Source organism: Podarcis raffonei, chromosome 15, assembly GCF_027172205.1.
Source record: "Podarcis raffonei isolate rPodRaf1 chromosome 15, rPodRaf1.pri, whole genome shotgun sequence".
Classification (NCBI taxonomy): Eukaryota; Metazoa; Chordata; class Lepidosauria; order Squamata; family Lacertidae; genus Podarcis; species Podarcis raffonei.
The window spans coordinates 21799766-21912885 of NC_070616.1; the positions used below are offsets into that span (position 1 = coordinate 21799766).

At 44.8% G+C, this 113120-nt stretch overlaps 3 protein-coding genes across 5 annotated transcripts; 1 reads left to right on the forward strand and 2 right to left on the reverse strand.

The window, feature by feature from the left end:
• The first annotated feature begins 39038 nt into the window (after positions 1-39038).
• BSX (brain specific homeobox) lies at positions 39039-47992 on the forward strand. The gene is made up of 3 exons (XM_053366726.1): positions 39039-39453; positions 43045-43241; positions 44960-47992. The coding sequence occupies exons 1-3, from the start codon at positions 39186-39188 to the stop codon at positions 45242-45244; spliced, it is 750 nt and encodes a 249-aa protein (XP_053222701.1). The 5' UTR covers positions 39039-39185; the 3' UTR covers positions 45245-47992.
• Positions 47993-58376: 10384 nt separating this feature from the next.
• On the reverse strand, positions 58377-94055 carry JHY (junctional cadherin complex regulator). Of its 2 annotated transcripts, none has more exons than XM_053367177.1 (8): positions 93974-94055; positions 91213-91624; positions 84823-85327; positions 67982-68655; positions 65497-65785; positions 62924-63004; positions 59720-59845; positions 58377-58832 (listed from the first exon to the last, which is right to left on the reverse strand). In XM_053367177.1, the coding sequence occupies exons 2-8, from the start codon at positions 91560-91562 to the stop codon at positions 58629-58631; spliced, it is 2229 nt and encodes a 742-aa protein (XP_053223152.1). In that variant the 5' UTR covers positions 91563-91624; positions 93974-94055; the 3' UTR covers positions 58377-58628. The 2 variants fall into 2 exon arrangements, with proteins under 2 accessions (XP_053223152.1, XP_053223153.1); XM_053367178.1 differs by lacking the exon at positions 93974-94055 and adding an exon at positions 93783-93935.
• Positions 94056-94958: 903 nt separating this feature from the next.
• CRTAM (cytotoxic and regulatory T cell molecule) lies at positions 94959-112750 on the reverse strand. 2 transcript variants are annotated; one of them, XM_053367306.1, is made up of 12 exons: positions 112021-112750; positions 108409-108558; positions 107485-107637; positions 106421-106564; positions 102015-102170; positions 100921-100995; positions 98743-98841; positions 98015-98113; positions 97741-97839; positions 97175-97318; positions 96478-96561; positions 94959-95426 (listed from the first exon to the last, which is right to left on the reverse strand). In XM_053367306.1, the coding sequence occupies exons 1-12, from the start codon at positions 112073-112075 to the stop codon at positions 95293-95295; spliced, it is 1392 nt and encodes a 463-aa protein (XP_053223281.1). In that variant the 5' UTR covers positions 112076-112750; the 3' UTR covers positions 94959-95292. The 2 variants fall into 2 exon arrangements, with proteins under 2 accessions (XP_053223281.1, XP_053223280.1); XM_053367305.1 differs by having other exon boundaries at positions 94960-95426; positions 97741-97842; positions 112021-112749.
• Between the last annotated feature and the right edge of the window lie 370 nt (positions 112751-113120).

Consider the following 113120-nt stretch of genomic DNA (forward strand, 5'->3'; position numbering starts at 1 on the left):
CCAGATTGGCGGGGCCAGATGGATGGGGTATAATTATTATTATTATTATTATTATTATTATTATTATTATTATTATTAGCCTGCAGAAAACTTGTCTATAATGGTTAATTGATGCCTGTTCTTAATTTTTAAATGGTTTATATTGTATGCTTTTATTGCTGAAAACCACCTTGAGATATATATATTAGGACACAGCAGTATACAAATATTTTTATAAATAAAATATTCATTTAGGACTCAGTTGAGCCAAGGGATTTTTCTCCCACTATCAGGTGTTAAAATTGCAGCTACAATGCCAGAAAGAGATCTGTTTATTACCATTTTTGAGAATAGTCACAGTGCTTCTCTCGTTTATGTTCTGAGTTTCCTGCTGAAGTGCTACATAGCACTGCACACATTCGATGAAATGGGTCTAGTCCAGTGGTTCCCAAACCTTTTCTCCCACAGACCCCTCAAAAACTACTGACGGTATTGGCGGTCCACCTAACAATTTCTCTGCCCGTTGTGCTGATTGCAATGCACTGTGCTAGATTTTGTGTAATTTTTAATTGTATTTATGCAAGCACACCGTGAACCACCACCTGAACGAAGCTCATGGACCACAGTTTGGGAATCCTTTGTTATTTAGTTGTTTAGTTGTGTCCGACTCTTTGTGACCCCATGGACCAGAGCACACCAGGCACTTCTGTCTTCCACTGCCTCCCACAGTTTCGTCAACTCATGCTGGTAGCTTCGAGAACACTGTCCAACCATCTCGTCCTCCGTTGTCCCCTTCTCCTTGTGCCCTCAATCTTTCCCAGCATCAGGGTCTTTTCCAGGGAATCTTGTCTTCTCATGGGCATCCTTACTTTACTCCAATTATCTTTGACCTTTTCACACCTAGGACCTACTTTTAACCCAAACATGCATTGGGGTGACCCAAGATCTCTTAATCCTTTACCATACATCTGCATGGCAGTAGTGCTCCTATTGCAACCCACTTTGGATCAGGCCATGACATTATCATCATCATCAGCCTTCCTCCCATCTGACTGCGTGCCCCACTCATTCTTGGCGGCTCCCAACAAAATATTAAAAGCACAGTAAGGCATCAAACATCAAAAACTTCCCTGAACAGGGCTGCCTTCAGATATCTTCTAAAAGTCAAGGAGTTGCTTATCTGTTTGACATCTGATAGGAGGGTGTTCCAAAGGGCGGGTGCCACTACCAAGAAGGCCCTCTGCCTGGTTCCCTGTAGCTTCACATCTCGCAGTGAGGGAACCGCCAGAAGACCCTCGGCGCTGGACCTCAGTGCCCAGGCTGAACGATGGGGGTGGTGATGCTCCTTCAGGTCCTGACCCACCAGCTGAAGACCAGCACATCTACTCCATGGAAACTTATGAACAGAAATGTTGTTGCACCAGCCCAACACAGTTGTCTCTCTGGAAGGTCTGGCTTCCAAAGCTCTCCTGCCTGACCATTCACTTTTTGCCACAACACACAGGCCTCCTTGCCCTTTGGACCTACTTCCAAACACAGCCTCATCCCTTTCCTGTCTCACGTTAGCTCCCATGTCACCTCCCTTATCCTCACATCCCTGCGTCTCTCAGCTCTCCGCCTGCTTTGTCCCCTCTCTTTCTCCTCAGGTTCTCTGCCTGCAATCTGAGAGCCCCTTAAGATGTACAACAGGGAAATCAACTCCCTTTCAAAACAAACAAGCAAACACACACCTGCCAGGACTTTAGTACAAGCTACCTGCCGAGTCCTAGAAGCTGTTTGTCATGAAACCACTCAGGGCCAGTCCAAGACATTATTCCGCCTAAGGCAAAGGACAAAATGGTGTCTTTTCATTCCATACACTGAAGCAGACTAGGTCTTCCTTTAGGGCTGAAGATGGTATTGCATCTTCCACCACTCCTAAGGGCAGCAAGCTGGGTTAGGAGGATATAGGGCAGGCCATGGGGGCACACCCAGTGTTGCCCTTCAACGCTTCACTGCCATTCCCCACTTCCTGCATATACTGCCTCATTCTGTCTAATAGCAGGGCCAGCCCTGCAGCCTGTAAATGTAGTCAGCCTTATTTATAATAATTTCCCAATCAAAACAGAGCTTCATGGCTTCCTTATCACAAACAGCAGATGAGGGGACAAACATGTGCCTGGGCTGTATGCAGTGAAGGCTGTTCTCATTGGGGCAAGGGGGGCACTGCCCTGCTTACCTCTCTCTGCCTTCAGTCAGCCCCCACCTACATGCCTGTCTTCTTACAACCAGGGGGATAATCCTGTCGGGATTCAAGCCAAAAGTCAGAGCCTCCAGCTTAGCTCTTAGTCCAGAGGAATTTGGCCACCCTCCAGGTGCCCGGCTTGAATCCTTATGACCTCCTGTCTGCGTCTCCCGGCAAGATCAAAGGAGGTCTCCAATCGGCGATTCTCCTCAACGTGAAGGAGAACACACCACTCCTCCCCCTCCCATCTCCAGGGGGGGGGAAAGAGACAGACAGAAATATATCTACATGTCTTTATTTCTGTCTTTCAGCAGTACAGAGAAACATGTCTGTACACTTTGCTTCCCAACGCAGAGAGAGAAAAAACTCCACCCATGTACTTCCAGTACAGGGTCATGTGCTGCTCTGAGGTAACATCCGGCTCTCAGAGCACTTTACAGACTGTGCCTGGTTCCCACGGTACAATCCAATATCACCCACATCCTGTTTACCATTCCAGCCACCTGGTGCTTGCTTCTGCATTGCTCCTTTTTCGTAACATCCTCCCCCAAAAGAATCAATGCGTGTTGCAGCAAGCAAAGCATGATCCAGAGAAGAAAACAAACAGTTGTTATACACATAACACTCCCCTGTTGTTTCAGTTCCACCCTTGGAACTCCCCGCCACTGGTTTCCCCAGTGTACCTCTCTGGTTGTCTGGTTTCCAAGGAATGAATGCATCTGCATTACCTTGGCTAGCAACTCTCTGTTGTGTCTTTGTCTCTGACTTAGACACAGCTCCAACCTGTCCTCGGTTGTTTACAACAGCAACACATGCAACAGCTAAGTTAGCAAACTCTTTTGAGTACCTCTTGGGTGGTTGACCCTTTGTAACTCTCTCAGACCTACGTATGAGGTGCTGATCCTCTCTGCTCACTGGTCCAGTCTCAGGACTCTTTGGAGAACTAGTTCCAATGGTAAACAGTGGTTCATCCTTCAGTTGTGAAGGCCTATCCATTGTGTGAGACTTCCTCTCAATGACTGTGACAACTGAGCTCTCCGAGCTATCAGTGTCATCACTTTCAGTACAGCTGTAATCAGTGAAATCATCATCATCTGAATCGTCCTCAGTGGGAAATGTGTGTACTATCACTCTCTCCTGTTCAGGAACACTCTCTAGAAATTTTGTGAGAATCACCTGACCAGATTCAGACAAAATTACTCTGTAGAGACCCTTTTCATACCCCACAAAAATGCCTCTGGCATTCTTTACTCCACCTGGAGCTTCTGTTCTCACATGAGACCCAAAAACCTTGAAATGGGCAACAGAAGGTTTTCTGTGGAACAGTTTCTCAAAAGGAGAACTTCCCAACTCTTTTGAAACCTTTCTCATTTTCGTATAACAGTACGACATCAGAGACTCGGCCCAGAACTCATGTGGCAGATGTGAACTTAGCAATTGCGCTTGCATCCCCTTTTGCAATTCTCTGTTCACCCGTACACAGACACCCCTGTTCCACGCTTCCGCTGAAACAGAAACCTTGTGTCTTATTCCCTTCTTCTGCAGGAACCTTTGGAAATCCTGTAAAAGAAAAATCTGCTTCTCATCTGTGAATAGACAATCAATGTTAGCATCATGCATACTCTTAACTTTGTCACAAAACTCCTGAAACCTCTCCAAGGCTTCCTTTGGCTTTCTCAACACATAAACCCAGACATAGTTAGAGAAATGATCCACACACACAAGATAATATCTTGCATTGCCTCTAGATGGTTCTAGAGGACCAATCACATCAGCATACACCCGCTGAAATGCTCTGTTGACTCCGGTCTTCTTCTTGCTCACACCTGCAAGAGAAACTAGGTTAGACACAGATGAATTACATTCCATGTAATCACTTTGTGCAAAAGTCAACAAATAAAGTCCATCCTTCTGTTTGGCAGAAAGATATAACTCTCCATCTTTGTAGATCTCGCAGCTCTCAGCATCGTAGCACAGTTTCAGTCCTCTCTTTGCAATCTGCGAAACACTCAGCAGATTGAACTTCAATTCAGGAACCAAGTAAACATTGTTTATTGTCAAGTCCAGACTCTTAAGATAGACAGTCCCCACGCCGGCCGCTTCCAGCTCCTGACAATTGGCCTGTGTCACAGTGAAGCTTTGCTTCTTAAACGTTGAAAAGAGTCCTCTGTGTGGGGACATATGAACCGTCGCTGCAGTGTCGATAATAAACGCGTTCCCAACATCTGGCGTGGTTCCTTTCGCCATCAAAGCCTTTGCAGGTTCCACCATAGGCTTGGTATGACCTTTGCCTGATGCCTCAGGCTTTGCTGAGCGGCCCTTCGCTCCTTTTGGCTGACGTGGCTTCTTACAGTTCCGCTGAAGATGCCCAGCCTGTCCACAAGTGTAACACTGGACAACATTCAAAGCTACAGCATCCTTTCCAGTAGCCTCATCGGTGGGGGAATTAGAACTCCGTTCCTCCCTCCCCCGGTCCTTTACTTCCAGTGCAGCATGCCGGCTGTGTTCATCTAGAACCACGGCATTCAGGGGCACTCCCCCCTTCTTGGCATCCATGCTGAATCCAAGGGTCAGCTTTACACTCAATCTCAAGCCAGCTTTCACTTTTCAAGCCAGTAAAACTCCAAAAGTTTTTGTTTACTGCTTCACTGGCAGGCAAACCTTCGGGCTGTTTTTTTTCAAAACCCTTGCACAGCTGCGCAGATACACTTTCGATTTCCCAGGCTCTTTCCCAGCCATTCAGTAACTTAAACAAGTGCTGGCAGACGTTGCCTAGCAACCTGCTCAGGACGGGATTCCTTATCTCACCACAGGAATTCCTGGTATGCAAGCTTGCCCTCAGAGCTTGTTTTTTTTCAAACGCAGCTCTTCCTTGTGAACCAGAAAATAAGCCTTTCTGCGTTCATTTTTTCTAGCCCGAAATGCAGCATACCTTTTGAGCATACACTCCTCTCGGTGTCCAGCTGTCTGTTTCAGCTTCTGGCTGCAGGCAGATGCTTTTCTTTATCTCCTTAGGTGCAGAGGATGGCAACGATTCATCGACCTCTCACCTCTCATGCAGATTCCCATAGATCAGATAACCATCGGTCTGCTACCAGTTGTCGGGATTCAAGCCAAAAGTCAGAGCCTCCAGCTTAGCTCTTAGTCCAGAGGAATTTGGCCACCCTCCAGGTGCCCGGCTTGAATCCTTATGACCTCCTGTCTGCGTCTCCCGGCAAGATCAAAGGAGGTCTCCAATCGGCGATTCTCCTCAACGTGAAGGAGAACACACCACTCCTCCCCCTCCCATCTCCAGGGGGGGGAAAGAGACAGACAGAAATATATCTACATGTCTTTATTTCTGTCTTTCAGCAGTACAGAGAAACATGTCTGTACACTTTGCTTCCCAACGCAGAGAGAGAAAAAACTCCACCCATGTACTTCCAGTACAGGGTCATGTGCTGCTCTGAGGTAACATCCGGCTCTCAGAGCACTTTACAGACTGTGCCTGGTTCCCACGGTACAATCCAATATCACCCACATCCTGTTTACCATTCCAGCCACCTGGTGCTTGCTTCTGCATTGCTCCTTTTTCGTAACAAATCCTGCCTCTCAGCTTCTTCCTCCTCAGTCTCAGATTTGCCCTTGCAGAACTCTGCAGGGAGGTAGGTATTTATTTATTTATTGCATCACTTACAGTTGGCCTCCCTGCCTTCCACCCTACCTATTCTTTATTATTATTATTATTATTATTAATAATAATAATAATAATAATAATAATAATAATAATTTACCTGTCCTTTACCTTTATGTCCCAGGGCGGGTTACAAGAACCTCCATTGACTGTACCACTTTTGATTACAGGGTGGCTCTCAAATTTATTTTTATTTATTTGCATATAGGTTCTGGAGAGCTACTAGGCCTTAGGAGATAGCTGGGTTTGTTTCCAAGGCAGTCCTTGGATGGAGCCAAAGAAGCAATCCGTATACACAATAATGATGTATGACGAACACGTTTACATCCCGGACTAAGTCTTCATTCCCCCTCCCCCAAGTGAATCCAGAAAACTTTCCATGTCCACAAACACCCAGGTTATATCACATCAACACTGCACAGCATCCCATGTTCAGATGGCGAGGGCGGCATTTGTATTCAAGCTTTGCTTGGAAGCCAATGTATTCATTTTCACCTTTATGTTTTTAAAACCCCGGACACTTCAGGAAGGCTCAGCCCCTAATTTTAACAATCTGATTCCTAGTTTTTTCCTCTGGCTAGGTAATGCAGCTCAGTAGACTCCTTTATCAGTATTCTCAACTGCCTTCCAACAGATGCTCATTTTCTGTTGCCTCAACCCACGCTGACCTCATTTTCTGTCGCAGAGCAGCCAAGGAGATGGTCAAAATTAGTTATATTAGTGGCTCCTGATACACTCCGTTTATTTGTGAGGCGACAAATATTTCAGCCATTAGGATCTTTCCGTCTCTTATCAGCTTAAATGCACTCACTTATATTCCAAATCACTTCCTAATTTAAAAGCCTATTTGTCTAGATTGTCAAAGGCGTAGGAAAAGGAGGGGGGAGGGGGGAAAGGAATAAATAAATAAATAAATAAAACCCCGCAGAAACCCGCCAAGCACTTACACTCTGATAGGGCTGTACTCTTACGCGCAAAGTCCTAATCACTTAGTGTGCAGCAGAAGCATGTCACAATCCCAGAGATGGAAATGCGATCCCCTTGCTGAATATGCAGCCTCAGAGGTCCTGGTTTTGGGAAGGGAGGGGGGAGGCGGCTTGCTGTGCCTCCCATCTGAGCAACGAGGGTAAAGGCCAAAGTCTGCACATGCTCCTGTTTTGATGCTTTAGCATTAATCCCAAAGTGTGGAAAGTCTACCTTTCTGAAGGGGGGGGGGACTGTGGCTCAGTGGGAAAGCACATACACAATGCAGTTGTTACAGAGTCTTCTCGGGTTTTCTCAGTTTCCTCTCGAATCCCCTCACCTCATCAAACCCCCCTCCCCTTTTCCAGATGGTTGCCGCTAAGGTCACATTCACAACATACATTTAAAGCACTGTGGTGCCACTTTAAACAGTCATAGATTCCCCCAAAGAATGCGGGGAGCTGGAGTTTATTAAGGGTCCTTAGAGTTGTGAGGAGGCTCCCATTCCCTTCAATGTGCTACAAGAAGAAGAAGAAGAAGAGGAGGAGACAATGACAATAATCCACCAACAGCATACAAATCAATATGGCTAACCTGATCCAAAACACCCACCCACCTCACTCACACACGAAAACAAAGATCACCACAGCCAATCACAAGCAAACAATCACACCCTAGGCCAACCCCAACCTCTCTCACCACCAAAGGAACACAAGTGAACAACACAAGCAACGCTGACACCAAACTCTACATACATTAAACATAATAGAAACACCGCCACCCGACCCCACCCCCATCCATCTTCCCTCTCTCCACCCCCCTTTCTTTTTTCTTTCTTTTTTCTTCTCCCCCTAATGCCTCAACAAATGAAACGGATTTGTAAAAATGTTACATGGAAGAAGAAAAAATACGAGGCACTACACTTCTGTAAAACAAGAAAATCCTTAATAAAAAATATTTAAAAAAAAGAAGAGGAGGAGGAGTTTGGATTTGATATCCCACTTTATCACTACTCTAAGGAGAATCAAAGCAGCTAACAATCGCCTTTCCCTTCCACCCCCACAACAAACACTCTGTGAAGTGTGACTAGCCCAAGGTCACCCAGCAGTTGCATGTGGAGGAGCGGAGACGCGAACCCGGTTCACCAGATTACGAGTCTACCGCTCTTAACCACTACACCACACTGGCTCTCCCAGAGTTCCCTGGGAAGAGGGATTGATTATTAAACCACTTTGAGAATTGTAGCTCCGGGGGATGAGGGACGGGGGTTTCCTCAGAACTCTCATCACCTTTCACAAACTACCCTCCCAGGCAGTGGCGGATGAAGCTGCTCAGGTGCCTGGGGTGGGGCAAGCTGCCCATGGGGCAGGGCGCACCACAGGGCCTCCGGAGTCTGCTTGCCTCCTCCCACTCAGCTGGTGGGGAGCAGCAGGCGGACTGTTTGGCAGCATGGACCCTGCATGCACCCAAGCCACTGTGTCTCTCCCAGGAGAGACGTGTGGCTCGGGCGCACTGCAGGCCCCGTGGTGGGTGCCGCCTGGCATTTTGTCACCCCCTCAGTGGTGATACCCGGGGTGGCCCGCACCCACTGAACCCCCTTCCTCCGCCCCTGCTCCCAGGATTATTTGGGTGAAGCCATGAGTGTCTAATGTGGCATCATAGTGCTTTAAATGCATGTTGTGAATGTGCACTGCGTCGGTTTACACACACACACACACACACACACACACACACACACACTTAGTGTATATGAATGTGCATGCATCTTATAGAGTCATAGAATAGTAGAGTTGGAAGGGACCCTGAGGATGATTTAGTCCAACCCTCTGCAATGGGGATCGAACCTGCAACCTTGGCATTATCAGCACCATGCTCTAACCAACTGAGCTGCAAGCTTTAACCCAGCAGGAGCCAGATGCAAACCATAGCTTAGACACTGTGGGGGGTGCTCTGTCCTCCTCCACTCCCTTCTCCCAGTTAACTTCTGTCTCCATGCCCACTTCCCTGTGATACCACCAGGGCTTGCACCCTGAAATATCAGAGTCCGGGATGCTCTTGACCTGGCAACCTTGGTTTCGCAACCTGTTTTTAAAGACTGTGTCAGACTAAAATGTGACACAGGCTCTTAACTTAGCCCTGCAGTTTTAAGCAAATAAGAGATGTGATTTGTAAGAGACAAAAGGCAAGAGAAGCATTTGTTTAAACAAAAATCAATTTCTGTCTCCTTCTGTGTGTGTGTGTGTGTGTGTGTGTGTGTGTGTGCGTGCGCTGTATTTTGTTTTCTTGTGTCACCATTTTTTAAAATTTTGGCTAGGGACCTCTAAAGTTGGAACTAGCCCGGGCCTGTCTTGACCTCTGAGAGGGCCTGTGGGAACTCAAGAAAATGTTCATATTTGATGGGACATAAGGACAGATGACCAGAGATCTAATTTACAGGGGATTTATTGAGAGGGAGCTGTGCTGAACAAACCAGATGACTGCTACAATCCTCATCTCAAGGTACATGTCATTTAAAAGCCCTCAGCAGAGCCTAACAGGGTTCTCCCTACCTGAGCAGTCTTGAGGCCTGGGAACATGCTCTTAAAAAGAAACAGATTAGGATCTCAAGATTCTGCAGAAGTCATGGGATTCAGTGATGATACCAGCATAGGTTCCCAGACCCTTTGTTCATGTTGCTTAAATGAAGTGATAACGAATAAATGCTCGAGGCTGATCAATCCTGTTAAACAACTGGGCAAGTGGCTCTATGCATAAAATCAATAAGAGGGCAGTTCCCCTCCAGTGTTATCACTATCGACCAAAGGCAAGGCCCACCTGGACATTTAGCCAGTTACTGGAGACCAGCACAGAGGTCAAGATCATAATTTGGCAGCTATGGAATTACTGAAGGCTTATTTTTATGACTGATTTTTATAAGAAGTGCACTGAAGGCTCCCATGATGTGGCAAAATGACTCACTCTCGAGGCTCTCATATAACTTCCAAATAAAAAGGGTTGATGCTGCTGAAGAGGTCAGAGGCCATCCTGGTTGTGAGTCCTAGAAGACCTGCTTCCTGCCTTGCTGGCCATTTCCCACTTGGCCTGACTGACTTCAGCTACAAAAGTTGAGGCAGCTGAACCTACTTTTGGTATGGGATGTAAGATATGCCAGGGAAGAGAGGAGATGGGTTGAGCAGGGAGGACCCCGATCACAGTGGTACTGGGCAAGGAGGGATTTGCTGTGGGGGTGGGATGCGTCTGAGGAGATGGGGGCATTTGGCAGCTCCCAGCTGGCTCCAGCCACCAGCCGGCAGCCGGGCAAACTTCGGTTCCCGGAACAGCATCAACACGAACCTCCGAAACGTTCAGAAGCTGTGCACGCTCTTATCAGCAGAGTGAATAAATCCTCACAACAGAAGTGGCGAACAGAATCATGTGTAAGCATTATTTACAGGCGTTTATTCAGCATAGTTCAGGAACAAAGGAAAAACATGTCTGCTTCCCTTCGTGTCCAGCAAAACAGCAATATTTCAAAAGCAGTATACAAACGGAAGTTCCCAGCAAGCCTGTGCTGGAAGTAAACAGGCATGTGACATACAACAGTCATGCCTGTTCCTTTTAAGGTGGAACTGAGCTATATCCTAAGAGCAGGCAGGGAAAGGGGCACATGGCACAGGCCATTAGTGACTGTGTCATGTGCCAGGCCCTCCTCCAACTGGGGGGATTGCAGCTGTCCTATCAGCCAGCCCCCAGGTCTGTGGCTGCTGTTGCTAAATGCCAGGTTGGCTCTGAGTAACACCTCCCTCATCCATGATCTGTTTATGGATGAGGAGGCTGATTGGGTTTGTATTACTGAGTCTTGGGTGGGGAAGCACGACAGAGTTGGTCTCTAGCTGTGCCTACCTGGGTACTCAGTAAAGCATCAGGACAGACGAGGGTCCAGGTGTCAGGCAGCAGAGGATCCAACCCCCACAGCAGGGCACCAGGAATGGATATGACAAGGAAAAGTTCTTACCAACTGTTCTTTATTCAATATTCATAGAGAGAGGCTTGGAAATGCTGCCTTTGGAATTAGGGCGAGTGAGTCTCATGTATAACAGCTACAGGCGCTGAAAAGTGCCTTTGAGCGCTTTGCTCTCCTACTTTCAATGCTTGCCGGGTTCTGGGAGAGGGGGTCTGGAATGCTTTCTAAAGACACTGTGTCTGTCAACTGTTTTCCCCCTGGTGCTTCTTCTTCTTCTTTCTCCTCCTCCTCCTCTCCTATTATTTCCCATTATTTCCCCCTCATCTGCCTCTGAGCTGTGATCTCCCTCAAACCCCTGTTGTAATTCTGAACTGTCTCTTTCTTCTCTGGAAGGGTCAGGCTGGGAAGGCATTTTCCACCATTCCTCCTCTGCCCCAGTCCCTGACACTGGGAGAAGAAGTTGCTATGGTCTATAGAAGAAAAAAAAATTCCCTCCCTTCCTTCCCTCTCTATCCCAGGCCAGTTGAGTGAGGGTCCTGAGTGTGTATTCCTGGCATTGGGCAATCGGGACAAATCAGGGATTCTGCTGGTTTACTGCCTACCTCACTGCCCAGCCGTTTCATTGCCTGAGCTGACAGAGCTGGTCTTGGAGGCTGTGTTGAGGACTCCCAGACTGCAAGCTTTGGGAGACTTCAACATCCATACCCTCCCACATTTCTCCGATGAAAATAGGGACGTCCCATTCTATAATGCTAATTTTACTATTTATACCCCACACATCTTACTGGGTTGCCCAGCCACTCTGGGCGGCTACCAATATTTATAAAAAACACAATAAAACCTTAAGCATGAAAAAAACCTTCCCTATACAGGATTGCCTTCAAATGGCCCGGGGGTCAGATAACTCCATACCCTCCAACATTTCTCCAATGAAAAAAGGGACGTCCTAAGGAAAAGTGGGCCATTCTGGGATCAAATCAGAAACTGGGATGGCTTCCCTAAATCAGGGACATCTCTGGAAAATAGGGGCACTTGGAGGGTCTGCAACATCCATGCCAAGGCTGTGGTGTGGTTCAGGACTTCATGGCTGCCATGATGACTATAGGGCTGCCCAGTATGTCATCCACCCAATGCACGTTGCGCACTAGCTGCCAGTTAGTTTCTGGGCCCAATTCAAAGTGCTGGTTTTGACCTATAAAGCCTTAAGAAACTCGGGGCCGCAGTACTTCAAGGCCCACCTCTCCACATATGAACCAATGCAGACCCTGCAATCATCACCTGAAGCCCTTATTTGTGTGCCACCTCCATGAGAGTTTCAGTGGGAGGCAACACAAGAATGGCTCCCCATTTGTGGCATGGCTGTCCCTAGAGAAGCTTGCCTAGTGCCTGCATTGCATTGCCTGCATTCAGGGCCATTTTATCCATAGGCACTAGGGGTGCAGGGAACCTGGGTGCTGGACTCTCAGGGGTGCCAGGCCAAGAGTCTGGGGCCCAAGAGTTGAGTCTGGGGAAGAGCCCGACTATCGGTTGGAGTGCTGCGGCAGGCTCTTCTGCTGAGGGTGGCTCTGTGCCATGAGTTCAGGGGCGACCGAGCCAGCGAGACGCTGAGGCTGCCGGCCGGCTCCGCCCTCCTACGTGCCTGGGACTGGGCAACCTGGGGGGGTGCGCCAGGTGGAACTTTGCACCCCAGCACCACATATGCTTAAGACAGCCCTGCCTCATTGCATATCTTTAGGTGCCAGGTGAAAACATTTCTCTATAACCAGGCCTTTTAAATGTGCTTGTGGGAGAGGAAGTTATTGGTTTGTTTTTGTTTCATATGTATTTTTTGTTCTCATTTTGTGTTTTTATGTTGTGAACTGCCCTGTCATCTTCAGATGAAGGGCGGCATGCAAGTTTACCTTAATAATAATAATAATAATAATAATAATAATAATAATAATAATTTGCTAGCTGAAGGTGATTGCTTAATGACATCCAGTGGCTAGTGGCTACTAGCCATCTAATTAGTTTGGCGATTTGACTGTAGGCAGTGAAGCAGGTAGAAGCCTCAGTTTTGCAGCTGCCTTGGGAAAAGGAACTTTGGGCTTTTTGGAGCCACCGATGACTAACAAAGACCCCAGTCAAAAGTACACTAGCCTTCAAAGTCAGTCTATCTCTCTTTCTCTCTGTCTCTGTCTCTGAAACTTGCTCAGTATTCAAACTGCTTAAGGGACCTTTCTGGGATCTACCATTCTCGCATCAATTATATTTAATGACTTACCATGTCACCCAAAAAATTAAAAATAAAATGGAGCACGCTTCATAGTATTTGTCAAGTTTCAGCATTTGGCTCGTGAAAACGCTGGGAGTTCAGCTGCTGATGGAAATGTATTGATTTTTGTCCCCATATTGAATGTTTCAGAAAGAAAGGAAGACGAGGGGGGAAAATGCAACTCCCCTGGTTCCAATTAAAATCACCTGTTAACTTTAAAAAGTCCCTTTTAAAAAGGGTTTAAAAGATTTTCATTTAATTGATTCCCATGTAAAATGCCCTTTACAATTACCACCACAAACTAGTCGGTACCTGCTGGGTAAAATCCTATTTGAGATGTTGATCAAGACTTCCACACTTACCACTTTTCATACTGAGTTTTAAATTCCTTATTGATAGCTTGCATCTGTCAGCAACAGATATTTTTAGTGAGTTGCAAAGAAAAAAGAAAAGAGAAAGGAGAAAGAAAAGCTTTTAAAAGATTGGAATGGCTTTATTTTGATTGTGGTTGCAAGTGTTAGCTAAGCTGTGAAAGGCCTGAGACATACAGACCGCTGGGCACACACCTTAAACTACAGGGGTGAAATGGTTTGATTCTTTTGCACCCTCATCCAGCCCCCCAAGTTCTCCTCGGATGACGTTTCCATCTCAGTGAATGCTACAGTACAATTGTGCACGATGGAGCCAAACACGTACCACATCCATGATTTCAAAGCATTTCTGCTATTTTGAGCTGTGTGCACATAACTCCCATGTTGGCTAAAGAAAACTTGAATCTGTGGCTGAAAGTCAAGGGTCCTGCATCCTTTTCCAGGACACTCCATTTACCCCTCCCAACTGGTTTCCTATCCATCTCCCAACAGACACTCAGCTTTTTCCAGCATCCTTAGGAAAAACACTGGGCTGTTGGGAGGGAAGAGTTTACCCCTTCATTTCCCCTGTTTTCTGCTCTCTCTCTCTCTGCTTCTGGAAACCTGAGATTGCTGAGATCTGCCTCTTCTTTCTAAATAGCCCCATTTTGACTATGCAAACATCATCACCCAGTACCAGAGTTCTCTATTTGTATGTTGAATGTGCTTGCAATCAGGTAACCTTTGAGAGTCTGCTTCAGACCCTGGTCACTTCCAGCCACCTATCGCTATCCTAAATTGTGGAAACTTAGGCTAGGGACCCTTTCAGTGTAGGATCTTTCCACACCCAACCCAAGAATCGAAGGTGGTGATACAGTTATTTTTGCCTGTAGTGTAATGTATATACAGTGGTACCTCGGGTTACATACACTTCGGGTTACATACGCTTCAGGTTACAGACTCTGCTAACCCAGAAATATTACCTCGGGTTAAGAACTTTGCTTCAGGATGAGAACAGAAATCTTGCTCTGGTGGTGCGACAGCAGCAGGAGGCCCCATTAGCTAAAGTGGTGCTTCAGGTTAAGAACACTTTCAGGTTAAGAACGGACCTCTGGAACAAATTAAGTTCTTAAGCCGAGGTACCACTGTAGTCAGAATTTTGGGTTGTTTTATTTTTAATCCTTATGCTTCCTATCTGTAGTTAAACAGTTTTCATAGCCCATCATAAACCTGCAAGAGCTGTTTGAACAGAGACAGTAAGTGGAAGGAAATTTCCTGCCCTTTTGATCTCCTTCAAATAAACCTTAAAAAAACCCTTATGTATGCATGCATGTATGTATGTTTGCATGTTTGTATGCCTTTTTTTGCCCACAAGGCACACTGCTGAGCACCATGGCTATGAGATCCCAGTCTCCCTCCAGCTGAATTTGTCCAGAGGCATCAATACATATAAATTAGCATATGCAAATGTCATGCTGATTTTCTTCACAGGCCTATGTCCCTGAGTCCTTGAAGTGCCTAGCAACCTCCTGGCTGTGATAAACCCCTCCACATCAGCATTTGTTCCCAGTATTTGCAAAAGAAACGAGAAAAGTTGCTTAATTTGAGTTTAGTGGCAACCAACTGCTGCTGACGTGAAGCAGTCACGTTTCTGGACAATGACATTTTTGAGCTTTCTTTCTTTCTTTCTTTCTTTCTTTCTTTCTTTCTTTCTTTCTTTCTTAAAATCCTCACGGATTAGACTGCTCATTTGCTAAGGTTGAAAACATTTGGCCTGCATGGAAACGGCAACATACAAGACCCTCTGATCCTCTTCTTTCTTGTTCATTTAGGGGTGAAAAATTACCAGCAAGAACTCAATTAACCTCATATTCTGCTTAGCCTGGTTTGAACCACGAGCCACCTAAGCCAATACTTTTGCTCCATTGTTCTGACAATAGTGGCATCTGTTTTATTATGAGTGCCTAATTAATTCAAACATTGGCACTTTTAATAGGTTAACATTGTCTTTTGGGGTGAATTCCACCAAAAAGGGGAAAAGAGGGTATCTCTCAATTCTTTATTTGGGGCATATTCCCACAGTTTGTCCTCACTCCAATGAGATTCCGTATTAAGCAGACTGCAAATGTGGGGTTTTTTAATAATAAAAAAAGACTTTCCTCCAGAAATACAAGTAATATTCCACACACAAAATTACCATGTGCATATCCAATGTCTGTCCTACTCAGAACAAATTTATTGAAATTGATTGGCTTGATTAATTTGGGATATATTATTTTCAGTGGTTCTACTCTAAATAGAACTCAGTTGGATGCAACCTAAATTATACAAAATACATATTTCAGAGGTTAATAAATAGATTCCTACCATAGGGTTGCCATATTTCAAAAGGTAAAAACCAGGACACCCCAAAATTGTTGAGTTTTTTTTTAGGAAACCACCGAAGGTTGTTGAGCTTTTTTAAGACAAACTCTAAAGTTGCTAAACTTCTTTTTACAAGAAAGATCCAGGACAAAGCTCTGCCTTTTGGAAATTCCCCCCTGCAATACATAAAGCTTCTATTCTATTCTCCTTTTCTTCTCATATTGATTCACCAGTCACATATTGACCATTTCTTTTCCTTTATAATGTTTCCATGATCTGTCTGTTTCAGTAAGACACCCGTATAATTTGGCTCTGTATTTGTTATATAGGAAGATAACACTAGCTAGCTCTGTTCCTCCACATGCAAAAATGGGTAGAAATCACCCCAGATGACAATTTAATAGGCATTGGTTTTAGAAATCTATTATCATCATCATCATCATCATCATCATCATCATCATTATCAATATTAAAAAATAATCCAGTCTTTCCGACTCCAAATACAAATATATTCTGCTATCCAATAAGGAAGAAATAAACTTTATTTATTTTTTAAAATATATTTTTATTAAGCAATTTCAACATTACAAATTATCAAATCATATAATCACATACATTATTTATCCCCCTTTTCCCCCGTCCCCTCTTCCATCCATTCTCCCCCCCCCCTCAAACCAGGGACTTCCCTCAGCTCCTCTCTCTGATTTCTCTGCACATATTATTCTTTGCATGTTATAAAATTATACATATCCTTGCATTGCCTATCTATCATGTTATCAACCAATAAATTTGTGTATGTTTATTCAAACCCTGCCAAGGAGTCCAGTTCATTTTGTTGTCATTTTGGATAATTTGTAAAAAGTTCCCTTTCTTCCTTAAAGTCACAGTTGTCCTTGTCCCGCAGTTTGTATGTCAATTTAGCCAGTTCTGCATAACTCATCAGTCTTTCTTGCCACTGTTCTTTCATTGGGGTTTCCTCACTCTTTTATCCTTGTGCTATCAAGACTCTTGCAGCTGTTGCAGCATACATAAATAAATTATTTGTTTTTCTTTAAAATTATTTGTTTTTCTTGGTAGGTCTTGTCCTACAACCCCTAACAAAAATGCTTCTGTATTTTTTACAAATGTCATTTTAAACTTTTTTTCCAATGCATTATATATCGTTTCCCAGAATTTTTTAACTTCTCTACATTCAGGAAGAAATAAACTTTAAAAATGCAAGAAAGTCCTGAGCCCTGAGTTAGAAACTCTCTTCAGAATGAGTTTCAGAATGAGGGCTGCATTCCCTTCTAGGTAACCTTCTGAGGACCACATGCCAGTGGTGGCAGGGGTCAGAGACAAAAATAGGTGGAACAGCAAACGTGAAATGTATCTTAGTACAGTAGGCTGCCTTCTATGCACACTAGCACACTCCTCTGTATCACCCTCCTAGGCAAGCAGGAGGCATCTTGAGAGTTCAGGGGCACATTCCAAAAACATTTGTGGGATGTATTCCACTGGGAGCAGTCAAGTACAACATTCCTTGTAATGCTAGAGAAGACATGTGAGGGAATGTTTGGTCCAGCCAGTTGAAAGCTCCTGTTCCTCCTGACTGGAGCATCTTTCCTTTTGCATGTGATAGAAAGTGGTGTTACTTAACCTGTCCAGGTAACAAAAGGACGAGTCCCGCAGCACACCTCTCTCTTTTTCACTTCCCTCTTCGTTTGACTAGCTGCTAGCTAGGACTGCTCTGCTAGCTCTCAGCTAGCAGATGCACTGGGATTATTCCCCCATATGGGGTAGATCCACATGTACATATTTGTACTGTCTGCCTTCAGGGGTCCAACTGTGAAATGATGTAAGTAAACTTCTTTTATTGACTTTGATTAAGATTGTGGCATCTTTATTCTTTTAGGAGGGATTCAAGGGAACTTACCAGGAATGTACAATTCAATCTGAGACAGATTGAATTGTATAATAGTCAGAGGCTCACACGAGCCTGCAACCAGCTATCTGCTGTGCATGTAAAAAGGGGAATGTAAACTCTGCTAAGTAAAGAAACTTGCTAGCGCAAGTTAGGAAGGATATTAATAAACAATATATCATCTCCTCCCACCCTGAACATTCCCACATTTTTGAAGCAGAGCCAGTGAGGGGGGTGACCTGGGGAGACAGGCTTAGACAGCTGCATTTGGTCCCCAGTCCTAAGGTTCTCCATTCCTAACTTAGAGGCATCCTGTCTCTGCAGAGATATCTATTATCACTAATAGATGTTAATATCCTCCATTGACTGTACTTCATACTGTTCAGAAAGCCTTATTAATTGTTGCTGGGTCTTGTGAAAGTGAGTTCCGTGAGTCAATTGTGCAAGTTCAGATAGCTCTTGGATGCACTGAACAGACTGCAGTATTTACATTTCAGCTAAACATATCTCAGGGATTTGAAAAATATTGTTTAATTTGTATGAAGAAGCTGGTCATCATGTTTTGTAAAAAAAAGGTTGTATAAACTTAGCAAAATATTTGCTTCTAGTTTGAAAAATCATATGTTTTCTTTTTAAAAGAGTGAAAGTGTGACTCAGCATTTCAATTTTCTAGACTGGATGCAGGAATGTTAATAGGGCAATTAAGGAGATGATTTTCTGTATCGCTTAGTTGCCAAATATTTGCATGCCTGGAATATGGATCGATCAATCACCTTGCTTAGTTATTAAGCCATTTTATAATATTGCATTATTTAGAGCTGTATTCTGCATTTCTGACTGGAATTCATTCATTGCAGTGATATATTTTCATTTAGCATTATTTGTGACTCAGAAATAGTGCACTTGATTTTTGTTTTTATGTTTTTAATCAAATCCAAGATAGAGGAGAAAGAAAATAATTCATATTACCCTGACTTTGCTGATTACTAATAGAAAGTGAAGCAGTACAATCACCCCTTACTGTGCTTCCATATCTTCACACACACACACACACACACACACACACACACACACACTTATCACTGCACAGCCCCCATTGGTGGATCTTCAGTGCCTCCTCACAATCTTGGATTTGCATGAAGTCAGGGTGGGGAAAGGGCACAAAAGAGAAGACAGGTTTTAAAATGGCAGGCACAAACAACGGAAGACGTTTGAATAAAAGAAACTAAGAGGGGGAAAGTAGTCAGGGGCGGGCTTTGGTCTTTCAAAATTCAGCAGTGCCCTGTGCGAGGCCAAAATTTGGCACCCGTCCCATCTCTTGTCTTCTGTTCTGCTCAAGTCTCTATGCCATAGTTGCAATAGTAATAATAATAATAATATTTATACCCCGCCCATCTGGCTGGGCTTCCCCAGCCACTCTGGGTGGCTTCCAACAAAATACTACAGTAATCCATGAAACATTAAAAGCTTCCCTAAACAGGGCTGCCTTCAGATGTCTTCTAAAGGTCTGGTAGTTGTTGTTCTCTTTGACATCTGGTGGGAGGGCATTCCACAGGGAGGGCACCGCTACCGAGAAGGCCCTCTGTCTGTCTCCCTGTAACCTCACTTCTTGCAGTGAGGGAACCACCAGAAGGCTGAATGGTGGGGGTGGAGACGCTCCTTCAGGTATACTGGGAAGATGAAACAAGATAAGACTTGGAAGGACAATATGGTTAAAAGTGCTGTAGAAATGGTGAATAATAATAATAGACTTCAGTGAGACCATAAATATCAACACAATTGATTTGTGGGTTTGGGTTTAAACAGAAAAATGAACTGCCCACCAGGGTGAGGACTACTGGGGAGGGAACAAGGTCCTCTCAGAAGAGCTTAAGTCTGATATGTGTGTTGTGGGCGAAGCAGAGTAGATTGAAAAGCATCATAAGAAAGTGCCACATGCAACTCTTAACGCTAGAAGGAAACATTTGTGTTCCACAGTCCATTACTGGAAATGCATATTGACGTTTTGTTTTGATGCACTCAAAAGGGTCTTTGCATTCTGCCAGAGGTCAGTTATTTGGAGGTGTTATTAAAAAGTTGTTACCCTGATTGGAATAAATACTTAAATATAAAATAAATAAAAACAGAACGAAGGCTGTGGGCCTTAATGGACAGATGCAAGGAAGGGCTGAACAGCGCGTAAGTAAACTCAGGCGTCCTCTCTTGTCTACTGCATTAGATAGTCACAGCGATCGCCCCCCCCCGCACTTTCCAATCACAACAGCTAAATTAGAAAAGATGGTCGCCCTTAATTCCCCCAAACAATCACTTAATGGGAGCCGCATTATTCCATGAAATAGGCGAATGGTGTACTGATCCATTTTATGGGCCATCAATAAGCGAAACCTTGCCTGCTTTTAAGATTAAGCCAAAAAGAGACATGGATAAAGTGTGTGTGAAAGTGGGGGCGGGGGGAGGAGATGGAAGGAAAGTGGAAAGCAGGGAGGGGGAAGGGAAGGAGTATTTATCTTTACACAAAATTTGTGCGCCAGCAAAGTGCAGGCAGTGAGAGGAATTTCAATTATTTAATCAGAAGGAAAATGGAAGCGCCTTTAAGTGTTGTGATTGGAGCCAGAGAAATCTAATGTGGGCTGACACCGAATATGAGGGAAATGGAAAAGAAATTAAAGCTGCTCCTACTTAAATCATGGGGCTACAAATGATAAATTAGTTTCTCGATGCTTTCATTTAAGTGTTTAAGTGGAAGGTTTTATTCTTAATGTAGTGTTGTCACACGAAATAAAGCCCTTATCCGCCTCTGGGGCTGGCTGCTTTTCTCGCTCCCTCCTTCTCTCTCTCTCTCTCTCTCTCTCTCTCTCTTTCTCTCTCTCTCTCTCCACACACACACACTTTCCCCTCTGTGTTTGCTTGATTTGGAAGCCCAGGGAGCTGGGGTGGGGGGCGCAATTGAAGAGCCACAGTAACATTTAGTATTCTTTTGTCGAAGCAACCCCTGCAATATGCTTTCACCGCACGCTCATTAAGGTAATAGATGAATAATGACTATTAAAATGCACTAGGCTAAATGAATTTAATGTGCGGGTTGGGAAGGAGGGGGGGAGTTATTGAGGAGCACATGGGCAAAGCTCATTTGGAGACGATACGATATGCATTTTTAAATCAAAGCTGTGTTTTTGGGAGGTGCGTGTGCAGAAAAATAAAATCCAGGCAAGGTGGGCCTGTATGTTCAACCTGGTAGGGGAAACGCGCTGCAGTGTGCGAATTAAATCCAAGATCAGTTTTGTGTGAAAAATCCTTTGGTACACATGTTTCAGAGGTTCTACTTTTTACACTCGCTGAGCCAATCGATTGATCAATCACCCATCTTTGTTTAGTTACAGAGCTGAACCGACTTTAACAAGTGGCACACCTCTAGCGAAACAGCCTGTGCATTTGACATACAAGCAGTAAAAGGGCTTTTAATTTAGTATTCCAATAGAGTTTTTAGGCTACCCTTCAGAGGGGGGAAAAACCACATTGAGTTAAATGATCTGACTGATGATATGGCAACTTCCAATGTCGTGTGAATAACTATGGAAGGACCATAGTTCAGTGGTAGAGCATGTTCCTTGCTTTCAGAAGGCTCGTGATTCAACCCCTGGCATCTTCCGTTAGGACTGGATGAGACCCCAGCCTGATTCCTTAGAGACCCACTGCCAGTCAGTGTAGACAACACTGAACTAAGACCAATGACCTGACCAATAAGGCAGCTTTCCACTGGGGGTTGATCTGCTGGTGTCAGATGAGAACCATTAGAGGAAAATTTTGGAGGGGAAAGTGTTAACTCAAAGACACTTCCCTATTCAAGGTGTGAATTCCCACCTGTGGCTGCTTTAGTGATGCATCTCCTGGGTCAAACATGGGTCACTGCCCCAAATCAAGAAAAGCAACAGTTCCCTTCCCCTTTTCTTTTACAACTCTCTTAAAAAACGCTGCAATCTCATTGTTTGCTGAGACCTGGGCAGAGAGAGTCTCTCAGTTTAACATATGGAGTATGTTGAAGTGATATTGGCTTAGATCAGAGGCCGTTTTTTTAAATGTCATGCAAGGTAATATTCCCGCCTTCCTCCCCATCTGGAGTACCTCCTCTTTGGAAATGTACAAAATGGCATTTGCCAAATGTAATCTCCAGTTTAAAAGCAGCATTTGAAGATCCATTTACCTGATGCAGAGGAGAAACCTGCCTTTCCACCCCGAAGACCTGTCATCCACTTCTGGAGTGCTTAAAACTGAGTGCCTGGATATGGAGCAAGTTGAAACAGTCAAGAAGCAATCTAAAACAAAAACAAAAACAAAAAGCCATGTGGGTAATGCAGGTTACTTAGATCTTTCTAAAATACATGCCTCCTGTAGCCTGCCCCCCCCCATTTCATTCTGAAGGTCATGGTACAGAAAAGTCCAGCTAATGGAACCTATATTTTGCTTTGATCCTCAAAATAAAGCTCACTCTTTTTCTTTTTTAAAGTAGCCTTGGTGCAAGCCTAGATGGAGAAAACCAGATACCAAAGAGAGCTTTAATTGTTTGTTTGCTGATAAAAGAGCATCCCTTTCCCATTTTGGTGGGGAATAAATTGGTTAAAATTGCATAAAGCCTTGACCAGTTCTTTGTGACTGTGCATTATGATGGTTAGATTGCAAAACAGTTTAATGCCCTTGAAAAACCACATAAAGGAGAGGAGAGCCATGATCCAAAGGGTCTGGGCATGCCCAGTAGGAGTTCTGCCTCCTCTGTCTTGAACAGCCAGCCATCATGCCATAGAATAAACTGTTTTTGAAAGTCTCCTATGTGGGAAAAGATGCTAATGGCACAGTCTTAGTCCAAGTTGAGTCCATGCCAGTTGAGTAGGCAGGATGAAGCAGTTGTTTATGGGCTTTTATTTATGCATTTTCACAGACTTAATATATACACCTTACAGTTTCTTTTGCTAATCTCATGTCAAAAGACTTCCACATTCACCCCATCATGGTTCCTTATTTATTCAGGTTTGTTTGCTGCATAGCCTTTTAGTTCCATTTAGATAAATAGGTACCGCTCCGGAGGGAAGGTAAATAGCATTTCCATGCGCTGCTCTGGTTCGCCAGAAGCAGCTTAGTCATGCTGGCCACATGACCTGGAAGCTGTCTGCGGACAAACGCCAGCTCCCTCGGCCAGTAAAGCAAGATGAGCGCCACAACCCCACAGTCGTCCGCGACTGGACTTAATGGTCAGGGGTCCCTTTACCTTTTTGTGGGTTTTTAAAACTGCATTTCCTCCAAGGAGCTCAACATGGCTTATGTGCTTCTCTTCCTCCCCATTTTATCCTCACAACAACCCTGTGAGGTAGGTTGGACTGAGAGACTGTGGCTGGCCCAGAGTCACCCAGGGAGATTCATGGCTGTGTGGGGATCTGAACCCTGGTCTCCCAGGTCTTAGTCCAAAACGCTAACCATTACACCACCCTGGCTTTCAGATGTTCCATTGGCTTATCTGTTGCATATCTGCAACCCAGGGTAAATGTGACAAAAGGGCTAGTCTGTCCCAACTTTGATATAACTGTGCACGGATATCTAATGTGTGCATAGAATTACAGTGGTACCTCGGGTTAAGTACTTAATTCATTCCGGAGGTCCATTCTTAACCTGAAACTGTTCTTAATCTGAAGCACCACTTTAGCTAATGTGGCCTCCTGCTGCTGCCACGCCGCTGGAGCACAATTTCTGTTCTCATCCTGAAGCAAAGTTCTTAACCCAAGGTACTATTTCTGGGTTAGCAGAGTCTGTAACCTGAAGCGTATGTAACCCGAGGTACCACTGTATGGGTAACTGTTTTGTTGTTCCACTCATCAAAATACTTGGAATTTAAGTCATTGAGAGATAACATTCTGAATCCTATTTTTTAGCAGGAGATGGGATGGTGGATTTTTTCTTATATTTTAAAAGAAACTGGACCTTTTTGGTGGTGTTGTTTGGGCAGTGGATGGAGAAGAGAGAGCATGTCCTCTCTGGTTCTAACATCACACCCAGAAACTTCGGTAATAGAGCAAATACTTGGCTGTTGGTGAACTTGGTCAAACCACTTGAACTCTCTGTGTGCTTTCATTTCTTCCATTATATGAGGGAGGAGGATAATTCAATTTCTTCCTCTCATTTGAAAAGCATTTTGAGATCTTGAGTGCATTGATTTATTACATCACCCTGTTTGTGGACAACGTCTAATGTTTCTTTTACTCAGAGTACAAATTGAGAAGCAGTGACGGGGGGAGAAATGCGGAAATGTAAGAAGACCTGAATTATTGTGTTGACACGAAGGTTGAAAGCGATCGCTCTTTCACACATTGCATATTACTAAGGCTGAGTTTGCTTCTGCACACAAACTAGAACCTCATGAGTGCCCTGAGTGCTCATGCGATGCTCATAATGAGTGCCTGAAGAAGTGAATTGGAATGATTAGGAAATGTGTTTTATGTGAGTTACATTCGCACATTACATGTTGTGGATATGCCTGAAATGCCGTAGGAATGCTCCCCCGACCTGCAACATGTGAATGTAAAATGTCTGCAAGATTCACAGAGGCTTATTAATTACTTACTGGGTTCCTGAGCCTGAAAAGCATTGCAGTCCCCAACAGCAACCTATGAAGATAGCCAGGACCAATATGGCAAATCACTTGAGGTAAGTGCAGAGGAACTTGTTGTGCAAAGTAGATTAAAGATTTGACAGTGCTCTGATACAGAAAAATGTCAGAAAGAAAAGAAAGTATTTTTGTCCCCCACTCTTTGCATTGAGGATTAGAAAGGAATCAATTGGCTTATAATGCACTTCTAGAGCTTCTGATGTCATGTCCTGACCACAAGTGGAACTGGTAAGGGAAGATTTTTAAAGTTTTGTTTTGTTTATTATTACACTTCCTGTTGTCTTTGTCCATGAAGTGAGAGCTGGACCATAAAGAAGGCTGATCGCTGAAGAATGGATGCTTTTGAATTATGGTGCTGGAGGAGACTCTTGAGAGTCCCATGGACTGCAAGAAGATCAAACCTATCCATTCTTAAGGAAATCAGCCCTGAGTGCTCACTGGAAGGAAGCTGAGACTCCAATACTTTGGCCATCTCATGATAAGAGAAGACTCCCTGGAAAACACCCTGATGTTGGGAAAGATGGAGGGCACAAGGAGAAGGGGACGACAGAGGACGAGATGGTTGGATAGTGTTCTCGAAGCTACCAGCATGAGTTTGACCAAACTGCGGGAGGCAGTGGAAGACAGAAGTGCCTGGCGTGCTCTGGTCCATGGGGTCACGAAGAGTCGGACATGACTAAACGACTAAACAACAACAACATTATTACATTTCAACCACACCTTTCTCCAAGGACCTCAGGGTGGTGTGCATGGTTCTCCCCCTCCCTTTCAACCTCACAACAACCCTGTGAGGTAGGCCAGGCTGCAAGACTGTGACTGGCCCAAGCATCGCCCAGTAAACTTCCAGGCAAGTGGAAATTTGGACCCTAGTCTCCCAGGTCCTAGTCCAACTCCCACAGCAGTACTACTTAAACTATCTGATGTGGTGAATTGGCAAGTCTCTCCCCCCCCCCAGTGTGCCATTGTCCAGTACCATATTTGGTCTCTGAAGTGTGGGAATGTTGAGGATAGTAGGAGAGAATATATTGATTAAATATTATCCTTCCTCACTCACGCTAGTGAGCTAGTAGCAGAGCACATTCCCTTGTACATTGCAGGAAGTTAGTTGATGAATTCGTGAGAATCATTTCAATTAAGCGATCCAGTCTGGCTGGTCCAGATTGGATTGTTCCTGGTAAATCCCCTTTATTTCCCTCTTGAAAACAATAATGACACAACAGTCTTCTTTTAAAAGGAATGATAAGGCTTACTTACATTCAGTTCACAGTATGGTCCTGAAGGCAGGCTTTAGCTTGTAGTTACAGTTACAGAGAAAAGCGTGGGTTCATCCTCTGTGAGGGATGAGCCCATGTGCTGCTAGCTGAGAGCCAACAGACAGCAAAAGAGCAGTAGCAAAAGAGAGAAAGATGGCTGCCTGACTAGCCCCTTTATAGGGTCTGCTAGGGTCACGCCCATCTACCTGGTCACACAAAGTGGGAGGATTCTCCAGACCAGGTGTGACAGGAAGTCCTCCTGGCTTGAGAAACATTCCCCTGTGTGTCCACTCTGGGCAAACAGGAAATGTTGTATTTGACTGTTTCAGTGATGTTACATCCCACATGAAGCATCCCACCCAATCTGGGCTGTGGTGGAGTTGCTGTGGACCAGTCATATAGGACCAAGCAGAGACCCAAAGGCTAACATCTTGCTCCAGCAAGTTCCAGAATCCAGCTGAGCCTATCAGATTCTCCTTCCAACTATCCACCTTTGAGGTGCAGAGAACTTAAAAAAAAAAGGGGGAGCAATCTCTCCTGGTCGCTTGCACGTTATCACCCTCCTGGTGTTTCCAGATGGGTTCATTGGCATCTTTGATGAGCACTGTAAGGAGATCGCAAGACTCTCTGTGGAAGCTGCAGTACTGTAGATCCTCAAGGGATTCAGATGTTTGGATTCTAGTTGTTGGATTGGGGGGAGTCTGTCTACTATACCCTGGGTCAGTACCATGGCCAGCTCCACTGCAGTCTGAGGTGTTCAACCACAGAGGACCGCTAGGTAATGCTGGCTAGGTAATACTTTATAATGCTGGTATATAAAGTATCTTGTGGTTGCATTATTTGACCTTTTGCTCTTTTTTTCTGCTCCTGGTATCTTACTGTGAGATTTCTTTATGATGAACTGTTGAATGAATCACTAAATTTAGTCTCCATTTTATATTGACAACAATCCTGTAAGGTAGGCTAAGCTGAGGGATAGTTACTGACTTAGGGTCACCCAGTCAGAGATTAGAAAATGGAGGGTCAATGACTCTGGCACAGACAAAACTCCAGACACTCCTTCCCAAGAAGCAGACATCTTATCAAAACCTGGGCTACTGTTCAGTTCCTTAAGGACTTGAGGCTCAGGACCACAGCACAAATTTGCATAGCATTTGCATATGCTAATAAATGCATAGTTGGGTCTCTGAGCAAATTAAGACAGTGGGTGTTTAGTGCCTCACAGGTCCTGTGCTTTGCAGCTCTGTAGGATAAATAAAACTTTGTTTTAATAATGGGTGAGGAGATCTGCAGCCAGTGCAAAAGACTTCAGGTTCAAACTTCCAATGTCACCCTCTAATATAGCCCCTGTACCCCAATTCCTCATTCTGGCTCATTTAAAGCACCGTGCTATTACTTTAAATAGTCATGGCTTCCCCCAAAGAATTCTGGGAGCTGTAGTTTGTTCAGGGTGCTGAAAGTTGCTAGGAGACCCCAATTCCCCTGCCAGAACTCCCATTTTCAGAGTTCCTCGTGATGAAGGATTGATTGTTAAACCTCTTTTGGAGGGGAGAAAACAGGGTCTCCTAACAACTCTCTTTGAAGCGGTGTCATTGTGCTTTAAACGTATGGTGTGCATGAGGCCTGGAAGAGCGACATGGGACACTAGGGGGCTATCGAGTGCTGTCAGAGTGTGCAGCTGGAAGGCAGAGAGAAGATCCCTGCAGCTAGCAGCTGTGAATGAGGTTAGAGGTGTTGTTAGTGACCACAGCAGTCTTTAAGGCAGAGGTCAGCAACAGAGCACCCACAGGTGCCAATGTGCCCATCCGGTACTTCTCATGGCACCCACAAAAGGTCTCAGAAAACATTCCTTCCAAAGTAGAAACCAAAGAGTCAAAAGAAAAGACACCTGTCTAAGATGTAATGGGCGGGAGCCTTCCAAAGGGCAGGTGCCACAACACTAAAGACCCAAATCCTATATTGTGCGTAACTGACCTCCTGATAAGGCAGTATCTCCATCTGGTACGCAGGCTGAGACCCTATCTGCCTGCAGACTGTATCACCAGCATGGTGCACGCTCTAGTTATCTCCCACTTGGATTACTGCAATACACTCTACGTGGGGCTACCTTTGAAGATGACCCGGAAACTACAACTAATCCAGAATGCGGCATCCAGACTGGTGACTGGGAGTGGCTGCTGACACCATATTACACTGGTCCTTAAAGACCCACATTGGCTCCCAGTACGTTTCCGAGCACAATTCAAAGTGTTGGTGATGACCTTTAAAGTCCTAAACGGCCTCGGTCCTGTATACCTGAAGGAGAGTCTCCACTCCCATCGTTCAGCCCGGACACTGAGGCCCAGTGCCAAGGGCCTTCTGGCGGTTCCCTCACTGCGAGAAGCAAAGTTACAGGGAACTAGGCAGAGGGCCTTCTTGGTAGTGGCACCCGCCCTGTGGAACACTCTCCCATCAGATGTCAAGGAAATAAACAACTATCTGACTTTTAGAAGACTTCTGAAGGCAGCCTTGTTTAGAGAAGTTTTTTAATGCTTGAAGTTTCATTCTGTTTTTAGTTTTCTGTTGGGAGCTGCCCAGAGTGGCTGGGTATAAATAAAATGAGGATGATGATGATAAATCATCAACATCATCTGCAAGGGGAACTCACCTGCAGATCTCAGGGATCAACTGGGTATATTTTGGGTATATTTGGGCTGGAAAAAACTTTCAGACATTCTGGTCCCAGATCATATATTCTAAAGCAGGGGTGTCCAGCTTCCAAAAGACTGTAATCTACTCCCACTATAATTAAACTGGCAGTGATCTACCCATTGGATTGACCAGAATTGTTGAGCTTTTTTTTAGGAGACGATCAGCCAAAGTGGGGGGCGGGGATCAGGGTCCCACAATTGATGAGGATCGACCAGGAACATCCAGCGATTGACAGGTAGATTGCAATTGACCTGTTGGACACCCCTGTTCTAAAGTATGAATGAGGATCCTGTGGTCCCATCAGCCCCAGACATCGTGTTCAATTGTTAGAGACTGTACTCCAAAACCTTTTGGAGGACCGCATGTTCCCCATCCCTATTCTAAAGAAAGTGCAGATAGATATCCACTGGCATAGACCTTTGGAGTTGCAATGAATGACTTTAAAAAATATGTATATCTTTCATTGCACCAGCATGTAGCCCATCTCAGCACAGATGCAGGGCACAATGCCTAACAAAGGCAGAGAACAAAACCTGGAGAAAACCTGGAGAAGAGTTGCAATCAGCTACTGAAGTTGCAAACAATGACATGATTCTGTACGTCATTGAATGGAAGCTGGGAGGGTGCAAACAAAAAGCCCCGAGATGTGAATGAAGATGCGGGATGATGGCAAGATGACCTGAATGAAGGAAAATTAACCAAGTTAATGGGCTATGGCAACAATAGAATGGATCTATAAGAGAAGGGGGGGGGGATTAACCAGGATCTCAGCGCACACAGATGGGGTTTGGTTTAATAATTACATTGGTCTCCAGGGTACAACTGAGACCCACATGCATACCATGGTTGCTCCCGGATAATTAGTATGTGACCAAGTGAAGAAGAAACTTAATTGAAAAACAGGATTCCAGTGAAACATCTGAGCTTCCCAATTCTGCCTCGACCAGCATCCTGTCTGGGGTGAACAATGGGGCACGTGTGACACAGTGAGTGTGACCAGGTGATCTTGCCGCAACAGCAAGCATTTGGTATGGACAGTTTCCTTTCTTAGAAAGCCTTGAAAGAGCTTTGCCTTCCTCGCCATCTGATTTTCCATGAAGCACCACCAGACAATATTCCTGATAATGTGGACGTTAGCCCCCCTCCAAGGAAAGGAAAAGTATAATTAAGGATTGGCCAAGTGGCATCAATGGCAAAGGACAATTAGTGTAGTTGAGCAGGAAAGGCAAGTGCCACCACTTATTTTGTTGATCCTGACACACTTTTAGTTATTTATTGACTTACTGATTCCACTTATATACCATTTTTATTCCCAGAAGCTCAAGGTGGTGTCAGTGGTTCTCCACCTCCTCAATATATCTCCACAACAACCCTGTGAGATAAGTTAGGTTGAGAGTGAGAGGCCAGCTCAAAATGAGCTTCATGAGCCAGTGGGGATTTGAACCCTGATCTCCCAGGTCCTAGTCCAGGCATAGGCAAACCCTCCAGATGTTTTGAGACTACAATTCCCATCATCCCTGACCACTGGTCCTGTTAGCTAGGGATTATTGGAGTTGTAGTCCCAAAACATCTGGAGGGGCAAGTTTGCCTACGCCTGTCCTAGCTGAATGCTCTAGCCACTACAGCAAACTGGCTCTATTTGCCAACCCTCTGCATGTGAAACGAAAAAGCTTCTCCACCATCACCACCAAATAAGCTAAGCACAGGAAGAGATTGGTTCCATTATTTATCACTTATTTAATTTAGAGCAGGCTTCCTCAAACTCGGCCCTCCAGATGTTTTGAGACTACAGTTCCCATCATCCCTGACCACTGGTCCTGCTAGCTAGGGATGGTGGGAGTTGTAGGCCAAAAACATCTGGAGGGCCGAGTTTGAGGAAGCCTGATTTAGAGCATTTGTACTCCACTTTTCTGCTAAAAAATCTCCCATGGCATGCAATCAAGTAAAACAAGGCAGTTCATTCCCAAAGGCTAACAAACTTAAAAAGAAAAAAGGCCATGACATGCAAGGGGAAAGAGACAGGGAGGGAAGAGGGGGAAAACAAACTCAGGCACTGGTTCTTGAACAGCTGTTCTTATAATAACCAGCTGGTGCAGTTCAAAAGCAGAAGGTGGCTGGTGGAGCTGATATTCTGGCCAAGTTGGTAGAATGAGTTCTGCATGAGCGTGAGTGGCAAAAGGTTAAGGAACAACTTCAATTTGAAAAATCCCAGTTTCTTTATTACAGGACTGGGGATCCTCGGGTTGAAGGCTGGTATGGAGAACCTCAGGTCTGGGTGCCCTTATTTGGCCCTTAGGATTCTCCCCTGGCCACACCCCACACTAGCCACACCCCCTTGGCCTAGGACATGCCCCTTCCCACCCCTGCTTTGCTGAGTGCTTTTGCCTGGGAGAAATGTGTCCTTGAAGTCTCTGATACTTCTTGCCTGGATGGAGGATCTACAGAGCAGTGTGCGAGTGCTTTATAATCTGAAAAAAGAAGTTCTGAGCATCTCCCCATATATTATTATTGTCTTCTTGAACTAATCTTCACAAGGAGGACCAGAAACATGATTCTTATTTAAAGGGAAAGTGTGATTCTCGGGGGGGGGGGGGGATATTGACACAACAGTGCTACAAAGGCTAACTTTAAAAAAATCAACAGGCCTGTGATACAAGCTCTTTCCCGTTCTCCCAACGCCTCCACTTTTCTGCTTCCCAGGCTACAAAAAAGGAAGTTCTCCCTTTCCCCCCTTTTCTGGACAGGGGATTGATCTTTGAGCACTCTGCCTTGTTCCTTTTAACCTTAGTCCTTCTGCTGTACATGCTTTCTCCTGCCCCACCCCCCTCCCCTCCCCTCCCCTCCAGCTTCTCTCCCACAACCCTCTAGGATTTGCTGAAGTCCCATTTCTTTAATCTTCGAATCTTCTTTGAAAAAGAAATATCGCTGATAGCTAAAAGAGGAGCTCCCTCCCTCCCTGAGAAGTAATTGCATTAGATGAAATGGGGAGGCAAGCCGCTTAGCTCTCTCTCCCTACCATGGCTGGCTCCATTAATAAGTTGGGTTTGTAAGCCTGTTCCATCACTATTAATTCATTTGCCTCCCCCGTTTGCTCCTAAGAGAACACTTGTTAGCCTGTTGGCTTTCTAACACATTGAGCCCAAATCCTAAAGTGATGGAGGAGCTAGTTTTTCAGGGAAGGGGCAAAGCATGGAAGAACTCTTCTCCTATTTGTTCTGTGGGCACAGGTGCCTATACAATTCCACCCCAAATGAGACCAACTCTCTGTGCATAGCTGGGTGGATAAAATACTTAACCATTTGTAATATTCAAAATATTGGTGCCTTCATCCTATTGTACTGCAATGTATTTGCTTTTGAATTTTATGGGTTTAGATACTGTGATGATAGCCAAGTTGTTTGCTGGTGTTTGTTGTTTTCTGAAAAATAAGGGGGGAGACTTATACAGGGTCTTTTTTTATAACCATTATCCATTATAATTTGTGTGTCTGGTTTATCGGTGGCACTTTCCATGGCAGAATTTGCTCAGAAGTAGACCTATAATGTATGACTGTATCTAACACTCTCTGCCCACTAGTGCAGCGACTCTTTCATTAGCAGGTGAGTGGGTTTTAATGTGCAGTTTGTGGAATCCAGTGCAACAGCATCTCCACTCCCATTGTTCAGCCAGACGCTGAGGTCCAGCTCCAAGGGCCTTCTGGCGGTTCCCTCATTGTGAGAAGTGAGGTTACAGGGAACCAGGCATAGGGCCTTCTCAGTAGTGGCACCCGCCCTGTGGAATGCCCTCTCATCAGATGTCAAGGAAATAAACAACTATCTGATGTTTAGAAGACATCTGAAGGCAAGCCTGTTTAGGGAAGTTTTAATGTTTGGTGTTTTATAGTGTTTTTAATATTCTGTTGGGAGCCACCCAGAGTGGCTGGGGAAACCCAGCCAGATGGGCAGGGTATAAATAATAAATTGTTGTTGTTGTTGTTGTTGTTGTTGTTGTTGTTGTTCCAGTATGCAGAATCTATTGCACAACAAGTTACCAGTAACCTGCTTATTCATTGCCTTGCATAATAATATTTGACTGGCACAAAACATTTCACCAGTGGAGAAAGTATGCTGCTAAGCGATGTTAGCTTAGCTCTATACTTGATACAACCCATAATCTGTCTAGGACACTGTCACCTGCACACTACTAAACCATGTCCCCAGATTTCAGCTACTTACCATTTATAATTTCCTTTCAGTACAATTAAAGCAACTGTGACCAAAAATCCCTAAGAAATCTATCGATTTTTGCCCCAATCAATGTTAATATATTGGGGTGGGGAGAAAATCCCATGTGGTTTGTCAAAAAAAAAAAATCAGAGAAGCAGACATATGTGGCCTTATTTGGACACAACACACATGTCATTTGGGACATTTTACTACTCCAAGATGCATTGGATTTGCCTTAGGACAGTAAAATGTACCCCCCCAAAAAGAGATCTATGTCAGTTTCTTTGTTCCCAAGAAGGGTTAACTAAATGTAATTATATCCAATTGCAATGTGTTGTGCCTCATTAAATAATATTAAGTCAAAGTGAGTTCTTATATCTCAGGAGGAGATATCAGCCATAGTCATAAAACTCACTGATACATGGAGTCATATAATACCAGAGCAGGAAGGGAACCTGCAACCTCTGATAAGTACAACAACCACACCTGTCAAAGATGGCTGTCCACTGTCTCCTGAAATGCCTCCATTGGAGGTCCTTCATCTCCTGAGGTAGTCTGCTCCACTGACAAAAAGTGAGGGTGGATTGGAGCTTCCCCATTGGGTGGAAGAGCATCTGCTTTGCATGCAGAAGGTCCCAGGTAAGGTCCAATCCCCTCATCTCCAAGTAGGGCTGGAAGAAAACCATGTCTGAAATCCTGGACAGCTCCTACCAGTCTGTGCAGAGGACAGTGGACCAATGGTCTGGCTCAGTTTAAGGCAGCTTTCTATGTACGTAAACAGCTCTAACCATTAGGAGGGTCTTCTTATCATTTAGCCAACATTTGCTTCCTCACAATATCTGCTCATTAGTTCTAGAGAAGCAGAGAACAAGTCTGCTCACTTTTCTGTGAGTCAGCCCTTCAGATACTTGAAGGCTGTCATCATGTCTCCCCTTAAACTTCTCTTTGCCCGGTGAAACATGCACAGTCCCCCCCCCACCTTTTTCATGGGACTTGGTTTTCTGACCCCTCACCAGCCTGGCTGTTCTCTGTACATGCTCCAGTTTGTAAATACCCTTCTCTAAAGGGGGTGCTGAGTCCTAATGTCTCAACAAATGAAACTGATTTGTAAAAATGTTACATGGGGAAAAAATACAAGGGAGAGACATTGCACACTTTGGAAATCAACAAAATCTTTAATAAAAAAAAAGGTGGTGCTGAGAACTGGACAGATCATTCCAGGTCTGTATATGTGTATAGAGGAAGGCATTGCCCCAATGATAAACATGGAAGAGGCAACTACTATTAAAACCAAGGGGAGTATTACAACTAGGTCTGACGAGGGCAGGTATCCCCAAACTCAGCCCTCCAGATATTTTGGGACTACAATTCCCATCATCCCTGACCACTGGTCCTGTTAGCTAGGGATGATGGGAGTTGCAGTCCCAAAACATCTGGAGGGCCCAGTTTGGGGATGCCTCGACTAGGGGAAATGTTCACCCTCCAGATGTTGCTGAACCAGAAATCTCATCAACCCCAGCAAGCATGGCCAATGGCTGGGGATGATGGGAGTTGTAGTTCAGCAGCATCTGGTGTACCAAAGTTCCCCCACACTTGGCCTGGGGACTAGGACCAATATATATTCTGGAGCTGAAATCCAAAAAGAGCTGCTTTAGGTGTCCCCAAAGGGTGTTTTGTTGTATTTATTTTACAGATAGATATCAAGTCCTTCCTCCAAAATGACTTGAGCATGCCCAGTGGGGTTTTCTTCACTTGCTGAGCAGCAGACAAACCTATATGCAAGCCCTTTCAGTGGAGGGTAGTCCATTAAGGCAAATGGGGCACCGCCCCACCAACCTCAGCCTGCCCTCAGCCACCCCCACCCCCATCTGAAACCACAGAGCCTAGGACTTGCCGATCAGAAGGTCGGCAGTTCAAATCCCCGCGATGGGGTGAGCTCCTGTTGCTTGGTCCCTGCTCCTGACAACTTAGCAGTTCAAAAGCACGTCAAAGTGCAAGTAGATAAATAGGTACCGCTCTGGCGGGAAGGTAAACAGGGTTTCCGTGCGCTGCTTTGGTTTGCCAGAAGCAGCTTAGTCATGCTGGCCACATGACCCGGAAGCTGTACGCCGGCTCCCTCGGCCAATAAAGCGAGATGAGCGCCGCAACCCCAGAGTCGACCACGACTGAACCTAATGGTTTACTTTTACTTTTACCTTTACCAATAGGCCAAAGGGACACTGCCCCACCAACCTCAGCCTGCCTTCAGCCACCACTCCCACCTGCCTGTCTTCTGACTTACAACCAGTCCAAGGAGTAGCCAAGCCTAGCAGGTTCCTCCTCTTTGGCGTCAAGTGTTTCCTCTTGTGGAACTCAGCAGGGAGTGTCTGTGTGTGTGTGTGTGTGAAACAGGAATTTGTCAGTTGCGCTCTCTCTCTCCCTCCTGTTGGGCTCCCTGCCTTGTGTTCTACCTGTTCTAATGGGCACCAACCACCAGTGACCCCATCTAAAATGAAAAGATGCACCTAGCCAGTTCAGTGGAGCTGTGATGAGCATCCCAGGAAGGATGCACACCCAGATGATTCTACTGCATCATCTTCCACAAACAGCAGCTCTCACTTGTCGGACCAGGGGAGACTGACTTTTGCATGAGCTTCTGGGCCCTCTTGTTTTTCTTTAGTTTTCGTTGCAGCAAAAGGAACATTAACAATCCAATAAAGCAGAGTGATGAAGTGATCTCTGGAACACCGAGACATGCTGTGGCCGTTATCTTCCTGAGGCCATTTTCATTATCCAGCAGACAAACATGTGGGAGTTAGGGTAACATTAACTCATGTTCTCTGAGTTGCAGGTTCATTAAACTATCATGATTGCCGTTTCTATTATTTTCGGGGTTTTGCCATTTATTTACCATTTACAAGCTCATCCTTATGTATGGCATGGTTTACACTTCCTGGAGAACTGTACTTTTCAGCCTAATTGATTCTGGTAATTAATTTGTTCTACCTGCTAGATCAGATGGAGCTGCTGTCTGTGCGCCCAAGGATTACCACTTGTCTTTCTAACATCCCTCCTAATTATCTAATAGCATGGGTTGCGAGAATTCTGGCTCTATTAAAACATTTTGACTATTAACAGCCCCTGACTGGAATTGTGATGACAACTCGATTTTGACAAATTAGAGCTTAAAATCAGGAGATGAAGGAGGAGTGCCTTCTTTTAATTTCCCCGAATTTAACATCAATAATTAGAGCAATTTTCTGAGATGCGAGCCGAAATTATCTCGGCTATGATGTGGTGTATCACCCTAATTTTAGCAAATTGACTCTGGGGAAATGAATGTTACGGATAAGGAGGGGGTAAAAAAACAACATAACAAGCAGAGGGAGAAGCGAGGAAAAGCAGGGGAAGGTAATAAGGGGTGAGACATAAGATTAGAAGGCAAATGAGCTGGAGGAAAATCCCAACAGGATAATGTCTGGGAGGGGCAGAAGGAAGAAGTCAGAAAGAAAGATGTGATGGGGGGAAAATTGGTGGCCCTGCAATAATTCAACTTCGCGGGGAAGGAGAAGAGGGGAGGGAAGCTTCAGCTACAAGTTCCTTGTTTTGCTCTGAACATTTTTGGCTTAAAAAACACCTATTGCTCACAACCACTGTTGGAACACATCAGGGCAGTAGAACTAATGGAGCACAGCAGAGTAGACATCAAAGTTTACCTCCCTGCTCAGTTATGCTGCCCCCAAGCAAATTATATTGGTCTTGCCTACCTCACAGAGCTGCTGTGCAAAGAGATTTAAATTATGGTGGTTATCAGAATCACCACTGATTGGTTGGTTGGTTGGTTGGTTGGTTGGTTGGTTGGTTGGTTGGCTGGCTGGCTGACTGACTGACTGACTTCTAAACCACAATCTCAGGGTGATTTATACACAAAAGAATTAAAAACAGTTAAAAAGAGCAAATACCATACTTTTCCATGTATAAGACTAGGTTTTTTTACTAAAAAATAATGTTTAAAAACGTGGCTCGTCTTATACACAGAGAGTGAATGAAGGGGGGGAATTTGGGAATTTGAGCCCCCCAAAATACACGGGGGCGTCTTATACATGGAAAATTATGGTACATTTAAAACAAGACTAAAATGTGAACTTGGGGGTACTCATGGTAAAGACCCATTTATCCAGCTGGGAAATCCTGTCAGAACAAAAAAAACCCAACTTCAATTGTTTCTAGAAAATGTAGGTAGCTTGTCGGATCTTGACAGGAATGGTTTCCCACAGAACAGGGGCAGCCGTCCTTAAAGACCTGCTCTAAGTGATTGTGGAGCAGACTTCTTAGATCTTTGGAACTCATAGGAGAAACTCTCCCACAGACCACAGCAATCTATTGGGTTTATAAGGGGCAAGGCAGTCTCTCAAGTAAAGGTAAAGGTAAAGGGACCCCTGACCATTAGGCCCAGTCGTGATCGACTCTGGGGTTAGTCCTAGGCTCTGTGGTTTAACCCACAGCTCCACCGTGTCTCTCAAGTAAGCATCTCCAAAATATGACTGTCTGGCCTCTGCTTGAAAACCTTCAGCATGGGCATAGCCACAGGGGACAAGGGGGTCAGCTGACCCTCCCCACAATCAAGCAAATAAATAAATATAAAATACTTAACTAAAAGTAGAAATAATCAGAATATTTGAAACTGAAATGTTCAATGAGTTATCAATGAACTATGCTTACTGAGTATGCACAAAAAAACTGCATCGGGGAAAAAGGAGGAAATTGAGAAGGAAATGCTGATTCCCCCCCCCCCAAGCAAATCCAGGAAAACTTGTTTTAGTTTAGATTTTTTTAAAAAATAAGATGAAAAAAGGCTTGTTCTTTATAATTTTGCAACACAGTGCTGTCATGTCCCCACATGATATCATCTTCTGTTTGCTAAACATACCCAGTTCCTTCAACCTTTCCTTCTAGGTTCCCTCCCCACTCACTACCCCCAATATCCCTGAGCATTTTTGATGCTTTCCTTTGACCCATTCTCAGTTTCTCTACATTTTGGAACCTGGAACTGGATACAGTGTTCCGGATAAGCCCTGACTAGTGCAGAATAAAGTGGAGAAACAAAGTTAAGACTGAAAGACCTCCTAAATGTACACGCAGTCAGAGGCTGTTTGAACATCATTAGCTGAAAGCCACTCCTTTAAACTCATTTGCAGTTTCCATCAGATGCCATTTGGACATTTCTGTTGTTGTTAGATACATCACCACTTATATGACTTGTTGTTTTTGCTGGGAGATTAAGTTGCGGTTAAGTTACTCCTGTTGAAACCAATAGAACATAGAACCTGATTCTGGGTAAGTGAAGTCAGAAGTGATCCCCACTGGATTTAGCAAGGTTTGCTCCCAAGGAAATATGCATGGGATCACAGTTTTAGGCCTTAGGAATATTTGACTTTGGCTGACCAGGTCTCTTCTGCTGCTACCAACACTGTTAATGATGCATTCTTAAGCACCCTTAGTAGGAAGCAAGTCCTATTGCGTTCATGGGCAAATGTGCATAGGATTGGGCTGTTAGTGGCTTGGGACATTGTCCTAACCTAAACCATCATATAATCCCTCTCTGTGCCAATGCAAACATGCAACTGTATCTCAGACAACCTGCATTTGTTTTTCACACAGAGGGATTCTCTCAGTTGTGATTTCTGTTCATTTCTACCACACTTTATCGGTTTCAAGCATCTATATACTGCTTCGTGCCATACTTTCCAAGGCTCACTTTTAAAATGTACAAAGCATATTGTGGTCCTCAACTTGTTGGTTCTGGCTCTCACAGATGGAGAACTGAGACTGGGAGATTGTAGCCCCCCCCCCGGCTCTGCAGCTGAGCTATCATTCCACCTTCTATTTTTCGAATAGAATAGAAATAGAATAGAATAGAAATATCTTTATTGTCATTGCCCCCTCTCAGGGACAACGAAATTACTTGACTGCTCCATAAAAACACCATCCGTCTAAACCACAGATAACCACCTTGAATTTGACACTGAAAGTACTTCTGTGTCCGAGAAAAAGAGTATGTGTTGTCCTGCATGATGATCACACATGCCTCGATTGCAGTGCATGTGCTCATGATGTGGCCACAGCAGGAGGCAGCTATGGCCAATTGTGGCTTCTTGCTGCACCCAGGAAGAAAACATTCCTGGCAGTCTAGAAAGTACACCGTGCCTGCATTTTCCATGGGAAGGTGTGGTGGCGCAGGTGGTAGGAGGGGCCTATCCCTTTGTATCCCCTGTCCCAAACTGGACACCAATCCATTCCCACGCCATCCCTTGGCGCTCCTGCTCACTGTCCCGCAAGCAGCGTCCCCTGCGCTCTTTTCAGCACCACGGACAGCGTCTCCCTCCGTCGCCAACATTCGCCACTCCTGTGGGTGACATCGGGCAAAGCCGGTTTTTCCCTCCGCCCTGCTAACCCGCGATTGGCTCGCTGGAGATCCCCCTTCGGAGCGGCCCTCAAAGGCGCAAATCCTCTCCCTCCCCCCCCACCCCCAGCTTCCGAAAGCCCTTGAAGGATCCACCTTGCTCTTCTCTCTTGGCTCCCTCCAAACCGTGAAGGGAGGAGGAGGAGGAAGAAGAAGAAGGCGACTGAGAGAGAACCCTACTCCTGGTTGGCTTCAAAAGCAACAAAAAGACCCGGAGAGACAGAGGACAAGAGCCAGGGAGTTCCTTCGGCGCCTCCCAGCCCGGATCCGCGTCTCCAGAAGCGGGGAGATGAACCTCAACTTCACCTCGCACGCGGTGGCCCACTCGGTGTCTTCCCACAGGCCAACTTCCTTCTTCATCGAGGACATCCTGCTCCACAAGCCCAAGCCCCTTCGGGAAGTGGCCCCCGAGCACTTCCACAGCCCCCTGGCCTCTCGGGTCCCTCTGCTGGACTATGGGTACCCCCTGATGCCCCCGCCGACCATCCTGGCGCCTCACCCGCACCACCCGCTCCATAAGCCGGATCACCACCACCCTTATTTCTTGACCACTTCGGGTAAGCGCTCCTTCGCCGTCGCCTCTCTGCCTTTGGCTTGAGGAACCGCGCGAGTCTCTGTCGTGTGCGTTGCCTGGTACCCAAACTCGTGCCCGTGTGTGTCCGGTGCCACAGGTTGGCTATTGTTGGTGGGTGGGCTTTTTTCGGGGAGGGGAGGCTTTAAAAAGGAGAGGAAGCTGCCCGCTTTGCTGTCCAAGAAAAGGCAAAGCAAAAGTCCAATCAAGTCTAGCCGCGCTGCTGATGCGAACGGTTTAGTCGAGAACTCACCAAATCCGATTTCATCCAGGTGGTTGCCAAACTTTCTTCTTTACGCACAAAATGACAAGGCGCGGGTTGAGGCTTTTAAAAAATTCAGAGCAGCAAGGGCATCGTCCGTCCCTGTTCTCTTTGATGAATCATAGAAGCGGGGAAAGGGCGCTGGAAGTTTGGGAATCAGCCCCTAGACGCAGAGATCCTCCGCTTGCGTCGCGGGCAAGAAAATCCCTCAGTCTATATGAGTTTCAGTCCGTCCTTAAAAGAATCGGAAGCCCTTGGAAGTAAAGTCATCTTGGTCTCTAACTTCCAAGGTTTCTGACTTCCGATGCTCAAAAATAAATCAAGCCAAACCTTAATAACTTTTCAGCAATGTCACGATTGAATCTGAAATTATAAAATAAAACGCGGTAGGGAACTTCTTTCCCACTGAATACAAATAAATAAATGAACTCACGCGGTTGCTGTTTTCCTTCAGACTTTTAAAGGGGGTTCTCTTGAAGAGGAAGAGAAGACAGATTAATATTTTGTAGAGCGACCAGTGGTTGAAACTATAATTTAATCATGAATCATTCTCAGTTTATAAACGAAAACGATTATTGGATTTATCTTCGAACCGAATTCATCCCACGATTTAGACTCCAGTATTTAGAATCCGTTAAAAACAAGACTCTAATTAATTTAGAATAAGACGGAACCAACTGTCCTTTTGACACAAAAAAGGAGCATCAACCCATTACCTTTTGGTATGTATAAGACTTATATGTTTACAAAGGGATAGAAAAGGAAAGGGAAGAAAAGGCAAAATGTCAGACGAAAACTTAAAATTTATTTCCTTCAAATTTATTTAATTAGAAATTATAAGTAATATAAGGGAACGTTGCTTGAAATTGCACAGGATTGCAACCCAAAAGACTGGGAAGCTTTTCAAGAGTTGCCAACCGCACAAGAATGTTTCCTTGATACGGTTTTATTCAACCCCGTTTTTCCAGTCATGAAAATGCAAAATCAAACAAAAATAAAATATTTTCTTTTTTAAAAAGTCGATAAAGGAAAACATCTTAGAAATACGAAATTAGTAGTCGTGAAAAGACACACACGAACATTGCATCTTGCCTATGAGAATTGTAAACGACACTTAACGGTTATACGATTTAAAGGGGGGAGGTAACCCATATAGAGTATCGCATATAGAAATAAGGAGCCGCAGTGAGCGCGTGTTTTTAAAGGCTTCAACGTAATCAGATGCATAGGTGTCGACTCCCTGCGGTCCTGGGTGCCCGAGCACCCACAAAATTCCCCATGAAGGGGCCGCGCACCAACAAATTTTGGCGCCAGGGCCATGCACGCTGCAGGGCACCCACGACCCCGGGCACCCACGGTCGCGGCCAAGCTGGCATTCCTGATCAGATGTGAAGTCAGGCTGGCGGGTGCAGACGGTCGCTCTTCCACATTCTGCTCCCACCCGCAGATCCACCTGAGAGGTGATCAAATAAAATCCTCCTTAGGACTCAGCAGGATGATAGGGAAATAACTCTGTTTTGCCGTCCACCAGGGTGAACTGACACCCGGTAAAAAGAGTCGTCTGCAATGCATCCACTCCGGGACGTGGAATTACAGTCGCACGCCCAGAGGGTTTCTTTTTAAATGACGAACTTTTGCAGAGTCTCAAAAGCCAGAAAACAAAGGAGAAAAACGAGGATAGAAGCGGAAAGAGGCAATAGCTGCGGAGTTGGTCACAAATACTTAATGACCCATTTGGACTCACATTTGCATTTGGGAGATTAGGTGAAGGCTAGATCAACTCTAGGAAACCTTAGCAATGAAAGATGTCAGAGGAAGCGGCTGATGCTTAATGGCCTCCGGACTTGCAGGCTCCCTTTATTTTTCCAGGAAGGCAGAAATTCAGCAGGAAAAGCTCTCCCCGCCGCTGTGTTAGGGGTGGGGAAAGCTTCACCGACAGATTTTCTGCCTGTTACGCAGCAAAGTCACAGGAGCTCTGCCATGGCTAAAGAAAAGTCCTCCTGAAATCCTCTCTCCCCCCCCCCAGCCCAACTGATGTAGTAGCTGACAGCGAAGAAGTCCTGAGTTCAAATTCTAGCTTGCGGGGTGAGGGTTAGGACTGCTGGCAGGATCCTCGCAGGGACACGCACGCGATTTGCTTCTAACGCAACCTTCTGCTTGTCCACTCAGAAGTCGGTCCTATTGACTTCAATCTACGTAAGCGTGTAAATGTGTGAGATTGTAGTCTTTTAGCTCTGCCTCTGAAGCCACCGTTACACTGAGCTGTTTTGTCGGTAGACTTTTAGCAGAGACTGTTCGTTCCTTTACCCTGGAAGAAAGGGGAGGGGAGCTTTGTGTCTTCCAGGGAACTGGGGGAAGGGGGGGGCTGGAAGAAGAACGTCCCACTTCTGTCATGATCGACGGGGGAGATTTTGGACCGGGACGCAGGAACTGGCTCAGGTGCTGAGCTAAAAAGACTCGACCTCCCAGTTCCTTGAAAAGGCGCCCCGCAGCGTCGAGACTCCAAGCACTCCAGACCACGGAATGATGTGCTCCGGGGCTCTTGAACCACCGTTTGTTTCTCTTGGAAACCCGCCCCAATTTTGAACTGTGCTCACTCACGTGCGTAAAAGAGGGGTTTGGGAACAGAAAAGCAGACCTCGCGTTTAATCCGTTTTAATTAACCCGGGCCAAACGGCAGAGGATTTTCTACCCTTTCGGGTGGCTGCCTCATGATCTGAATTCAAAGAAAGTGGAGCGCGGGGGTGGGAGGGAGATGAGGCCCAGGACTGGGTGGGAAATGACACGTATTAAAACGAAGTTTAGCGAATAGGGGAAATAATAGGTAAATAGCCCCTGTCCAAAGATTAAGCGGGGAATATAGAATTCGTGAGCTCAGTGCTACTCCTAAGAGGCAGTGTGGTGGTGCTAGGTGTTGGAAATGGCAAAACAACCACAACAACCCTACTCTGGCGGTTGCAATGCTACCTTTGTGACCGCGGCTTCCCCATCCCCGGCTGCGTTCACATAAAGGAGGCCGCACGGTGGTTTGCAGTCGATTTACTGTTGAGGCCTCTCGGCGAATAGGCGCTGCGATGGCTACATGGAGCTTCCGCGGGCAGGGGCAGTCTACCTCTGTTTGGCGGAGACCATGGCGCCTCCACTCCCAGTGCCTGGACTTCTTAGAGGGCATTAGCCTGGGACTCCACAGACCTTTATCTCCCCCCCTCCCACCAAGAATCCATATGTATATCGATCTCTCCTAAAGGTGGGCTGTGGGTTGTCGGTGGGGCGCCTGGCAGGCCCGCCACGGATCCGCTCGTGTCTTCCTTGCAGGGGTGCCGGTGCCCGCTCTCTTCCAGCCTCACCCGCACGCCGAGCTGCCGGGCAAGCACTGCCGCCGTCGGAAGGCCCGCACCGTCTTCTCGGACTCGCAGCTCTCCGGCCTGGAGAAGCGCTTCGAGATCCAGCGCTACCTTTCCACTCCTGAGCGCGTCGAACTGGCCACAGCGCTCAGCCTCTCGGAGACCCAGGTAGGGCCGGGCTGGAAGGATGCGGAGGAACGAAGCGCGGTGGGTGGGTGGGTGATTGGGTGCAGTCAGGCACCCCACAAAAGACCCCGGCCCCCAATGGGGGGGGAGGAGAAAGCAGCTGTCTTAAAGGGGAGTGAGCCCCGGAACGTTTTCCTCCCTCCCTCGAGAGCCTTGGGATGCCGGGTGACCGAGGCTGCGGTCCCCCTGCCTACGGCCTTACTCGAGAGTCGGTCCCATGGAGGACACGGGGGGGGGCTTACTTCTCAGGAAACATGCGCAGGATGTTCCTTGCAGCTGTCATAAGTCCTGGCTCAGTGTGTTGAAAGCCTTTCTGTGTGGTGGAGGCGAAAGGGGGAATTCAGGCGGCACAGAACGAATTTAAACAGTAACAGTAAAGCAAAATGGTCGTGTCGAATTACTTTTAATTGATTTGAGTTCTCGTCCTTTGAGTAACAGCCCCGGCCCACGGGGCAGTTTATGATATTTCAGTAAAACCAGAACAGTAAAATAGTAGTAGTGGTAGTAGTAGAAGAATTAATATTATTATTATTATTATTAATAATAATAATTAATATATTGTGGAGTTGGAAGGGATCCCGAGGGTCATCTAGTCCAACCCCCTACAATGCAGGAATAATAATAATAATAATAATAATAATAATAATATGATGATGATGCAATTGGGACAGAATTTAAAATCATAAATCAGCCCTCCCATAAGTTCACCAGAGAGATGTCGCAAGTGAAGTGACCCAGAATTAACACAGAAGCTCAAAAGACCTGCCCCGAGGACCCTACAGTTTGCATGCCAATAATGGGAGGGCAACGGTGAAGCCAGTGGGGCATGGAGATGAGCCGATGAAGCTTTGCTACAAAGTCGTGCAATGAAGCTAGCTTGTGCATGTTTACTCGGAAGTAAGCCTTAAGAATCCCAGTAGGGTTTACTAGCAAATTAAGCCTACGTAGGATTGCAGCCTTAGGTTTCCTTTCCCTTGCGCAACTCCACGCACGCTTTACCTGGGAGTAAAACCCCGCTGAATTTATTTGCGAATAAAGAATGAGGCATCTGGCTTGAACCCAATCTGAAACCTGCGGTGAATGGGGAGGGCAGTTTTTCTCTCCCCATTGCGAAATCGCGCGCCCGCCAGCCCGCCCGCCCGTGTGTGTGTGTGTGTAAGAGAAGGATTGGTGGACACTGCGGGGTGTTGAACAAGCCCCCCTTACACAACCTCAGTTTCCCACCTGTCTAAGGCGCCCGCTTCTTCTCGGGAGTTATGGGCAGAACACTTTGCAAGCTTCCGTGAACCTTGGAGCGGCCACATGCTGTGTTTAATGGCAGGTGTGCGCTAGGATCCCCGTGAAACAGTCTAAGAAACCCAAAGAAAACTGGGCTCCTAAATAGTTGTCCAACGTGTTCACAATGCAGATGTGGACACACGGAGGCATTTCAAGTCCTCCCCGGACTTTCCACTTGCCCTAGAAAATGTAAACCGGTTCCGAATCCGGATCATCATTTCCCCGCTTTCCTTTTCTTTCAAACAAGGGAACTTTTGTTTGTCCACTTGGCAAATGTGCCTTTCCCATTCGGTCCCCTCCCTTCCACCCTTTTCCAGTGCCATCCCACCCACTCCGCAGGGATGGCGTTGGGGAGGAAGGAGTTCCGAATATCTCTCCCTTCTGACTTGCGCCCGAGCCAACCTCGCCGCTTCTCCTTGCAGGTGAAAACGTGGTTCCAGAACCGTCGGATGAAGCACAAAAAGCAGCTGAGGAAGAGCCAGGACGACCCCAAGGCCCCCGGCGCGGAGGACAGCGCGGAGCAGGGGGCCAGCAGCGAGCCGGAGCTGGCGCCGCCAGACAAAACGGCCCCGGGCGCTTCTTCGGCCTCCTCCTCGGCCGAGCCCCGCAAGGGCGGCCACCCGCCGCCCTTCCTGCTAGAGGAGACCGAGGACGAGGTGGACATAATCGAAGGGGCGGAGCTTTGTGGCCCTCAGCACCTCATCTAGGGCGAGCTCGGACTCCGGGACTCAGCCAAGATGGGCTGGGGTGGGACTGGCCTGACGCGGGGAGGAGTGGGGTGGGCGGTCCGCTGCTAAAAGACTCCTGGGTCCACTTGAAGACAGGTGGCCGATGGATCTGACCCCAGACTCTGATCCGAGAAGACCAAACCCCGGACAGATGTGAGAGAACCCCACTGACCCATTCATCCATCTTCCTCCTCCTCCCTTCCTTTTTAGGACTGGGAATCTCCACCAACATTTCCCCGCCCCGTCGAGTTAGGCAAAGGTTGTGGGAACGGGGCGGAGGAAACTGAGCGAGGCTCAGAATCCGGATCAGATCCATCCAGGTGATCTTCTCAGCTGGAGGAGGGATTTGGACCATGGCATTTTTAAACAGCTGTATTTTTGCGCGCGGGGCTGAGTGGATTCCATCCCCCGCCCCCGCCCCCAATTCCTACGGTAAATGCAGAAATTAAATTGAAGCCGGGGGAATGAATGGCAGTTTCTCTGAATGCAAATATAAACCATGAACTCTTCGATCGATGTTACGTGGAAGATGCAAAGAAGGTAACGTCAGTAAGGCCATTTAATAATACGCCTGAAAAACATATCATTTCTACGAAATTTAATTCTCAGAATGCTTGAGATTCCATCCCCAAGCAGCCCGATCCTATGGCGCGTGTTTGCTCAGAAGTAAATCTCTCCGCCTCCACTAAGACTTGCTCCCGAGTGAGCGTGCACAGCGTTGCTAACTTAGTAAGACCGTTGCAAGTAAAGGCCACGATCCAAGCAAAGTTAGAAGCACTTTGCAGTCCCATTAGTTTCAAAATGGGAGTTAAAACGCGCGCTTAGATCTTTCTCCTTGGGATAAATGGACTCTTAGGGTGCTTAATTATAAAGGGATTGTGTCTGAAATTTATTCCACGCTGTACATAAGATTTTTTTAAAAAGTCATTTTCTCTAGAAAGTTGGGCGTCTGCTCTCAGAAAGATTGCTATAATACAAATATAGCTATGGAGTTTTTAAAATGTGGACAAATTTAGCACTGGAAATTTTAAGAGACAAAAGTCAGAATTAAGCAGTTGCCTTCAAACGCTGTACTGAAAGGCGTGGAGCGGGGGAAAGTTACCTCTACAGAAAGGTAAGGAGTTTTCTTACCTGAAAAAAGGTAAGATTTGTACTTTGCTAGGCTGGATGACCTCTGGAATGTTGTTGTCGCTGTGGACATTCTGCAAGGGCAAGGAGGCTGGACTAAATGACCTCTGAGATCCTAAATCCAGCTCTGAGATCCTAATGAAAAATAATACCCTCCCAAAGTATCCAGGAGGATTGATGGCTTGAAGAAGCCAATAAATAAAATCCGTTCCAAAGAGAGGGAAGACAGATGAACCTGCAAAGATTCCCAAGCTATTTAAGCGTCTGGCTGCGTGGAAATTCTACCCTCTCGCCTTCTGCTGCTGCAGAACAACAGTCTGACGGGTCTTTAAAGACTGCAGTGCTATGCCCACTTCCTTGGGACACTGTTACTTGGGAGGAAGCGCCGTTGAGTTCAACGGGAGGGACTTCTGAGCAAACAGGGACAGGACGGCCGGGGGATGCGTGTCCTTAAAAGAGCAGACAGTCGTGGGTATGTCAACTCAGAAGTAAGTCCTCCTGATTTCAGGCCAGTCTGCACAGGATCGCGCAATTCGGTGCGTGCTCATCCTCCAGAAGTCAGGCCTGTGGCATCCCATGTTACCCACCCAATAAGTGCGCGCAGGACTGAAGCCACAAACCCTGTTGTTCTTTTGTAAAGTGCCTGAGCGCCCTCTCAGAAGAATCTCACCTCTTGAAGAAGAAAAAACTCACCCTGTGTAACGCAAAAGCTCTCAAGCGCATGACATTGTTGTTTTTCTGTCCTTATTAAACGCGCGCCCCTCCAATAAACAGCTTTTAGGGTGGTTAGAAAAAAAGTCTGGTTGCAAGGACAGAGCAGAGCGCAGCGCCTCGCAAGAAAACTTTTTCTTGAGGGGGGGGTCGTAATTGACCAATTGGCAATTGGCAAGAGTAAATAAGTATGTGTGAGAAAGACAGAGAGACACTCCTTCTCTTAATTTCATCCTGCTATCCCCTATAGCCGTGTCCAAATTCCAGTTAATTTCCTGCTTACTCTCTTCCACTAAGCTTTCTCCCACCGCCATTTGAGCAAGCCACACATTCCTCATACCATGTTAGAAAAGAAAACCTCCCTAGAATTGAGCCCTTAAAAAAGACCCTGGTGATGGATGTCTGCTGCCTGTAAGGAAAGGATTTTCACGTTCAATTACATCGTAGGACTAAAATTCCCTTCGGGTCTAGTTTACTTAGATCTTGCCTAAGCCTTCTGCAGAACGGGAGCATTTCGGGGTGGGTTTAGAAGACAGACACTTATACTTTGCTGTGTGGAGGGACCCCTAAAGTCAAACTTCCCGCCCCTTGGAGCCTGTGGCCAGATTACAGTTTTGCTCCTGTGTTTCGCTCGCCACTATTTCCTTGTCCCTTTGGCCTTTTGAGGTCCCGATTTTTCATCCCCACGGTCTGATCCTTTCTCGAGTTTTCCCCAGCCAACATCGGACTTGTTCACTCATGTATACAAAAGTTAAATGCTTGAAATAATGTATGTTTCCCCCGTTTTCGTGGGTTTGGAGAATATTAGCGAAAATATACTACCACTACTAAAAATATAATTTTTACAAATCGCACGTAGGGAAACAAAATAAACATTCGAAGAATGGGTGATTGTCATCTTGCGACTCTCTTGCGGTAACTAAACCAACCCAAATAAAAGATTCATCCATGCATATTTACTCCGAAGTAAGACCCTCGTGCTACGTTCGAGGAGACAGTCTTACTCCCAAGTAAGTGGTTGCAATAGCCTTAATGGGTTTATGTGTAAGGAAGGATGGGTTTTATTTTCCCTATCCCCCCATCCTCTCCAAAGTTAGCTCCCCGCCAGGATCTTGCAGAACTGTTCCTGCCACAGCAAAACGGGCCATTTCCTCTTACTTTACCCCATAGAGTGAAATGGGAGCAAATGCACAGGGTCCTTCTGCTCTGAGGCTGCCGTCGAATCATGCAAGACTTGATTGAATGCCCCACTGAAATCACTGGGTGTTGCTTCGGGGCATAGGATCAGTTTGCAGATGTTGCATTCAGAAAAGAAAGGGTTTTTAAAAAAAAATTAAAAGAAAAGTGGGGTAGTGTTTCTCAAATTATAAAATATTTGTATCACGTCAAAAGGAGTAGTGTAGCCATTTGCAAGACCTAATAGGCAGCCTGCCCTTGCTGATTCGTGCTGCTGATTTAAATCAGCCTTTTAAAAAAACCTATGGTTAGATAGTTCCAGAGAAATAATCCTGCTCTTTTGGAAGGAAGGACAAGAGAAAAGTTGAAAGAAAGGAAGAAAGGAAGGAAGGAAGGAAGGAAACATCTCAGTCATTTTAACAGCTATGCTAATCTTATGAGAAAGTCAGTAATTCAAACGGGCATTCCCCTTTCCCCAGTTAAGGACTGCAACCCAATCAATTGATTACAAATATTCACCTTGTAATCCTATATATGTCTATTCAGAACTAAATCTCGCAGAGTTCAAAGGGACCCCTCTCAGGTAAAGGGGCACAGGAATACAACCTTACTTGACTAAAATGGGGCCCTGATATATTGGCCAGATTTATTTATTTTTTAAATGAATTTTAATACCAATACATGGGGAAAGAGAGGATAGCCAGCACCGTCTTGGCAGAGGCACCACCCACTTCTCACACCCAGGATGGGAATATTTTCTTCATGGGGGACCTGTGGCTTGCTGTATCTTCTTAGACTAAACCACCAGCAGCTCTGCCCATTGGCCATGCTGGCTGAGGCTGATAGGAGCTAGAGTCCCATGTGCCTGCAGCAAGACAGATGTGTACCATCTGAAAACGAGCAAAGTATGTTTCTTGATTCAGAACTACTGTGTTTACTCATATGAAAGTGTAAGCAAATGTAATCAGCAGCTTGATCAACTAATCAAATTAAACCCATATGATTACTGATAATCGACGGACATAACTTGAAGTGGAGGCAAGGGGGGCTGCCCTACTTCAGTCAAAAGAACATAGGGATGCATGGATAGATGGATGTTTGTGGGGATAGAGGGATTAAAATTACACACTCTAAATGAATCAGAGTGGAATGTCCCCAAAGCACTATGTATTTATTTATTTTACAAAATTTATATGCCACTGACTCTAGAACAACAGTCTAAAATAGTCATTAAAACTCCAATAAAAAGGCAAAACATTAGAAACAAGTTACATAAACATTTGAAAACATGAAATGAATCAGTACAGCAATTTTAAAACACTTACACTTCCTAAAACAATGTTGACAAAATTATGTGCCAAAATTCTATGGCTTGAACAAAGTGTTTTGCAGAGACCAAAACCAATACACTGAAGGCACCTGCATAAGGCAAATCTTTAAAAATGTAGTATAAACACCAGCAATTGAGAAACACTGGCCTGCAAGTGCTCCAAGTGGAGAACAGCCTTTATCAAAGGTGTCATGGGCTTTGAAGACACTCAAACTCAGGACGCTAGGGAGAAACGTGCTAAGAGGAAGGCACACTTGGCAAACCCTCACCATGATCAGCTCCTGCCCAGAAACCTATGTCCCCACTGTGGAAGGATGTGTGGATCCAGAACTGGCCTCCACAGTCACTTACGGACTCACTGTTAAGACCGTGGTTATGGAAGACAATCTTACTCAGCTATGAGTGATTGCCCAAGAAGATGTTAAACATACAACATCTTAGTAATTTCTAAAATGACCCTGTAAGGTAGGCCAGTACGTTTGTCCCCATATTACAGGTGGTGTATGTTTGTGTGCACTTATTTTGCAAGTATTGCGTAAACAGCAGGGCTGAGCTTTGCGTCAGAGACTTCTGCTTAATAGTGCTGTGCCACTGACAGGTCCTTTTAGTGGGTCCACTTGTGGGAATGTTCAGTGTCGCAGGAGAGGATATAGTGTTTATTAATATCCTTCCTAACTTGTGCTAGCAAGTTTCTTTACTTAGCAGAGTTTACATTCTCCTTTTACATGCACAGCAGATAGCTGGTTGCAGGCTTGTGTGAGCCTCTGTCTATTGTACAATTCAATCTGTCTCAGATTGAATTGTACATTCCTGGTAAGTTCCCTTGAATCCCTCCTAAAAGAATAAAGACGCCACAATTTTAATCAAAGTTAATAAAATAAGTTTACTTACATCAGTTCACAGTTGGATTCCTGAAGGCAGACTTAGTTTCAAATATGTACATGTGGATTTCCCTTATTTCCCTTATGGGGAAATAATCCCAGTGTTTCTGCTAGCTGAGAGCTAGCAGAGCAGTCCTAGCTAGAAGCTGGTCAGATGAAGGAGGAGGTCAAAAAAGGAGGTGTGCTGCATGACTCATCCATTTGTTACCTGGACAGGTTTTGTCACACCCACCTTCTATCACACGCAAAAGGAAGGATGCTCCAGCTAAGAGGAACAGCCAGGAGGAACAGGCTGGACCAAACATTCCCTTGCATGCCTTCTCTAGCATTACAAAGATTGTTGTACTTGACTACCTCTCATGGATCACATCCCACACCACTAAGATGGGTTGAGGGTAGGCCCCACTTCTCCAAATCACTTTACTCCTGAGCACAGTTCTTGATTTGTACCTATTGAAATGGGCTCAAGGCTGACACTGTTAGATGCAACCAAATGCTGAAAGACCGGGGGCTCCGGGTGTGTGGTGAAGTGATCACACATTGGCTACCCCATTCTCTCTGAGGAGAAACAACCCACCCCCTTGACAGAAATCCAGTTTTCATTTGAGCCTCATCTCAACCCCCTTGTAAATGGGCTGGTGAACTTGCTATAAAGATAAATGATGGTGGATTTCAGGCTTTCTGTCGTCATGGAACACACTCAGTTTGCACAGGGACACCCACCCACCCACCCCGGTCACATGCTGCAGGAACACTGCTGATAGCCTAGTGCACACACTGAGTTCATAAACAGTTCTGGCCAAAACTCTGTTTGAACTGAGGCTACACACAAACGACCCCCACAAATTAGAATCGTGGGTTCATTACAGTCTTAGTCATCCTTTGCCTCATTGAGATCAATGGAACCCTAACAAGTACAGTATGACTAGGGCTGTACCCATAACCATGTCTGCTCAGTAAACAAGCCCTATCTAATTCAATGAGGCTTACTCCCAGGTAAGCAGAGTTAGGATTGCAGCCTAAAGCTTCATATATATAATGCATTTAGGGCACTTGGGTTTGCCTAAAGAATCCTGGGAACTCTAGTTTGCGCCTCACAGGGGTACAATTCCCTGCACCCTTAAACTACAACTCCCAGGATTCTTTGGGGGAAGTCAGGTACTTTGAATATACGATGTGCATACAACCAGTGTCTTGATTCTATGGTTTCCCCCACTTCTGATTCTGGATCTCCCCCCCGCCCCCACTTCACATCTTTGCCCTATATCTGACAGACGCACTGGCCAGCCATTTGAATGTAGATCTTGGTCATCTGATCTGCACTTGTCCCTGTGCTTCAGACAAACTGCCTGCCTTTAAAGAAATATTTCCAAGGACTGAATGCATCTGTATCCAATCAAACATGCACGGGTTTCTTAATTCTTAATAAGAGTGCAACAATGTTGTCTAAATACTGAAAAACTGCTTGTTGATACAAAAAAAAGTCACACTGATATGAACGTTCAAAAAGGGCTTGTGGTGAGTTCATTGCATCACTGGTTCTAGCCAACTGATGCTGTGTACAGACAGGTTCTGCTGAAAACATGCATAACTGTCTCTCCTTGAGCTTGATCCACAAGAGGACTGGTGATTGTACATTTGAACATACAGCAGTGGGTGCATTTCCACATTGACTCCATCCGTCAAGTGCTGTACATAATGTAGAACATGATGTGCATTTCTCTGCAGCTATTCCATTGGTCTGACATGGTCGCTTGTGTGCTGTGATGGATAATTTCACTGAGTTACTCAAGATCTGTTTCTGAAGAACCCCTCAAGGTTCTCTGGAGCACAGTTTGAAAAACAACCTCTGCTGATTAATGCAAGCTTGAAGGTTAAACCATAAAGACTGTGCCTTTTAACGAAGGGAAACTCCTTTTCCTGACTGCACAGAAAGAAAATATTGTTGATCTGGAAGTTTAAAAGGGCAGTCTGACCTGTTCTTTTGGATAACAAGATAAAATTGAGCGCCCTCCACATTTCATTCTAATGATAGGATAGCAAAAAGCTATCATTCCGAAACGGGGGATCATGTTGTCTAGGATATAATATAAACACAGTCATTAAACATGGTTAGGAAGGTAAAATATTTGTATTCCAGAGTAGTCTACCTCTTGACACAAAGACAACACTTTATTTCTAATTTTCCAACCCTCTTTTAAAAATCAAAATCCTCAAAGTGGTAGACAACCTAAGTAAAAACAAACATTTCCCATTACTTGCTAGCATTTGCATTAAATCATTTCTGCTTGTCCTCTTCTTGCGACCATCTACTTATTAATTTTATTTTTCTCATACCAGCCTGGCTAATATTCCTGTAAGACAGGGATTAGTGTTGCGACCTTTTACTTATTAATTTTGTTTTTATCATGCCAGCCTGACTAATATTCCTGTAAAACAGGGATCAGTGGGGAACCTTTGGCCCTCCAGATGTTGCCATACTCCAACTCCCATCAACCTCAGACAGCACAGCCAATGGTCAGTGATGATGTGAGCTGGCATCCAGAAACATCTGGAAGACCACAGACTCCCTACCCTTGCTCTAATGCACTGCTTCCCAAACTTGGGTCTCCAGCTGTTGTTGGAACACAACTCCTATCATCCCTAGCTTAGCAGGACCAGTGGTCCGGGATGCTGGGAACTGTAGTCCAAAAACAGCTGGAGACCCAAGTTTGAGAAACCCTGGAGGCTTAGAGCCCAAGCATGCTTACTAGAGAGTAAGCCCCATTGATCACCATGGGACTTACATGCACTGTGCATCTTTCTCAAGCTGGGGACATGGTTACTTCCCAAGAACTCCTGGAATTTCAAAGCAACCCCATATAAGGAAGACATTACAGACATTCATTGACTGACAAAGGTATTGCAAGGCCTCCCTGTCTTTTAATCACTGCTGTAAATAAAAAAAAGCAACAGCCTCTAAATGTCTGGCCTCAAAGGATTCAAAAAGGAGAAGTCAGCACTTTTCAATGACCCTTTGGTAAGTTTTAGCCACTCAACCTTTAGAGGACATTCACAACATAGGAAACTACCACCAAGTCAGACCACCTGGGTCCATACAGCTCAGTAGGTCAACACTGACTGGCAGCAGCTCTCCAGGGTTTCAGGCAGCTCTACCTAGAGACACCATTTGCACAGACTGCTCTATGCTCCACCACCCAGCAATGGCTCTCTCCCCTTTTCCAACCATCTCGGCCAACAACAATTGAAATACCACTCTGCAAAGAGAATAAGCTAAATGTCCTAAGACTGAGATGGAGTTCTTCAAGGGAATTGAAAATGAAAGTATAAATATCTTCATTGATTGCCCACGTTCACTGTTAAAAGAAGCGACAGAGCATTGTTAAAAGTTAAAGTGCTGTGCGTGTGTTTAGGGGATTAATGGGTACAATTTAGGGGTTTAATGGGTACAATTTGTATGTCCCTAAAAGCTGAGGTTGTACCTGCCTTTTTCAATGGCGTCCTCATTTCCAGGTGATGTGGAAGATGTAAGGAAGGCACAGACAGTACAGAAGGTGATCAATTAAGACATTAAGCATTTCCTAACACATGGCCTCATTTGCATTTTATCCTAATAACAAGGCCATCAGCTCATTTTCAAGGGAGCATGGGCTACTTCAGCTAAATCCTTGGATCAAAGCAAAAATGCCCGCTTGCATTTTCTAATCGGAAAAGGGAATGCTAATTTAGAGCCCTTAATGTGTGGTGGTAAGAGACTCCTTCAATTAACCAAATTCTATGGGCTCAGGAAAAAAATAATAATACTAATAAAAAATAGATACAAAGAGAGTCAGACTGGAAAGGCAGAAATGCTTATTAAATCAAAGAGGTCCAGCATTCATTACCTCCAGCATCTGGGGCCAAACACTAGGCGTGCAGCTCATCAAAGCAGTGTGTGTGTGTAATGGGTTAAATTGAGAATATAATCTAATTAAAATATTAGATGCGAGTAAATAGTTCTTTGATATCCCTCTGAAGCTTTCATTAAAAAATAGGTGCTCAAGCTTTGTATTTAGGGGGATTATCACATCTAATCAGAGAAACAAGTTTTGGGCCCTACCAAGAGATGCTTCAAAGTGTTACCATTTTGGGGTGGGATGATTATTATCTGTAGATAAGCAGTTCTTATGCAGTATGGAAATGTTACTCTGTCGCAGCATTGCAGGCAATATCTGGGAGACCTAAGTCAGGGCCAGTGCTATAATGAGGCTTGCTGAGGCAGCTGCCTCAGTGGCACTCTGGGGGAGAGCTGAACCAGGCAGAGGGCCTTCTCTGTAATGGCGCCTACCCTGTGGAACGCCCTACCATCAGATGTCAAGGAAATAAAGAACTATCTGACTTTAGAAGACATCTGAAAGCAGCCCTGTTCAGGGAAGTTTTTAACGCCTGAGCTTTTATCGTGCTTTTAATGTTCTGTTGGAGTGGCTGGGGAAACCCAGCCTGATGGGCGAGGTATAAATAATAAATTATTATTATAGCAAATTTGGACATGGGTGCTTATGCACCTCCCTGTCACCTAAGTGAATATAAAGGAGGGGAGCTGGGAGACAGGGCCTAAACTGGAGTAGACCCAGAAAGAGAGAGAACTTCACCACTGAGTGTGGGCCATTTCAGCATGGTGCAATGCCACATTGACACAGCAAGTGTGTGACTGCACATGTGGGCAGGGCTGATCACGTGGTTTGGTGTGTGTTTTTCTGGTGAAGGCAATTCTTTGAGAAAGGCCCACCTCACACCATTGCAATGTGGCTTTGTGCCCTGCAGAAGCAGCCCTTGCTCTGCAGGGAATATAGGGGAAGAAGATGTACCGTATTTTTTGCTCCATAAGATGCACTTTTTTCCTCCTAAAAAGTAAGGGGAAATGTCTGTGCGTCTTACGGAGTGAATGTGTGGTGAATTGCTGGCTCCCTTTCTGGCCCTACCTCCTTGCCCAGGCCTCCATTGTTGAATGTTCTCCAGACAGAGGCTGTTTCCCCAGCGACACGTGACTGGCTGATTAGATTATCTGTTTGGAAACTGTAGAAATGGCTCCCTTTCCTTTCCTAAAGAAGCTGCAGAACTGTGAGGTGATCCCCTCCCAAAAACGGGACTTTCCTCCTTTCCTCCTCTAAAAACTAGGTGCATCTTATGGTCAGGTGCGTCTTATGGAGCGAAAAATACGGTAGCTCAGGAGCAGAGCATTTATTCTGCATGAAGAAGGTCCCATTTTTAATCCTTGATGGAAACTCCAAGGTGGGACTGGGAGAGAACCGTCCCTGAAATCCTGGAGAGCTTCTGCTAGTCAGTGTATACTGAGCTAGATCGACCAATGATCTAACTCTGTACAGTGGTACCTCAGGTTACAGATGCTTCAGGTTACAGACGCTTCAGGTTACAGACTCCGCTAACCCAGAAATAGTACCTCAGGTTAAGAACTTTGCTTCAGGATGAGAACAGAAATTGTGCAGCGGCAGCGGGAGGCCCCATTAGCTAAAGTGGTACCTCAGGTTAAGAACAGATTCAGGTTAAGAACGGACCTCCAGAACGAATTAAGTTCTTAACCAGAGGTACCACTGTATAAGGCAGCTTCCTAGGTGTGAAGGGGTCCAGAAACGGAGCCACTTTCAAAAAATGGGCCTGATAAATGCTTTCTAGTTTGGCTTTCCAAAGGAGCAGTGGAGCCACATTCTTGGGTCGTGCAAGGTTCCACACTTTGCACAAGGTATGTAAGATTATTTATTATCTTATTTGTTAAAAAAGGCCACTTCTGCATCTCAGCTTTGCAAAAAGAAAATCAAAGCTGTTTACAACAATTGTGCAATGAAGACCACATGCAAATTTACAGATCACCCACTGACTGTTACAGGAAATATGTGGTCTGGGTAAGTCTGGCAGCACAGAAAGGTTTTCAGCAAACATTTAAAGGTTAATGTAGAAGATGCCTGCTGGATCTCCTTAGGAAGAGCATTCCACAAGGCTGGTCCAACGACACTGTTCACTATGCACCAGACCCCTGGAATTTGCCATGGCTTCTGAGTATTCCCTTGAGGTTCTGTCAGACAGCCTTTGCATTGTGCATTCATGATGATTTGTGCTCAGGATGGTATCGGGGTGGTTATATTCATTTCCACTTTCAATACTATTTGTGCCTGCAAGCATTTTGGGGTGGATATGCTGCTTCATTTCCAAACAGTGCATGTCCTGTAGCTTCCCACTGAAATCCTGTAAATCTTCACACTGGGATCCCCCCCCCCGATTTTTCTTTTGTTGTGCTATCATGAAAGAGTTGCCCCTCCAGACAGCAATATTGTGGATAAGCTTGGGGAAGCATTACAGAACCCCTACTAAAGTGGAAGGATGTGTGGACTAGATACAGTATGAATCCACCACTGGTGTGCTATTTTTGTGTCAGGATATGCTGCAGAGTATTTCTTCCTTCCTTCCATATGATGGTATATTAACTGGAAAAATGTTGATTTGGGAATCATTTCACACTGTGTAGAGTAAGGGCTAAAGAAGCCATATTGCTCACTTTGATTCCTGAATATAATTTGTGGAGTCCTAGAAGGCACAGAAGGGTGACTTTTCCATGCCACTGTTTCTGCAAAATGAACGCCCAAGTAACTGAAACCATGATTTAGTTCAGTACAGGCAGCCCCCCCCCCCATTTACGTGCATTCAATATGTGCATGACTGTGTATACATGTGTCATGCTGAACCCAGAAGTGACCTGGAAATGTCATAAAGATGTCACTGAAACGTCACTAAAAGGGTGCAATGGGGTGGCTTTTTCATGGGTTTTACTTATACGTGATTTCACCAACATGTGAGCAGGGCTGGATTTAGGTTTGATGAGGCCCTAAGCTACTGAAGGTAATGGGGCCCTTTATATGCCCAGCTGTCCTTTGTCAACAACAAATTGTCACTGTTTTTTGTGTTGAATATGTGCTATATGGTAATTCATGGACCTCATAGGTATCTAAAGCCACTTGCACATAATAAATAGGAGCCTACACAACATAAAACACTGTTGCTGTATGTAGGTTTTATTTGGTTTTTATCTTATATTTTGGAAATGTACATCCATTTTTTTCCCTTTAGATTTTTTTGGGGGCCCCCAAGAGAGTGGGGCCCTAAGCTATAGCTTGTTTAGCTTACATGTAAATCCAGCACTGCACGCGAGGTGCCTTGGGATGTAACCCCCACATAACAGGGCTGGGCTGGGTGGGCTGCCAGTAGTTCACTAAGCTTTTAGTAGTTCAAGTTCCCAATCAAGTGTCATCTGCGAGCCTTGGGGAAGGCACCAAAATCACACCTTGGCATAACTGTTGCTTTGCAGTTTTTCTTCAAAACAAGCCACCCCAGAGCATTTCCAAAGGTACTTCAAGTCAGCTTGAGCATTTGACAGCATTCAACACACATCATTAGCATAAAATCATATACCTCGGGTTACATACGCTTCAGGTTACATACGCTTCAGGTTACAGACTCTGCTAACCCAGAAATAGTGCTTCAGGTTAAGAACTTAGCTTCAGGATAAGAACAGAAATCGTGCTCTGGCGGCATGGTGGCAGCAGGAGGCCCCATTAGCTAAAGTGGTGCTTCAGGTTAAGAACAGTTTCAGGTTAAGAACGGACCTCTGGAACGAATTAAGTACTTAACCTGAGGTACCACTGTATTTACTTTAGCTGACTTCTGCCTGACTGGAAAATAACAGTGTTCATACCACCCACCCCCCAAAAACACAACCCCTCACCAACCTGGAGTGGCGCTAGGTGTAATATGACATTGGCCAAGCGAAGGATTTGGCAAGGAAATCATAAAAGGGGGAAAGGTGGTGTAAATAAATTAAGACCGTTCTAGAACATTACCTATCCAACTCTTTAATTAGCAACAATAAAATCTGACATAAAAAAAAATAAAAACAAGGGAGGGAGGGTGAAAAAGGAGAGAAAAATACTTCACATCTTCAAAGTTCATTTTGTGATAGCAGAAACTCATAATTCAATGCCAGTCCTTGGGCATTCGGGGCGACCATCAAAAGACAAGAGCAGAGCAAAACGGCCCAGTTCTCTGCTGCCTCGGAAGGCCTGCAGTCCCTGTGACTTTGGGCTCAGTCTCATACAATATGAAGGGTTTTGAAAGCTGCAACGACTTGCTTCTCCTTTTCGTGCCTGTTCTGCAGGGATTCGAGAGATGAAATGGGAGGAAGATTCTCTCCGTTTAAGGTGCGCGCCAGGTTCTTTTCGTCCTTGGGCTCTTGTTCCGACGGCCTCGACACATATAGCTTGGGCTTGGGGATGGTCTTGGCGTACTCTAGGGCCTGAAGGAAGCAAATGAAAAAAATCAATGAACACAGCAGGGGGAACACTGCGCTTCCCAGGAAAGGGCACAGTTACACATCCAGCATCTACTTCACATCTGGAAGTGCCGGTGGCTGGGTTCAGTTTTCAAGTGGGAAGCCATAAGCTGGAGGAGGGGTGCTTAACCTTCTCCCTGGCTTATGTTTCCACATAATGACCCCCCCCCAGTCACACACTGCCCAACCTCCCCAGCTGGGATTCCACATGCAAGTTTGGAATATGGGAGAAAAGTAACTAGGGTTGGGGAAATCTAAAAAATTGAGAAGTGGGTGGTGGACAGGTTAAGGATGCTTTACCATGCCTGCCATCTTCCCAGCCACTGGTCTGCTGAAATCACCTTCATGCTGCTTTAAGGGAGAAGCAGCAGGTGAACAGAGATAACCATTCATTAAGTGGTAATTTACCGCGTGAACTGCATGTTTTACAGCACAGAGAGCCTCTGTGGGCACGTCCAAGTGGCAGTTTATCGACTTGGCATTCCTCATGCATAAAAGCTTTGCTTAGTGCCTGCACCACACCATCTTTTCATCAAAAGGCCACCTCAAACCATCTCCCCGCTTAATCTGGATTCAAAGTTTCCAGTGGAAAATCCATTATGTAAATAAAATCCTAGAGAAATGGCAAAAGTGGATTGAGTTGAGGTGTGAGGAAGTGGGATGGGCTTTTAATGAGAATGGTGTTGCATGGATGATGCAAAAAACACACAAACCACTTGCATGTGATGCATGAGCAATAAACTGCCACATGGAAGCATCCTATGTGCTGTGGACTCAAGGAAAAGGGCTGAACCATCCAGTGCCTCTTATCCCTCTGCTTGCTGAGTTTCTCTTTCTGGGAGCTGACTCACCTTCTGCCTGGACAGGGCTGATTTGTTGTCGTGCCTCAGCTGCGGTTTCCGAGCGCTCGAGATGTTCTTCATGTTGTGTTCCTTAACCTGCTTGGCATATTCCTTCTGTTGCTTCATCTTTTCGGACTGTTGGGAGACAAATGGCAGTAGTCGAAGGACTGTTTAACAAGTCTGGGATGGATACTGTAAGGATGCGGTGTGATGGTTGGTGATAAATTTAGGGACAAGAGCAGGGACTGTTATTGGACTCTCAATTCTCCCTATCAGCTCTGCCAAGCATGGCCAATGGTCCGGGATGATGGGAGCTGTGGTTCAGAAATATCTGGAGGACACTGTCATAATAATAATAATAATAATAATAATAATATCTTTATTGTCATTGCCCCCTCTCAGGGACAACGAAATTACTGCTTCTGGAAGAGGATAGAGTGCTGGACTTCTTAAACCCAGGAGACCTGGGTTTAGAAATCCCTGCTCGGGAGTACAAAGATCAGTGGGTGGTATTTGTCAAAGCATGGGCTCTCGCCCTAGCCTACATCACAGGAATGTTGTGAAGATGAAATGGGGTTTATGCCACCATAAACATCTTGAGGAACACACAGGATACAAACATGACTGACTTAAATTATCTTCTGTTCTCTTTTGTGTTTCTGATTGTGTGGACAGATCACCCAGCTTACTTTGAGGGTGTGGATAGGACACTTAAAGAGAAGTCACTGAGAGTTTAGCTCACTTTTGGCTTCATAAATGACATGACAGATGGATATTCTATCAAGCTGAACAGGACTATCAGCGACCATTCTTGCCCCTCCTCTCATGTTCCAGGCAGGTTGTTCATCTTTTATGTTTTTAAAACAACAGAAACAGTTATACAGTGGTACCTCCGGTTACAAACTTAATACATTCTGGAGATCCATTTGTAACCCAAAACTGCTCGTAACATGAGGCGCGCTTTCGCTAATGGCACCTCCCACTGCTGCCATGCTGCTGGCACGCGACTTCCGCTCGCATCCCGGGGAAAAGGTCGCAACTGGGAGCATCTACTTCCAGGTTAGCGGAGCTTATAACCCGCAGCGTTCACAAGGGGGATGGTACATAACACAAGGTTCCACTGTATATCCATCTGCCTTATTTCAACAATGGAGACATGTTCAAACTCAAGCTTATTTATGCATTAAATTTATATAGCTACCCATCAATAAATAGCCCCTGGGTGGCTTACAAGCAATACAATATTAAAAATTTCAATATTTAACTACTGAAATTTATAGTAGGTGGGTGGGACTTTCCTTAGAAATGATTTTACATCTTAGACGCCACTTGTGCCATTCCAGTCATACCCAGTGATGGATTAACCACTGGTCTGAAGAAGCACGTGCTTAAATCTTTAAATCTTTATTTTATGGTTTAATATTTTTTTTATTTAAAAAATCATATTGAGGAGGGCGTATAACCTTTTCAGTGCTCATGGCTAATAATAATAACAACAACAACTATAACAACAACCACCACCACAACAAAAAATATTAAAAACACGATAAAACATCATTGTGGCCCTAGTCATACCAGAATGGCATTTTATGCTTGACACGTAATTTTATGGAGAGACAAAACCTCATGGTTTCACGAAGGCTGTATGTGTAGCTATGGATTTCTGCATTTATTCCCATTTCAGCTGTCCAATCTGCTTCATTTCACACACAAGGCCAAAGGAATCAAAGCAGCTTTTAAAGTACTCTGGACCGGTGCTGTCTGCTGAATTATTTCCCCCACTGCTACACCCCGCGGTGCTCTCCTAGACTGCAAATGCTATATCACTGTTGTCTTATCAGTAGGGTGGAAGGGCAGCCAGGATTATGTTCTCCCATCTATCTGCTCAGAGCATCTTACAAAATCATCTCCGGTAAAGGGGGAGAAAAGAGGCTTCTTTCAGGCCCTTTCTTGGATGATTGGCTCCATCTTCTTCTTTGGTCCAGCAGCACCTGATGTTTCTTAACAGGGCCTAATGTGCATTCAGCTACTCTACGGCTACATTTGCTCTGCTGTGTTTACTTTCATTTTCCTCCCTTCTGCAATAAAGCCAGGCCATCTGAATTCGCAAGGGCAGCTCAATTGCATTAAAGTAATGCACACTTGAACCAGCCGGAAGAGAATAAACTTGGGTGTACTTATCTGCAATTGGAATTCTCCACAGGTGAGTATCGACTAATGGATACCTTTGCCAAAGGGCAAAGAAAACGGCAGATTGAAAATATGATCTATTTTGAATGCGCCTGAGTTCGGAGCACACAGTGTCTGCCCCTGCCCCCACCTCTGTTTCTTTGGGTCAGGAAGAACAAAGAGAACCACAGGGATGGATGGGAGCAGATCATCTAGTCTAGATTCCCTCAGGCTGCCCCCACCAAGATGTTTTGGGGACTCCAGTCCGCATCAGCCCCAGACATAATTGCCATTGATGAGGGATGATGGGAGTCCAAGTCTCCACACCATTCCCGACTTTAAAAACCTCCACTGCCCCCAATTTCAAATTCATTGTCCCTCAGGGATGCTGCTACATAACACAAAGGATTCATTCGGGAACAGCCCCAGAGTACAAATTTGTGTACCATTTGCAGGTGCTAATTTAAAGGTATAGATGCCTCCAGGAAAATGAAGACAGTGGGGGTGGCTGGGGTCTCACCAGGACTGTGCTTCCTTGGGGGAAGGGGGAGGGAAAGGGACAGGCACCTTAGGCTACCCCCATCCCAATTTTTCTGATTGTAAGTTGATTTAACTGATTTTAATACTGCGTTTTTACATTGTTGTGACTTGCCCTAGGAGCTAGTGGTGAAGGGCGGGTAACAAATCTAATAAATTAACAAATCAATTAAAAATATAGTAGTAGCAGTATCAGTAACAACAACAACAGCCTGTATCCAAAGTAGCACTGGTGGAGTTCTGCTGGCCTAGTAGCATTTGTGTTTCCTTTCGTCCCTCCAGAGCCGATTTTGGAAGCACACCAGAGGCTTCAGGGGAGAGGAGAGGTCCATTCTGATAGTGTACATCACTTGTTCTAGTGGAAGGGGAGCATTGGATACCGCCCAATATTAAATATATTAATATTAACAACAATAATATTGCACCTGTTGTTGTGCCCACTGCAGGGCAGTTGCAAGATGTGCAAAAATTTTTTTTATTTTTTTTATTGCCATGCATGCTGCTTACTTTCTCTTTGATGGTTTCATAGTCAGGTCCAAGGCCTCCAAGCTTGAGGTCCATCTTCATGTAGCCTTTTGTCCTGGAACTCTAAGCAGAGAGTTGGGATGTTGGGATGAAGTTTTGCTTTCTGAGCAAAAGGCAAAGACCTCCACCATTCATTGTTAGAAGACTTATTTAACCAGGACTGCAAGGATCAATAATGACCACAGGAAGAGCAGGAAAAACAACAACAACTGGAGAGGGGCCTTGAAGATATTCCCCATGACATTCAAACTCGTGAAACTGTGGTTGGTTGAAACTCGAGTTAGTGAACAAGTGAGCACCTGAAACTTTGCTTTGATCCTGGTTTGCTTTCACTAACTAGAGCATAAACAAGCCACAGTTCCTTGAGTTTGGGAACATTAAGAGAAACTGTGGTTTGTTCAGGACTGGAATAAAGCTTTTGATTTCCTCTGGCATGCACAAGAGGAGGACAAGGTATGACACATGAGCTCCTTGTGATAACTTCCTCCTGTATGGGAAACAGTAGCTTCCTGTGACAACTCAGCTGAGCCAAAGACAACCCAAGCGTTGACAGGAAGGCTCTGAATTTGCTGCATAGGCCCAATTGCAAACTCAGGAACTGCAATAGGAAGGGGGTTCTTACTTTTAGGTTTTCTGGTGAGCGTGTCTGGGCTCTCACTTGCAACACACAACTTTAACTGCCGAGATACAAATTTCTGTTTGCTCTGAAGCATCCAGCAAAATAGCCCCAGAGAATTTGGCTGTGAGAGTCCCACCCACAGGCTGGGGGAAAAGGAAGACTTGGGCCAGAAGCTTGATAAGGAAAACTAGAATTAGAAACTGATATCCCTTTCTGTCAAGGATCATTTTCACAACTTGGTGTTGTTGTGGCTGTCTTTGAGAAAAATGTAAACATTTCCAGCAAGCAAGCAAGGAGAACTTCTCAAAAGTTGGGGGCCAGGTTGCATTATGAATGGCAACCCTCTGTGAAATTCTTCAGAAGCCTGCGTGTTAAGACCGATTTCCAAAAAAGGAAACAAAAGATGATAGTCTGGATATGGAGGAAGAGAAAGGGAAGGAAATCTGCCCTGCAGTTATGGTTCTAATCCAGCTAACCCCCTTCTTAGGGGCAGTGAAGCAGCAATCCACAAAGAGCCATCTGAGTCATCACTCATGGACAATTATTTCAGCTTAGCCTGTCTGCTCTGGGGCCAGAAGCCAGCTTCTTAAACATTACAATTTGTCATGGGTGCATGAGGATATTTTTCAAAATCGTCCTGTCCCAGTTTCAGGATGTAATTGTTACTGCATGGAGTCTGGACATGCTGTTGAGAAAAGGAACCACAAAATCAAAGCTGTAGTGAACTGGGACCCTGGTTAAGTTTGTTGTGAGAATATCTGAGCTTCAGGAATCCTGTAGCATCCGATGGGTTTCGGTTTATTTTCCTTGGGAAGCGGGGTGGGTATATTGAGGAGCAAAATGGGCATGGCAAGGGTAATGGTTCCCTCTCGGACTTGCAGCCTGGCTTCCTGCTGATGTATATAAATGGCTGTGTTTGAAACCATTTTACGGATCCAACAGCTTAAAGGTGAAACTGCCCCCTGCATCCTTCTGTATGACAGATCTCATAACGCGGCAGCAGGAAGAAGTGGCAAATGGATTGGTAAGCACAGTGGTTTCCAAAGTTTTTTGGGGCCGCTGTCCCTTTGCGTCCATAAACTCCTCCTCAGTGCCTTCCACTAAGGAAGATACTAACTCAAAATTCAAAACAGTAATAATTTCCAATTAAAACTACCGTAGATTCTGGCGTATAAGACGACTTTTTAACCCCGGAAAACAGGTTAAAAAGTCAGGGGTCGTCTTATACACCGGGAGCCTGCTTTGGAAGCAGCAGCAGTGGGCAGTGGCCTCCGCACCGGGAGGAAGCTGCCTGGCAAAGCTGCCCAGCAATGCTAAGCTGGCTTCACTGGGCGGCTTCCTCCTGGCGCGGAGCTGCCCAGCATATTAGGCGACTGGGCTTATAAGACGAACCCCCAAATTGGCAGCTGCCAATTTGGGGGGTCATCTAATACGCCCAGTCACCTAATACGCCGGAATCTACGGTATTTAGCTTTATTAAACAAACAAACAAACAAACAAACAAACAAACAAACAAACAACTGGTGTACTTGCTCTGGTAAAACCAGCTTCTCAAAGCTTGATAGTCATTTATACATCCTGTGCCCCGCTAGGTAACTGCCTGCCCCCCCCCCCCGGTGCTACCATCTACTTAGGGAACCACTGATTAATTTATTTTTGGTAAGACATTATTAAAGCTTTTTTTTTTGGTAATGCAATAAGACAAAAGAAAGTAATCTAAATTAAAACAAAAACGGAGAAACAAAGAGAAAAGGAAACACACAATCCTCTCTTAAAGGTGGGAACCACTGATTCAGAAGGAGGTGATCAGGATCTTTTTCATTGTTGCTCAAGGAACTGAGAGGCAGAATTCCTTGCAGATCTATCACAAAACACTAGGAGACCACAGGCCTGCTTCCACCCACCCCTGCTCTGCTTGATGCTCTTCCTAGCTTACCTTCCTGTTCTCCTTCCTCTCCTTCTGCTTTTCCATCTGAATCAAGTAGCCTTCGGAATTGCTGCGGCTCAGAATGGGCTGGCGGGTCTGTTCACAGCTCTCCATGTTGAGTTGCGAGTCGCTCTCTCCCCTCTGTATAATGGGAGGAAACATGGCCGTGAACTGGCTCACAGCGAGGTGATCATCTGCCAGCTGAGAGATTTCTCGGTGATGCCGCTCTGCCGCCTGGATGAGCCGGGTGGCTGGGGAAAGGGCTCTTACAGGGGTGTGAGCAGGTGGATGGGACAGCCTCAAGGAAGAAGAGCAGGAAAAGGGAAGCAAAAGGAAACAAAGTAAAAAGGAAGACCATGGAAAACAGCAGCGGGGTGAGAATCATTTTTAGACCTATCTAGGTAGTCATATAGGGACGTGGGTGGCGCTGTGGTCTAAACCACAGAACCTAGGGCTTGCTGATCAGAAGGTCGGCGGTTTGAATCCCCGCGATGGGGTGAGCTCCTGCCCACCTAGCAGTTTGAAAGCACGTCAAGTGCAAGTAGATAAATAGGTACCGCTCCGGCGGGAAGGTAAACGGTGTTTCCGTGCGCTGCTCTGGTTCACCAGAAGTGGCTTAGTTATGCTAGCCACATGACCCGTAAAAAACTGTCTGTGGATGAACGCTGGCTCCCTCGGCCTATAGAGCAAGATGAGCGCCGCAACCCCAGAGTAGTCCACGACTGGACCTAATGGTCAGGGGTACCTTTACCTTTACCTAGGTAGTCATATGCGTTGGGAGTTGGGTAAGGTATAGCAACAGTACCACCCTATTTTGCCTTTGTCAGACCCCATGCAGAGTACCTTGTCTAGTTCTGGGCACCACAGATTAAGAAATATATTGACAAGCTGGAACGTGGGCAGAGGAGGGCAACCAAGATGACCAAGGGTCTGGAAACCAAGCCTTATGAGGAACAGTTGAGGGACTTGGGTATGTTTCGCCTGGAAAAGAGGAGTCTAAGAGAAGATATGATAACCATCTTCAACTATTTAAAGGCCTGTCATATGGAAGGTGGAGTAAGCATAGTTTTCTGCTGCTCCAGAGGGTAGAATCTGAACTGATGGCTTCAACTGCAAGAAAGGAGATTCCATCAGAACTTCCTGACAGTAAGAGCTGTTTGACAGTGAAACAGACTTCTTTAGAAGGTGGTGGACTCTCCTTCAATGGAGATTTTAAGACAGAGGTTGGATGGCCACCTGTCATGGATGCTTGAGTTAAGATTCCTGCACTGAAGGAGGTTGGACAAGGTGACCTCTGGGGTCCCTTCCAGCTCTAGGATTCTATGATTCCATGATATATATTGCAGTGGAGTGTGGAAATAAGCAGCCTGTTAAGACGACAGCTGGTTGGAAAAACAAAAAGCTGCTATGAGTTGGGAGGTCAGTCTGGATGTAATCCCTTTCAGAACCTGCAATCCTGTATTTGGTGGGGTAGAATGTATAAGATCAAGCTTGCCAAACCAGTTCCTTTGTCAAGGTGACGGCTTTGGCTGGCTAGTTAAGTACCATGAGATAGCATAACCAAATAAGTTTCTCTGTGCTGTAAAACAAATGAGTGAGCCTTCCCCGCTACTCCACTCACTCCACTGGCTGCTAAGTGGGATAACAAAGCCTGTGTGTGTGTATGTGTGAAAGAGAGATGAAGATGCATGCTGAATGCTAGAAGCAGCACAACAAAATATTTTTTTAGAAAAAAGCTCTTACAGTGGATGAGAGGTATTTGCAAGACAATTGTATAGGTAAAAACATGGGCAATATGGCGGAAAAGTTAGTATCTGTTATGTGCTAATTGGGGACCACAGTCCGTATTCATGGCAATTTCAGGCACAAATCAAGAGAAAATGAGCAAATACTAGCTATATATCCAGAGCCGTCTTTCCCATTGGTGTTAGGGGTTCGTTGCACCAGGACGCTGGCCTCTCAGGGGCGCCCTAGCGAGTGGGGGAGCTGCTCGGCTTTGCCGGCAGCCTCCCCTTTCCCTGCATGCCCGCCAGCTGCACCCCACCAACTATATGGCTGGCGGGCATGCAGCTTCCTTCCCAAGCCTCTGCAGGAGGAGAGCGACCCCTGCAGAGGCTTAGGGTGGAAACTTCCCTCCCAAGCCTCTGCATCTGCTAAAGACTGCCCTGCTCCCTGTCGCTGTCCTCCTCCTGCTTCCTGGCAAAAGGTGGTGCGTAGCCTTCCTGGGCTGCCTTCTCAGGTGCCCCAAAGCCAGAGAGCATGTCTGCCAGCACATTTTCCTGCTTAATCGCCGCTGCCACGGCAGGGATCGGGGCGGTGGGGGAGGCAGAGGACATTTTCTACCACCCCGTCCCTTGTTTCGGAGTTGCCAGGGGGCGCCAGAGGGATCTTTTCACCATGGCACCGGATATGCTTAAGACAGCCCTGTATATATCTACAATGCTCTCCTGATTCTCTGACTCTTTTAATAATATTGATTATCCTGCATCCTTACTCTGAGTTACCAGAAACATAGCTGCCGAGGGTCTTCTTTGTATAAATCTGTCTGGGGTTCCAAGACAAAACTTCTCCGTTTACAGGCTGTTGAAGATTAGCATTGTAGGCATCTGAAAAGCTCTTGTGCCCTATGAGGTTCCAACACTTGCCATGTCTGGCGGTAGACCGAGGCTCTGAAACTGTACGCCTATAGGGATACTGGTGGTGGGACCCAGAAGCGTTTTCAGGATCACATTGGTATTTCTTCTTCTTTTCACCAGTACTTGGTGAAGGAAACCCTGTGAAGTTCTGGTAGGAGCTTGGCTGAAGAGGATTCCTAGCAAAGGTCAAGTTCATGGAATTTTGCTTGCCATCCCGATGAACAACATTGGCCGAGTCTGGAGAGAACGGGCTGTCCTGACCAGACCTCTTGGCAGCTGAAGGAGTGGCAAATGGATTTGGATGCAACCTGTGATGCAATGGACGTCTGGCGTCCTGCTCCAAATCAGGCACTTCTCTATAAGAGCTGGAATCTGCACAAGCGTTCTCAAATTCTAACAGATTGTGACATCCACCATACTGGCTTCTTAGTTCTACTTGGGCTCCCAATGGATGCTGGAGAGAGCTTTCTTTTGGGGGTGCAGCTTGGCTTGGGTCTGTTCTGCCCGTCCCGGGCCACTGGTATGGGTGAGCCTAAAACAAGCAAACAAAGTTATCGTGAAACTCAATATATATTGCATTCATGAAGAATCATGTTTTGAAAATGCTGGCAAGCAACACAAGTGACGCTTCTTTATTATGACATCTTTATCCCAGCCTCTCCAAGGGAGGGATTGCTATGTGGGTTAGGCTTAGAGAGCATGACTGACCCAGTGAAAACGCCACAGCATAGTGGGGATTTGGAACCCAGTGCTAGTCCAACACACTAACTGCTATACCATGCAGGCTGCCACACTATATGCAACAGCTGCCCTAAACCTGGATGGCGATGGGGCCTTTTTGTGCATGTACCTATCAAATAAAATTTGATACCAATGTGTTATAGTGGAGAGAGTTTTGGAAGTGAGTCAGGGAGACCCGGGTCCAAATCTCTGGTCAGCCAAGAGGCTAGTTGGATGGCTTTAGGACAATCTACCATCTCTCAGGTTGTAGTGATGAAATGGGAGAAGCTCTTGATGAGGATAAGCGAATAAAAAGAAATAGAATACAAATAGACGAACACTCATATAAAACCATGCCTAGCCACTGGGATGGGACGCAGGTGGCGCTGTGGGTTAAACCACAGAGCCTAGGACTTGCCAATCAGAAGGTCAGCGGTTTGAATCCCCGCGATGGGGTGAGCTCCCATTGCTCGGTCCCTGCTCCTGCCCACCTAGCAGTTTGAAAGCACGTTAAAGTGCAAGTAGATAAATAGGTACCACTCCAGCGGGAAGGTAAACAGCGTTTCCATGCGCTGTTCTGGTTCGCCAGAAGTGGCTTAGTCATGCTGGCCACATGACCCGGAAGCTGTACGCTGGCTCCCTTGGCCAATAAAGAGCAAGATGAGCGCCGCGACCCTAGAGTCGTCCGGGACTGGACCTAATGGTCAGGGGTCCCTTTACCCGCTGGGATATGGGCAAAGTGGCTGTAGTTGAATCCAAACAGGAATGAGGGGAAGACTCATAGACCTTGTGACTGAGGTAGATAGGGAGAGTGGAACTCTATGACCTTAAATAAAGTTGAGGTGCTCAAGGACTCATTGCTTTGAAACATCAGGTCAAGAGCAGGCTTGGCCAACTTTACTACTGCCTGTTAAAATTTGGAATTGTGATAATACTGATGAACCCTCTCGCCCTAATATTCCTCGGTGCCTCAATCTTCAAAAGAGTTAGCAACATAGCTTGTCAAGAATGCATGCTTTGCACCCACCGTGGAAGAATGGCAGATGAAAGTTATAGACTATATGAGACTGGCAGAGATGACCGGCAGAATCCGAGACCAGGGAAAAGAGACAGCGGAAGAAGAATGGAAAAAATTTAAAGACTATCTTAAGAAACATTGTAAAATTGTGGAATGCTGAGACGTTGTGGATTTGGAAAATATGAGGTTGAATGCTGTAACCATTATGTAATATGAAAAGAAAGGTTAAAATTTATTTATTAGAAATTAGGGAAGGATTTGTTGATCAAAATTAATTAGGGATTGGAATGCAGTAAGGGGAGGTATGAGGAGGTCGGGAAAATCTTTTATGAAAAAAGGGTTTGAAATTATACATGTGGTGTTTTGTGTGTTTTGTGTGTGTTTATGTTTTTTGTTGTGATTTGTGTCTTTATAATCTGTGAAAAGCTAATAAATATATATAAAAAAAAGAATGCATGCTTTGCTCATGACCTTGGCTGCATTCGATCCAGAGTCAAAATGAAGGCATCCGCCTTCCCTCCAAGTACCATGTAAACAAGCTTTAACCGCTGTGTATACCTCAAGTATTACACAAGTATATAATAATAATAATAATAATTTATTATTTATACCCCGCCCATCTGGCTGAGTTTCCCCAGCCACTCTGGGCGGCTCCCAATCAGTGTTAAAAACAGTACAGCGTTACATATTAAAAACTTCCCTGAACAGGGCTGCCTTAAGATGTCTTCTGAATGTCAGGTAATTATTTATCTCTTTGACATCTGATGGGAGGGCGTTCCACAGGGCGGGCGCCACTACTGAGAAGGCCCTCTGTCTGGTTCCCTGTAGCCTCACTTCTCGCAATGAGGGAACTGCCAGAAGGCCCTCGGCGCTGGATCTCAGTGTCCGGGCTGAACGATGGGGGTGGAGACGCTCCTTCAGGTATACAGGACCGAGGCCGTTTAGGGCTTTAAAGGTCAGCACCAACACTTTGAATCGTGCTCGGAAACGTACTAGTAGTAAGCAATCACTGCATGGCATTTTTGCATCTAATGGTTCTGCACAGGAACATTTGCAAGATTATCAGCTCATGCGAACTACATATGTTACAAGCAGAAAACGATTACTTCATGAAAAAGAAGCAAATTGGATTTTGTTTGTCCAGGACAAATTACGGTAAGTGTATGTGTGGTAAGCGGTCATCTTAAAGTTCAAGGACTGCTCCCTTCCTGCCTGCCTTCCAGCACAGTGCTTGCAGGCTCAGGGAAAAAAATGTGAAATTGAAAAATAATAATAATTCAATTTCAGAAGAGTTTTACATTTTTTCTGCATCAGTCACTTGTGCTCTACTGCATCCTAAAATAAACAAGGCAGCAATGTGTTGGTACAATCTTCCGTAGAAACAAACACCCTCCTCCCTAAGGAGGCCTGACACTAAAATGAAGAAGACTCGGGGATAAATTGTAAGTGCAAAAACACCAGTGTTAAAAAAATGAAGTCTTGGGGCACCCTGAAAAGTAACAAATCTATTATGCCAAAATTACCAAACAGCAACATTAGACCAAACAATGTTAGACTAATAAACTATTTTACTTCTTTCAAACTTAATTAATTAATCAGTCAGCAGATTCTTAATCCTCCTTTTTAGTAAATAATAATAATAATAATAATAATAATAATAATAATAATAATAATAATATTTTATTTATATCCCGCCATCCCCAGCCAAAGCCAGGCTCAGAGCAGCTAACAACAATAAAAATAGCAGAGTTTACATAAAATCACAGTCAATTAATTGAAATACATTCTAAAATCAATTCAGAATCAAATTAATGGCAACCATTGGGCTAGAGTTCTATGAGGATTACAGAAGGAGGGGGGTCAGAGTGTGCCTTGGCCAAAGGCCTGGTGGAACAGCTCTGTCTTGCAGTCCCTACGGAAAGATGTCAAGTCCTGCAGGGCCCTAGTCTCTTGTGATGGAGCGTTCCACCAGATCGGGGCCACAGCAGAAAAAGCCCTGGCTCTGGTTGAGGCCAGCCTAACCTCCCTGTGGCCCAGGATCTCCAATATGTTTTTATTTGAAGACCGTAATGTCCTCTGTGGGACATACCAGGAGAGGCGGTCCCGTAGGTATGAGGGTCCTAGGCTGTATAGGGCTTTTAACCAGCATCTTAAACCTGATCCTGTACTCCACCGTGAGCCAGTGCAGCTGGTATAGCACCGGGTGAATGTGCTCCCGCGGCAAGGACCCCATGAAGAGTCTCACTGCGGCATTCTGCACCTGCTGGAGTTTCTGGGTAAGTCTCAAGGGCAGCCCCACGTAGAGTGAGTTACAATAATCAAGCCTGGAAGTGACCGTCGTGTGGATCACAGTGGTTAGGTCAGGGCGACCTAGCAGTTGTAAAACTGACAGATGGTCAGTGCCATGTTAAAAGGCAAATCTTTTTTTCTTGGAGATTTTTATTAAAGTTTTTCATCATACAATAAAATAGGAGCTACAAAAAATGCAAATAGAAAAAGTAAAGTACAGACTCCTCTTAGTAATTCTTAGCCCTTACCATCCACAGAGGGATAGCAGCTCCTCCCAGCTCTCAGCTGGGACCTTTCCTTTCCCTTCCCAGCCCCTCACCCTGGAAGATGTACTTTTCCCTGTCTTCTACCCAGGGCCCTCCATTAACCATCTAACACCCCCAGGAGTATGCAATCCCTGGACCTTAATAGAGGCTCCAGATAGAGAAGGACTTCCGGGTTAGCGCCATCGACTAATGGCGGATTCCCTCTGAGCTCCGGAGGGAATCGGCTCCGCAGGATTGGGTCTTGCCGCTGCGGCGACGCGGGGACCCTCAAAAATCACAGGCGGTGAAGCCTGTGAACCTGGTGACTCGGCGGGCACCATTTGCGCCCCCGACCTGCGAAGGAGCCTTTTTAAAGGCTTCGGAACGGGGGACGGGGTGAGCGGCGCGGTGCTGAGAGTCGACTGCTTCTCCTGCGGAGTGAAGCCGCATTGCCATGGTCGGAGAGCGCTGACTTCTTCTTGTGAACAATTGGATTCTAAAAGTAACAACCCGTGAGTACTACGGAAATTGGAACTGTAAAGAATTTTTTTTTTAAGAATTAGGCACGATCGGGGCAGGTGTAAAAAGGAAGTCTGCCTCCCCGTCTTGTAAACAAGTTAAAGCAAGGACCTGCTAACTAAGGTCGAGAGAACCTCTTTTTTCCTTCTTTGGTAAAAGACTTTAATTTCAAGGTTTGGCAGTATAAGAAATCTTGCTGGAGGATAAAAAGCTAATTTTGGAAGCTGAAGTGCCACCCTCCTGGACCCTGGAGTGTTCCGCAAGAGAGCCTGTTGATGAGGTACTAAAGAGTTTGACAGCTGTCAAATTAGCTGTCAAGACGGAAAAAGAGAACTTTGTTTCTGTTGCTTCTGCTGGTTATATCTGTTACAATTTTGTTACAATTTGTTGAAAACAAGGAAGAACTAATACAAACTAACTGGATTTTTGGATTTGAACTGGAATGAATATTAAGAAACCAAAATCCCTCTAGAGGGGGTTTTGGGACATTACAAGAATGGCTGGAGGAGGGAGAATTCAGGCTGAATTGGACAGAGTCTTTGTTCTCTTGGGAAAGTTACAAGGCCAAATTGATGTTTTGGCTATAAATGTTACAACTCTGGACTCAACTGTAAACAATATCATTGAATCTGATAAGGATTTGAATCAGGAAGTTTATTCAACTGAACAGAAAGAGAAACTTGACAACTTTGAGAATTTGGAGAAGGAGACATATGTTGTCCCTGAAGAAAAGGAAGGAGGAGCTGTAATTCTGCAGATGATGAAGGAGGACTTGAGGTCTGACATGATGGTAATGAAGGAAAATAAGAACTTGATGTGGAAAATCTGGCCTGAATTGGAGATTGAAAAAAGGAGAGATCTCCTTATGTGGAGATCTGAAGACCTAAGGATTACAAATTTGCTTAAGGTGGAGGTTGGAGCCTCGGGGACATTTGGACTTGAAAGGAGTAAGAAACAAGATTTGGGCTCCACTTTTAAGTATGGAGGACTGGTTGGAAGAAACATGGATCCTGAAGGAGCTTCTCCAAGATTTGGTGTTTAATTTTAAGGACTATCAAAAAAACCGGCAGAGAGGAATTGAGAGAGAATTAAGAGCCTCGGATGTGAGATCTCCAGGCTAATACTAGATTAAGACTGATGGACATTTGTTGGGGACTGAAACTGGGAAAGGGGGGGTGGGGTTTGGGAATCCAAAGGGTACATAATTATAATGTGTTTTGTTTTTATTTTGTTTTTGTAATGTGTATGAAAATTGGGAAAATCGTGGAAGGGAATTTGGGTCGACTTTAGAAAGAATGTTTTAAGAATGTGTATTGATGTATAAGTATTGATGTTTAAGTTTGGATAAGGTAAAATTGGTTTTTAAAAATGAACTAAATTAAATGAAAATAAGGTTAGCAAAAATAAATTGAGGAAATGGATGAAAGAGAAAAAGTAAAATAATAATATGTTAAATTAAGTATAGAAATAGGTTAAAAATTATGGATAAGGATTTGCTGAATTAACAATTTGAACTGGAATACAAGAAAGGGAGGTATGAGGAGGTCAGGGAAATATGTTATTGAAAAATAGCTATTGTGAACATTATGTGTTTTTAATCTTTTTTGCTTTTTCCTTTTTGATTCTTTTTTATTGTATTAAATTTGAAAATCTTAATAAATATATATATTTTAAAAAAAACAGAGGACTCCAAAGAAAAAAGAAAAAGAAAAAGAGGGAAATTCTTCATATTCATCCATAAAAGAGAACATGCCTCTTTGAAGATGATGCTTACTAAATGACACATATGTGATCATCTAAAAATAAAGAAGGAAGCTGCTTCAGAACTCTTCATTTTGCCCATGTGCAAATTTAATCAGAGGAACATAGGAATCTGCCTTATAGCGAGTGAGACCAGTGGTCCACGCAGCTCAATATTGTCCACACTGACTGGCAGCCTTTCCCTGCCCTACCCTGAGATCTCACTGGTTGAATCTGGGACTTTCTGTATACAAGCGAATGCCTTACTACTGAGCTACAACCTGCCCTGGTATAACTGATGAGCCAAAGTTCCTTTAATTCTCCAACAGAAGAGATGTAACACTTGTGTTTAGAAAAGGCAACAAGATGAAGCAAATCGAGGACTGGTCTGAGGCATCGGGAGGAGGGTATGCTGCTTCTGCCACTGTGCCATGAAAATTAACGTGTGCTCTGTGTGTTCTTTATGCAAACGTCCATATTGGAAGAGTCTGAATCATACCAGCATTGTGCCTCCTCTGTCATAGGCACTCCTCTGAATATCAGCTGCTGCACTCAGGCCCCGTTTTCAGGTTCCCCACAGGCATCTGATTGGCCACCAAGGGGACAGGATGCTGGACTAGATGGGTCATTGGCCTGATCCCGCAAGCTCCCCTTGTGTTCCTATCTTAAGCTCACCTTTCCCCCCCTAGGGGTAGAACTGCCTGATCTGGCCTTTGGGGGAATGGACTTCTGTTCTGTGCCCACATCAAACATTGCTTTAGGTTCGGGGTGATGAGGGCAAAAGTTCAATCGGCTGCTTCTGGGCTTGTCCAAGGTGTTTTGCTCCTCCATGTAAAGGACAGGATGGCACCTTCCCCCGTTTCCATGTACAAAAGCCAACCAGGCTGATTGGCAGATGAAGATGATGGACTTTTCAGAGCTAGCTGACCTGACTGGAAGAATCCGCAACCAGAAAGAAGAGGAGTTCCAAGAGGACTGGAGGAAATTTAAGGATTATTTGAATAAATATTGTAACATAAAAAACTAGAAATTACTTGAAAGAAAACAACTAGGCCTAGGATTAAATTAAGCTATAATTAAATAAATGGGATTTAGAATGTTAAGAAAAGTGAATAAGATGGACTATAATTGGAAATTGTTTTAGTTTAATAATGATATTGGAAAGCTGTTACTTTTAACTACAAAGAAACTCAGAAGGGAGGGACTTGAGGAAGTCAACTAAGATGCTTAAAAGGTTGGATTTGTGAAAAATTAAGTTTGTTGTTATTGTTTATCTGTTTATCGTTTCCCCCCTTTTTTTCTTTCTCTGTTTTTGTGTACCACTCAGCTTTGTGGTTTTTGCTATCATTGTGGAAAATCATATATATATAAAAGCCAACCAGGCTGGCAGGTGAATCTGACTTTGACAGTGGCAATAAAAGAGGGCCTCATTCAAGGGCAACAGGCAAGCGAAGGTAGACCACAGGCAGGCTATGTAGCACACAAACAGCTCTCTTCACTCGCCGCCCCCTCTGCAACTGCCACCTGAGGCGCCTGACTCACTTTGCCTAATGGCAGTGCTGACCCTGGCTGAGTCAATGTCTGAATAGGAGCTAAGAGGTCTCCCTCGCCATTTTAAAGAACCATCAAACTCAAAATGGATTGCGGGGGGAAAGTTAAAGCTTCATCAAGTTCCAGTTAAGGCCTCAGGTGCCACTCCTCATGAGGTGAGACGCTGGACTCCCCAGAGGTAACGCACAAAGCCCTTCTCAATCCATTTAATCTTTGTCCGCACTGAACTCCTCCATTTCATCCTCCAGCCTCCCCAGGGTTCCTTTGTGTCCAACACTTGCATTGGAGACAGAGTGTATGCACTCAGAATAACTGCTTAATGGTAGGTATTAAGTCACATATAGAGCAGAATGTTTTAGTGAAAGCTTTAGCACTAGGGAATCCCAGCTCCCGGTGACAAGACGATAACCTGTTAGCCAGACCTTTTCTCTAGTGATTAGTGTTTATATGCAGAGCCAAATCTTGCTTATAGCCCTACAGTCTCGGCGTGAGACTGAGGCAAGCGGTGAGTTGGCCATCGCTTTCCTGCTTGGGTGCATTGAGTGGCGTTGTAAAAAGAAAAAAGGGGGGGAAATTAAAAATTCACTTTTCAGCAAAGAAAAACTTGCATCGCTTTACTGTTGCAGTGTAACATTCCTCCTTGGCTTGTCTCCTAAAGAGCGGGCAGCTGGAAACTCAAAACAGTATGTTCAAGAGGTTACAGCATAATCTCAAGCACACAATCCAACTAAAAAAAAAGAAAGAGAGAGAAATGGCCTTTCTCAAAGCCATCATATGAGGAGAGTCTTTGCCAGATACAGCTATACGTACAAGGGCTCTTGAAATACTGTTTTAAAAAATGTGGACAGATTAGGGGCAGAGCTCCCCTATACAATACCACTTGCCCCTATTGTATCCATCAGAACACTCACAGACCCTCCAAGTGTCCCTATTTTCCAGGGGTAAAACAACAACAGCAGCAGCAGCAGCAACAACAACATCCCTATTTTCATTGGAGAAATGTTGGAGGGTATGCACTCTGAAGAGACTTTCATGGGTGAAACTGACCCAGTTGAAAAGTACTGAATTTGAATGTTGATTCAAGAGTCAACAATTGCATGACCGCCTCTTCCCTACCCGGTCCCTGAGATCATTTTCTGAGGCCCTCCTTTGTGTGCCTCCTCCTTAAGAGGTCTGGAGGGTGGCTCCCCGTCTATGGAAAGCTCTCCCGAGGGAAGTTTGCCTGGTGCCTTCATTACACACCTTTAGGAGGCAGGAAAAAAATTTCCTTTTAAACCAGGCCTTTGGTTGATCTTATTGACATCCAACACCCTTTTAAAATGTGGATTTTTTTGGGGGGGTTATTGGGTTATTGATTTTGGTTTGATTTTATATGTTGTGGTCTTGTTGTGAACTGCCCTGAGGCCTCCGGGTATAGGGTGGTATATACTGTGAGTTGAATTAATAATTATAATAATATTCATAGAATCATAGCATTGGAAGGAATCCTGAGAACCATCTAGTCCAATTCCTTCCAATTCAGGCACAACAACAACAACAACAACAACAACAACAACAACAATTTATTATTTGTACCCCGCCCATCTGGCTGGGTTTCCCCAGCTACTCTGGGCGGCTTCCAACAAAGACCAAAAATACACTAAAATGTCACACATTAAAAACTTCCCTGAACATCTCAACTAAAGCATCCATAACAGATGACCAATCCTGTGATAGCTCTCCTTCACACACTCAACATTTGCCCAAATATATGCATTTTTATACACGTTGTTTGGTTGGAGAACAGTGTTACAAAATTCAGTGAAGGGTGAATTGCGAAGGATAGCAGAGTATCAGTCTGGGCATGGCAATTTGATGCGGCTTTACCTCTGAAAGAGAACTGAACTGAATTTCTCCTCCACCTCTGATCTTAACTCCTTGCTTCCAAGGCTCTGTGCTGCATCTGCAAAATGGCCACTTAACAGTGGTAGTGATGAAGTCTGGGGCAGGCAGATGGATCCTGATCCCTGTGCCATCTCCATGCTGGCACAGTGCAGAGGTGGATTCAAGGGAGCACGACTGGGTTGGCTGCACTGGGCACGGAGTCTCAGAGGGGCCACAGGGGGGTGCCACAACTATGATGTAGAATGGAAGGAGAGTGGCAGTGGAGCACTGAATTTTAGGGTGCCACTGAAATTTGAGACCCCCCAAGGTCTACCACTGCACAGTGATTAGGCCCGGACTGTGTCTGATGCTGACCAGTGCCAGTTGCGAGACCAGCTCAGGATCCATCGGATTCTGAGCTGGTGCAGTCCCATGCTAAGAACCCTCCATTTCAGGGCCTTCTGCCGGACTCTGCTGGCAGAGGTACTGCAAGCATGCCTCCTGCCCATTCAAAAGCCAGCTGAGCTGGCAGAAGGAAGGGAAGGGATACTGTAAGGGGAAAGGCTTTAGCTGAGTGGTACAGCATCTGCTTTGCATGTAAAAACTCATAAGCAGAAGTTATAGGTGCTTCATTTATTTTTCGCTACCTCTGATTTCAATCATATTTTGAAAATTTCCCAAACCGTTTTTTTAAAAAAATAACTTTTACCAATAATTTTTAATGTTTTCTTTTATATTGTTGTAAACTGCCTAGAGGTTTGCTTGCTTTTTACAATCAGGTGGTATATACATTTTGTTAAAAATAAAATAAACAGGTTCAATCCCTGGCCTCCCCAGGTAGGTCTGGGAGAGACTCCTATCTGAAAGCCTGGAAAGCAGCTGCCGGCCAGTGTAGACAATACTGAGCTGAATGGCCAATGGGCTTGGCTCAGTATAAAGGAGCTTCCTATTTTCCTATGTTGCCCCACAGCCCAGAGTAATGGGGTGGGGGTGGATTTCAACCTAAGAAGCAGCACATGTTGCCCCCTTCTCCCTCCCGAGTCGCTTTTCCTTTTATGTCATGACTTTTAGGTTGTAAGCCTGAGGGTTGAGACTATTTCATCAGTGACATCTGTAAACCTTTTTTTTGGCTGAAGAACAGGAAGAAGATGTTTTAAACAAACAACGAATGGGGAACAGACATTTGCCCCTTCTCTCCCCCCCTTGTGAGGTGGTTTGGGCCACAATCTGTTTATCTACAGCATGAGTTGGCTGCTCCTTTAAAACATGCCCCTAATTATTAATCTTGCAAATCCTTACTCCTCTTTCAATTGCAGGCATTACCACTGCATTTCTTTTTTTATTTTAAGAGCACGAGACCAAATGAGCCCTTTAAGCCTTGTATTGTTCCAATCCCTTTTTGCATTACACTCTAAGGAGGAGGCTAAATTAATTACAGTCCCCTGCCCCCCACCTCTCATTTAGGTCCTGCCTGAACTGTAGCTGTACAGTAATTAACGTGTTTGTGTCTGGATAAATAAGGAAGCTAGGTACAGCAAAACGCCCTTCCATGGTGCTGTCCTGAGAGAGTTCCATCCTCCAGATGTTGTCGGACTACAACCGCTGTTAACCCCTGGGCCCTGGGCCAGGCTGGCTGGGGGCTGATGGGAGTTGCAGTTCGGCAATATCTGGAGGGCGCCCTGTTGGCTATTCCTGATATAAAGCATGCTCAGTGAGGTCCTGCTATGGGTAGAAATAATGTGCTGAGCAAACATAGCATGCAGCTGAGAATGACCCAAAAGGAGCAATGGCGCAGCCATTGGTGGCCTGACCCCATTTGCCTTCGCTGCTCCAGGAAGGCAGATAGCACTTTGCAGCTGGGTAGCCATATCAAACCAAGGGAAATTCAGAACCATAACTTTCAGGGGTCTTCAGCTCATGTAATTAATCCTCTCGCTGAGTCACATTGATCCAAGTACTAATTAATGGCTGAGCCTATCAGCCCTTACAGCACCACAGGGCAGTTTAGAAATATTGAGAAGCCACCCGAGAGCTCAGCTCTTCCAGAACAAACGGAGACAGACAGATTTTTGCCGCTGGGAGAAAAAATGTTTTGGTAGCTCCACAAGCCGCACGGTGCGCCGGGCAGGTAAGAGCATGCTTCTGCATTATCTCTTTGAAAGAAGAACAGGACAGAACTTCGACCCACTCTCCTTCCTTCCTTCTTCTTCTTCTTTTTTTTTGGAAGCGAACTGTTCTATTAATGCCAATCAAATTGAGAAAATGATCAAATGAAATTGCATTTTGAGCATCATAAGCTGTGTAATGTCTATTCTGTTAAATTGAGGCCCGTAATTGCTTCTCTGTTGAAAAGATACAACAAAGGCAGCAATCATGAGATGTCATTATCCCGGACTAGAAAACCGGCCTTTGCAGGGAGGACTTCAAAGGCTTGTGGTTCTCGAATTGCATTTGGCTGCTATTGTTGGAGCGCAGGCAATCTTGATTAGGTGTTTACACGGAGGTAAGGCACAGTGCACAGAGAGTCTGAGTGCCTTGGTCTAGAGCCATTAAAAAATCGTACATTATGTTCCTCGCTTTGAAGTAAGGGGTTTACAGGGAGGAAAAGAAACTCGGTATGAGCACAGCTCAGCTAGATAGGCCCCGCTACTTCGCTCTCGTGCTCAAAGAAACTCATCATCAGGTTCTTAGGGAATCAGGCAGCACTGCAAAAGAAGTTGATGCTTTAGAAAATACAATCTGAACGAGGGAAACATTCACTTCAGCCCAGATTTGTACAGCCTGGCGCAGATGTATACCCATTTAACAACAACGGGAGTAGCAACAATAATTATAATTAGCATTTATATAGCTTTCCCCGCTAACTGTTCCAAGATAACCTAATCTTAAGGCTGCTTTGCACATTACATTCTTTTAGATGTGCATCTTTCAGGTGGACACTCAAGGTCAAATTACATGTGGTTTAATGTTGTGTTTATCTGCCCCCTCCCCATGTAAATAGCAGCTGATGAAAGCCCAGATTTGGAGCAGAAGATGGATTAACCCTTTCCTCCCAGCAGGTCCAAAAGCAAGGAAGCAAACAAAAAACCCAGCCCCCGCTCTGCAGCTGCAATTAACAAATTAAATAAGTTCCCATGAGTGTCGCCTTGGAAATAAGCCCCCAAACATTACTAAGGGTAGGATTTAATGTTGCGCCATGACAAACATTCCACCTGTGCAAGCATTTTGGCTTGCCAGTTAGGACAATTCCACCCTCTTCTCCCTGCCCACTGCTCTGGACACTCTCCCGACTCCCCCTAAAGCCAATTTTGGGGGGGTGCACAGGCAGAGGAAAGCCCGATTGCACAAGCGGAAGTCCTTGCGTAGGGCCTCTGCTTGATGGGGCTTGTTAGGAGAATCCTGCCAAACCCCCCCCCCCCGCCCCCCCAAAATTGGTTCTAGTCTGCTAAGAGGCTAAATAGCCTTTGTTTTCAGGCTGGATGCAGAGGAGAGGGTGCGCAGGCTATTAACTTCTTAGAAGGCTAGTAAAATAAATTAATGCTAGCCTTTTACCAAGTTGGCTGAGGAGGGACCAAGCAATTTATATGTTCTCTGCTAGCTATGCTCACTTTTCCATACGGAGTTCCAGGAGAGTGGTTAGAGGCAAAGATGTGTTAGTGCTATTGGAAGTCTCCCTCTCAAAGCAAATGGTAGGAGCTGAAGGCGGGTGGAGTTGTCTACTACAGTGGTCAGCAAACATTTTCAGAAGGGGGCTGGTCCACTGTCCCTCAGACCTTGTGGGGGGCCAGACTATATTTTGGCGGAAAAAATGAACCAATTCCTATGCCCCACAAATAATCCAGAGATGCATTTTAATTAAAAGAACACATTCTACTCATGTAAAAACACGCTGATTCCCAGACCGTCTGCGGGCCATATTTAGAAGGCGATTGGGCCGGATCCGGGCCCTGGGCGTTAGTTTGCCTACCCATGGTCTACTATTTATAGTGTTCACAAAGGCAAGACCACAGACAACATCCATGGGACCCATAAACACTGAAAGAGGGAGTCAGTGCTGTTAATAGAAAGATCAGTGCAAGATATTTCAGCAAAAGAGTACATAAAAATGCACCTGAAACTGAGTCGGGAAGAAACGTGTGTGAAATAGACTCATATTGTAGCCAGATTACTATGAAAGAGGTTGAAAACACAAAATTCCCTTGTGAAGCTAATCTAAGATTTTATTTTAATTGTTTACATGTGTATTTATATTGTTTCATAAGGTAATACTTTTCTTAAGGGACACATAAGCTGCCAAGCATGAGAAATCCCTTATTTTTAAGTTGGCTTCGACAAACCGGTGAATCAAGATACAATCTGGAGATCTCGTCAACTGCTCTGCAGTAAATTCTTCTTAGATTCAGCTGTTTATGGGTTCTGCTGACTTTGTCTGCAGTTTGAGGGCTGCACGGAAACATGCCAAAGGAAAGCTCATTCTTTTAACTGCTACCTTTAACCAGCAAACAACAAATGTATTTCTTTAGAGTAGGTTTTGATGAAACTCTGTGCCAATTAAGGTGGTATTATGTTATGCCAAGGTTTAACTTCCAGAGGCTAACAGCATTAATCGCTTTGACATGCCAAGAAACATAGCTCCATTGAGTTGATTGCTAAATATGTACAAACCACAAAGTATTCAAGTGAAATCTGTTGGTGGGTAATTTCTCTCTCCCCACACCAACACTTATCATCATTCCACATTGCCAGTTATTTACTTCTGGGTGATTTTCCCTCTGCATTAGATCAATAATTCAATTAACGCAGAATAATTCAACCTACTCTTCCGTTTAAACCTCTGGAAGTATTTTAACCAAGAACTATTGAGAACGGGTGTAGGATTATTATTATTATTATTATTATTATTATTATTATTATTATTATTATTTATTACAAATCGTTATAATGCAAAAGGAAGTGGGAAAGGAAGAAAGAAACCATAGCAATTTCACACCCTAATTCAATGATGGAGAACCTGTGGCCCTCCAGATAGAGGGACTACAACTCCCTTCAGTCTCAGCCAACATGGCCAGTGGCCCGGGATCATGGGAGTTGTAGTCCAGAATCACCCACCCTGTCCTAATGCTTCATAAGCATAAAGAAACATTTGCACGCTTACTTGGCAGTATGGCTTACTGAATTCTGTGAGACTTACTTTCAAGTAAGCATGCATAGGATGGGGCCATGAAAGACCAAATTACAAATGAAGTGGTCCCTGGGTTTGAATCCTGCCTCTGTTGTGAATTCACTAGGTGCCCTCAGGCAAGTCATTCTCTCAGCCTCAGCTTCTCCCATCTGCAAACATCTACCTGACATTCAGAAGACATCTGAAGGCAGCCCTGTTCAGGGAAGTTTTTAATATGTGACATTTTAGTGTATCTTTCATCTTAGTTGGAAGCCGCCCAGAGTGGCTGGGGAAACCCAGCCAGATGGGCGGGGTACAAATAATAAATTATTATTATTATTATTATTATTATTATTATTATTATTATTATTATTATGGCAATATTAATAATGGCCTTCTAGGAGGTGCACCAATGAGAGCAAAAATAGTGGTGTTTCAAATGTGGGTCCTTCTTGCTATGGGAGATTATTCAGAAAATGTGTTTTGTACATTTGAAATTTGATGTGAAATTGCTCACGCTGCAGCCCTAAACAGACTGAACCATATATCATAATCACTTTTCATATTTCAAAAATAAAGACCTGATATACTGGAAACAGTGGCACATTCTTAAAGGAAAGATGGTGCTTAAAGGTAAAATCTGCGGGGTGGCATGACTCTAGGCTACAGCACACACATTCCCAATTCTGCAGCGGTGGCAAATATAGAGAAATCAACACATCAGCACATCTTTTATGTTCCTTCATTCGAAGTGAGCTATATTTGCCCCAGATGAATTCCATATGCAAAATCTGCATTTCCAAATATTGCTGTCAGAGAAAGAAATTGCCAGGACTCCAACTATCATTAAAGCATTCATTCAGTGCCCCCTAGTGTGTGAAGAAGTTTATGTCAAGCTCTGGAGATTAGGACTGATGTAATGTAGAGCATCCTTCAAGGAAATGTCTGATTTGGGAGTGGGTAGGGTGGAAGCATCGTCTGTGAAAAGGATTTCATTTTGTCTAGATTGTACCTTGATTTGTCAAATCCTTTTCACAGTCAATGGATGTTTTTTATATGCAAGCATATCTACGTCATCTGCCACATAAATCAAAACTGTGCCATCCTATACACGTCTACTCAAGAGCAAGTCGCAATGAGTTCAACCGGATTTACTCCCAGGTAACCCCCATCTTAAAAATATGTTCATAACCCTGCACCCCATCTGGTGGAAGTCCTGGTGCTAATTTATTTATTGTATTTCTGTCTCACGTTTCTCCCAAGCTGGGACTCCAGGAGGCTTACAACATTCTAAAAACATTATTTGAAACTCAGCCAGATGGGAAGGGTACAAATAAATTATTATTATTATTATTATTATTATTATTATTATTATTATTATTATTAAATACAAAGTGATAAAAATAAGCTGCTTAATGGGGCAACTTCATGGAACGCAAACCCTCGTTTTATTGGATGGTTTGCAAATATTGCATTGCACACAGCACAAATGAAAGAAAATAAAATCTGAGACATGAAGTGTTTTGAACACACTGACATGTAAATAATTGCTAAGTGCTGTCAGAATGTTCTGAGCAGAGGTCATTCACCTACCTCTTCTTCATGGTCTTCCCTTTGCTTTTTACCATGGCGCTGAAGATAAGAATTGTTCTCTTGGATCGCTAGTCCCAAAGTGAGCTTGTTCTTTTCGACAAAGTCCTTCTCAGGCCTTGGTTTAAACTCTTTCATCTGAGTAGAAGAACTGTCGCTGTGTATACTAGAACAGCTGTTATAATGGCAAAGAACTACTACTTCCTGTTCCTTGTTGTACAAACCACAAGATCCATTGCTGACCTTTGCAGGCTGATCGCAAGAGTTCAAGAGCTCCCTGTCAAACACAGGTGGTCTGTTTTGTGGTCTTTCCTGGTGCTGACGATGCCTGTATACGAATCTGAACTGGGAAGGGCTGCCATTTGAATCGAGGGCGAGAACGGGCAAGTCTTCGTCTTCCTCTGGGGGAGAGCCATCTAATTCGACAAAGCCTACTGCCTTTTTATTATTCTTCCAGTTGGGATTATATCTCAGCTCTGAATACCTGTCCACTGTTTCCTTTTCGTTACTAAAAGGAACAAACAAAAAGGAAGTTTTGATCAAGAAAAGCATCATTTTCAAAGGCTTCTTATTTTACAATCCCAGTCATGGGCCCTAACTATTACAGTGGTACCTTGGGTTACATACGCTTCAGGTTACATATGCTTTAGGTTACAGACTCCGCTAACCCAGAAATAGTACCTCGGGTTAAGAACTTTGCTTCAGGATGAGAACAGAAATTGTGCTCTGGCGGCGTGGCAGCAGCGGGAGGCCCCATTAGCTAAAGTGGTGCTTCAGGTTAAGAACGGACCTCCGGAACGAATTAAGTACTTAACCCGAGGTACCACTGTATAAGAATTTTAAGGTTCAGATGCAAGGAATATACCTGGGTGTTTTAGAGCTTACAATGGCAGGTTATGGTTTTTGTGACAACCAGAAAGCAACTTATCTACAGTCACTTGAAACAATTGCTCCATTTTTGTTAAACAGCAGACGGTGACCAGCAGACACTAAAAATTCACTTATTAGAAGGCATCGGTGGTCTGTGTACATCTCAAATCAAGGTCTCTGGCAGCTGGTCTCCAGTACCTTATGTCCTGTGCAGCTAGTACTGCTTTGAAGTTTTTAGGAAAGGAGACAGAAACTTAAGAAAGCTCTGCTGGATAAGGAAAGCTCTGCTGGATCAAGCCAACCATTGATGTAGAGCACAACCACCCTGGCTAGCAGCCTTTGATTTCCTTCCAAGTTGGTGACCATCACTACCTCTTGTGGAGAGAATTCCAAATTTTAATCATGTGCTGTGTGAAGCAGTATACTTTCTTTTGACTGTTCTGAAACTTAAACACAAATTTAAAAAATCCATATTACTGAGCGAGGGTGAGAAAACGCTTGTGTATGGTCGCACAAGTTCATGGCAGAGGTAAAATTTGAACCAGGAGCTTTCAGTGTCTTGTTACCCAGGGATGTAGCCAGAGTTGGTCATACTCAGAGCAGACTCTCTGACACTAATCAGAGATGTGGCGTGGCATGGACAATGCAGAAGAGCTGAAGGCTGCTATTGAAGCTTCCTGGTCTTCCATAACACCTCAGCAGTCCCACAGGCTGATAGCATCCATGCCACGCTGCATTGAGGCAGTAAAAGGTAAAGGGACCCTTGACCATTAGGTCAAGTCGTGCCCAACTCTGGGGTTGCGGCGCTCATCTCGCTTTATTGGCCGAGGGAGCCGGCGTACAGCTTCCGGGTCATGTGGCCAGCATGACTAAGCTGCTTCTGGCAAACCAGAGCAGCGCACGGAAACACTGTTTACCTTCCTGCCAGAGAGGTACCTATTTATTTACTTGCACTTTGAAGTGCTTTCGAGCTGCTAGGTGGGCAGGAGTGATTGATGCAAAAGGGGCCCAAACCAAGTACTAAGTACATGTGCATGCTTCTACTTCTCAGAGGTCCAATATTTCTCTATTTGCAGTCCTTGTTTTGTTGATTTCATTTAATATTCTAATTTTCTGAGATTGTTAATTCGGGGTTTTCATCTGCTATACGCCATGATCATCACAATTATAACAAATAAAGGCTTGACATATCTCGCTTTGCATGTCATGAGTCTATCTCATATATTAGTTTCACCTTTTAAGTTGAATTACTGAAATAAATGAACTTTTCCACAATGTTCTAATTTTCCGAGTTTCACCTGTATGTGGCACTGGCTTTCCAAATAAGAACCTGGGGTGGTGGATGTGAGACAATTTTTCAAACTGAAATGGGAGCTGGATGTCTTTCAGGAGGGAGTAAAATCAAAGCTACTTTGGCCAATGTCTATACAGGCCAAAAGCTTAACCCTAGGATCAACTGCAATCAGGGCTGGTGCCAAGGATTGGCGTGGATGGGCCTCTGTCAAGGGTCCACATCTCAACAGGTGGCCCATGACAGAAGCCTCCCCTGGGTCTGCTCCTCTTTTTCACCATTACAACCTGAACGCCATTTGTCATTCGACCTCTTGCTCTGGCGACCACTAGGAGGAGGAGCTGCCACTTCCTGCTTGCTCAGTGGCTCCCCCTACCTGGGAAGCAAGTAGGTGGCAATGGGAGTGAGGAAGTAAACTCACTGAGGGTGGCCCATGGAGAGTGTCTTGCTTGGCCAGGAGCCCTCGAAAGCCTGGAGACACCAACCATGTACAGCGGTACCTCGGGTTAAGTACTTAATTCGTTCTGGAGGTCCGTACTTAACCTGAAACTGTTCTTAACCAGAAGCACCACTTTAGCTAATGGGGCCTCTTGCTGCCGCCGCACCGCTGGAGCCCGATTTCTGTTCTTATCCTGAAGCAAAGTTCTTAACCTGAAGCACTATTTCTAGGTTAGTGGAGTCTGTAACCTGAAGCGTATGTAACCCGAGGTACCACTGTAAATTATCCAGTGAACTGTAAATTATCCAGTGAGAGCTAGTGTGGTGTAGTGATTAAGAGCGGTAGTCTCATAATCTGGTGAACCGGGTTCGCTTCCCCGCTCCTCCACATGCAGCTGCTGGGTGACCTTGGGCCAGTCACACTTCTTTGAAGTCTCTCAGCCCCACTCACCTCACAGAGTGTTTGTTGTGGGGGAGGAAGGGAAAGGAGAATGTTAGCTGCTTTGAGACTCCTTCGGGTAGTGATAAAGCGGGATATCAAATCCAAAATCCAAACTTCAGCCATAGGAACCAATTACATACAATATTTCAGAGGGATGGGCCCCTCCAAAGTTGATGGGGATTGCCATTCAAATTGTGTGTGCACTATGTCATGTCATCAATTATGTGGGGCGGGGCTTACCTGCCCCCCCCCATATTTTATTCAAGTTGGCACCCCTGACTTCAGCTAATGCCTGCAGCTGGCTAGGCTAGGGACCGGAACACATTATTAATGTCCCTGCAGGTTTATCTGTAGGGTGGTCCAAAACCAGCCATGATTATTCATGAATGCAAATGATATGCACACAGGAGAGCTTTTCTGAAGTGGCATAAGCCCAGAAATATGTCACACTGGGCTTAAAACAATGGAAATGCTTCTAACAACAGAGTGTGATCCTTGCCAAGGCTCATTGTACTGAAATCCAAGAGCATGAGCTCTGCTGCGCCGTGCTGTCTAGGGTCAACCTGGTGAATCCAAACGGGGGTGAATAGATTCATCTTCAAAACAAGACAAAAAGAGGGTCTCTGTCTCTGCCGCTCTCTCTCTCAGTAATCCTGTTCCCTGCTTTCTCTGCTGAATAAGGGTTATATGGACTCTCTCTGGAACAACAGATGTAGGGGTTCCACTTCAAATTCCGAGCTCAGAATAGAGGCAGATAGGAAGCATCGCAGGCACAGGGAATGATATTTGTCTCCATTAATGGACTCCATCTGAGCACGTACTGCGATAATTTGGAAGAACATCACATCAAATTTCCATTGAATGAAGAGCTTTGTGCTCTGTCAGAATCCCCCTCCCCACAAAGGCTGGAGCACGTTTCCTACACAATTAACATCCTTTCCCACTTGCAATAAAATGTTCAATAACTAGCCACTTTGCCCATTGAGGAGGTGCATGAAAGCGCACCGTTAATAATTTAACCCTCTTTCCTTTTTGCCATGTTTGTTTCTAAGCGGAGCATGAAAATGGATTGTGTTTATCGTTTTTTGATTCAGGCTTAATTTAATCCTTTTAAACAACAATTATTTTGCATTTAGGCAGCATTAAGCCTTCAGTGCACGCAACAAATCCAATTTCTATTTGCACAGAATGGGGAAGTTAATGCACCTCTCAAAGTAAGCAGGGAAAACAAATAAGCACTCTGGAATTTTTTAATTTGGCATTTATGCAGTTATTGAATAAAAAAGGCAACTATTTCATTGGCACATCCTCAAAAGTCCTTTAAAATTTATAGAGCCTTCTAGCATAAGCAGATACATTTAAAAATGTGATTGAAGGACTGTATACACACTTGAAACCAATAGAATTTATGCCCATTTTACAGCTGGTAACTTGCCAGTGAGTGCAAGTAGTCTTGTAAGCAGACTGTTTGCATTGCCCAGCCAAGAGATGACCAGAATGTGATTTAAAAATATAAAGGAGGGCAGCACAAGTCTTCAGGCCAGAGAAATAAAATAAGAATGTTGTATGTATTTGCAGAACAAGTTTCCAATACAGCAGGGTCTTTGTCAAGCACAGCTAAAAATCAATTCAATACATCATGCAAACAAATGTATTATGGGAAAGAAACTCAGGATCCTCCTTGTGTTGTTGAAATTCAACTCAACTCCCATCAGCCCTAGACAGAATGGCTAATAGTCAGGGATGATGGGAGTTGTAGTCCAACAACATCTGGGGTTAGGGACCCCTGTGATAAAGATTGTGACACACTGTGTTGTTTAGGCTACAATCCTCTACATGCTTACCTGGGAGGAAGACTTATCATTGACTTCAATAAACTTAATTCTTATGTCATAGGACTGCACTGTTAAAAGCATTGTTTTGAAGATACCACTGTGATCTTAAAGTTAACAAATATGTAGAACAATATTCTTAAAAAAATATTTAAATCTCACTGTTCTATTAGTATCTACAGTTACTGGATTATGATAAGAAATAAGTGTGTCGACTCTGTTTCTATTACAGTCGTACCTTGGATCCTGAACGCCTTGGTACTTGGATGTTTTGGCTCCTGAATGCCGCAAACTGTTCCCGTTTGCAAACGTTATTTGGAACCCAAACGTCTGACAGGGCTTCCACAGCTTCCGATTGGTTGCAGGAGCTTTGTGCAGCCAATTGGAAGCCGCGTTTTGGTTTCCGCATGTTTTGGAAGTTGAACGGACTTCCAGAATGGATTCCATTCGACTTGCAAGGTACGACTATATTTGATAACACAAGAGAATGTTCTACTTAGAACATATTGGTCACTAGAAGAAAGTGGAATGCTTCTGCAAACAAATACAGCAATTTTCTTCAGCACTTTTAATTTCCTGGAAGTATTTGTACACCACTGTTCAGGTTCCTAGACTGATCCCCCTTAAAATAAAATGGGAATAAAATAAACAAAAAATCAAGTTCATATGTAAAACAAAGGACCAGGTAAATGAAAACTGGCAGATTAAAGGTAATCAAAACTTTGAGGTTCATCTCTATGGGTGCTTTTAGACCATCACTATTTTTGTGTGGAATTTAGTCACATGCCAGCAAAATTCAGGCTGTGCAATTAAAGCTGATTTGGAGCTCTTGCGCAACAAATTCTCTTTCCCCTCCCCAAATTGGATCTTTTATGAAGAAGAGAAGTGACAGAAAATTGTACTGGAAAGTATAGCATAACATTTGCTTGACTGCATTGCCTAACTTTGATCCTGCAAAGAAATCAGGATCAATGCACAATAAATAGATGATATAATCTAATTTCCCCGCAAACTTTGAGCAAACAAACCAGGCTAAATGTTCAACGAACAGTAATCAAGAAGCAATCTTTGATTTTTCACTTCTGCATGTAAACAGAATTGCATGCAAGCAGTAGAATGATCTCCACCACTTAGCAAGACAACAACAACCAGCTTACCAAGAAATCACATGTATACTGTGATAACTTATTACTTGGTAAATGACCGTCTTGTCATTCACTCTTCTCAGTATATGTGATTAAAACCAGGCTCAGACAAATAAAGGAGAATAGGTCTCAGCAGCCACTAGCCCTGAAAGCTAAATGGAGCGTCCATATAAAAACAGAGTATACCTCAGGAGACAGGAGGGTTGCTACCTTCATGGTCTGCTTGTAGTCAATACCAGATACAGGTCTCTGGACTAGACAGATCTTTGCCTGATCCAGTAGGGCTCATTTTATGTTTGTCCTTATATTTTTAACTTGTCCTGACCGAAAACAGAAGTGCAGGAATGCCTGTATATTAAAATGCAAATGCTTTACCTTGCATGGCTGCAGTTTTCCTTTCCAGAACCGCTTCTGCTTGGAACTTGTGTTTTTTCTCCATCAGAGACTTCTTCTCCTCCTCCACTCAGACATTTTTCCTCCAGGCTGTCTTCATCTAAGCTGTTTTCGTCTAAGCTGTCTTCTTCCAGCTCACCACCAGACTGGCCCACCAGCTCTTCACTTTTGTGGATCCGCTTCTGAAGTTCAAGCTGATACTGAATCTCCTGAGCAAGGCTTTCAGAATCAGAGTCACTCTGTGACAATCCTTCAGAGGCCGTTTCCAAAAAGGAGTAATGGACATGCGGCTGAACTAAACCATTTTGGGATAATGGGCTCTTTGCGTTCATGGTGCAGGGGGAAAAAAAAGTTCAGAATGAGCAGAAAAATCCACTTCACGTGTGTGACCCTTCTGTAAAACAAAGTAAGCAATATCCTAATTATTGCTGTCTGCTCTGTTTCTGAGATGGCTTACAATTATATGGAAAAGAGGTGTGTGTGTGTGTGTGTGTGTGTGTGTACCATATGATCCCCATAGAACATTTCAACTCTTCAAATTTCCAATGAAAGAAAAGCCAGCATTTAAAAATAAGTAAGTTTAGCGTTTTCAAGATTTTACTTTGAAAGCTCAGAACCCCCTGGAATCCTCAAGTTTAAAAACACACACTCAAGAATGGCCATTCTTTAATTTTTTTAAAATGTTTTCAAACTCAAATGTGGAAGGTCTGAAAATCTGTAAGTTGCTTGAAAAATGATCAAGCCTTCTAATGCAACTTGCAATAACAATTAAATAATTGTTTATATTCAAGTCATGTAAACACTGCATGTAAAAAAAGGGCATTACAGTCTTGATCTGTGTTTTGTGTTTGCAGCAATGGGCCTGAACTGTTTTTGTAGGCAAAGACTCCTCAACAATCCCAATGGCCTTAAGCACAAGTGATCAAATGTTACTATTGCTTTATCTAAGGCTGTGTATAACCCCCTCTGCATCCATTACACATTCCATCACTGGTTTTGGAAGCATTATACACGGCAGGGGTGCCATCTCACCCTCAGGATTGTGGGTGCTCACCACTGTACGTGCAGGTGTGGGCAGGTGATGTCTCATGTCCACAGTGTTGTAGCGACGGCGGCTCCTCTCCCTCCTCCTCCTCTCTGCAGCCACCAAGGCACCCTTTTCTGCAGGGAGGGGCTTGGGCTCAGAAAAGGGTGCCTCGCTTGCTGGCTGCAGAGGGCGGAGCTGGACCGCTTCTGTCTCGGAGGCAGCGCCACTGCCGCCTGCCAGTCTTTTCCACTGACTTTGTGGGTTCCCGGCCCCCACAATTATATGATTGTGGGTGCCCAAGCACCCACAGCCCCCTGGAGTTGGCCCCTACTGTACACGTCTTAGCCGCAATCCATATCTATCCCGCATCTATCCTGTTGTTCCTTGTGAAATTCTGCCTTCTGATGCATTTCCCCCCAAACCAGCTTCAATTTGAATTGAGAAAAGAATGACCTAGCTGAACTTTAAGCTAGTAATGTGCAAACAGCCTAAGGCTGGCACACCTAGGCCTATGTACGTAATCCCCATTCTGCAACATAGGAGTTAGTATTCCTGCATAAGGACCACTCTGTACTTTCTGGAGTGTAAACAAAAGGAAAGCAGTATGTGGTTCTGACCACATTCTTCTCTTTTTCGATGGGGGGCGGGGGAGCAATACCATTAGATCAGAAGCAGCCGTGTAAATTGATCAACCTAATTGAGCAACCTAAGGACCAATCGCCTTCGAAATCCAGGCCGCGGATGGTCCGGGAATCAGCGTGTTTTTACATGAGTAGAATGTGTCTTTTTATTTAAAATGCTTCTCTGGGTTATTTGTGGGGTCTGCCTGGTGTTTTTACATGAGTAGAATGTGTGCTTTTATTTAAAATGCATCTCTGGGTTATTTATGGGGCATAAGAATTCGTTCATTCCCCCCACCCCAAAAAATATATAGTCCAGCCCACCACATGCTCTGAGGGACGGTGGACCGGCCCATGGCTGAAAAAGGTTGCTGACTCCTGTCGTAAGGTCTCCTTGCCTGGAAAAAGGGTACTAAAGATCTATTTGGTCTCAGGGCACAACACAAATGGAATAAAGAAGACATCACATATGTGGTGTCAGGGTGAGAAGGGGTAGTCTATAGCCAAGCCTTTGCTTATTGCAACCATTTAGGCAGCTGGTATCATAAGTTATAACAACAAATTTAAATATATTGATATCTATTTATTACTACTAACTGTGTGCCTTAAGCACACCAGTCTGCCAGGGCAGCTAACTCAACAAGGCAAAACAGCAATAGCCCAATACAAGCCACCACTGCAAAACCATAAGCACAGACAAACTTTTATACACACATTTTTCTCCCTGCGGATCTGTGACAAACCCTTTGAGTCAAGCTGGTCCCTCCAAACTTGGAGGGGTGGGTGTCCTCTGAGCTGCTCATCGCCCTCCTCCCACCTCTAGGTTCATTTTATAGCTGCATGACTGGCAGAAATTCAACCGGGGAAGCGTTTTCCGCCGCTGCATCCAGGAGAAGCTGCTGCACCTGTTGGACTCTCTGCACCTCCAGCAGCTGGCCAAAGGGAGCAGGACTTCGGAAGAGGTGCAGCTCTTGTTCCCCACTGGCATCATGATGAAAAATGCCCACCCCCTTTCCTTCCTGTCTCCTCTCAAGTGATACCTGCCTGCTTCCCCCCACCCCACCCGAACCCTTTCCCCTTTCTGCTCCCCAACTACCTTTCAGCCGCGACGCCGCAGGCTATTCACAGAGCTACTCTCCGCAGCTCCCGCTGCGCCACTAGCGCCACGTCTCCATAGCAACGGTACACAGATACACAGACCTTCGCCGCCCCGCCCTCTCTGCTCTTTCTGGGAAGCTACCAATCCTCCGTAACGGGGGGGGGGGGTGAGAGACCAACGTGGTCGGGGCGGAATGGTACCTTCCGCCCAAGATTGCGGAGGACGCTGAGGATGCTCAGCTGACTATTGGGCGGCTTTTGTCTCTGCGGATCAAGATGAGCTGGTGGCAGCGGAGAATTTTAAACATCTGGCAACTGAAAATTGAAATAAGCAGCCACGATGATGCATTCTATGTTTTAAATTGGATAGCTTTTAATTTTCGTCTGCTTGTGTTTATATATGTATGCGTTTTGTGCACAAACCCTTATAGTTGGCAGCGGATACAGATATCTGTCTTGACAGAAATGGAAATGGCAGGAGCGGTTCCCTTTCCTCTCTCACAATAGGGAAAAGCCTCGTTTAAAACCCGCGTGGTGCACGGCAGACTGGGCTAGTCCAAGATATTTTGCTGCCTGAGGCAGAACAGCAAACGGTGCCCCTTTTCCAAGTCAAGGCGTGCTCCCACCCAGATTTAGCACCTGAGAACAGAAAACCCTGCAAGTGCCTCTCGCTGGGGTTAAAAAGAAAATAGCAATACATTAAATAGCTTAGCAATTTTTGCCCCTTCATGACACCCAATGTCAGCTACCTTTGTCACCCACCTCATTCTGCCTAACAATAGTGCTGGCCCCAGAGGCAATGAACAGTTTTTGTAGTGGGCTGTGTTCCCACCACAACCCATTGAGCTCAGAGGGGGAGTGACTGGCCCAAGGTCACCCAGGGCTTCCAACAAACTCAAACCACAGCCAGACACCAGATAAGTCACTTCAGGTCTTCCCATCTGCAATGTGGGGATAATTATTCTGACCTGTACTGCATTGTTGGGAGGGTTTACTGGGGAAATGTGTGAACTGCTTTGTATGCTCCAAAGTGCTAAGTATTGTATTTATTGAGATGCTGCCTTCATCATAACATATACAAGTTTCAGATTCTCAACAGCTTTTGCGGTATGGTTGTCTTTTTATTTACAACACAATTAGCCCAGCTTGAACCCCGCGTTTATGAATCAGTTGTTTCTGCTGGTTTGAAATCCTGTTGAAAATGTTGATTTTGAAGTGTTTTTCACAGAAAGGTGAATATTTAGCCACAGGCTAAATAAAGTGAATGCCGTCCTGCGCCATTGTACACAGTCCAATACTGTCAGTAGGGAGTGATGCTCACAGGTCAGTTTCCTTAACGGAAGGCAAATGTTTTTCAAAGACTGATGAATCTTGACTCCCCTCTGAATTCTTCATTGTCCTTGTGCACGATCCTCCAATTACATATTTCTTACTGATCTTCCAAGGGATAACTGGATAAAAAAATAAAACAAATATGTATTGCTCTTGCCCATCATACAGAGTGCTTATTTTGGCATGTAATATGACATGATGTTATCTCTGTCAGCCATTACTGAAATCAGAACCTATTCATATATTTCGAAGCAATCTGGGACCTAAAATTGTATTTATTATTATTTCTTGCAGTTACGTCCCAACTTTTTCTCCGAGCAGCTGAAGGTGGTGGATAAGGCTCTCTCCATTCTCATTTAATCCTTGCAACAACAGCCCTGTAAGGTAGATTAGACTGGCCCAAGGTCACCCAGTCAGTTTATTGGCTCTGTTGGAGATTCAAACCCTGGTCTCCCAGGTCCCAGTCCAACACTGTGACCACTACACTGACCTTGCCACATGGGTTGTCAGGTGCCAAGGACCTTTTCACATCAGGAAGATTCCCTCCCTTGAGAATGCCATTTCGTCCCCTCTCTCTTGCTGCCTTCAGATGAACCCTCCCCTTTTTTTATTCTTTTAAACTTTTGTTGATTTTACTGATGGCTGTACTGATGCTGTTTTAAAAACACAGTCATACCTTGGAAGTCGAACAGAATCCTTTCTGGAAGTCCGTTTGACTTCCAAAACTCCTGCAGCCAATCGGAAGCCACAGAAGCAGCGCCGGATGTTCAGCTTCTGAAAATCGTTCAAAAACCGGAACATTCACTTCCGGGTTTTGATCGTTTGGGAGCCAATTTGTTTGGGAGCCAAGGCGTTCAGGATCCAAGGTATGACTGTATTGGAATTTATTTCATCGTATCATTTATTCCATCTCCCTTTTTAAATTGTAACCCCTTTTTGTACACACTTTCTTTGTGTCCTTTCTGGACATAGGCCTTGAATTGTGGGGTTTGTGGTACAACTTTGTTTTCATGGATCCATTGCTTTGGAACACTTGTATAAACTGAGAACAAAAATACGATTAGACTTTAATCCCTAGTTGATCCATCAGCTATTACCTTGGTTGCATTTCTTAATTCAAATCATTCCCTCTGCCCCCATTCACACAAACACAAAAATTTCCATGCTTACCATTTCTATTCTTCTCCTGCCCATGGTTCTCTTCATTTGGCCGAGATTTGTTACTTTCAAGCGTCTGATCCGAAACTTCAGTTTCTACATAGGTGACATTTGGAAAGGAAAATAATGAGCAGCAGCAGTGTGTGGTGTGTGTGTGTGAGAGAGAGAGAGAGACATTTCTTCACAAAGAGGCAGGGGTCAATTGCAATCTGAAGCCCCACTGAATTCATTGGGATTTACTCCCAAGTAAGTGTGCATAAAGGGACGCGGGTGGCACTGTGGGTTAAACCACAGAGCCTAGGACTTCCTGATCAGAAGGTTGGCAGTTCAAATTCCTGCAACTGGGTGAGCTCCCATTGCTCAGTCCCTGCTCCTGCCAACTTAGCAGTTCAAAAGCACGAAGTGCAAGTAGATAAATAGGTACCACTGCGGCGGGAAGGTAAATGGTGTTTCCGTGCACTGCTCTGGTTTCGCCAGAAGCGGCTTAGTCATGCTGGCCACGCTGTACGCCGGCTCCCTCGGCCAGTAAAGCGAGATGAGCGCTGCAACCCCAGAGTCGTCCACAACTGGACCTAATGGTCAGGGGTCCCTTTACCTTTACCTTAAGTGTGCATAATGACAGTCCTACCCCCTGCACTGCTTTTGGGAGGGGAGGGGTTGTCAAAGCATCCAAAATGCACACTCTGTTCATTTGTTTGTCCTCTCTAACCTTTTTTCCATTCTCTGTGTGCCTTCCACAGTTTCACCACAAAAAGCAGGACAATGATGAAGAGAGCAGAAAGTAACACCGTCACAAGGATGGGAAGCAAAAGGCTTGCTCGTTTCACAATTCCTTCATGTGTAAGATTTGTTCCTGTTAACAAACAAACAAAAGAAAACAAAAGAAAAAATGTGAGCTTTCATGCCTTTGGTACATTGTCCTCTGAGTGTTGTGGAAACATCCTATTTCTGTAACAGCCATGGTTCCTTTAGGGGCAATATCTGATGGATCCCCACCAGCAAACAAATTAACAACAGTGCACTGGGTTGGTTGCAAAGTTTCTCTTCAGCAGGTAGAATGAGTTTTTGGTGACTTCCAGATGACCCGTCTATTGAGTGTTTCCAAAAAGTTTAGATGTTTTTATTGAGCATTCATTCCAGAAGTTGGACTACAACTCCCATAATTCCTGACCATTGGCCATGCTGGATTGGGTGATGGGAACCGGAGTCCAAAACATATGCAGGGCACCACACTGGCTACCTGTACATCAGGATGTTAACTTTTCACTAACTTACCAATTGTTCTCTGAGAAGTCAGAGTTGCTGGGTCAGAACCTGGATACGGTGTTTGTGTACTAGAATTTCCTTCTGTCACATTGGATATTTTATCTGATCCTGCTGAATTGAAAAAAAGAAGGTTTATTCCTTTCACATCCTGAGAGGAGTGAATATAGCAATGCTGACATTACAGTGAATAGCTTGAAATAACCTGTATATTTAAGGATTAGCAGCAGAAGTTAATTCCATTTTTCCATTTGGAAACGATTATTTTAATATTATTTCAGCATACCTTTAGTGGCATAAGAATTCAGGGTTGCTGCTCCCCCAGTTGGAGACAGAGTTGGTATACTAAGGTTTTCTTCTGTCGCATTTAATATTTTTTCTGAACCTGGAGAAAATGAAAAGAGAAGTGTTGTTCCTTTAATTCCCAAGCAAAAATTTAAGAACTCTTAAAGAATCCTACTAGCTCAGCCTCAGACCAGTGCTCCCGCTAGGTCAGCATCCTGTTACCATGATGGCCACTGGATGCCTCTGGAAATAATAGAATTGTAGAGTTGGAAGGGACCACAAGAGTCATCTAGGCCAGCCCCCTGCAATGCAGGAAACTTTTGCCTAACATGGGGCTCAACCCACAACCCTGAGATTAAGAGCCTCATGGCCACAAGCAGGTCATAAAGGCTTCTCCTGCTGTTGCTTTGTGCTGGTATACTGCCTCTGAACTGGGAGGTTCTATTTAACTATCTGAACAAATAGGCACCAATAGCTTCAGCCTCCATGAATTTGCCTAATCCACTTTTCAAGACGTCTAGACTGGTAACTATCACCACATCTAAAAGCAACGAACTACCCAATGTTCTGCATCAAGCAAAAGAGTCATTTCTTTTGGTGACCCGAATGTAAAATGCTGCAATGCTGATATTCCAGGAGATGAAGTAAACTGCATGTGGTTGGGTTATCATCGGAAATCAACTTCATTTTTTAACGTCAGGAAATAATGGTTAAACTGCTTCATCATACCATTGGTAGCAATAGAATTCAGAGTTGCTGCTGCAGCACTTGTGTGTGGTGCTTGTGTCCCAGGGCTTCCTTCTGTAATATTTAATGCTTCACCTGGCCCTGTTGAAATAATAAAAAATAATTTTTAAAAAGTCTTCTTCCCCCTTTTCTTACCCCAGGACCACAGGGGGCTGGTGCCCATTGGGACTCGTTGGGCAGAAGGCTGTGAGGCTGACAGTAGGGGGAGCCAGAGCTAATGACAGTCACAGCAAACCCATTCTAGCTTTGTCCCAAACCTCCTTCTTACTGAGTTTTATATAGTCAGTAGTAAGACTAAGGGCTTCTCCATACTGCCTCTTGTCCCACTGCTTCCCCCCAGGGAAAAGCGCTCTTTAGTGCTCAGTCGGAGCAAACAGCAATTCAGGTTTTCTCTGATTTAGCACTAAGGTGTGGGCTTTTCCTATGAAAGGAGGGAGGCAAGGGGAAAACCTGTGCTTTCTAGACTTGGGCCAAGCAGAAGAGTGGGTGAATCCTAAGGAGGAAGTGGACGTCCAGTGCCACCCTCTAGACTGGTTGAATCATTGGAAATCCTAATAACATCTCTGAATGAGTTTTCAAAACAACAATTCACAGTGCGAAAACAACCCAGGGAGCCCTTTGCTGCAACCTTGTTTCATAAGGGATGCAGAGATCTCAAAGCACACATCCGGAATATCTTCCACCCACACCGTAAGGAAGAAGCCACCGCCCTACCCCCAGAATATTTCAGGTCCCAAAACTTACTGCAGCACCTTATTTTTTAAAAAGACGGAGATCTGAACATACCCTGTACCAACAAACAATGGGAACAACTCCACTAAGTATGCCATGACCTCAAACAATGAAAGGAGATTCTGGCCCTTAGTTTCTGGGGCATTTAACGCTAATGACTTATCCTCTCCACCTGTTTTGCCTAATGGTTGGTACCACTACTTTTCAAGTGTCTTGCATGAGGATCATTCCAGTGGGACAGCTTGTTATCATTCGATGCCCCAAGTGGCCCTCAGTTTCATCAGATGAAATAAAAATGTTAATAGGCCAGCAAGGGAAAGCCACTGGCCCAGATGGCATAGATCCCAATGTTCTGAAACTAGACCCTGACTGGTGGGCTCCCTTGCTGGCCAACCTATTCACAAGGGTAGATAGGACTGGACTTTTTATGCCAGAGGCATGGACAGGCGCAGTCATCGTTTCCATATACAAAAAGGGAGAGCACACATTACCATCCAACTACGGACCAATAAGCCTCCTCCATAGTGGGGAAGCTATGTGCTAAACATCTTCTGGGAAAGCTTACCCAGGGGATGATTGTTTGATTGACTGGTTGCAAGTAAGAAGTCAGGTAGTTGGGGGCAGAGTGAAGTTTATGAGGCACCCTAATGGACCAGCCTCCACTGTGCAGGATGAATGTCAGAAAAGCTCTGACAGATCAGATCAGAAGTTCCACCTAAGCCAGCATCCTCTTTTGCACAGTGATGCACTGGATCCTCCACAAGGACCACAGGCAAAGCTTGAAGAAGCAATGGCCTCCCCCTCCTCCTTTTGTTTCCCATTGGCTAATGCAGCCGTTGACAGACCTCTCCCCTTCAAGTTGCCCGATGCCCTTTGAAAGCCACCAGTTCCCTCTAATAATGAACACAAGTAGTGAGCACCTATGGGAGCGCCTATGGGATTAGGACTAAAATGGAGGAGTTGGCTGTATCAGCATGCTCTGGAGAACCCTGATATTTGCAGAAGTATAAAAAGCAAAGTTTAAAAAACCAAGCTTTCGAAATAAAACAGCTCATTGCAGACTGAACAGATTGGATTGTCCATGTACAGTGGTACTTCAGTTCTCGAATGTAATCTGTTTCGGAAGACCGTTCAACTTCCGAAATGTTTGAAAACCAAGGCGCAAAGGGCCGGCTGCAAGTTCAATTGAGAAAATTGAAAAACATGCAGTGGAAGCCGTTCAACTTCCGAGGCTCATTCAAAAATGGAAGCATTTACTTCTGGGTTTTCAGCGTTCGAAAACCGAAACATTCAGCTTCCAAGATGTTTGAAAACCTAGGTACCACTGTATTGGATTTGGGTGGGAAGGCAGGAAGTGTCAGATAGCATTGGATGAGGAGAATGTAGTGAGTACATCACACACTGCAAAATGGTGGTGGAATATTTTACCTTTATAACGGGGAAGCTTTTCTGGAGTTATCGTACTAACTGCAAGTATTGTTGGGGTGAAGTCTGTGGTAGGCTCTGGAAAACAGAAACATATTTGTTCAGAATTTTCCTCATTTCCTCTGTGTATGGTTGTGGTGCATATATTGTCGGATTCCCAACTGCCACCAGCCTCCGCCAGCATGGTTGAGGATTAGAAGCCATGATGGGAGCCGCAGTCCAACAAAGTCTGGAGGGATACAGTTTTCGCATCCCTGATGCAAGGCATTGGAGCATCAACTGTACCTCCAATGGCGAAGGACACAGAACAAGGCCACCCCTCTTCTGCTCTCACATAATATTCGAACTCAGGGTCATTTATAGAACTCACTTCCACAAGAAATGGCAAGGGCAATTACTTTCAGTGGCTTTAAAAGATGGTTAGCAGAGTTTAGGAAGAGCAGAACCTTCACTAGCTATTCTGCACAACAGCTAAATGGAGACTCCAGTTTCACTGGCAGTCTACCTCCATGCACCTAGGCTAGGGAGCAAAAATGGAAGAAGGGCTATTTTCTTCACGACTTCCTCGAGGTATCCTGGAGGTTTCTGGTTGGCTACAGAAAGAAACAGAATGCTGGAAAAGTTGGGCCTTTGGTTTGAGATTCAGCTGAGCTATTATTATGCTCTCATGCTCTTCTGTTCTTAGTAAGCAACGAGGTTAGCATGGGGCCTGGCAAAACTGTAGAAGCCTCAACGAGCAATTTTGAATTCTGCCCTGGTTTTACTAATCTTGATTAATAGAGTTGTAGAGTTGGAAGGGATCCTGAGCACCATCTAGTCCAATAGCAGGAAATGCAGCTGTCTCGTACGGGGATCAAACCTGCAAGTTGGGCATTATCAGCACCCTGCTCTACCCAACTGAGCTAACTTGCTGCCATAATGCGGCAGCCCCTCCTTTTTAAAGCAGACTGCCACAATCTGTGCTATTGATTTGCCACTGAATGTATTTTGATGTGAAGAAGACAGAATTTGTGCCTTTTCTCCTCTCGGTATTGCTCTGTCTTGAACGCTGATGGCACAGAGCCACCTCAGCAACACTGTGCACATTTGGCACTTACCATTGTGCCCAAGGTGTAAACTTGCTGTTAAATTTCCTCCTCGGAGAGCTCTGTGACGAATAACACAAGTAACGCCAGACTTCTGGGTGTAGGTGTGGACTGTGAGGGTGCTAGTTGAATTCCATTTCTTCTCTTCCGGCTGGTGTTTAGTATCACCTAAAATGCATTTGGGAATACAAGGAAGGAAATAATTCCTATGGATGGTTTTAAGAAAAGGAACGGCAAGCAATTAAAACTTTTGGAACTTTAGTTGACAGCTAGAGACCTGCCAATTCTCTGTTTTCCTTTCTCCCTCCAACTCCTTCCTGTTGCCTTTTCTCCCCCTCCTTCTCTCAGAACGCTCCTGTCTCCAAGCTTGCTTTATTTGGACCCCTTTATTATTTGATCCCTCCTTTACTGGGTTCTTCCCGCGTTGCCCTTTCAGAGAATTACCATAACGAAATCAATCACTGCCAGAAAGCCCTTTCAAATTGGCCATTTTCTCTGTAACAGGTAGGCAGGCAAGCCAGTCACTCTGAGAGTCTCTGGTCCTCATTGGACCACCACAAAATCCCTTATAGTGCCTTACCATATTGATCTATTCAGAATGAATGGGACATTTGAAATTCTAAACCTGTCTCAGGCATAGTATCTAGAACAGGGATGGGGAACATTTTTTATTATTATAATATATTTATTAACATTTCAAAGGTTATACAAAAGCAATAATAAAAAACACACAAACAAAAGAAAAAAATAACAAAAATACAAAAATACAAGACTAAACACAATTTAAAAACACATAAAATTCCATTCACTTATTTTCTTTTAACTTACTTCCCAGACCTCCTCATACCTCCCCTTTTTGTATTCCAATTCAAATTATTAATTCAGTAAATCCTCACCATTGATTTTCACTTAATTTTCAACCTTTCTTTCTCCCCCCACCCATTATCTTAATCATTACAGCTGAAAAACCACTTAATTTCTAACCAATATCATTCTAACTTTCACTAATTTTGTAGTATTTCCCAAGATAGTCCTTAAATTTCTTCCAATCTTCTTCCGCCGTCTCTCTTCCCTGGTCTCGGATTCCGCAGGCATTTCTGCCAGTCCCATATAGTCTATCACCTTCATCTGCCATTCTTCCAGAGTGGGTAGATCTTGTGTCTTCCAATACTTTGCGATGAGTATTCAGATTTCCCCTCATTTGGTGCATACACCCCTACAATCAAAAATTTCTCTCCTTGAAACTGAATTTCAATTGCCAGATATCTTCCTTGTTCATCTTTAAAAATTAATTTCGGTAAAAGTTTCTCCTTTGCATATATCACCACTCCTCTCTTTTTAACTTTGTCAGACGAAATAAACTCTTGTCCCAATCTCTTGTTAATAAGTATTTTCCTGTGTAGCCTCATTACATGTGTTTCCTGTAAGCAAATCAAGTCCAATTGTTCTTTTCTTAATATATGGAAAACACATTTTCTCTTCCGAGGGGAGTTAAGTCCATTACAGTTCCAACTTAGAAGTTGCAGAGCCATGGTGAAGTTACTTAGTTTTCCCTCCAACAGCACCGAGCAGTTGTTCTTCTTCTGTCGGTGGTGTGTCTTTCCCTGGGCCAAGGAGTCCAAATGATAAGTTTGCTATATCTAAAATTCCTTTTCCTGATGCAATTGGCTCCTCTCCAGATTCCACTTCTTTCTGTAAATCCTCTTCGTGATCTTTCAAAAACTTGTCTTTGTCATTCACTGTCCTTATTCTTATTTTCCTTCCTTTGTATTTAAAAGATAGGCCTTGGGGGAATTCCCACCTGAAGAGTATTCTGTTTCTTTTCAATAGAACGACAAGATCTCTGTAATAGGTCCTTACATCCAAAATATGTTTGGGTATATCCTTAAAGATCTCCACAAATGACTCTTCAATTTCCAAAGTTCTTTGGTAGTGCAAATTCAAAATTTTGTCTCTTTCTTCTTTTCTTCTTAAGGTAATCAAACAGTCTCTTACCTTGTTCTTTCTTTGTCTTTTACCAAGTCTAAATGCACTCACTATCTTGAATTCTTCCTTCCCCAGGTCCTGTTGCCAAAAATCTGTAAATTCCTTTGTAAAGAAGTCTGCCAGGTTGTCCTTCTCACTTTCAGGTACTGCTCTGATTCTTAAATTTCTGTCCTTTCCTTGTAGTTCAATCATAGACAATGTCAGATCGTGGTCCTCTAGTTTCTTATATACCGGTGGTATCTTCTCCTGAGTGGCAATTGCAATTTCCTTTGCTTCCTCTGCTATCTTTCGAGTCGTGGCCGATTCCTCTAATAGTTTTTCGATGGACTGTGTATTAGAATTCACCTTCTTTCCCAGTTCATTAATGCTTGTAGTGTTCAAATCAATTTTTGCTGAGGCCTCAGCTACTTGTTTGTTTGTTTCTGCTACTTGTTTGTTTGTCTCTGCTACCTGTTTAGTTAAATTTTCCAAGGATTCATTAATTTTGCCGAGTGCCTGAGCCAATACATCTTCAGATGACATAACTTTTGGTTTTGCTTGCAAAGCAGCAGCTCCTACTGTGCCTGCTGCTCCAGATGTTGAAGCCCTTCGCTGATGTATAATGTCAGTCTTGTATTGTCTGCCAGACCTGGTAGTTTTTTCCTGTACCAGCTCTATCTTCCCTTTATCATTTGCCATAACACTCTCATAAAAAACCAAGGTCAGTCTCACGCCTGGTAGATTTGTTTTGAAGAGGAATTTTCCAATGGCTTAGTTGCTTAGTGGCTTAATTGTTGCAACAAAGTCTCCTCTAGGGGGACACACTTCCAACTTCACTTTGCAACTTTTAAAAACGAATATGGTCCTTATAAGTCCCCCATATCCCTTAAAAGCCACAGTTTCAATGTCCTTAAAAGTTACTTTATAGTCAAGAGCAGTCTAGAAACACTGTATCTTTCGCAGAGTTATTTCAGGAGTCTTTACCTTTAACGTGCTGACAGTCTTCCCACTGATCGGCTTTCCCTGTCAAAGGCAGTCCGTTCCCAGGTTTTTGAGGCAGCGGATATATCTTTACTTCCCCCTTTTCTTGCAGGTAAATAATGCTCAAACTTCTCCCCTCCTCTCCTGCTAACAGGAGGGGAACCACTTTTTTGATGTTGGATTTTAAGCCTTTAGATAACGTCTTTCAAAGTTACAGCTTTACAGTCTCTTTGCTTTGATCTGTTTACAAGCAGGAAAGGCAGACTTCCTGTTTATGCCTTTCCCGTTTCGGTGCCAAAATTATTCAAATTTTTCTCCAATTAAGTCGATTAAACCTACTCACGGGTAGTTGCTTTAGAGTCCAATTGTCCAGAAAGAAATCAGCGCTCTCCGACAATGGCCGTGCGGCTTCACTCCGCGGAATGGGTAGTCGACTCTCAGCCCCGCGCCGCTCGCCCCGTCCTGTTCCGGAGCCTTTAAAAAGGCTCCTTCGCAGCTTGGGGGGGGCCGCAAATGGTGCCCGCCGAGTCTCCACGTTCACAGGCTTCACCGCCTGTGATTTTTTAGGGTCCCCGCTTTTTTAGCCCAAGGGTCACACTCCCTTGTGGGTATCCCTTCAGGGGCAGCATCGCAGTAGTGTGTAGGGGCAGTGCCAAAAGTGGGGGAACCACTTGGTACACAGTAGGCTACATTCCGGCTGTGCAAAAGGTGGCATTATCCAGAGTTCGAGGACATATTCCATCCAGGCAAAAGCATCAGAAAAAAAACAGGAAGAACTGTTTGACATTGGAATGTTCTCCCTCAGAAGGTTGTGGACTCTCCTTCCTTGGAGGTTTTTAAGCAGAGGTTGGATGGCCATCTGTCATGGATGCTTTAGCTGAGATTTCTGCATTGCAGGGGGTGGGTGGGCTAGGTGATCCATGAGGTCCTTTCCAACTCTACAATTCCATGATTCTATGATTCACTCAAGAGAGGGGTGGTGTGAAGTGTGCCCAGGGACAGTGCATGGCCTGAGGGAGTGCTGAGGCCCAGACACAGATGCCTACACAACCACATTTGGCCCCAAATCCAGAGGATCCTTATCCTTGATCTGGATTGTTAATTTCAACACAAACTCTACCAGCATTTGCTTCTAAAAAAATTATGAAGACCTGGGAGGAAAGTCTTTAAAAATGTATTTGGAAGAGAAAGGGAAACCAGAAAGGGGGAAAAGATTCCTGCATTGCAGGGGGTTAGATTAGATGACCCTCGTGGTCCCATCCTAATCTACAATTCTATGATTAGTGTATCCGAATGCAGTTACTAAAAGGTGATTTTATGGAATAAAATTTGGTTATTGTGCATGCAAATTTGCTTCAGTGAGACAAGGGCCAACCCATCATTCCTGACCAATGGAACCATCTGGTTCTAGAACGGCTTTTAAAAGACAAAATATACTCCACAAAGAAAGCAAGTGGAAAGCAAGTTCATACCAAAGAGTTCCATCCCATTGTCCAGCAACCACGTAATTTGAGGAGAGGGTTTAGCACCCCAGGTGGAGCACCTTAACACCATCTTTTCTTCTTGATCGTGAACTCTGACCCTTGTTGCTTCCAGCAGAGGTCTGGAAGGAGCAGCTGTAAGAAGACAGAATCAGATTTGAAGGTGACAGTCTCCCCATCACAACTTCATTATGGCAAAGAATGAAGGGTTTGCTTCAAATTTTTCAACATCTGCAGATAAGAGATGTTTTCCTAGTGAACAAGCCAAGGATCACAAGTCAACAACAAGCCATGGTTTCTGGCTGGCTGGCAATCCTGATTATGAGGGTGCAACAAACCATAACCCCAAGCAACAGAAAGCCAAGCTTAATTTCAGCTTCCTGGTTAGTTTCTTAATTGCCATCGTAAGAGAACTAGGGAGGCGTTCATGTTGAGTTCTGACACCTCTTTTTCTAGAAAAATAGCACTGCTTAGAGGTTTTCTGAAAACTGTGTTATTTAGACAGGCCTTTGAAGTGTGAATTTTCTTTCAACCAAGCCAAATTTATGGGTTTTTATACTGATGTTTTCTAGATGCTTTTCATACCACTGCAACTTGCGTGTGCAGCCACACTGCCTTGTTGCATTTCTTATGAATGTGAGCTGTATAAACATTTAAACAAAGAAACAAATACATTTTAAACTTTTTGCTATTACTTTTAATTTGGCTGTTTTAACCTTTCTTTATCTCTTACTGTTAATTTCAATTAGCTTTTGATGTTTTCAGTTGCTTTTTAATGGATAATATCAATATTCCTTGTAAACTGGTTTCACTATGAACAAGTGGCATACAATTTTTGTCAAATAAATGAAATGCTGCTCATGCAAAATGAACCAGGATCAGCCAGCAACTCTGGCATCTTTGGAAGTGCAAATGCAGCCTCTGGTTTTCAGCTCCTGTCTTTGATCCCGAGATAGACAAGGAGTTCGTGGCTCCTGCTCAGCAGCTGTTGGCGGTTCCACTCTGACATCACCCTTCCCATCACTGCGTCATCCACTGAAAGCCTGGAGGCTCACCTAAGACATTGACGTTCACCTGCTTCCTTCCGGTTGGCACCATGTAGTGGAGGCATGTATAGACTCCTTCATCACGCACTGTGACGTTGGAGAGACGGACAGAGAAGTCAGCTGCTGAATGATGGACAAGTGTATACCTTGGATCTCTTATGCCTGCAAGAGAGATAAACAATGGGGGCAAGTCAGTAAAAGATTGCATAGCAGTGCATTAGGTTCTGCCTCATTATGAAGGGGAGTAATGGGCTGTGTTGCAGGGATAAGGGGGCAGAGGGAAGCATGCCTCCACTTTTAATCCAGGAAACCCTGTGCCCCAAGAATCAAAAGTATAGGCAAAACACTCCTGTAAAGTGGCATCTTTAAATACCTACCTATTGATTGATTGATTGATTGATTGATTGATTGCATTTACCGTACATCCCACCTTTTTCTCCAAGGTGCTCAGGATGGTAGACATGGTTCTCCCTCTCCTCATTTAATCCTCAAAACAACCCTGTAAGGTAGGCTAAGCCAGGAGGCGGTGACTGGCCCAAGGTGAGCTTCGTGGCCAAGTGGGAATCTGAACCCTGGTCTCCCAGGTCCTAGTTCAGCGCTCTGACCACTGCACCACACTTGTGGCACATGTTAGAGCCCACCTGAACGAACCGATTGTTGGAAAGAGTGGTGGGCTTTTTTTCCGTTCCTTTTGCAAATGTAGGGGTGGCATAATCAACCCGTTGGAAGGAATTGCTGTATTCACACATCCTAACCACTGCAAAGGGGGCCTTCATTGCATTGACTTCCTGCAGGAGTGTGGCTGTGAGTGAACCTGTCAAAACTGAGTTGTGTTGGTGTGTGTGACGCATATCGCTGTTCCGCGGGAAATCTCACTTGTTTCCTCTTTCCAGTGGAAATGTTATGGGGTCCCTGCCTTCCCCCAGCACCTACCTCGCTGGGTGTTCCTGAAGAAAATCACAAACCCACGTGGGTTTTTCCACTCCACAGCAGATCCGATGTCCCCAGCAACAGCGCAGCGTAGATCCAGATTTCCCCCCTCCACTACAGTTACGTTTTCAATGGGAGCTTCTTGAACAGATCCTGCAAAAGGAAATGGATTTGTGAAGGGTCGCTCCGAGCCAACAGCTCACTTTGGAGTGAGAGAGAACAGCCCTCTCCTGTTTTAAAGTGCTGATATTTCACTTCAGTCACACACCTTTGAACAGGTGTTTATTTTCCACATCTGTGCACACAGCACAATGGCGAACTCAGGTGGTGAGTGCCACCAGCATTATAGCCAAACTGGGCCAAATGATTGTGCTCAGGGGGGACTCTGAGGTTAAGTGCAATGATAACAAAAAAACACACACTCAAGAACCACCACCACAATTACAGTGCAGTGAGGGGAGAGCCTGTTTATTTGCCACAGAAAAATGAGTTGCAGCTGTAAAACAAAAAAACCCTGAAATAAGTGGTGAGCCCTATGTTGCAATTCACCATTTCAAGCCCTCTGTGACAAAGGTACACAACTTAGGTTGGGTTAGAAAAAGGAGCATGCTTTATTTGCACTGAATTAGCCAGGCTGTCTCCTGACCAACACAACCAACGAACATCAGTTCTGCACTGTCTGGGTTAAGTCTGATTCTCAGCCTGATTTATCTCACATGGTTGTGGTGACTACTAAAGGAGGCTGCCTTGAGGGATATGATATCTGACAGGGAAACAAGTAGGACTGCAACAAAATGGTGCAGCATTGAATGTTCCTGTTCAGAGTTCTAACCTTCTATGCTCCTTCCAGGATACTCCTCCTGTCCTCTCCCTACCCCAGTCATTCATTGCATTTATGTGGCACCTCCAGGCAATTTTCATAGATAAGAAAATGCAAAATACAATTAAAATGCAAGCCCTTAAGACAATAAATAAATAAACCACACAGCAGAAACTTAGCATGAAACTTAGCAGCTCAAACCATTAGCTAGTGTCCCATGAGCAGAGCAGACCACAAACCTTGCTCAATTCCTCACTGGACTGTTGTGTGTGTGTGTGTGTGTGTGTGTGTGGTGTTTCTTACCATTATTATGTTTTTTCTTTCTCTAAAGATTGCTTGTGCTTCTGCAAACCTTGGTGCTTTCCCCAAGCCTGCTGATACCTCCCCCGCTTTGCGAGGAAGGTCCTATTTTGGATGCATAAGGATTGCCGCTCATATAATTAAATTGTTAGGGTACATGAGAACCTTCTGAAGCTCTGACTTTAAAGGAAAACATTGCAAAGTTCACTGTATCAAGGCGGAGAAAGCTGTGCTTGTGGTTTTCTATGGGACCTTTCTATAACTTCACTGCTTCCTGCCACTAGCACCAGTGGGGGCAAAAATATATGCGTTCAAAAGCTTGAAACTAAAAGAGAAAGGAAGCTTATGTGTGAGTGCACACAGCTTAGATTCATTGGTGCAAAAACCCCCAAAACTTTCCCATGTGAGGCATTAGAAAATCCAGGGTTACGACAGGCAACCCTAAGTGCCGTGTATATGGCCTAGACCATCAGGGTGCCATCAGTCTTCAGCTGGCTGGTTTGAAGGAACCTGCAGCTTGGTCGTAGCTTGATCTAAAGTGGATCACAGCAGTACTACCATACCAATGCATGGTAAAAAAAAACTTGAGAAGTGGGGTCCCCAAGGTTTGTTTGGGCTCAAGGCAGTTCCAGTTAACATCCATGTAGTCATGTTTTTGTCTTTGTAGAAACACCCAGAGCAATGACAAACCTAGACAGCAATTTAAAAAGCAGAGACATCACCTTGTCAACAAAGGTCCGTATAGTTAAAGCTATGGTTTTCCCATGGAAGTGAGAGCTGGACCATAAAGAAGGCTGATTGCCAAAGAATTGATTCTTTTGAATTATGGTGCTGGAGGAGACTCATGAGAGTCCCATGGACTGCAAGAAGATCAAACCTATCCATTCTTAAGGAAATCAGCCCCGAGTGCTCACTGGAAGGACAGATCGTGAAGCTGAGGGCTCTAGTACTTTGGCCACCTCATGAGAAGAGAAGACTCCCTGGAAAAGACCCTGATGTTGGGAAAGATGGAGGGCACAAGGAGAAGGGGACGACAGAGGATGAGATGGGTGGACAGTGTTCTCGAAGATACCAGCATGAGTTTGACCAAACTGTGGGAGGCAGTGGAAGACAGGAGTGCCTGGCGAGCTCTGGTCCATGGGGTCATGAAGAGTCAGACACGACTAAACGACTAAACAGCAACAACAACAGAAACACCCAGAGCTGCTTCACAGCCCATTCCCCACCACAAACAGAGCTAGGTTCTGCATAGGCTTGGGAGAATAAGAGGTGGCAGTTGTCGGTTCGGCTCCCCAATTGGAAGCCTTTTGGTGATGCCTGGATCCTGTCCTCACACATCCAGCCATACCAGACTTACTGGAAAGACAATGCCTTCCCACCCCATTTCCTGAAAGGAGTGTGACTTGCCAAGCTGTTCAGCCTGGGGATCTAGTGTTTCCCTGTACAAGCTAATAGGAGGATAAAGCAAGGCTACTATGGGGAAGGTAGAGATGGCTTCTAACGAGCAGTCCAGGCACACAGTGAGGGAGGCAAGTGTGGGGCTATCCCAGCATGGCCTCGCCTGGTGCTCTTCTCTGCAGGCATCAGCGGGATACGCCTGGCAAGGGCCATGTCAGCTGACTGGGCTCCTCCCTGTGCGGGTGGGCAGGTGGTGCAGTGCAATCCTGCTTGGGTCCAGTGAGGGCGGGAGCGCTCCAGTGGCATCAGCAGCTTGCCTGCCCTGGGTACCAGCAACCCACGCTATGCCACTACAGGCAGGTGAGGCCAGGCTGAGATTGGTGGGGCAGTGGGACTACACACGTGAAATGGATTCTGTATTTATAAGATGTAACAGAGCCGCTGTTTGTAAGGATGAAAAAAGCAGTCAGCTGGAAGAACACTTTAACGGCAAGTGAAGGATGACAAATGAACACTAAATAAGAAATGATGCAGTTATGGGAGGAAATGATCATTGTTTGCAACAGGAGCGGGAAACCTGATTTGAAGAAATTGTATTGAATTGAAGTAATTTGGTTTGATTTGTAATCATTTGGAAAATTAATAAAAATAATAATTTGAGATTGGTGGGGCAGGGCACCGTTTGCCCTGATGCACCAGACTCTGCTGCTCAAATTATCTTTGGGTAAAGGTGGGTATGGATCTGAAAAAGTTGAAGTGTGTCACCCTAGACCATTTCCCAGAATCTTCTGGGTGTCCCGGTGCAGGGATGGCTCTCCCTGAACTTGGCAAGTTTGAACGTCACCCAAATGAGCTCAGAGAGCTATTGGTGGTGTAGTGGTTAGAGCACTGGACCAGGACCTGGGAGACCAGGGCTGAATCCCCCCTCAGCCATGAAGCTCACTGGATGACCGTAGGCCAGCCACTTGCTCTCAGCCTACCTCACAGGGTTCTTGTGAGGATAAGATGGGGAGAACTACGTACATCACTTGGAGCTGCCCAGAAGAAAAGTGGGATACAAATGCAGTAAATAATAATAAATAGCTGTTGTGACCTACCTTGTAGCAGCTGCAGCAGCAAAGCCAGCTCAAAGAGTGCCGAGACGAGGGACATGTTGAGATGGTGCCTGCTTCAACGGCAGCCCCCAAGTTGCTACCAAAGAAACTTCCTCTTTGCTTCTGAAGTCAGGGGCCTGCAGCTGGCTCCTCCTTTTCAACAGGCTACCAAGTGCATGTGCCATGACCTCAGCAGTGACAGGATCTGCCCCCTTTCCTCTCTCCCTTCACATCTTTCAGACGGGGGACACTTTCCTCTGCGGCTGAAGTCAAGAAAACTTGTAGCCACTTGTTAGGCTGCTCTAAAATTAACTTTCTATGTGGGCAGTGCTGACATCAGACACCTCTGCTGATTCGTCTCTGAAGGCCAACATGTACTTCATCTTTCCTTGCTGCTTCGTGTATGGAAAAGGCAAAACTATCTCACGCAATTTCCAGTTCAGCTTGTTCATTAAGGTGGTTGTGCATACTTGTGTTTACAGCGGTACTTCGGGTTACATATGCTTCAGGTTACATATGCTTCAGGTTACAGACTCTGCTAACCCAGAAATAGTGCTTCAGGTTAAGAACTTTGCTTCAGGACAAGAACAGAAATTGGGCTCCGGTGGTGCGGCAGCAGCAGGAGGCCCCATTAGCTAAAGTGGTGCTTCAGGTTAAGAACAGTTTCAGGTTAAGAACAGACCTCCAGAACGAATTAAGTACTTAACCCGAGGTACCACTCTATTTACCAAGCTGTGTTGGCCCATTGGGATTCCCCCCCCCCAAGCTGCTTTATCAGAACTCCATATGGTAGGGTATCTCACAGAAAAGGGATGGTGAGAAATTTGGTTTGGATTTTCACAGGAGGAACCCCTCTCGTTTGCACTTCCTGAAATAACATGTGAATCGGAGAAAAAAGCACCGTCCTTTGAAACCCACGCTTCTCCAAATTTTGTGGTGCAGTTCCTCAGCCAAAAAGGGTGAGCAAAAATGCATCTAGTAAGAGGAAGCATGCATAAAAATGCACATGTTCATGAAAATAACACCCAAACAATGCATAATGCTGCAGAAATGTGACAAACAAGACGGGAGAAAAAGGGAAACCAAGAGAAACGGAAAGGAAT

Excerpts from the sequence above, each read along its gene's own strand:
- BSX (XM_053366726.1), top strand. The coding sequence starts at position 39,186 with ATGAACCTCAACTTCACCTCGCACGCGGTGGCCCACTCGGTGTCTTCC. Across the intron at positions 39,454-43,044 it reads TTATTTCTTGACCACTTCGG|GGGTGCCGGTGCCCGCTCTC; the intron begins GTAAGCGCTCCT and ends TCTTCCTTGCAG. Across the intron at positions 43,242-44,959 it reads TCAGCCTCTCGGAGACCCAG|GTGAAAACGTGGTTCCAGAA; the intron begins GTAGGGCCGGGC and ends TTCTCCTTGCAG.
- JHY (XM_053367177.1), bottom strand. The coding sequence starts at position 91,562 with ATGAACGCAAAGAGCCCATTATCCCAAAATGGTTTAGTTCAGCCGCAT. Across the intron at positions 63,005-65,496 it reads AGAGGAAGGAGAACAGGAAG|AGTTCCAGGACAAAAGGCTA; the intron begins GTAAGCTAGGAA and ends CTCTCTGCTTAG. Across the intron at positions 59,846-62,923 it reads ATGAAACCATCAAAGAGAAA|TCCGAAAAGATGAAGCAACA; the intron begins GTAAGCAGCATG and ends GTCTCCCAACAG.
- CRTAM (XM_053367305.1), bottom strand. The coding sequence starts at position 112,075 with ATGTCCCTCGTCTCGGCACTCTTTGAGCTGGCTTTGCTGCTGCAGCTG. Across the intron at positions 98,842-100,920 it reads AAAGCTTCCCCGTTATAAAG|GGCCAGGTGAAGCATTAAAT; the intron begins GTAAAATATTCC and ends TTATTTCAACAG. Across the intron at positions 97,843-98,014 it reads GAATTCTTATGCCACTAAAG|CAGGATCAGATAAAATATCC; the intron begins GTATGCTGAAAT and ends TTTTCAATTCAG.